Consider the following 136236-nt stretch of genomic DNA (forward strand, 5'->3'; position numbering starts at 1 on the left):
TCCATATAGATCTCTAACAAAAGAGAGACCAAAACCCAATATACTTTCTGTATCGCTCAACTGGAAAAGTATCAGAAAGCAAGATCTTCTTCCATTTGATGGATGTATTTGTAGGGACAATTTCTTTAAGCAAAAGAGGTGAAATAAAATTAGTAGCTTGATTCTGTGATAAATGTGTCAACCCACTTTCTGGATAAAGGAATTTATCTTATCTTCAAAAACAAGTATTGTACAATTCAGAATAATTTTTTAAAGAAAAATTGATTAACGATGCTACAACAGATGGCACAATATTACATTGCTTAAGATTTCTTTTTAAATCTAGAAGGCAAAACATGCAAGATTTCTCTCCCTTTTTCCAATACCATTGCTTTGTTCAAGGTAGTAAAATTCTTAGAAACATAGAGCTTGTTCAATTCGTAATTAGATTTCTGTCCTTCCAGAAGTAGATGGGAATAATAAAGCAATAATAATTAGTTTATTTTCTCCTTTAAAAAGGTAAATTTAACCAGTGGTTGTTTCTTTTTATAAGAAGTGATTAAATAGTGTGACCCTGAATAAATGTTTTAGCAGGATCCAAGGTCATCTGCAGGGGGTGTCCAAAAAGTCAAGATGACAGGTTTAACGGTGCAGTTGAAGTCCTGGTCTGTTTTTAAGTGCATTACTTGATGCATGTAAAAAGGGGGCTGTGCTGTGGTTTGATTGTATAGTTGCAACCACCAACTTGAGTTTTTTGACTCCCCTGTGGGTTCCCATGGCAGTGTCTTATGCCAAAGACAACGATGGAAGAAAATCTCTTTTTAGGAAAACATCTACCATTTTCTGTTCCACTTGCTTGACAGATCTTTGTAGCAAAGACACCACTTAAAGAGTATTTGCAGTTTTTCACCAGATAGTACAATACGCTTCAGAGGAGCATAATTTGAAATTACAGTGCTATATGCTTTAACTTTAGACATCAAAGAATCAGAAATAAAGAAATAATCTAGCCAAAAGCAATTCTTATGCATGAAAGAAAGAAAAGCATATTCCCCTTAGGAAGGATTAATAGAACGCCAGCTGAGATAAAAGAATAAAAGGCGACTTACTGAGGCATGCTATTAAGTTTAATTGTTGAATTCATCTAAGCATGCTTTACTCAGTGCGTCGTACTATTATTGGCAGCTCAAATGTTTGTACTGTTCTGAAGTTCCTGTGCTTTCTGAATTCACATTTGTCTTTGAGCCTTTCCCCACTTACACCTAACCACAGCACAACCATGCCCTTACAACCTTTTTTATTACCATGTTCCCATAACGTTGCCTTCATCTTGTCCCCAGGCCATGAGTGAAAGAACCTGAAGTTGTCTTTAGCTAGTATTAAAGTAGTGATTTCTGTCTTATACCAACATTGTCCAACGGCAGCCTCAAAGAATATAAAAATGTATTCCTTACTGTGGAAGGAACCCAGATCACTGCAGTTACGGGAACAGAAGCATTAGAGACAGGATAAGGATCAGCAGGGGGAACAGCCAATGTCATACTGGTATACTTTTCTACTAACTCAAGGATGGGTGAATAACACTTCATCTCAGCAGTGGGAGAAGGCCCTTTGTGTTGTCTGATTAAAGGTCAGATTAGCAATATAGCAGCTGATTATCAGAGAGATGGAGTATGCCAGGATACACTGGTTGATAGACATTTTTGTTGTTACAATCCAATTTTTCTCCACTTGGTTACACCAGATGTGCTGCATTACAATTTTCATCATTCCAAGATGACTAATAATACTGTCTTCCATTATATTCCACCCTTTAAAACATTCCGATAAATAGATTTTTTTTTTTTTGTAGAGTCCTTGAGGTTCTCTGAGCTTGGTTGTTTTCTTGCAAACGTTTCATTACCCGGCTAGTTTTTTTGCCCAAGAGATCATTTGGTCCAGGGTAGCATTCTAAAAAGTTGATGGGCCCCAAGAAGAGCAGAATTTGATTAAATTTTAATAGTGATGTAGTGGTTATGGTGTTGGAATAGGACTGGGGAGACCCAAAGTTACATCTACTCCCAGCCATGGAAACGCACACTAGGTGACCTTGGGCCAGTCTTTCTCTCTCTTTCAACTTACCTTACATGGTTGCTATTGGCATAAAATGCAGGGAGATCCCTATATAACCCCACCCACCCAAGCTTGAAGATAAAAGGTGGGATATAAATCTAAAAAAATAAACTAAAGAATAATAAAGTTCATTGTTTTAACTAAGTGAATGAACATAGGCTTACAGTACAGTTTTCATTCTTAGTTAATTCGAATGATTAATATGATTACAGCTGATGCATGTAATATTTTTGCCTTTCCATTATGTTAAAAATGTTAATTTAAAGGCAACTTAGAGTTGAAAGGCTGTACCTTATCCTTTGCACAGCCCTGTTTTAAAGACTGTAGAAATAACTTCATTAAGATAAATGATGTGAGGTGTAAAGAGCTCATTTTGAATTCACAATGCAAGTGTGTGCTTTGAGGTCTATTGAAAACACAGGATGGCAGATTTCCCACAGCTTTAGATTACTTTATTCTCTCCAAACCTTCTCCTAATGACTGACATTTCTTCCTAGAATAGAATTCTTTCAGGTTTCTCCTCAAAATAATGTTTTTATGGACATCCTCAGGATATAGTTCTTGTCATTTCCAATCTTCAGATGGGATGCGGTTATTTATATAGCCAAAATAGCATCACCCACAGCGGAGAATCAAGCATTAGTATGCTTAGAGCAACTCCCAAGATTTGCAGAATTATTAAAAAAGAAAAAAAGAGGGGGTCATTTCTAAAAATAGCTCACCCAAGGCTGAGTGCGTGCAGTGGCCACAAAATAATATCTGTTGGAAGGATAAAAAATGGAGGAGAAGAGGAGAGAGTTCAGTAGGAATTCTGAACAATGGCAATCATGCTGCCATGTTCTACTTTACCAGGCCATAAACAGATACTGACACCCTGCAGCTACAGGATCTGTCTACCAGCATAGGGAATCTGGTCTTTGAAGATGGTTCATGTAGCTTACAAGCTGCTTGGGAAAGTCCTGTGGCTTCTCCCCAAGTCATGCCCCATCTCCCCTTTGTTTACAGGACTTCAAAGCACTTTACTGATCAAATTGTTAAACTATTAAGGGGGGGGGGAGAAAAATAATGCCATTCAAAATGAGTATAGCTGCATATGGTTGGAAGACATGGGTTGCCTTGTGACGCATACTTTTCTGTTTTCATTCCTCTACAGCAGCAAAGAAGAAAGAAGTGAAGAAAGAAGAGCCAAAAGCGGAGAAGAAAGATGGCCCAAAAAGTAAGACCAAGAGCCATATTTTGACCTGCTCACGCATACACTAGCCAGCAGAAAGTCAATCCCTCATTTTTTTTTAGATTGGAAGAATGAAGAGCTGCAGAGAACATACTGTTTGCCTTTCTGTTTCCTAGTGATTATGAATAGCCTCACCAAGGGAATGGAAATGAAATGGTATGCAAAGCCTTTTCAAGACTCTTGAAAGGCCAAGGACAGAATATTCATCTGAGAATGTTTTCCCATCACCCTTTGAAGTCAGTATCTCAGTAAACCTCTACATGTGGAGAATCCCCAAAGTGAAAGACTTTGAGGTTATATGCTATCTGAATAAAAAGAATTTAATCCATCTGGTCATTACAAATATTGTACCATCTTTTGGATGGGGCCCCTTTACAAGTGATGCTTAGGGCAGTTGTTCTTCCCAAGAATACCTTGCTGGTATAATTATGCCCTGGTTGAGAAGAAATAGTTTAAAAAGAATCTAGTGCTTATTCCAAGGCAGAGTCAGTATAGAGTCCAAAGGTGCTCCTATCACTACCAACCAAAACACATTATACAGTCATTCTGTCTTTTTCTACTGAATAAACATTCTCTGATAAAAAGCAGTGGCAAAGTATGATTGTGGGTGGGTGGAGGGGATAAGAATTTGGTGGACAATTGGACCATAAAAGCATGATCTGGAAACATCTCAAGATGTTTAGGACTCATCAAGCTGCTTTTAATAGACTTCTCTTTTCATCTTCTCACATATCAGTAATAACAGAAAAATGCAGGCAGAATGTATCTATTTTGACTGAGAGCCATACATTTGATTTCCTAGAAATCTTGTACGTGCTACTGTATGTCCATTCAGTGAAAAGGCCCAGGAAAGCAGCATGAATTAATCAAAACATCATTTGACTACTTGAATATATTATGCTTGAATCTTATTTGGCCCTGCATTCTCAGAGTTGAAGGAGGAGGCGGAAGACTTTGCATACCTTGTAATGCAACATTTAAGCAGAGATCTAGTGCTTGCTAACTTCTGCATTAGTCTTCCATACGCTGGCATGTTGACCTAGAAAAACTGGCTCCCAGCTCATAGTCTGCTGATCCCTGACAGACCATTTTAATTAAAAGATGACAAGTAAGTAAGATGATATCTTTATTGGAAACACTGGTCCAGGAAAAAATGACTCCTTTGTTGCTTTTGATATCTTTCCTTTGTGGGATCCAGCATGGCATTGATACCTAATTGAAAAGGACATTACTGCCTAATAAAATATAAAAGCCCAAAGTCACACTATACAGTATGCATGTTTAAAACATCCAGTTGTACAAAGCAGGTTTGAACCCTAGTTCTTCAAGGCGAGCTAAGCTGCCACAGCAAGTTTCAATTCATTGTCATCTCCTTAGCAAAATATTCAAGTTGGCTTTATAGATTCTAGATTCTGGCAGAAAAATTGCTCCATGTTCCACTTGGGCTGTGATTTTCAGCTCTTGCTCTCTGCTTTGAAAGCTTTTGCTTCAGCTTTAGACTAATCATAGCATAGCAGAATGTTGGAGTATTATACTGAACCATGCATTATGCCCAAGGTATTATTTCTTCTGCAGAAGAAACTATAAGTAGCTGTAGCCATGGTTTGAGAAACTGGTTTGTTTTACTGATCCATTTTTTGCAGACACACTAGAGGAACAAAGAATGAGGATGTGTGTGTGAGCTCACAAGTCCAAAGATTGTTCACTTACCAAGAAATCACTTAATTGCTAGATTTAAACTCAGTCAAGAAAAGTTGCATTCAAAGTCCTAGTCCTTGCCAAACTTTTCTATGTTACATGCATTGTCTTTCATTCAAACAAAAGGCCCTGCTGTTGGTTTATTATGGCAAGAGGTTTAATTCATTTTTTATAAGGCTATCCTGCATGGGATAAAAATGTGGGTACAATTTAAATATCCAGACCTGAGATATTTACAAGCCTGAGAAAAGCTGTGTTGCAATAAGAATAGGTACTTGGAACTGTGAGGAAAGTACCATGTTACTCCTTGGTTGTAGCTAAACACTAATCTTTCCCCCCCTCTCTTCTATTTTCCCTAGCTGAGGCTCCAGCAGAGCAGGTGCCAGGAGGTAAGAATATTTCATCCTAGAAAAATAGCGGAAGAAATCAGCTAGCAGGGCTCACTTGACATCCTGGCCCAAATGCCTGAGGGAGCAACCTGCTCTCTAATGCTTTGCAAACAGCCAACAGGGTCGGGACTATCTAGATCTCTGGGGGATGCTGTTCCACAGGGCAGGTGCTGGGACGGAGAAAGTATGATGACATTGCTTAATAGAGGGACCTGGAGCATGCCCAACCCTGTCACTTCTGATGGATAGGCAGAAACCATTGGAGACAGGCAGTCCTGCAAGTAACCTAGTTCTGAGTCAGGCAGGGCTTTATAAGTAACAACCAGCACCTTGAATTGTGCCCAGAAGCTCATTGGAAGTCAGTACAGCTCATGTAGAAGTAGTGTTATATGGGCATATTGTGAAGTGTCCAAAAATGCCTGTTGCATTCTGGACAAGTTGCAGTTTCCAAATGCTGTTCAAGGGCAGCCCCACATAGTCCATTACAGTAATCCAAATGGAGATTACTAAGGAATGAATTACTTCAAATGCTACTCCATTCAGAGCTAAAGATGGAAAATATTTGGATCCAGAGGGACCTAGAACCCACAGCCATTTGCCAGGATTGACCTGAAGCTTGTTCTTCTCCAGCAGACCTCCACAAGTCTCTAGACACTGAGGAACCTCAACAGCATCACTTGCTGATCCAGGGCAGAGATGTATACTTCATGTTGAGGGATGACTTTACCCAGCAGGTTCATGTAGATGTTAAATATGAGTGGGGAGAGAGTGAAGCCCTGAGGAACCCTGCAAAGTAGGGCCCCAGGATTCAACCTCTCCTTCACTACCACCAGGGCCTGGAGAAAGGAGGAGAACCACAACAACATCATGTCTCCAACTCCCTATTCCCTTAGCTGGTCCAGAAGGATATCATGATTAACACTATATAGAAGTCCAAAGAATCACCAACACTTAGTAGCTCTGGAGCTAGCTCTATTTTTAACCAGAACCTACAGATAATAAACCTGGCTCCCTCATCCACCCCCAAATTTGGAGTAAAATATTTTGGAGAGAAATCATGTTAACTATAATTAATTTTAATTATGTTTAATCAAACTTAATTTTTGTTCTGTCCCACCCATAAATTCTTGGTACTCCAAGTGGTCCTTGGCTGGAAATATTGTATTTTTAATTGATTTTAACTGCTTTGTAAACCACCCAGAGTTGTGTTTTAATGAGGTGGGCTGTGACCAATTTGATATGTAAATAAACAAACAAACAAACTGATTCACTTAAGCAGCCCGAGGATGTCCTTGTGCCAGTAGAGGACATGGAATACTTTTTACAGGTTGCTGCCTTAAGTTCCTAGCTAAGTCACACTCCTGATGTTTTGGCCATGAGCTCTATAATCTGTCCTTCCTCCTTAGAACTTGAGTGCAGTGATAATAGTTTCTCCTGCTTTGCTCTATCCCAGCACCCCAAATCACCCCAGCATCTTTCTTCCTTCTAGTTCATTAATCAATCTATCTTTTTTCCCCCTCCTGTGGAAAACAAAGGGGATCCCTCCACACAGTCAGATGGAATCTTCATCAAGAAGCCAGAAAATATACTGATACATTGCGGTAAGCAGTAAAGTAGAAAGGCAGGCAGATCCCCACATAACCTAAATTCCAGGGAAATTCACATGAACTTTTTTTTTAAGTATTTCTTCTTATCTTTTTCTTGTGCATTGTGCTTTTCTTAGAGAACCTTCCTTCCTTCCTTCCTTCCTTCCTTCCTTCCTTCCTTCCTTCCTTCCTTCCTTCCTTCCTTCCTTCCTTCCTTCCTTCCTTCCTTCCTTCCCCTTGCCCTTCCAGTGAAAAGGATCTGAACATGTCATACAGATCAATAAAAAAGACATTTGCAATATAAGAGACATGGCATAAATAGTAACGATGAGGAGGAGGGAGAACCAAAGCATTAAACTCAGGCACCAGTCTGAAAATTTACAGTTCCAGCATTCAACTGAGATCAAAACAGTTTCAAAAGCTTCCTACCCCAGAAATCACTAGGGATATTTCAAAGTATAGGAGAAAAAAGCAACTATCTCTTACCAGACCTGATAGAGTACTCTTTCTTTAATCTCTCATTCATACTTTCTCCCTCTCATCTCTAAATGCTACTGATAGGATGTAACAGAACTAAAAGTTGCTTGTTTTTAAGCAGGAAGAGAACCAAGCAGCTTTTTTCTAATTCCTGCTAGATTAGTGTACAACCAAGCTGTAAGGTTTGGTGTGTCCCGCCTTAAGCCACTGAACAATGTTATATTAAGTCAGTTTTCATATCAGCAACAGTCAGGACACTTCTAGGAACCTTCTCGTAGAGGAGAAGTAAGTTCCTTCTTCCATTCCTATTTGGGAAAGCCAAGGACTGAACCCAGAATTTTCTGCTTGCAAAGTATGCACTCTAGCATTGACCTCTGGCTCTATACAATCTGTATATAACAACTGTTGGTTCATCTAGGTCAGTATCAACTAGAGCAGTCTTCCTGAAGCTAACAACCTTCAGCAAGGTTGGCCTGAAACCTCACCATCCCCAGCCACCACAACCAATGGCCATCTGGTCTGATAATGTTGGGATTTGTAGTCCAACACATTTAGAGAGTACCAGTAACTTCACTGCCTGCAATGGCTCTCTGAGTGATGCTCAGTATTATCTACAATAAACCATGGCTCTCCAGGGTTTCAGAGGGAGTCTGTCTTTTCCTGCCATACCAAAGTTGTCCTTGACTTAAAAACACCTTATAGAAGTTTAATTCTCTTGAGTTAGATGAATAGGATAACAAAGTGCCTGTTTGGATGGGGAGACAGATGTTCTGACTTACATGTCTCCTTTCTATAGGCGGTGATGTGTCTATCAACTTGCAGCTGGATGGGGCTCGGCTCCCTTGCAGTCCCTCGATCAAATGGTTCAAGGGGAAGTGGCTGGAGTTGGGCATTAAGAGCGGGCTACGGTTCCAGTTCACAGAGAACTTTGACAAGGATAAAAATGTGAGTCCCTGTAGAAAAAGAGGTGAAAGAGATGCTGATGCCTGCTCTCTCAAAATCTTAATTCTTTAAAATCTTTAATTCTTAAAACTCCTTTACTCTAACTACCATGGCTTATTTCCAAAGGATACTGAGAAGTATGCTTTGCAATAGCAGCTGAGAATTCTGCCAAAACTAACCAACTTACAAGCCAACTGATTTGGCTTGTAAACATACTCTTAGGTGCTCTCCTAAACCCATCACTCTCTAAATCAGTGTTTCTCAACCTTGGCAGCTTTCAGAGGTGTGGACTTCAACTCTGCTGGCTGGGGCATTCTGGGAGTTGAAGTTCACATCTCTGAAAGCTGCCAAGGTTGAGAAACACTGTTCTAAACCTTCAGTTTGAAGCTCTGTATGTATTAGTATGTTTGGAGAACTTGCACGACTTTTCCAGTGATCAGTTTTCGCTGGGAATATCCCCATGTTTCTTTTGTTCGAGTAAAACTGCACTTGCTTGTTTTCCAATGCCTACATTTCACAGCTTAAAAAAAAGAGTCCTCTGCTGCTCTTCAGAACAAGGATGCCAAGCCATGGGGAGGATAGGGGGAGCATCAGGTGGGAGAAACCTGCCGTATAGGATGCTGCTGGGTGACTGTTGGAGGAATTGACTGGATGACATGTGTGACATTATGACAGTGTTCATACAACAGGTTTTTGTGTGTGTACATTGAATCACAAAGTAATCAAAGAGCTCTGCACAAGGGTTAGACCTGCTGAATACTTAGGAGGGAGAACCCAGGGAATTCCAGGGCTGTAAACCAGACTGGGAAGTAAAAAAACATAGCAGAAAAGGACAGTGGCCTACCACTTCTGTACTACTGCCAAAAACCCCTGCATGGTTGTGTCCATATAGTCACCAAGAGTTGAACCATTATCTGTTGCCCTCAACCCCACTAGGAAGGTCTCCTTCATTTGGGGAGCACTGAGCTACCTTTTAAAATAGGATTTAAATTTCTGCAGCTGTACATTTCATAATATTGGTGCTACCATTCATCTCTCCCCTTGAATGTTTTAAAATTCTAGCACCAAGTTATTCCTCGTGCCCTTTTGTAAACCAACACTTCCAGAGTATAACACTGAGCACAAAATCCAGTTTTCTTCACCACTTGGAAATGTCCTCAGCTTCAGATCTTTGAAATGGGTGAAGTAGAAATCTAAATATAACTGAGAATGTCACTGATTTCAGTCTAAACAAGGCATTTTAAGCTGATTTAAAACTTGGAGATTTAACTGTTTAAACAGACTGAGAGCAAAATTGGACCAATTTTGGCAAATAGCCAGTCTCAATCTCATATTTGCCAAAATAACAGGAACTAGCACAGTGGAAGGGAAAAAAATCTGGGTGAGATATCAGTAATGTAGGAGTGCTTAAACCTTCTGTGTCTGTTGCAAGTTCACCCTCTCCACCAACAAGACTATTTTTCAACCTGACAAACCCACTTTTTTTACCAGTCAAAGCCTGGATTGGAAAATACATACATACATACATACATACATACATACATACATACATACATAAATAAATGAAACTACCTGTGGGACTTTGGTTAAAGAAGAATTGACCACAAGGTGCAGAATTGGGCATCCTACTAGTCAGTTTTCTACCAATGGGATCTAGAGATGCCTGACCTTCTCTAGTTCAGAACCCTTATATGCTAAAGATATAATGGCAGAAAAAATAGCTACTAATGAACTTTCTTTGTGCTTATGTTTTGTTTATTCCCAAAGATTTACACCTATGGGCTGAAAATTGGGAAAGTAGTAATTGGAGACCGGGGTGACTATCGCTGTGAGGTGACAGCAAAGGACATTTTTGACAGCTGTGTCTTCAATATTGATGTGGAAGGTACCATCAGGTTCACACTGAATGCTAATCTCTAAACCTAAATTAACAAAACTCAATTGTTTATATAACATGCTATGCTCAAACAGATAAATGACATGGTTCATATAATCTGCTAAGAGAATAGTTGGGTGTCCCACAACTCACTGAACCACAGACTACCCAACTCCACTTTAGCCCAGACCCACGTTGTACAAATTCAACCTAAATGTCTTGACACCTCCTGTCATCCTTTGGAGATTACATCCCATCAAATAGTTTTTATACTGGTCAAGATTAATCTTGTACATTGCCTTCAAAGGTGAATATATTGGCAATTTTCTGTGGTTGACTTCCCTCTCTAGAACTTTAGCCTTCGGGATGTTTTATCATTCCTTTATTTATACCTGAGGATGACATGTATGTTTGGCTATTACTCCTGCTTAGCTAGCATTACTGCTCCCACACAGTTATTTTGAGCAAAAAGCAGTTTTTGCTTTAGAGGACACATTTTTTGTTCCTAATTTCCATGTTGTTTCCCCATTCCTAACTCTGTAAACTTCTGCCTTGTAAATCTTCGTTATCTTCTCCTCCAGCACCAAGAACCGAAGAAACCGGCAATATTTTACAAGCATTCAAACGGACGTAAGTACTCATGGCTTCAGCACAAATGAATCCATTACTTGGGCCAGTTCACCTTCATTTAACCATTCTGGCTTTGTTGGACTACAGACTCCATAGTTCTGCTGCTCAGCCTGACCAATATGGGGGGTGGCAGGCAGGGAAATGCTGGCTTTTTGGATCATGAAAACAATTCCAAAATCAAACCACAATGAGACAAAAGAATGTGCAAGTTTTAGTAATCTCCAGAACTCTTCTTCAGACAAAATATTGCAAAAATCAGAAGATGGAGAGGAAGAAAAACTTAAAAAAATTACTGTACAATGCATGGTGCTTTGGAATGAAAAGTGCCCTTTTCTTTTCCTTGCAGTGGAGAAGCCAAAAGTGATATTGCCGGAGAGCTGGATTTCACCAGCTTGCTTAAGAAGAGGTACAGTAAGTGAAGATCTTAGGGGTGGAGGGAGGAGTAACAGTAGTTCTTTCTTGGCCTGTATAGATATCCAGCAATCAGTCTAGTGAAAACAGGTAAAATTCATTCATTTGTAATAAAAGATCTTCAGGGTGGAAAATGCAACCTTTTGCTTTAAACTACAAATACAAACCATATAGCTGAGAATTGTTGTTTGAACTCCTAGGCTGAAAGAGAAGTTTCCTCAAAGAAAAGGAAGAAAGGATCCAACCTCTGCTTGATTATTTTCCCTACTCCTAGGCTTCCTGTATGTGCCATGCACCAATGACAGTGAAATTTCAAAGCCTTGTTATCGCCTCCTTCAGATGCCAGAACAAGCATTGGTCAGTTACTCTGATGCTCTGGAGGATGGTGTATTTACTCCTGCTCTGGAAAAAAAAAGTTGAATTTTTTTCAACTACGGGCAGAGGTAGTAAATAATAAAAGCAGAAGCAAGAGAAGGAGATGAATAAGGGATCTCAAACTAAGTGGGTCTCAACACGGCATACAGGAGAAGTCCTATTTTCTAATAATCAATTGGTTTCTTCAGAGTCAGCAGTTGGAAGCTGATACATTTCTTGTAATAATTTGCTGTCGTTAAGAAAAGCCAGTGAGGAAGCCAGGCTGGAAACCAGTTAGGGCAGCAGTGAATATGAGAAATATTGTCCAATTTTCATGGTTCCTAGTATTGTCCAACATCTCTGTCTGAGAAAGACTGCCTGTGGAAAAGATGGTAACTCCACCAGAGTAATAATTTCTAAGAGTGAAAATATGAATGTTTGGTCTGTGGACAAAACTGAGCTTCTTCCATTTTTTTAAAATCTGGAAATTCCTTATAATTTCTACGAGCTACCTTTAACCTCATGCCATCTCTGTTTTGACCAGCCTATAGGAGCTTTGTTGGTTATAACAGTTTGAGACTGAGAAGGTGGGCTTTATTCAGTTAATTTCCTGTGAGAGATGCAAAAGGTTGAAAAATGCCCCTTTAGGAATATAGTACATTGTACTTACTTGTATTTTTTTCTCAAATAATTTGCCTTTAAAATGGGAGGGCTTAGATTTCCTGAGAATATGATAATACAGGCAGATGAGAGGAGAGAGGTTCTGTGTAATTTCATTTTGGCTTCATGGTGGTCAAATTCAGGACAAGCTTTGTTTTGAAGAAATATGGTAGTTTCCTATCTGTATCAACTATTGTGAAGGAACAGACAAGTATCAGTCGCTCTAGAGGATAGCTTTGAGAGTTCCCTCTTCCTCCATCCCTCTCCATAGAGAAGTGCAAGAAGAAGAGAAGAAAAAGAAGAAAAAGGATGACGATGATGATATGGGGATCCCACCAGAGATCTGGGAGCTGCTTAAGGGTGTGACCAAGAAAAGCGAGTATGAGCGCATTGCCTTACAATATGGTATCACTGATCTACGTGGCATGTTGAAAAGGCTCAAGAAAGCCAAGGTGGAGATCAAGAAAAGTGCAGGTCAGCTAGGATGCTTTTTTTCTGGGTACCAGAAAAATCCCTCCTGAGACTGTTTCTGTTTGTTATGGGTGGGTGGGCCAGAGCTCAGATTTTGCCATATGGCAGGCAGCTCCTTCCTAGATGGATTGGACCTACTCCCAGAAATCCAGGGCGGCATGGTGAATGGCTGATTAGAAATTCTGAGAGATGAAGTCCAAAATATCTGGAAGGGACTATGTTGGTGGAGACTGAAATACAGCTTCTGTTTAAATGGGATCTTAATGGAAGTAGTTATGTGGTATGTTCTACCATTTCAGCACAACATATAAACTATATCGTCTCATTAGCTTTCTCTCAGCTTTCCACCTCCTCTAGTCCAAGAGCATAAAAGGGGAGTCTATTCTCAATCTCTTTTATAGCCTTCATTAAGAAACTGGATCCTGCCTATCAAGTTGACAAAGGCCACAAGATTAAGATGTGGGTGGAGGTGAGCGACCCTGACATACCTATCAAATGGCTGAAAAATGGGCAAGTGATCAAGCCCAGTGGCAAGTAAGTCTGAGCAATGAGGTGGCAAAGCAAGGATGCTGTTTATTGTTCTAGTGGGTAGGAAATGGGAAAGTATATTGGGAGCCAAGGGAAAGAGGATTCTGGTTCTCTCTATGCAGGTGCCTGTGTTTTTTCTTTCTTGTGGGTAGGTACATCTTTGAGAATGTGGGCAAGAAACGTATCATGACGATCACCAAGTCCACCCTGGCTGATGATGCAGCCTACGAATGTGTGGCTAGGGATGAGAAGTGCTTCACGGAGCTCTTTGTAAGAGGTGAGGCTGGGAGGATGCATGCAGATAGAACATGACTGGAGAAAGTGACAAAAGGGGTGACCTGCAGAATAAAGTTGAGAGGCATAGCCTTGCCTGAGCGATATCACCACTATACATTCTGTTCTTCTGTATCTAGAGCCACCTGTCCTGATCATGAGTGGCCTGGATGACCAGCAAGTATATGTGGGAGACAGGGTAATAATGGAAGTAGAGGTATCTGAGGAAGGAGCCCAGGTAATGTGGTAAGTTCCCAGTTCAACTTTTCCTATCTTTCTCTTTTTTATCCTCTAGCCCAGTGTTTCTCAATCTTGGCAATTTTAAGATATGTGGACTTCATCTCCCAGAATTCCCCAGTCAGCATGCTGGCTGGGGAATTCTAGGAGGTGAAGTCCACATATCTTCAAGTTGCCAAGGTTGAGAAACACTGCTCTAGCCAATCAGATGACTTCTAAATAATCTCTGTATTGGCTACAGAGCTGTCTCTTAAACTTTCCAACGTATGTTTCTTGTGGGTTTGTTTCCATCTTTCTTTTTTTAATTCAACTTAAAAAAATAATAACAGAATAATAATGAGGTAAAAAATAAAGATGTCAATTTCAATTCTTTTCACATGTTATCAAACTGTATGATTTAAATCTAGGAGGCAAAAATTCTAGCCTAACAGAATAATAATGATAAATCTATAGGTTATACATAGTTAAAAAGAAGGGGAAAAAAAGATGGAAATGTTGCCTGAAGATATAGAATCATAAACAGAACACTTTTAGGAAATTTAATCAGATTACTTGAAAATATAGGTAATATTCTGGAAAAGCCATAATTTCTGCCCCTTATGATGCTGGGAAGATTCTTGTCTTCTCCTTTGTTTTATTTGCATCATAGGCATTGCACATGTCTCCCCAATCATGTCCTCTCTCCGTCTTCTTCCCTTTTTCCTCTCTTCATCTCTAGGTCGAAGGATGGTGTGGAGTTGAGTCGTGAAGAGACCCTCAAGAACTTTCGCTTCAAAAAGGATGGCAAAAAGCATATGCTCATAATCAGTGAGGCTACCAAGGAGGATGCTGGGCGCTACCAGGTTGTAACCAACGGGGGCCAATCAGAGGCAGATCTTGCAGTTGAAGGTCTGTGGAGGCCAATGGATCAGTTGATGGAAAGGCTATAAAGGGATTTGGAGGTTTTTCCCAGTGGAATTTATGTGTTCGAATCTTTTCCTTTCTTACCATCCAGACAAACCGCTCGAAGTAATTCAAGATATTGCTGATCTGACCGTCAAGGCCACTGAGCAAGCTGTCTTCAAGTGTGAAGTGTCTGATGAGAAGGTGACTGGCAAATGGTACAAGAATGGAGTTGAGATCCGACCCAGTAAACGCATCACAATTTCTCACAAGGGCAGGTGAGCATTTGGAGAAAACAGTAGAATGTAGGCAAAGGGTTTATTTGTGGCATTGGTGGGTGTTACAGCTCCATTTGTGCCTGCCATTTTATTAGTTCAGCTGAATCTGTTCTGGTATTGTGGGTTAAACACTTGCCTTGAGCATATAAAATTCAGCTTTAGGTTTTTGCTCAGGTATAAATCTCACTGGACAGGCTTGGGCAGAGCACCCTCTCTCTGTTCGATGTACTTTGATGTTTTGTTTTTGGACTATAATTTCTGGAGGAATTAAAAAAAAGGTAATAAAGACAAACCCCGTATTTATTTTAAGGGTGGGGTTCCTGATTTTTGTTTAATGCAGACATACACATACACACTGATGCACACTGATTCGCCATTTTCTTATAAAATGGTAAGTGTAGTGTATTTAGCACTGTTAAGTGCTAAATACACTACGCTCAATGAATTGAGGTTTCATAAAGCATCATTCTAGTTGCTTTACCTTTGCTTAGCTTTGCTTTGGGGCCTAGTGCTTAAATACTGCATGAGAAACCACAGTGTGATATGATGTGTCCTATTACATCTCTGAACAGCCAGTTCATTCATTTGGATGAGAAATAGACAACAAATGAGTTGCTTAATGGTGAGGAAAAATCATTATGCTGAACCATCTGCGAGGGCTGATCTTAGGTTAGAATCCCAACCCTGTGAATCAGCTGATGGTGGTCCATCCATTCTGATCCTTTGTCTGTAACATCCATTTTATTCTGCAGGGTCCACAAGCTGGTCATTGATGATGTGAGACCTGAAGACGAGGGAGATTACACCTTTGTCCCTGATGGATATGCTCTTTCACTTTCTGCTAAGCTCAACTTCTTGGGTCAGTGCAGGGAGGGACTTGGGTAGGGGGCTTGAGATTCTCCAGTAAGTGCAAAATCCTTGAGCTTGTAATGACCATCACCATTACAGTCCATGTGCAGAACAGTGGCTGAGTGGCCGAATATCATGTTTTTCAAGGTATACATCCAGAAACATATTAAAACACAAGCTTGGGTTTTCTAAGTTTCTTCCACAGCCACATATCTAGCCGACTTGGAGCATGACTGCACTACATGGGACTCTTGGATAAGTTCCTGCATGCAAATATATTATTTCCTTTGTTTCTCATGTTCATACTGCAAAGATTGCTGCTTAGTTTGCCAAATGGAATTGCCTATGAACAAATAAAGAGCTGTGCCACAAATTTATGAAGTGCTAAAAAATTAGGAACCCTCCTCCCTCACACACAATCGTGTTAAACAGGGATTTTTCCAAAGCAACTAATGGCAAACTGTGTGAATGAAAGGGGAAATGAACTGAAGTAGCTAAAATCCTGAACAAAATTTTATTCCAAATCTGGATGATACGCACTAAAAGTCATCAGTCTAGACTAGGAATAGACAACATTTTTGCAGACAAGGGTCACAATTATTGTTGTTGCCATTGTCATAGCAGGGAGCAATGATAGTGAGATTGTGAGATCACCAAAATGTACGGAGTTAATTTTTCTAGAATTTTTTTTCTTTTTTTCTTTTAGATTATTTGCTTCGTTTTTCAATTTAGAAAATGGGAAATTATGCCCTTGATGGTTCTGGTAGTTTGCTGTGAAATTTCAGGGTGGAGGGACTTTAGGAGCTTTAAAAAGAGGGTTCAGGGTCCTGTGGGTCGACCCACTCTCCGTCTAAACACTTGGGTGTTTATGTATGCGTGTGTTTAAATGAATCCTTCAGTTGCAAAACTTTTACGCTAATTGCAGAAGCTACGTTTCCTATTCTATGGCTTGCTCATGGATGGAATCTTTTGGATATGATTGGCTTCTGTTTGTAAGGAAGTTTATGGTGCCCTTATTTCACAGGAAACACTACTTTGGGGAATGACACCACATCCTAATTGTATAGTGGCACAGAAAGAAAGAATATAGGTTTTATAACTTCAAAACACTGACCAGAGGTTTCACTGCTGTTTTTTCTTCATTCTCTTCCCCTTTCTAGAAATCAAGATTGAGTATGTCCCTAAGCAAGGTGGGTGAATTCTTGCAATCTTGAGAGAATGTTGGCTAGGACAGGAGCCTCAGAATTCTTTCCAATACAGCAAAATTCAGGCTTGCTGAAAACTTTATTTGAATGAGTGAAGCAAAGGGGTCTGTCCCTTTCATCTCCCTGCATTAAAGAATGTTAATGGGACCAGAGTTGTCAGATGTAGACCAATGTTGGTCACTGGCTGCATGCTGAAGAAACCTAGCCTAATGTTTTTGCTCAGCCCAAGAATCTCACTTGACCAGCTGGGAGCAAGTCACATTGTTCAGGGGGTTAAGGCATCTCCCATATTTGGATAGGTTACAACATTTGAGGCATTTTAATTTAGAAAATAGAAGCAACTAAGGGAGGGCATGATCTCATGAAGCTGAAGGGTAGGAGTTTCATGGCAGTCAAAATAAAGCATTTCATCACACAGCAAACAGTTATAGTTTGACTTTCAATGCTGCAACATGAACCCCCCAGCTTGGATGGGTTGGATGAGAAGAAGACTATCTGTAACTACTAGTCGTAACAATTGGACCTCTCCTGTCCAGGAGGAGGGAGCTATTGACTTCAGGTCTTCCTTGTGGCCCTTCCAGAGGCATCTGATTGGCCCAAGGATGCTGGATTACATATGCTTCTGTGTTGGTCTGCTAAGCTCTTCTATCCTTACAGATAATTATGTACAGTTCCTGTCCATAAAATGGAAATAATTATCTCCACTGAAGAACAGTACTTTTTTGCTTTGAGTTGTTGACACAAACTAAGCCGTGCACCTCTCCAGCTGAGGCAGACCCAGTGTTACAAACATCTCCCCATAAGAAGCCATCTCTATGAGAGAGCTTAGGCAACTGAGACTAATTGTCAGGAGAATGGGTATAACGCTACAGTCCCCAACAAAAGGCTCCAATAAAAAAATAAAAATAAAGAAGGGAACTCAAATCAGCTAATCTCTGTGGATCAAAGCAAGCCCTTGTTCACTCTCTTGGGAGCTGTTAGTAGCTTTGGGGAAATATGTCATTCCTGGAAATACCAGCTAATGCATGACTAGTGTGGAGGGAAAATCGTTTCACTGTCATTTCTGGTTTTTCCAGAACCCCCCAAGATCCACTTAGATTGTGGATCAGGGAAAACAAATGAAAACACAATTGTGGTTGTTGCTGGGAACAAACTACGCCTGGACGTGAACATCACTGGAGAACCAGCACCAACGGCAACTTGGATGAAGGGTAATGAAGTAGGTATTCATTGGGTCAGAATGGAACACATCAGGGTTTCAGTTTCAAAAGCAGAGAAGCTCATGAATGCGAACTAATTTGCATCACTGGCTCTTTCTCACAATTAACCTCTTCCAGACTTTGGGGGTGGTGTTGGAAGTAGGATGTCCAGTACTAGCATCATGTTTAGCAACTTGAAATGCTAAAGGTGGGCCACACTTGGCCCATCCCAGCTCTTCAGCCATAATTTCATAATAGAAAATGACGTTGCACCAAATTAAACCTATATTAATAGGGCTTTGCAAAGCGTTTAAATGGGGGGATTCACAATTGTGGAGCACAAACCCTACCCCTCCCTTGCAATCACGAAACAAGCTTCTGAGGTTGCTCTGGGAGTTGCTCCTGGCTGTCTGTGCGTACAGTTTGAAGACAGCTGGAAGTGGCTTGGGCACCAGTCATGCAACCCTTGGCAAATGATGCTATTGCTGTAATGATTCAGAGAGAGAGTTTCTCTTCATGTTCCCATGTGTTACAAAGTACCTCATTACAGTGCTTTTCGCAGTCCTAATTAAATCGAAAAGGACTACAGAGACATTACTTACTATTATTTAAGTGATTTTATTACTTTTATTACTTAAAACCTCCCTAGTAAGTCAAGCTTGCTCAACACTAAAAGAGCTACATTTTCCTAAAATACTGTAAGTGCAATTAAAATGTCTGTAAAATAATACTTCAGATGTCAGCATCCTTTCTGTAAGAATCACCATTTCCTAGCTCAGACTGAATTAATTATAATAATTAGTATTCAGCTGATTCTTCCATAAAGTTTTTTTTTAAGCTGTTAGTTGTTATAAAAGTTTCCTTTTTCTTACAGTCCCTGGTATATGTATTCTAAAAACGTAACCATATCAGTGATGTTCTGTTTCAAGTTTATTTTACGGGCCGTTTTTCAACATCACAGCTTGTTAGGATTCATCAAGAAAGGGGTTATATTTTTAAAACTTATACAGCTCAGTCATATATATGCCAAATAGCTGGGTCCAAGGCAAAAAAAAAAAAAAAGTACAATATTTTTACTTAAAATAATTAAATGCAGGTATTATTTTTATTATTTATTTCTCTATTAATAAATAAACCAAAATACATATAAATCTATCTATCTATCTATCTATCTATCTATCTATCTATCTATCTATCTATCTATCTATCTATCTTGGTGAGGGAGAGGGAGACCCTTCACTTCATTATGCTTGCCATCTTTTATCTTTACTTTTTTATGTTTTATTGATTTGATTGTAATTTCTTGTTTGATTGTTGTGAGCCACCCAGAGTTGTGGAGAGTTAAGCAGCATACAAATTTAATAAAGTATTATTATTATTATACCAATCCTGAAAAATACAGCCTGCAAAAGGTCAACGAACTCAGCTCAACCACCAGGACATGTGAACAGTTCACACAATGAACTTGCTAATCACCCCCAGCAGCCCCTCGTTAACAATTCAATAGAAGAAAAAACCCTGCCTAATCCCCAGGAAGATACACACGGATGCTGACACCAAAACAAGCAGCCACTCAGTAACCCAACCCCCCCACACACACCCCGAATCCCCCCCTTCCCCCCCTCAGATCTCTACAAATACCCACAAAAGGGCCACATCACCCTGGGCACAGAGAGAACTGCTCCTGTCTGTGCTCCTGCCCTCTGAAGATGCCGGTCACAGGTGCTGGCGAAACGTTAGGAAACAAAACTTCAAGAACACAGCCACACAGCCCGGAAGACCCACACCAGCCATATTATTATTATTATTACAACCAATAAATCTAAAACTTTTTCCTCTCTATCACAATTTCAATTTGGCGGCAAATTTTAGTTCTGGTTGGGACCACATATGGCCTTGGAGCCATGGATTATGTATGCCTGGTTTATGGGATTCAGGGGTGTCTGGATGGGATGTGAAAGAAGTTAAGATGTAACACATGTAAAACACATGTAAAAAGGGGGGCAGGGCTTCAACAGCACTGCCACACTTGCTGTCTTGTGCTTTTTGACACCACCCATGCCTCTGTGAACATCCCTGATACGGCTGCAGTCAGTCAGTCAAAAGCAGAAGGATAACCCTGCAGGACTCCATGTGCTTAAGCACCAAGGGCAACATCAACTGAACTTTCTTCTCAGTGAAATTAGTGGAGCAAGTCACCAGTAACTTTTCATATTGATTGCAAGATGGCTTACAGTATATGCAACTCATTTGTTGGGTTTATGCAATGCACCAAATCTGAGTTAAGCAAACAAAATCACTGGGTTTGCATAACATTCTATGCTGAAACAAATAAATACTTTAAAGCTTGACTTGATGACCTGATTCACACAACACGCTGAATAGGGACCCAACCCTATTTCAGCCTAAGCAAGCGTATTGTGTTAAGCCAGTGAGTTTGTAAGGCTCCAGGTCCAAGTCTTTTGTCAAGTGTACACACTGTAGAAGCTACTTGCCTTATTGTGAGAAGCGGTGAGATTTGTTTCGGTTTTTAGGGCAGCAGCCCATCCTTCAAAATGCTGAGCATTCCACTGCTCCTGGAAATCATGGCTTCTTTGCATGTACTTTTCCCCTCCAGTTTGCAAAGGTCTAGATCCCCTTGACCGTTTCTGCCTTTCCTCCGTCATCCCTCAGATTTTTTCAGAGAAAGATGGCCGGGTCCGTATAGAAGAGCGGAAAGAGCTGAGCAGTTTTGTGATAGAAAGTGCTGAGCGCTCTGATGAAGGAAATTACACTATCAAGGTGACTAATCCGTTGGGCGAGGACGTTGCCTTTCTCAACATCAAAGTTGTGGGTGAGTTAGTAGGTCAGTGGGACAGCGGGGGTCCTTCCTTCTACCCAGCATGCCTATAACGTTCTTGCTCCCTGTCTTTGGCAGATGTTCCTGATCCTCCTGAAGCTGTGCACGTCACTTCTGTGGGAGAGGACTGGGCCATTTTGGTGTGGGAACCACCCACGTATGATGGTGGTATGCCCATTACTGGTGAGTGCTTCACGTTAATGTTGGTGGCTGTTCAGACAAATGGAAACCTAAAGTTAGGGAACAGCTTGTTCCTCAGCCATGGAGCAAGGACAAGTGCATGAGATAACCCCATCCTATAGCCTGACTCTCCCTCAGTCTTAAAGGGAGATTACAGCATTGCCTAACATGGAGCTTCTCAAACTTTGTGGTGTTCTGATCCCCTAAAAAGATAAATGAATTGATGAGATGCCTCCCCTGAACAAAACGAATGATTTCATTGGGTTAATGTTGGGCAAGAAATAAATATGCCAATCAGTTTTGATATACATTCTTCTAGTAATTTATTAAATATACATTAATTTATTTAAATTTACAATTATTTACATTTAATTTTTACATGTTATTATTGGGCTTCTCAAATTTTGTGGTACCAGAAATGCCTGTTGTGGACTCACTCAACCCGGAGTGAGTTTTAGCAGGTATCCTGTTCTTTTCTGCACAAGCTTGATTAGGCTTAAGAAAAGAATTGCTTGCAACTCCCGGGAGATCTCAACTCACAGTTCGAGATCCCCTGGCTTAATGCCTCTGAATGGGACGTAACATGGAAAAATACATTGCAAATCTATCTCTTCCCATGATAAAAAGGTACCACAGTTGCAAGAATTTCTTTGTTCTTCTCTGAAAGCCATTTTTCTTTTAAAGCTCTTAAATATTCTAGTTGTTCCGTTTCCTTGGGACTCAAATTAAATAGCATTGCCATCTACTGTAATCCTAGTCAATTTAACAGCTCCACTGCTCGATAAGAAGCTGGCCAGGATGGACGTGGTAGACTAACACATCCAAAAATACCATGTTGGAAAGTCCTTTTTGCACATACGTCTGCCCTGTGAGCGGGAGAAAACTCAGAGAATTTCTTGTTTTTGTGGATACTACTTGGGATTTTGTTTTTTATTTTTCAGAAATATTTCTGAGTTTACAATTTTCTAGGACCACATAATTAGTTGTAAATAACTGAATGCATTGTATATCCTTTTAACATTCTAAAAATCACTATTAAACGCTAAACTAAGAATTAATATTGAGAACTACTATAGGGTCAACACAGTATAAATCACTGGTTAGAATTTTAGGCTATAATAAATTCAACCCGTAGTAGTACAACTCTGCTCTGGTTTTGATATGGCTACCCCTTGTTGATTAGTGCTATATATACTTGATATCTATTGATTGGATAATGCTGATTATAGAAATATCTTCATTTTTTTCTTTCATTTTTTCCCCTCCTTTGCATGCCAGGGTACCTGATGGAGCGCAAGAAGAAAGGTAGCCTGCGCTGGATGAAACTGAATTTTGAAGTATTTACTGAGCTGACTTATGAGTCCACCAAGATGATTGAAGGGGTGCTCTATGAGATGCGGGTCTTTGCCGTCAACGCCATTGGAATCTCTCAGCCCAGCCAGAATACCAAACCTTTCATGCCTATCGGTGAGCACGAGGGCTGGCTTGTGATGAAGTGCTGGCGAGAGGCAGGGCGTGAGCTGATGAGGCACTGGTGTGGGTAGAAAAGGTGGAGTTGTCCTTTCCCTCACGCACCACTATTTAGCAGCCAAAGAAGCAAAAGAGCTGTAGGAGGATCACTGAGACCGGTTGAGGATTTCAGGTCAATGACATTAGATTTCTACTGGAGTTGATGATTCTGGATATGGGAGGGATGAATCCAGATCACATTTTCATGCAAACCTAAACCGTGATCATTTCCCAACAACATATACCCACATTGCATTGCTGTTATTATTTGTATTTCTCTGAATTCAGCAGTGTTGTTCAGTGATTAGGAAAGATGCAGAATTGCAAGCCCGTTAAAGGAAAACATTTACACTCATGGAAATGAAGCATCAAAGCACAGGATTTAAAAAATGCTCACAGAACGAATATGTTATGGGCATTTCTATATAAAATTGCTCGCGTTACAGCATCGATTGCAAAATATGCAGTCATTAGGGAAAATTGGTTAAAATGCGTAGGTTAAGAGACGTGCATGAATAATCATAGGTATTTCCTTTTTTGCTTTTTAAAACCATTTGCAGACTAATATACACAAAGAAAAGGATGACGCTAGGAAAAAAAGGACAAAATCAGAGAAAGAATGGACTTTAGAATGGTTTCCTAACTGTAGGAATGATAATGTGTTTGCGTGTATGTGTGTGTGTATCTATTTATATCTATACTGTTATTATTCTACTAAGTTCCCTGCCCATTCAATTCTGCTTCAGCCCCCACCAGCGAGCCCCTTCATCTCACCTTGGAGGACGTCACAGACACAACAGCCACCCTGAAATGGCGTGCGCCAAACCGAATTGGTGCAGGGGGCATTGACGGCTACCTCATTGAGTACTGCAAGGAAGGAAGTGAGTTTTTCTACCAGCAAATGAAGATCTAAGATTGCAGGGTCTGCACGGCCCTTCTACCGCTCTCTTATTTAAGCAATTATTGAAGGAGTTCCTCAGAGTGATGGAGGCCAGATTGACCGCTCCATTTGCTTCCTTTGTTGTTCTTCCTTTGGGAGGCATTGCCTTTCATATCTGGCAAGGCCGTCTGTAATGGTATGTGGGAATGACCTTGGGAGACAGGAAGAAGAGACGCAACCAAGGGAATGGTCAGATAAAAGGCAACTTAGCCCGCAGCAGGAATGTGGGCGGGGCAAGCAGCTCAGAAGGGACCCTCCCTAGTTTCTTGGGCTGTAAAGGGGACAGGGGAGAATTGCACTCTCAGACTTGCAAGATTCTGTTAATGTAACTACAATAAAGTAGAATTAGCTCACCTGGCCATGCTTCCTGCCTGGTCTACCTTGCAAGGCTGACTTAGTCTGACCTGGTCGAACCTTCACCAGCCCTGTATCAGCATTCACGAGTACCGTTTGGAAATCAAGGGCCAGACCAAATTTGAGCAGAACGTACAGTGTTTCTCATCTTTTATTTGCCGCCACCTGAATATCCATGACGTCTTGCTTAGAAATTCCCCAGGGGATCCTCCTCCCATTCACACCTTTGGCTGAGACATTCAGGTACTTCAGAAAAAATGGCCTCTGACTTCCTGCTTGCTCTTTATCCCCTAATCTTGTACTCCACCCTCTTTCCCAGCTGATGAATGGATACCTGCTAACACAGAGCTGGTGGAACGCTGTGGCTTCACTGCCAAAGGACTTCCGACAGGCGAGAAGCTTTTATTTCGGGTCATTGCAATCAATATTGCAGGCCGGAGTCAACCAGCCACTTTAGCACAGCCTGTCACCATTCGTGAGATTGTTGGTGAGTCGGTTTGGGTGTTTGGAGACGTTAATTGTGAACACACAGTAGCTTGATCTTGTCCCCTGGATCAATTGAATTATAAGAAGAGATTTTAAGCTGCAATAGGAGAATGAAGGGTGGAGTGGGGTGGCCCAGTACACATCAGGTTCCTGAAAACGTTTGCCCCACTGTGATCCTAAATCAGACTGGGAGCCTTGCCCATGATTTCATTTTTCCCTAAAAATTGCAGTTAAAAGGTCCATTCCTATCTTGATTGAAAGCCAGTCTTCCTATTTTTTTAAAAGGCTTCATGCAATTATTAATTGCATGCATGTTTTTTCTAATTAGTTTAGCCTCAGATTGATTTTTTAAAATTATTAATAGTTTTTGAGTGGCACAAGTCATCTTAACTGCTTCCATTTTGGAATGGCCAATTGGGGCACAGATTTTCTCATTCTGTTCTTCCGATTACAGCAAAAAAAGCAGTCCCAACAATTCCTTAGCTCCTTTCCTGCCCCATCCCCACACACTTGATATCAAGCCATTATCTACAAGAATATTTCCTGGCTAGTGCTCTCTTAGAAACATTAGGTACATCTCGTATCTCCCTTAGGCAGCCCAGCCAAATTGGGAAGAATGTTGGATATGATGCTTATCGAGAATATTTACTTACTTAACCAAATGAGTGGAATTCTGGGTTGCCAGACTATTTCTGGCTGTGAGCTAGTAATCTATATAGTTTGGGTATGAAACCACATATCCCCAAGGTCCCATTTTCCCCATCTTCCCATCCAGTGCCTTCCAGCATGTTTTTTGAACTTCCTCCACCCACATCTTTTCTTTGCCTTCATACAGAACAACCCAAGATCCGTCTCCCTCGCCAACTCCGACAGACATTCATCAAGAAAGTTGGGGAGCAAATCAACCTGGTGATCCCATTCCAGGTAAGCAAGTGACTAAAAAGGAGAAAAACTCAGAGTATTCAAATTCACAGTGTCGCAGGCTTTTTGTGAGGTCTCTGATGTGAAACATGGAGCAAAGCATTCTTGAGAATATTTTTTTTTCTCTTCTGTTAAGACAAATAGCATCTACTTCTGGATTCAGTAACACTGCTCAGCAAGTGTTATCAAGGTTACTACTTAGAAAGCCAAGCCTGGCCTCTCCTGCTGATAGCCAGCAGGGAAGGAATGGAGTCATGACTTGAGATTTAAAATGCATTGTTAAAATGAGTTTTTTTCCTCAACTGCAGCTTCATTATGCAGCTTCTATGACTAAAGGCATATTATGCAGTCTATAATGTTGGTGTAGTAAATACCCACACTGCTTTATTGCTAAAGGCTCTAACTACTTCTATTTAGAGTTAAGAAAAGGCTAAATGTCTTGGCCTTCATGCTTCCTCTCTCAGATTGGCCACAATATATACAGTATTGGCTGGTAGAACATGGTCTCCTCCCTGTCCCTTGCCTTCCTTCAGCATACTTCAGGTTCAGCAGCGTCCAGGGTGTGTGTGTGTGTGTGTGTGTGTGTGTCAATCTGCAAGATGGTGGGCATGACATCACAGTGCAATTCCTGCTCCTTTTATATGTTCCTGCCATAGCCCCTGCCCAGGGCAACATCATTGCCCCCAAGGTGAGATTGGCCCCAACCCTTCTGGCCTTCTGGAAGACCCTTAAAACATGGTTTTGTCAATTAGTTTGGGGATCCTGTGGTAGAGTGGAGCCTGTTTGATGGTTGCATGACTGTTCATGGCATGCATTCTCTGTATGCTTTCCCACCATTTAGCTTTTTTCTTTGTTTTGATCTTGTTATTTTAATTTAGATTGGTTGTTTTAATGGTGTTTTATATACTCTTGATTATTACTACATATGCGGCCCAGAGTCACTATGTGAGATGGGCGGCTCTATAAATGTGATTAAATAAATAAAATAAATAAATAAATACGTATGTTGGTATTGTATTAAAGGATCTGGTCTTGTATGGGAGCCTTGTGCCCACAATCGTGCAGGTCTTGACCATTCCTGCAGATGCCGCTGTTCAAGGCTCCTCTTGGGCCAACCAGCCTGACATACATCATGACTGTTAAATCCATCTCAGGATAACACACCAACTTTGCTCTTTTCTAAAAATCAGCAAGCTTCAACAGCCCACCCTGTCTAGCTCCATCTTCAGTTGCTAGCCATTATATCTCCCCCATTAATGTTCTTTCCCTAGTTCCTTTTTTTAGACTCCATCTCTGCCAACTCAGCACTGCCCCTCCCTTTTCCTATGGGGAAATATTCCTAAACTACCTCCTACTCTCAGCTTCTACTGATCAGCAAAGCCAAGCCAACTGTTTGGATGCCTGAGCCTCTGTGAGAGATTTGCAGAGAGGCCTTCTGTCGTCATCACTTTCTTGGAGGAAGTTGAGTATGAAATGCTGAATAACAGCAACAGTCAAAAGCCTGGGTAGAACTTCTAGAAGTATTTTCTAATTGTTAGTTCTCTTCTCCCTTCCCTTTCCCTCCCTCAAAAAGATGTCAAGTTTTCATCAGCCCCTCCCTTTAATAATATCTGTGGGTGTGGCAGGGGAATTTGCTAACTTTTGAGACACCTTTAAAGAGCTCTCAACCATTAGCTCCCCTTTAGAAAATATCAGGCAGCCTCTCTGGTCCATTAATACACAATCTCCACAATGATTAAATATTATCTAGTTACTGCAGTGTGGAACATACAGCCTTCATCCTAATTAATGTGGCTCTAACAGTCCTCTAATCTTCAGGTTGCACCTTTGGAATTTGGGAGTGTACCTGTGAAAAAATAGGGAATAAATAATGTAGCAAAGGAGAAAGAACTATGCCAAGTTGCAATGCAAACCTCATCCAGTTTGGGCACTGGCTCCACCCTAGCAAGCTCTCATTTACCTTTTCTGCGGGGCAGTGACATTACTTTGGAAAGTGAAAGGGGCACCACTAAGCAGAAGGTCCCAGTGCTAATGCTAAGCATTTTTTCAACTCCAGGGTAAGCCTCGTCCTAAGGTCACCTGGTCAAAGGATGGGCAACCTCTTGATGCCAAGGAGATCAACATCCGCATTTCTGATTTTGACACCATCCTCTTCATCCGCAAAGCTGAGCGATATCATTCAGGCCTCTATAAACTCTCAGTTCAGATTGAAGGCATGGAGGACAGTGCTGACATCAAGATCCGGGTTGTAGGTAAGGACCACCCTGCTTTTCATAGACATGACAGCAAACTAACAGGAAGGAAGGAAGGAAGGAAGGAAGGAAGGAAGGAAGGAAGGAAGGAAGGAAGGAAGGAAGGAAGGAAGGAAGGAAGGAAGGAAGGAAGGAAGGAAGGAAGGAAGGAAGGAAGGAAGTTTAATGTTTGGTTTAGAATTAGTGAGATGTTCCCTTCTGCAGAAATAGAGATTCATCTCAAATACATGTAAGGGTTAATGTCAGTCATAGTTTCAGTAGAAGTATACAACAAGCTGCTGTTTCCCCAAAAGCTTTTGTGCAAAGTTTTGTCTTTAATTTCTCTAATGCTAATCATTTCTCACATCCAGCCCCCTCCAAAATCCAGTATTATTCTTCACATACTTAATACCTCTCTATGTAGCCTTCCTATCACTGTCTAAACCACTCCTGTCTCTGTTCTCTCACTATATAATTAATACCTGCATTGCATTGAGTGCTATGAGAACAACAGATGTATGCAACTTCCCCCGGCTTGAGGTCCACACCCAGCTGTGCATAGCATACTGGGAGCAGCTTTCTGAAAGGGAGTTGCCAGGGCTCATTTGGGGAGGGGTCCCAGGAATATTAAGGGGTGAAGCAGGTGCCTTAAGCATCTGCCTTAGATCTCTATTGCTCTTGAATTCCCTTCAAGGGCCTACAGCAATGGGGAAAAAATGGCCAATATTTTTGACTTAACAAATTCTGGGGACCCAAAAAAAAAAAAAAGGATGCTGGTGAGCTGGATGAATTGTGGGGAAGATGATAAATAGACTGCCTTAATAAAATCCACAAGCAGCACTAGCCAGTGTAAGCTCCTCTAATAGCTTTTTAAAGACATTAGCTAGAAAGAAGCTAAACTTAGAGTTCCAACTTTCTTCTGGCTATCTTGTAATCTGAACTTTGATCCAGTCTCACAGAAACCACCTGCCCCCTTGCAGGTAAAATTATCTCTCTACTTTCTAACATATATATTTCTCTCTGAAGCATGGGGAGGATTTGTGCAGACGTGGGACATATGAACCTGCCTTCTATTTTGGCCTAGGGTTGTCCATTCTGACCGACAGGAGCTCTCCAAGATCTCAGGCAGATAGATGTCTTTCCCATTACCTGCTACTTAATCTTTTAACAGGAAATGCCAAGGATGGAAGCTGAGACCATCTGTGTGCAAAGTGGAGACTCTGCAAGGGGTTACATGGTCCTTCCTATTGCTGTGGTTGCTCTTGGACACACAGTTCATAGAGGGTTGGATAACTGTAGTGCAAAGAGAACCGCTGTTGGGAACATTCATTTAGAGCCTGTTGCAGGGTTCTACCAGCCAAAGGACTGGAGAGTCAGGAAGGATTTGGCAACCAAGGAAGGAAGAAGCCTCTCTTCCCCTTCCCTCCCTTTTCCTTTCTTCTCACTGCAGCTGCTAAACTGCTAATAAGACTTAATCCATGCCCACTCCATTAGTTTCCTCGCCTCTGTGGGAAACCCAGATGCTTGCTGCTCCCAGGCCTGCAAGAGACAGAAAACATTACACAACCTTACTCAGTAAGCATGTGGGAACAAGTAAGAGGTGCAGAGTGGTCCACCTCCCTTTGACCTTCCGGGTTTTCTTCGTCTCATTTGGAGGCATATCACATCTCTTCAGGGCACCTACTTACTACCCTCTGGATGTTCTCTCCTTTGCTGAATACTTCCCTCCGTCTGTCACCTTCCCTTACCAGCTCCTTCCCTTCCCCCATGCAAGAGGGTGAGATCATATTCCGTCACTCTATATTTAAGCATTCTTGATGGGTTAAGCCAGATGTCACCCCTCCCAGTACAGTCCAAAAAACTCCCTCCTTCACCCACCCCTCACACCCACCATCTAAATCCCTCTTTGCCTTGCAGAAGGTTTGAAGTGAAATTTAGCGCCTCCCAACAGATTTCTTGGTGTGCGTCTTTGGACAAGGAGCAGATGTGAGATGGTGCTGTCCTGGTGGTGGCTCTCCATCCCTGCCAGCTGGAACAGGCTGCCTCTTTCCCATGCCTTTGTACACCAGGAAGAAATAGCATTTTTCTGCATCTAGTTTGAATATTATTTTAACTTCTTAAACTGTTAGCTGGCACAGCCTAGCAGACAGTGCAGGCATTACAGAGCAGGAGTGGCCTCTCTCAGCCTAATTTTGAAGCCCTGCAAGCAATCACTTCAGACCTTCCTGGCAGCCACTTGGTGAAGAAGAAGGGGGGAGGGGGCAGAAAAAGAAGGAAAACAGACAGACAGATAGGAGGGGATGGCTTCATCTACAACTGATATACAGAGATCCTCCTGTATAAGCAATACGTATGGATGAATAGCCAACAAACCTCAAATAACCAACAAATCTAAAATATAATATGGCTAATATAGTCTAACACACAATTAAAAATGTAAAATACTACAAGACTTTTAAAAATTATCTGTACCATATATTCTTTTAAACATGTTTTTGAAAAATAAGAGATTCCCTTTGCTGCCTCCATCCGTTCAATTCTTTCATTCCTATTCTCTTCACTTAGCGAATTTAAGTGTACTACACAACCTTATGTTTGGGCTTTTGCTATTTCTATAATAATGTGTCTCTTTGCCTACCATTTCCTCTGCAGAGAAGCCAGGTCCAGCACACAATGTTCTGGTGAAGGAGGTATGGGGCTTCAATGCCTTAGTAGAATGGGAGCCTCCCAAGGATGATGGGAACTCAGAGATCACTGGCTACTCCATCCAAAAAGCTGACAAGAAGACCATGGTAAAGTTGACTCCTTTTCCTTTACAGATTCCTGGCTAACTTATCAACATGCTGGACTTTTTCTGGCCTTTACTGAGAAGGTGTAACTATGTGGTCGCTAGGAGTTGAAAACGACTTGATGGCACATGATCAATCAGTCAGTTGGTTGCAAGAAGTAATTGGAATGGATTTGGGTGTTCCAATCATAATGTGTCTATGCTAGGTCAACTGCATTGACTACCAGTCTGTTTCCATGCCCAGATCAAAGTGCAACTTTTGATTTTTAAAGACTTTTTGTTGCTTAAAACCAGGGTCCATATGTTTCTACTCATACGTTAAGACCTTCAGTGGAAGGTCTCCTGTAAGCATGCCTACCATCTAAAATTAGGTGAATGGATAGAAGACAGGACCTATCCAGTAGTGGTGACCAGATCACTCACTCACTCACACACACACACACATAGTATTGATGATGATATTATTTTGTTAAGTACCCTGAACATATTATAAAAGAGTGGCATCTATGTTTGTAAAACAGAGATAGACTCTTAGCACATCCTCAGTTAAAATTCATTTAAACTTACTTGGACAGCAGCAGGTTTACTGCTGAGATTATCAGAGAAAGTAAGTATCTACTACCACTGCAGGAGTTCACACTTTGCCAGGATAATTCGCTGTCAAAATCCAATTCAGTTACAGCTAGAAGATTAGGCAGTGATTCCAAGCCTGCTGTGAGAGCAGCATCAAAAGGTCTAAAATACATGCTTCTGGGATTTAGAGTAATTGCTGCTTTCTGCCCAGAATGATATCTTGAGAAAGAGTGTCCTTTTCAGACATGGTGTCAACTCATTCCATTTATTTATTTTAGGCACCATCTTATGGGTCCTAGGAAGGTGTCTGAGTAGTGGCATATGATACCATAACTTTCTCTGCTGGGATAATCTATGGATGGAAAAAGAGATTCACTCTTGCAATCTTCCTTTTATGAACAAGGAAGCAGCAACCACACTTGTCATTCTGCCAACTTTGCTTTGAGGGCAAAAATTGGGCCTGTTGGGTCAGATCAAGACAAGCTTCGGATTCTGTGGATTACAAGCTTTCTGAGACCTGCCTCTTTCCCTCTCCATGATCCTTACACATACTTGTTGTTGTTGCATATTGCAGCCTTTGTTGGTCTAATCCAGCATGCCATTAGTTTGTGGTCCTGTGCATACTTGAGTACTTGGAAAGCAATTATGCCCTCCATTTAAATGCTAAAGTTTATTGTCTCATTCAAAATGTGGTTCATCAATGCTGCTGGATTTGAGGGCCATCCTGTCCTTTCTGCTGTTGAAGACTCTGGATATCAGTATTGTCATCCTTTCTGGGCATCATACCTAGATCTGCCAGTTGGGTTTAGGTCACCAGCAGCAAGTGTATGAAATCTGTGTAAAATTGGCATTTTACTTCATATCATAATACTTTAATGTATCTAAATGCAGTGAACAATAAGACATTTCCTAAGTTTAGCCACAACCTTATCTTATTCCCTACCTTTTTCTGTCTGTCCCTGATCTTACCCTCAGGAATGGTTCACTGTATATGAACACAACCGCCTTACCCGTTGCACAGTGTCTGATCTCATCATGGGCAATGAATACTACTTCCGGGTCTACAGTGAGAATATCTGTGGGCTCAGTGAGACTCCTGGGGTCTCCAAAAACACTGCAAACATTCAGAAAACTGGTAAGCTTGCATGTAGCCAAATGGATTGAGAAGGTAGTGTTGTTGTTCAGTCGTTAAGTTGTGTCCGACTCTTTGTGACCCCATGAACCATATCACGCCAGGCCTTCCTGTCCTTCGCTGCCTCCCTGAGTTTGCTCAGTTTCATGCTCATTGCTTCAGTGTGAGAAGGTAGTAGGGCCAAAGAAATTAAGCAGAGGGGGTTGGGGTTTATCCCAAACTCAGGAAGAGCAGCTGTATGCTCTCTTTCATAAACTGAGTCACTGAGTTAACTTCCACACAACCATTATTTTTGCACCCCAGACTCTCAGAAACCAATTCTCATTTATGGATTTATTTGTCAAATTTATATAGCTGCCCATCTCACAAACAAGTTACTCTGGGCGGCGTACAGTCTCTGACCAGGGGTTCCTCCAGTTGACAAACAGGGGCATGGAAAAACGGCATTTAGCCAGCAGCCCACCTCCTGCCCTTAGCTCGTCCTGTGTTTGTTTTGTGGTGATTTAAAAAGAGAGCACAGATTAGCCACTGTGAAAGGGAGCTGCAAAGTTGCCCTTCGCTTAGTTTAAGCAGCTTATTGAAAAGAAGTGACACCCACAATGCTTTATCCTCAAGGGGGTGGGAGAGAGCCAAGGATCTGGGACAAGCTGAAAGTTCCTGTCAGCAGAGAACCACCTGCCTGCAAATTCCAGCATCACTGCTAGAATCTTCCTACACCATGGTTGGATCAGTTATTAATGGGCTCAGCTGTCAAATAGTGATAAGAGCATGAGGACACAGGAGTAGGGTACCAAGTTTGAGAAAATGGAAGGCTTGTGTAAGAAAGGGAGAACCTAAATAATATCTCAAAGGAGAGTTTATTTGGAAATTCAGGGCTCTCTGGGATCTTTTTGAGGATGCTTGAGAACTTGGACCTACAGAGCAGATAATAATTTTTCTTTCTACTAGCTTGGACGGTTGCAGAACGTGTTAATATTCTTGGCTCAGGAGAAACATAAGAAAATTAAAACGCACACTTGGCAAAGAAATTCATCCTGAGGAGGAAATTCATTTACTAACATGTATTTAAAGATGTTGCTTACATGAATGTTCACATCGATTTTTCTTAAAACCACAGGTCATTGCTAAAATAGGCTGCATCAGATTTATGTGAAAGAACAAAATGAGCCAAAGTGATCCAGGAATGTCCAGCAGCTCATCCCTATGTGCATCTAGTCAAGTCAATGCCACTGAATTGAGTGGCAGATAAAGGAAATTTGAGTATAAGATTGCAGCTTGTTTTGCCCATCCCTAGTTCCACTGATGATCATCTTGGCTCTTTATCCTTCTAGGAATGATCACTAAAAAGTACAGCTATAAGGAACATGACTTCAGCATGGCCCCCATGTTCTTGACTCCACTGGTAGACCGGACAGTAGTGGCTGGATATACCACTGCCCTGAATTGTGCGGTGAGGGGACATCCTAAAGTAAGTACCAAATAAGTAGGAGGTATCTGGTTGTCGGGAGAAACTGTATGAGTCAACTGAGTGATGCAAGAGAATAGGAAAGAGCAGATGGGTGGAAAGATAATGGGAGAATTGGGGGTGGTGTTTTTAAATGCATGGTTTCTACTTTATTGGACAATTTTAAAGATGATATTGAATTATAAATAATGAGAAAGTAACCTTACATCTGATTCAAGACTTTATCATCAGTATTGAAAGCAAGAGCTGTTCTAATATATAAGCAATGGACACTGAAACCAATATTAAGCAAGATATTGGGATACTCTTTTTTAATGCAATGTATGTTTAATTAAACAAAATAACCCATATATACATTCATTTTTATTTGTTTTCCTGTGTTTTGTAAATATCCCTTAAATGGCTGCCAACATATGCGACACAGCTGCTACATTTGGCAAATAAATAGATTTATAAGGGAAATAGTCTCTACAGCCAATCTGCTAACACATCAGCTTTTGCTGGTCATTGCTCTATGACCATTGGTTGATTTTAATAATTAGTATTATGCTATGTATTGTTACTGAGTCTGATTGGGTTATATTATGTACAGCAGCTTTGGGGGGGGTGTATACACACACACACACACATACAGTGACTCAGCCCAACTGTTTTGGCACTGTGAGAGTGATGCTCCTGAGGCTTCAAAATCCATCACTTGACCACTGCACAACTGATATGACTGGCCATTTTAGAGGGATCATTCATTAATATGGGAAAGAAAAGTGAGAAGCATATCTGGGGAGAGTTGGTGGATGGGGATTCTTGAATCCTTTCCATGCTTGCTAATTCTCCCCAGCAAATCTCTTCCTTGGGTATTGGCAACCAATTTTTTTCTCAGCTAGACTCCAACTAAATGAGGGGGAAAAAAATTCAGGCCATTTTGCAAGGGAGAACCCACAGAATGTAAAATATTAAGTTTCCGTCCCTCCTGCTTGCCATGAATGTATATTTGCTGAGCTAATGTGTAATTCCCATCTTATGTTTACACTTGGCAAGTTGGCTGTAGATGCCTGAGAAAAAGGGTAAAGAATTAATGGAGAAAAGGAAAGAAAGAAGGATAAAGAGAGGTAGGGAGGAACAGCTGGATGTAGAAAGAGTTTTTGTGATAATTTAGTCATAAATATATAACAGGAGCCCTGCTGGATTAGATCAAAGGCCTATACTCTTAAGTATTCTTCTCACACTGACCAGCCAAGTGCTCCCAGGAAGGCTACACACGATGGCTTCAGGAAATTCATTCTTTGTAAATGCAATATACTACCTCTGAACATAGTGGTTATATTTAATGGGTATCTGTAGACTTGTCTTTGTGAGTTTGTCCAATCTGATTTTAAAGCCGTCTAATTGTGGCAATAAATTCCTTAAAATTCTATATACATTCTTTCTTCTTTCAATGGGATGCAATGTCTCCTAGTTAAATTGTAATATGAATGGTTCTGCATTTGGAGTACTGGAGGGACAGCTAGAATGCAGCTTTGAGAATTTTGCTGGAATGCACAAATAACTTATCAAAACCTTTTACCTGGTTTTTGCACAACCTTTTAATTGAAATAGCTTGTTCTCGAATTCTAAAGTTTGGTAATACAATGTATGGTCCTGGATTAGAATAGAGTGTGGTGGTCAAGATATTTGATCTGGATGCTTTTCTATTTTATCCCACTTATGTGCATTCCCAGCCCAAGGTAATCTGGATGAAGAACAAAATGGACCTCAGTGGGGATCCCAAATTTCTGCAGAAAAACAACCAAGGAGTGTTGACTCTCAATATCCGTAAACCAAGTTCTTTTGACAGTGCTGTCTACTCCTGCAAGGCCATCAATGAATTGGGCGAGGCCATAGTGGAGTGCAGGCTGGAAGTCAAAGGTGATTTGGGGGTGAAAAAGACATGGGTTGAAATGTATTGATGACACTTATCAAAAATGCAAAACAGCAGCTGCTACTAAGCCTCTAACTTTTTCCCATCTTGGTTCACACTGAGGGCTCCCATTATTAACCATTCTCTAGAATTGCCTTCCTTTGCACTTGTTATTGAGAATGTCACTCTTATTATCACATTCCTGGATTTTATTTATTTATTTTTATTTATTTAGACGTCAAATTTATATCACTGCCTGACTCCCCCACAAGGAGGGACTCTGGGCAGTTCACAACAAAACAATTTAAAATCAATAAAAACACAAATAATACAAATATAAAATACAAGTATTAAATACAATTTTGTAAATTGTTGCCCGGTGTTTCTTCATACCTGTCTTTTTAATGAATATTTTTTACAAAAAAAAAAAACATTTGCGGCACCAACACCAGCCTTGTCCAGCATGAACAAGCGAAGCATTATTACATCTTTTACAGACTGGATCATTAATTAAAACCTTCTTGATTACTGCTTCTGCCTCTTTTGCTTCCCATTCAAGGCTTATGAGCATTAGTCATGGATAGTCTTTTGAATCAGCTTCTCTGCTTGTGTGTGTGTTAATTACAGGTTTACTTCCACTTTTTCTTTTAAAGAGTGAAATAGCTCTTTAACCAAAAAAGAAAGGAAATAAATAATGCAGGGAAATACATTATAGCCAGCTGTTGCTCCTAAGCACAGAACAGAAGCTGATTAATAATTCACTAGTAAAACTTCAGACATGTTCACAGGAGAAGGAATTACCCCAGTTCAGGCTTGAGTCTTAAAATGAGGACGAATCTTTCCCCTCTCATTCTCCCTTGGGCTCTTTCTCATGTTGTTTAGAAGAATCCTCTGGGAAGACAGTGCACCACAGATAGGGACAAGAAGTCAACAACTTGGGCAGGATCTACATTACAGCCCCTTCCTTTTGTGAGGCACGGTGGACATTCTTTAAAAGCACATTTTGCTCAGGAGATACATGAGTATAGTAGAATGCAATACTTCCTGGTATGGGCACCTGGTTATTGGGGATACTTCATAACTGTGGGAGAACAAGGAGATATTTTTTGCAATCAGTAGTACACCAATTGTAGATTCTATTTACTGCCATGCTTCTTGGTTTTAGTCCTGTTTTCAGCATGCAAACTTGCAAAGGTTGGACCAATGGTTCTTTTATTCCTGCATATTTGATGCAGTTAGAATAAAAAAGGAGAAAGATAAATCCTTTTTGGCTTACCAATCCACTGAGGAAAGCAGAAATCAGGGGTACCCCTACCTCCCTAGTGCTTTGTCCCTTCTTTAGTCAATTTCACCGTGGAATCTCATCAAATTGAACTGAGTCAATTTCACAATGCCTTCCCCTCTCACAGTGCTGATTAAAAGTCTTGCATTTCCACGCTTATATAAGCAGCAGGCATTTTTCTATCCCAAAAATAAAACGTTGAAACCAGTTGCATTTGGCAGCCCACCAAAGTGGCAAAGGCTGCAGGATCTGTTGTAAAAAGAATTGGGCAAAATGGATTTTTGACGGAAAACAGCACCATCTACATCATACCTTGTGCCCATGTAAATCCACTTTCAATTATTTTACATCTACGTCACAGTTTTAAATCACAGCCACAAAGGTGGGTGTATTCTGCAGCTCAGTGTTGGCTTGAGCCTGCAGAAACACAAGGGCATTCGTATTTAAGCTGTCTGCCACATCACTAGCCTTCTCCATTGCCAGTTATCTCCAGTGCTTGCACTTTCCCCTCCATGCTCTCCTCTCCATTGGCAGACAGCAAGCACATTTAGCATGTTATCTGCATACTCGCAAATCTAAAACTTGCAGAGAGCACCTTCAACTAATCATTGCTTCCCCAAAACTAACTAGTAGCTGAGCACAGAAAGGCCAGCAAACTAGCACTTACTTCCTCAGTTTCAAACTGGTCAGTCACTGAGTATACCTTCCTCCTACAGCTTTCAATGCTGATGAATTAAACAATCCTCCCCGCTCCTTCCATAAAAAACAGAAGCAGCTAACTTTTCAGCCTGCTCTCCTTGCTTGTCTATGCATTTGTTCCCATGTATTTGTGTACATTTGTCTGGCAGTTTACAAAACATTCCTTCTAAAAGGCTGCTAATGGGTGGCTGCAAAAAAGGATTGATTTTTGAAACTATTAGCAAATGCACCGAGAAGCCTAAAAAGCCTTCGGTCCTCCATGTGCCAGATCAGAGTGTGTTTTTTTTAACCCCAACAGATCCTGAGTGTTGTATAGTAATGAATCAAGTAATAGTTCCATGCGGGTTAAACTGTATAGTATTTGAGGGTATCTAAGAGATGTGGCATACAGACAGTCCCTGCGATTCAATCCATAAATTGAATTGAAAATAAATTGAAATGCCTCCAAACACAAGATGAGCTTACTGGAGCACAAGTTTCATCTGCTGCTGAAGTGAGAAAGGAAGAAAAAAACAGCAGATGGCAGCAGCTGACTTATTCTGCCTGTGCTCAGAAGCTTGGCAGGGTCAGATCTTAGTAGTACTTGGATAGGAGACCTTCCAGGGCTCTAGGCTACACGGGGAAGTTGAAAAAAAACCCAGAGGTTGTCACTAGCAAACCACTTCTACGCTGTTGCCAAGAAAGCTACAACTTTAAATTACAGGAAGCCTGTAATGTTCTGATTGAACACTAGAAGCTTAAGAGGGGAGCAGTTGGACAGTGAAGCTGATCTCCTGGAGAACTAGTGGGTACCCCTTCACTGGATGCATTCAAGTGGAGGCTAAATAGCTATCAGCCCAGGATGCTTTAATTTGGATTTCTGAAGGTTGGATTTGATGGTCTAATTGGGGTCTTCCAACTCTGTGATTCTATGGACATGTCTTGGATGTCACTCATGAGCCAAGTTCAATTTGAGGGAGACTTTACTTTCCAAGGACAATGAGGAACTTGAGATTCTAGGCATTTGCAACTCATCAGCATTAATTTGTAGTTGCAATCAGTGAGAGATGGGTACACAGCCAGCAGCAGAGGCAGGGAAAAATGGTCTTCACAAGATGGGAATTGGTTGTTCAGGTGAGTGGAAAAGAGAAAGCAGCTTTGCTCACCTTTTCATGAAACTAACATAAGGCACACTCACAATCTCACTCATTTCTGTTTTTCCTTTTTACCCCCCTCCTTCCCCAATAGCACCCCAGTAACCTTGTTGCCACAACTGTCAAATCAGGGAAATGGTGAGTAACATGTTACATATTTTCCAATGTATCTGGACAGGCAATAAGTTGTTACTGGGATCTAGAAGAAAATACTGCATTTCTTTTCGTCCAGAAAGAACGGCAACTTGGGTGTGTTGGAAAATAACCTGGTGATTAGGACTACATCTTTTTTAAAAAGGTGGTGCTTGCATAAGTCATTACACCACAAACTTGTGCAAATTCAGCCTGTCCCACTCAAGTGTGCTATGTGAATCCTAAAAACTAGATTAAGACCTGGTGAACCAAGGAAACTGGATGACAGGCCTGCCTCTAATGCCAGTCCATTCCCCACCCCCAGGTTTGTGGCATCTTCTAGTATCATCCTGCCACTGTTGAGATGAAATAAAGCCTGCATCCATTACTGTTATTTTAGCACAACGGTTGGTGACTCCAGATGATCTGCAGGTTTCTAGTTGGATTCCTGCAGAAGAGTTCTGTCATTTTTTCTTGGGAGGGAAGAACCTTATGAATGTGGGGCATGGAAGGGAGCCTTGAGGGTAGAGAGTATGATTGGGTCAAATGATCTGCTTGTCTACTTACCCCCAATTTCTCCAAATACTGATTCTTGCTCTGCTTTTTCTGCAGCATGCAGTCGCCTCATTTTTGCTCCAGTGTCCCTTCCTGCCTTGGGCAGATGCTGGGCATCAAGAACAGCATCTCTTCTCCCACCACCCCCCAATTAAAGAAGCCACACATATCATATTTGGATCAGAAGTACCACAATCCAGCTAATCTTCTCCCAATCTGTCTGTGTGTTTGTTCAGTCAGTTCTTGTGTCAATAAAGTGAACTTGATTGGCTAATCTGGACCCCTCTCCCTCTTGTAAAGGGGAGCAGCATCTAATGTGGATGGAAGACAGTGGAGAAAGAGATCTTCCAGGCATGAATTTAGCGGATGGCTGATCTAAGCAGATGACTTACAATTATCAGCTGTGTGGAAAGCAGTTTTGTTCATTCATTTATTGATGGGGAAGTGGTGGGGGAGAGTGTCTCCTCTTTGGGTAGGGAAGTTTGCAGTAGCTTCACACGGGGAGGAACGGTATCCAACACTGGCGAGCCTGCGCTGGGAAGAAAACCTTACTTTGTATTGTTTTGGGGGGATAGATAAAGATATCCTTGGTTCCCCTGAGCGTCGTCTTCCTCACCAGGAGAATGTGCTCTCTTCCTCCTGCTGCAAGAAAGAGAGACAGAGAGGCACCAGCAGGCACAGAGGAGGCTGACCCAAGAAAGAAGCCATCTGAAATGTCAAAATGACCCCAGATGTCCTTAGCACCTTTCTAGCTTAACCCAGTTGCCTACTAGTTTCAGAACCTGCTTCACCAACTAGTGTTCCCAGAATACCTGGGCCTTCTCACTGCTTCTCCACTAAGGCTTTTGCTGTTCCTCCAGTTCTGAGAAGTAGTATCTGCACCCTATCAAATCCCAAGAAAAAGGCCCCTTCACAGAGATTTGGGCAACAATGAGGAATGAGCAGGGATCCTATACTGGGACTGGGGGCGGAGAAGGGGGCTGAAGCTCACCTAAGAAAAAGTTTTTTTCTGGCGATATGCTGCAGTCTCCTGTTCATAAGTAATGGGGGCATCAGCGTGGTAAAAGCGCAGGCGGTACAGCAGCCGTACCCACTGCCCAAAGACATGATCCTGCTTGAGGGGATGCGTCAGAAGCTGCAGATAAAAGGTACGGCCATTGGCCAGGCGGACTTTGAGCTGGAATCGCGACTCATCGTGGACGTAGAGACGGGCGAACTTCAAGGGCAGAAGCCTGGGGAAGGAGGAGATGGAAGATGTACGTGAATGGGGAGAAACTGGAGAGAGAATCTTAAAGCCAGGGCTATCCATTGGGAGGGTTAAAAAGATCAAGATGGTGACTGCAGTGGCACAGTCAGAGCTGCCATCTTGGCCTTTTTGAAACCCCCACCCCCTGCCAACACTCCTGCTTAAAGCCAGAGGTGCACAATCTTTTTTGGATTGAAGTTTCTATTCAGCCTCTAAGTGATGTGCTTGGGGCTGTACTCCAAAATGGTGCACGGAGACAGCACAAGGAAGTGGAGCATGACCAGGACAAAACTTAAACATCATTCAATATACAGTAACTATTGTTTAAAAACTCAGCTGGGTCAATATAAGGGCTCCCCGTGTGTTTAATAGTTCTCCCCCTTCTATCACACTAAAATTTACCATCTGATTGCATTTTTCAAGGTGGACCACACACAAGGCTTTGGGGGTACATCCCTGGAGTGTGGTGACAGACACTCACCCAAACAGCTGCAGCTCCTCATCTGGGAAAGGCAGTGCTTCAGGACACTGGCACTCACACTGTCCTGTTAGGGAAGGTGCTGGCCGTGCCAGCAGCATGAGATCAGGCATCTCAAGGCTTGGGCTGCTGGCAGCGATGCCCACCGTGACTTTGTTGGCAATATCCCCTGTCTTGGTAACCTGGAAGGGAAACGTTCACTTTGAGGGCTTCTTTGCACTTTCATAGTAACTGACTATTACAGGAGAAAACTTTGAAGTGGCCTTCACATCATGACTATTAAGCTAAAACAGCCAGTCAAAATATAGTTGAGTAGTCTGTGGTTCTGTAGAAACCCAACTGGGGTACATAAACAACAATAAGTTCAGTTAACCAGAGGCCAGAATTCTGTACAAAATAGAGGTAAGAAAAAAGGGTTCTCTTTATCCAAGTCACTGCATATTTCCCAAGTTTTTAAAGGTTACTAAATAAAGATTAAGTCAGGGTAGAGATGTAGTCTTCCAGATGCTGTAGAACTATAATTCTCAGTGTTCCTTTTCATTGGCTGTGATTACAGATGTTGCAAGTTATAGTTGAGCAATATCTGGAGGGCTGGAGGTTTTTCAACCTGAAATGAAGCAATGGCCATTTTGGGAATGGACTCAGTTCATCTACTGAGGATTTATGACATAGTCATCCAAGGCAATGGCAAACTACTTCTGTATTGTTGCCAAGACGTGTCCTTTATAGTATAGCGATTCTCGGACATAATTTTTCTTCACTGACCACTTGCAAATTGGTGGTAGGTTCTGAAAGATCACTTTGGTTCTAAAAATCAATGGCAGCCTTGCTTTTCCAATGCAAAGGATATGCTTGTTTGATCAGCAAAGTTTGCTGAAACTGGTATAAACTTTGTCAGATTTAACCTTGGATCAGGTTCAGCATTCATTCTACAGGACCAAGTACATAAATCAGTTATATTAATATCCCACCTTTTCACAAGGAGACCTAGATGGTGTAGAGAGGAACATATCCATACAATAGCAACTCTGTAACAGCATACATAAAAATGGCTTTGCTTGTAAAACATAACTCTACATGTTATATCAGATCCAAGTTTTATTTAGGGCATTTGATTTGTTTCTTTAGCTGGAAAAAGGATTATTCAGTAGAAGCTGGGTGTAAGGATTCCTGTTTTTTCTGGAAGCTGAGTAAGAAAAGGATAGCTTTCTCTGACATGTTTCCCCCCAGATGTGTTAGGCTCAAATTTAATTAACTGCAGGAAAAATTAGATTAGGATAATCTCTGTAGTCAAGACTTCTAACTTGCAAATGCAACCAGACAAAATGGAGAACTGCCAGCATAGCGTAGCGGTGAAGATATTTACATACATGAAGCAGAACAACTGAATGAGGTGCCTCTGCTTTTTAAAAAAATGTAATAAAGGAAAATAGGTACCATCCTAGAAAAAGCACCTTCCCACTGATTCTTCCACAGTTGGAACATATTTTCAAAGATATCACAGGCTAATTATGTACAGCAAATGGGATACCTTCCCCACCCCCCCAAATAGATTAGATACATTTTCCCCATCAAAAACACTGTTTTACCTACGTGGAGATATAAGCCTAACAACTTGATTCTTTTGCTGAACCTCATCTGACTCAAAGAAGATGACTGAATGGCAACCCTATCTGTTAGAACTTGCTGCTTTTCTGTGGATCTTCAGCTAATGCAGGACTGCTAGGAGGCTAGGGTGACTGGGTTGTAATTATTTATTCCATTTTTAAGTTTCTCAAACAGTAGTTTTCTGGACAGTATAGAAAGCAAAATAAAATACTTATAAAAATTAAATAACATTGCACAGACACACATTTGTAACATGCCTGGGAAAAAGAAAAGTTGGTCACATGGTGCTGAAAAGGGTAAGTGATGGGCACCAAGTAAACAATCTCTAGGATACCACCACAAAAAAGATTGTGCTTGCCTTGATTCATTTTGCAAGAGCATCAGAGGAGAGCCTTAGGGTTCAGGTTTGGGCAAGTAAATACAGGAGATTTTTCTAATTTATTTTCCACTCTGCTTCACCTGCATAAAATTGCTTTCAAATAGAGGACAATCTTTCAGCATGCCATATTCCCCACTGGCTAGGCACTTCCGCAGGTCTCCCATTCCAAAACATGGACATCCGGTGGACAAAGAAGGGGTCCAGGCTACTGTGGCCTAGAACCTGTAGGCAGAACATGAAGCAGAGCATCAAGGGAGAAATCTAAAAGGGTTGCAAATTTCTATTCCAGACAAATGAAAGGAGAGCAGCTAAGATAGCTGGGACTGGCCTAAACTATTTTGCTGCTTGAAGCGAAAAACAAGATGGTTATTCTTGCCATGCACAGAAACAGATAGGGCTAGCAAATGAAATTTACTTCAGTATTGGCAACTGGGCTGTGTCTTTCATTCCACCTGAGGCTAATAAAGCAGGCCCCCTAAAATGTACTGGTTGGTTTGCTAGCACCTCAGTACTGGTCCCTGCTTCCCCCAATATTTACCACCTGAGATAGCCATCTCACTTCCCCTAAAAGAAGGGCTGATCCTGAGAGAAGGATGAGAGAGCACATGCTTGCATCTAGAAATTCCTCAGTGCAATCCTCATCATCTCCAGTGTAAAAGTTAATCTGACAGCAGGTGACTGTTGAGTTTCTGGAGAGGACAATTGCCAGCCAATCTCAAAAAGACTGGACTCAGTTGCAACAGGCAACCGGTTTCTATTAATGCCACATTTCCTCATGGATAATCTGTTGGAGGGCAGATGGTGAGGGGGCTGAAGCAAGCAGTGAGTGGGGTTACCAATTACCTCCCAAATACTTCCCATTTCTTCACTTTTTCCTCTCACTAAGTAATAGTCTGTGGAAGACAGATATCGCTTAGCAGAGATCTGAACTGATCTCTTACACAATGATTTTTAAATTAGGCTGAGGGCAACAGGTTGCTCATCTAAAGCCTAGATGGACAAACAGATTAGGCTCATACATTGTAACTTAAACTATGATTTATTTGGTTTTAACTTAGCATATTGTTTGAATTCAGCCACAGCCCAACCTGATCTAGACCATAACAGGGTAACTTTGGCTAGCCTCTTAAATTCAGCACCACCTTTGTTCAGGTTGCAATGCAGTTTTGTCAATATAAAAAACAGCAAACAGTAACTTGAAAGCAGAGCCTAGGGGAAAAATGGAATACTTGGGACCCTCTCAATTAAGCTTAATTAATTTCATATTCTAGGGAAAGAAAATTTGGATTAGACTTAAGGAACAAAATTAAGCAACTCTTTCAGCCATATTTGAGCAGAAATGACAGTAAAACAAAAAACTGAAATGCTGCAAGACCTACTAGTCTTGATTTTTCATGAATTCTCTTCTTGCAAAAAGAGAAAGGAAAAAGCATATATCATTGGCAGTGTGAATGGCAAAAGTCTTGGAAAAGCAGAATCATAAGTCGTCACAGCCTGACATTTCTTATATTAGGTCAAGACTTTATTCTTGCTGAACTAAAGCTGAGACCCTCAGCCAGTCTCCATATCACAGCATAACCAAACTCAGAGTTGTGATGATACAGTAAATCGAAGAACTGCTGCTTCCAGCTCGTTGGAAGAAAAGTGGGACAGATACTCTTCCCTGCAAACACACAGGACTGCAAACAGCACAGTACTTATTTTGATGGTTACTGCTTCTTAAGAAGGGGACCACAGCAGCAGATCCTTAGCATGGCTAGAGAATCTCAGAGAAAACAAAGTGAAGACAGAAAAGCCGAGGTAGTTCACCTCGTCCCCATCTCTGACACAACCGATCCTCTACTTGGGTGCGTGCATTATATCTACTTCCTCTTGCAACAGCTGTAGCATCCATTATGTTCAAGATGATAGATCATACTAGTCCGAGATACCTTCCCTTCCTCTGAGCTGGGTCTAGAAAAACTGTGGGTTGCTATTTCACCCTTTTATCGCGGCAAAAACAGAGGAGGCAAAGCTCGACCGTTCTGCAAGAGATTAGAGGACGAGGCGCAGACAAGTTCACTCGGAATCACGTCTCACTGAGCTCGACGGGACCGACTTTCCGACAAGGGTGCCGTGCGTGGGATCGTGCCCACACCATGCAATTTCTTGGCCGGCAGGACTCTCCTTGCCCGCCGCCCGCCTCGGTTCGACTCCCCAGGTCACCAGCGCTCATAGCTCCTCAGCGCTTTGCAGCCGCGAGAGCCACCACCCGCCACGTGCTGCGCGAGCTGAGGCTGAGAAGTTTAGGGAAGCGCTAAGCCGCAAGACGGCGGTGATTGGCTTTCCCTTGGCTCTCGAACGTGCTACGCCGGTCCCATAGTGCCTTGCGGCTGCTCTGCCTGTTTTTTAATCACGTGATCAGCGGAGGGTGCTATGGCGGCTGCCGAGCGACCGCTCTGCCTCCGTCTCCTGCCTCTCCTCGCCCTCCTTCTGCCGCCCCCGCCGCAACTTCTCGTTCGGGCCGCTGCAGCCTGCCGGGGAGAGGCAGCTGTCAGGGTAAGTCCCACGATTAATATGGGTGAGCGCCGAGCTGACTTTGGTTATCGGAAGACCCGTTCCTTAATATCCAGGACATAAGCTGGGCTGGACTGGACCAAACGCCAAACTGGTGGAGAGCTTTGTTTTCATAGATGCCTAAGGAATAGCAAGAAATATTCATAGCCGTGCTGCTTCTGAGCCTGGATGCCCCATTTAGCCATAATTTTACTGGTGGCGGATAGCTTTTTCCTCCATAGATTTGGCTGCACCATTTCAGCTGGTGACTCGCGCTGCCTCTTGTGGCAGCGAGTCCCTCAGATTAACTATGGACTGAGTGATGTCAGTCTTGAATCTCCTGCCGTGCAACTTGGTTGAATGGATTGGGGCCTGGTGTTATGAGGGGAGGAGAAAAATGTATATATGTTCTTCACACAATGTTCTTTGTGGCTGGGAGCTTCCTATTAATGAGAAGTGAGAAGCTGGCTTCATGATACCTCTGCCATTAATATTTATAAGCTGAGTAATAACTTCAAGACAAAGTAAATCGGGTTGCTTCAAGAATACTGGATTCTGATTTGGGGAGGGAAGCAGCCTTAGCAACTGTGTGGGAGGTAATGGAAAAGGCTGGGGCCTAAATGCCCTCTTGGCATAAAGTGTTGGAAGCATTTATTTATTGGATGTATAGTGACTTTTTGTCCAGGAGCTCAAGATGGATTATGTGGGGATCTCCCTTCATTTTATCCCTACAACAACCACCCTGTGAGGACAGATTGAGCCGAGAGAGAGTGACTAGCCCAAAGTCACCAGTGAGTTTTCATAACTATGGATGGACTGAAATCCGAGTCCCTGCAATCCTTCTCCAACATTTTAATCATTATGCTTCACTGACATTCAGAAGTTGATGGATAGCTGCCTTATACTAAATCATCACTGGTATATCTAGCTCAGCGCTGGAAGACCTGAAAGACCAGGTTAGGGATAGATCATCAGGGAGAAAATCTACCTATGTGGTTGCCAGGAGTCAAAAAGAACTTGATGGCACATAATATCTAGCTGAGATTTACATTTACTGATCTGAAACAGCTCTTCAGAGTTTCAAACTGGACAATTTGTCAGCTAACTCAGCAGTTGAACTGGAAATTTTTTTATGTGCTTGAAAAAGTTATGGTTCCTTCTACAAACGTATTGTTTCCTTGGTCTTCTAGCAGCAGTCTCACAGGTCTGAACAACAGAAAGGAACTCCCCAAAACTTTGGAGGATATTGTATGTGAAAATTCAGTCAGACGAATACAGGGTGAATTTGAGTCATTTGTTATTTTGCCTGTGCCTGGTCTAAATTGCCTCAGTTAATTATATGGGTTCTAGTTATGAAAGCTTGTGCCATAATAAATATAGTCTGGAATGCATCATATCTTGGGGGGGGGGCGGTTTGCAGATGGTGCCCATGCATTGACCAAAAACACTCAAAATATTGTTTAAAATTTTAGGCAGGAAAACTTTGCTATTATGTGGGCATGTAACATTGGCATACATAGGTCAAAATTTGTGGCACTATGAAGCTTGAAACAGAAACTATAAGAACATTAGAACATCCATGATCTACTTCTGTTGCTTTCAGCCTGGTGAAGCCCGAGACTCTGAAGCTTGTGGATTGAGTCTTCAGCTGGAGCATTCATTTGAGTTGGGTAAGTGTATATAGTGAGGATGGGCAAGCTTGAATTGGACAATTTGCCCAGATAGAGCAGCAGTAGCTAGGCCCATTTCACAATCTACGCATGTTAGTTTCCACTTCCCATGGGGCTTTAGTGCATGCAGAGGGAGAGAGAGAGAGAGAGAAATTTAAACACTGTTCAGTTGGGAACCTTGGAACAATAGAATTCTCCACTGAAAATATTCTCCACTTGAAAACAAGTGGATAGTTCTTGAGTAGTATGTAGCTCCTCTCTTATGCCTGTTTTGCTACCTTCAAATTATTCCTGGAGTGAGGATTGCCATTTTCAGCCTGCATTGGGAAGAATTAGGATGCAAAATGGGTATCCTAAAATCCTGTGAAACTTGGAAAATAGGCCTGGGGCTTTTCTGCTTAAGAATGGCTTTAAAGAGCAAAATTGGTGTGTTAAATCCCTTAAATCAAATGTCTGTACACTCATTCATGTGCAACTTCATGTTGAAGCTTAACTTGGTGTGTGATTTCTGATAGGTGGCAAAAAAGCTTTGGAGCTGGGTAGGGCCCATGGGGTGCTCACCTCTGTTCTTATTGTACTCATGCTTTTTGCAGCAACTTAAAGAATGGGTAAGGCCTTTAGAGACACACTCAGGCTCCTGTATGTTGTAAGTGGTTAAAGGTGGTCATTTATCTAACAGGAGTAAGAGTAGACTCTAGGACTCACATGTATTTCTTTCTCCTGAAGATGACAGCATCCATTTCAAAAAGCGGGGTACTCTCCTGTGGAACGTGGGCCCTGAACCCAGTCTCTCACTGAGCCAGAAGCAATTAACTGAGGAGGAGCGCAACAAACTTAGGGTGAGTAGGGAAGCAAAGGGGGAGCATCCTTGCTTTGCTTTTGTAGAGAGAAACAAACTGGAGAACAGGGCACTTTGGAAGGGGAGTAGCTTCCTTCTGAAAGGAAGAAACAAGTTTATTTGATATACTTGGGGCAGGATGTAGGAATCCTGTGTTTAATTGCTTCCCTGCATGGGGCTTTAGGGGCCCTTGGGCAGTTAGGGAAAAAACTGTTTGCTAAGTAAACCTGATGTAAGCATAGGAGTCAACATACTTTGTAGATGCTAGGTGTAAAAAATAATTTTCAAAAAATTAAATCCCAGAAATCTTTTGAGATTTCAGGGATCTTAGGTGAGTGATTTTGCAAGGCATCACCCTTTTTTTAAAAAATTAGACTTAATTTTGGAGTGCCATGTATCTCATTCAGGATGCCATGAATGCTTGGATGTTGTTTTCTATGGTAATTAGTCTTTGAACCACAGAATTTTAGCAACCTGTGGAGTTTTTAAAATCCAAATTATTTGATTCTCTAAAGAATGGAAGCAAAAATAAACAATGCAAAAAAAAGCCAATGTATTTTGAGATCATTAGAGTGTAATTTTCAGCTCTTTCGGGTAGGGTGAGGGAGTGAGTTTCTCCTTTCTACTGATGTATCCTTTCTCTCTTTTTCCACAAACCCAGGAGGTAGCTACTGAGGGTGGGCTGTATCGCCTAAGAATCCCACGACAGCCTCTGGGGAGCATTGAAGAGAGTGCTGTTGAATATGTCACCACTTTTGTCAGAGCGGTAAGTGTCCTTGCTACTCTGGGATTCCTCTACTCCACAGGACACTGGCCTAGAGCAGAGGTGTATAAAATGCTCCATCATAGAATGTACCAACCCCTAAGCATGCTGTTCTAAGTGTTCTGAACTCATATTATCTTCAAGGCACCTTTGCAACATGTCAGAACAACCTGTTTGGGGGTTGGAACTCTTATTGTGAGATACTTTGTGCATCACTAGCCTGAGGGCAGCTAAAGAATTTGACTCCTGCACACTCTTGTGGGCCCATCTTGTCTCTTTAGTAAAATGCCCAAATATCCAGTTGTAAAATCTCTAAAGCTGCTGAAGGTAGGAATGGGGAAAGTGTTTTCTTTCTCCACTTTTTCTCCCGTGGTTTGTTAAGGGAGAAAGTGAAGAAATGTGGTCTTGGGTTCATGGAGTTGAGATTTTTCAATGTTTTTTTTTCTGTCTCCAGTGTCATGTCCTGTATTATTCAAGCAATCTTCCTAATCCTCTGGAGGCTGTCCTGAGATTATTGAGGGAAGAGATAATAGGGTAAAGACTCCCTTGACTTTAGCTTAATTTCTAGGGATACATGGACAAAACCGTGCAGTTTTCTTACAAACCATCCAGTATTCCATTGCCTTCTGGGATTTCTTTTCTTCCCAGTCCCTGGAGATTTCCCTTCTAAGTGCTAACCAAACATGACCTTGATTAGTTGCCAACTAAGATCAACTAGATGCTGACTGATGGGGAACCAGTATTATGCAGATTAGTGGATTGGGGCTGGGGAGATCCAGATTCCCAGGGTGATTCTGAGCCAGTCACTATCTCTCAGTCTCACATGGTTATTAGTGCACATGGGAGTCTCCCTCATGTTATTCTGTCTTGTGCACCTAGATCAAAGTCAATCTTTTTGCAGTCTGGGGCTGCACTTTTTCAGAAAGAAATGCCAGCTTTTTGAGGGCCACTGGAGAGATAGCTGGTAGTGCAGTGACATCACAAGAATGGCCAGAGTTAAATGTTTGACCATTTAATGTGAGAATTGTGGGGTTTATGTTGCCCAAATTGGTATTTTAGAAAGCCTTAGAAGTACCTTTTGGCCACAAATGTGAAAAAAAATAAATGACAGCAACATTTTGGCAGTGCAGTCTAGGCAGGTTTGCAAAAATGAGGTCTGAGAGATTACCAGCTTTGCTTAAAGGAATATGAAGATATACATATAAAAATAACAGAGCTCACATTCTTCTTCTGAAATGTCTCTCCATCTGGTCCAATATTGGTGCCTCATGATAGGGAGCAGCACTCCAGGATCTGAGAGAGGACTCTGAGATTAAACTCTTTTCCTGAGGAGCTGCTGTCTGAGATTCTTTTCTCTGGAGATGTCATTTCAAGTGTGCTGTTTCTAAACCACAGGCTTTCCATGACCTGCAGATTTTCTTTCATTGGAATCAATAGACAGTTCTGAGTTCTACCTGTATTGTGCCCTGTATTTTTATTATTCTAATATTCAGCTTTAGCATCATTTGGATACAGAAAGATTTTCTGAACAAAACTTCATCAGCTGCAGCAACTTCCCTTAACCTAGCATGCTTCAGATGTGAATAATGAGTACAGTATTTGGATATACTATATGTAGTCAGCACCAAGTTGGGAAAAGATTTTGCAATCTTTACAAACTGAGGTAGACGGTAGGAAGGCCAAGTTCAAGATAGGTTCACTCCTGCACAGCTTGTGGTCCCATTCATTTCACTACCCCAACAACTTCCTTGCTACCTCACAGGACCAAGCTTATGCACTAGCATGTGCACCAACATATGTGCACCAAGTTGAAAATGCTAAGATAGACAGAGAGATAGCGTTGATGTGTCTTCCTCTCCTTGCAGTGCTCGGTGGTGGAATCTCATCTGTCAGATAGACTGACAGTGCACACAGACATTGCTGGCAACATAATTGGCCTCTCTGTTGTCACTGTGCCTAGCTCTTGCCATGGAGCTGAAGTGGAAGATGTGGATCTGGAACTGTTCAACACAACCGTTCTCCTCCAGCAGCCCATACCAGCTGCTGTGTGAGTATTTTTGACTGATCAGATGGGAATGCTGATCTGTGGAACTCACTGCTGCAAGATGTATTGGTGGCAGCTAGTTTAAAGAGAGATTGGGCAAATGTATAAAACATAAGTGTATTGTGGCTTTTAATCATGAATGGAATCACCAGGGATTTTTGAGGGGAGATATGCCACTAAATAGCATTTGCTTGGGACAAAATATGATCTGATGGGTTTCCCAAAGGGGCATGATTGCTCATTGGGGACATAGGAAGCTTGACTTAGTTTCCTGCATTTGACGTCAGAGCTGAAATATGCTTGAGAATTTGAAATATGGAGGAAATGGCTTCTAATTAGAAGGTCAGATAATCTGGGTTCCTTGTGTAAGGAATTCAGAGTTAGATTATGGAAGATTTTCTGGAAACAGAGGAGGTTTGTGAGTTAAGAACAGGATTCCTCAGGACACAGAGAAAGTAACCAGTCTTCTAAGTTTTGGTAAAGGAGCTTGGCTAAAAGACAGGGGTTTCAGATTTGGGCAGATTGGGAGAAAGGGTTCTGGGTGACTTATTATTTATTATTATTTATGATTATTGGCAGAGAAGGAGCGAATCCAGAGACTTGGCTGTGATTTTAAAACATGCTTAAATTGGAAGTACTAGGTTTCTTTGAAGTCAGTTAAGCCTGTTTATTTGTATACAAGTTTAGGATTGTATTGAACATCAGCCTTAAACAGAGGAGATATTTGACAGTCTGCCTTTTTTGAGGAGTGGGTGGAAATTTTGAGAGCAGGGAAAAGAGAGGGCAGAATCAAATCTCCAGTTTGGGGATGAGGAGGAGACAAAGCTTCAAACATATTCTAAAACAGGAAATTTTATTAAGATGGGTCCAGTGCATTTCAATATATCTTACATCAGAAACAAAATATCATTGCATTGACTTGTTCGTATGAAAGAAACAGCAGAACTTCACTTGGAGTGTGACATTACGCTTTTTCATGCGGGGAACACTATTGAAATGCACTGGGCCCCTAACATTCCATTTATTTTTAATACCAGTCTTGGCTTTTGCAGCCCTCTGAGCTTTGTGAATACTGAGAGATGCTTTCCAATTTTGTTACTAATGGCTTTCTTTTTTCCTGCTGCCAGCCCTGAGACAGCAGCATTTATTGAACGTTTGGAACAAGAGCAGGCTCAGAAAGCCAAAAATCCACAGGAGCAGAAGTCCTTCTTTGCCAAATATGTAAGTGGTGTGTTTGGGGGTGGGGCAGGAATGGGGGAGGGATAGTAGAGAGAGCAGGCTCCATTCTTTTTCCCACCCTGGTAACAAAATGATCTAAGTTCCTCAGCCTGCCTGCTGTCTCGTTTCTGGATCTAGCCAGGCAACTGTTGCTAGGAAGTGACTGCTCCCTGCTCTGATACCTCTTCTCCCCAATCCCTGCAGTGGCATTTAATTCTGGGCGGGGCAGTGCTTCTCCTAGTGACCAGCTCTGCAACAACCCCTCAGGAGCCCGGACGACAGCCCTGAGCAAAAGTAATCCTGCACCTGGCTCGTCTCACTTCCATCTTCTTTTGCTTGGCTCCGTTTAGCTTGAGCTCTTTCAGCACCTCCCTGTGCCCCCTTGGAGGACAAGAAGGCTAGAGCCCATCTTGATACTGGGGAGGGGAGTGTGTGTTTAAGGTGGCTGCATCCTCACTCAGGTGCTACCTCTGTGCTGTTTGGTCCAGAGGGGTAGCATATCATTTTTTACTCTTCCATGCAATGCATTCTGGGAACAGCCCCCCCACTCCCCCCCACCCCCCCAAAACCCCATGCTCTTCAATAGCTGGCTTTTTTGAAGTTACTTTAGTGATTACTTGTTCTGTGATAGCTAGGAGTCGACCTCTCCTCTGCTGCTAATTGGCTGAGAGCACTCAAAGAAAGCAGGGTGCCTTTGGGGGCATGCGTCTTAGTTTTCAGTTTGCTACTCTCTGGATCTTTATTTCCTGCTATGGTAGAATTGAGACTCCCCTTTTTGGTGGCAGGTCCTTTCTCCTTCATAGTGGACACAGCCCTTTCTTCTCCATTGGCTGCCACTGACAAGCTCAGCTGTAATCACTGGTGAAGGGTTTCTTGTGATTGGGATTTGAAGGAGGGGCAGCAACAGGGTGCAGGGAGGGAAGAAAGATGATAGCACAAAATAGAAACTGGTATCAAAGTAGTCCCTAGAAAAGTGCAGTTGATGGGGGAAGATTGGGGTTTGTGAGAAGCCATGATCACTTCCCAAAAGAAAAAGAATGAAATGGATTTTTGCACACAAGGAAGCCATACTTTCTTTTTATAACCTGTATATATTTCTTTCTCTCCTACAGTGGATGTACATTATTCCTATCGTGCTTTTCCTTATGATGTCTGGAGCCCCTGACGCAGGGGGGCAAGGAGGGGGCAATGGAGGCAGTGCTGGGGGAGGGGGACGATGAGGGAAGCGGTGTAAATAAATATTATTGGAAAAAATAATGGGGCTCTCCTAGTTTGATTTGTGGGAGTGAGGCTAGTTTTGGGGTTGCAGAATGAAAGAGATGCTAATAATAATCTCATTCTGAATCCAGGATGGGTTCACTCCTAATGATCACAGCACAGTACAAATTTCTCTGTTGATCCCAAAGGGTATACTGTATTCCTGCACTAAGGTAGTTTCAAGTTCTGTTTTCAGGATTGGAAATTATAAATGGTCACATAATCAAATCCTCAGTGAACTTAAAAACAGATGATGCAAATGGAGTGGCATGGAGAAATGAGCAAGGATCAATATGTTAGGCTGATAGAATCAAATAAGATAGACTCAGTTAAGGTATAGCTACCTAGCCCCATGAACACTGCAGACAGAGGCAAGAGCAGCTTCAGAACAACTCGGGAGGCACGTCCTCTTTCTATCTAGTGCTGTTGCTCTGCCACAGAAGTTAATGGCAGTGTGTGCTGAAGCAGATTTTTTTTCCTTCTTTTTCCTTCAGTCCCCAGAACCCCATTTGCACATTGTTCTACCAAGATGCCATCTAGCTTTTACTGCCTATGGAAGATGGTATAAGAATAGATGGGAACACTTCTCATAGGCTGAGACAATGATGATTCTTGGGCGGTGTGGGTGGGCATTGAGCAGAGGGCCTGTAGTCAAGGAAGGATGGCCATTGTTGACTTCCTAGTTTGAGTGTACAGAGGAGAAAGGTGCAAAATGTGCTGCCTCTGGGTTAGGTGTGCTCTACCTGCAGCCCCCCAAGTGGCAGAGGCCCAGATTTTTTGTTTTGGGGGAGAATTGGAGTGTCTGAACAAAATAGGTGCCTTAAGCCTTACATGCCCCCAGTACTCTCCTATATAGGTCCACTTTGGATCCTGCTCCTGAACCCTTTTGGAACTGACCCCCTCAAAGCCTGGTGCATCACTAAATCCAATGCTTTGTGCACCCATTTTGCAATCTCTGGGGCTTGGCTGCCTATCCATGTCTGCCTTGACTGTCTCATTTTGGTCATAGGGTTTGCACTGTCTCAATCTGTTCCAGTCAGCCTGTTTTTGACCTGTGGCTACTGGAGATTATTGTGCTGACCTTCATGAATATCTGCCCCTTGCTGCCTGACTGTTCTGATCTCTACAAGAAGTTCCTCCTGGATGTCAAAGCAGATAAAAAATGTGATACTATGTACATCCACAGTCGAGATATACAGCCTCTCCTACCTGGGTTGCTGGGATGGGGGTGAGGTTGAGGGTGGGCAGGCCTGTAATTACCAAAAGCATGAGCCGTTCCTGGTTCTCAACAGTTCTTGCACTTAAGATCAGTTTTAGGTAAGTAGGCTTTACTTACCTGTTGCAACTGAGAACCCGGCTGTATGGATCCCCCACGATGGTAGTCCTGGCCGGTGTTCTTCCATGCTGCGTCCCACAGAGCACGGGGGACGCTCTTCTTACTTATGACCCAGCTTGGCTTGGTGCAGCTACCTAGAGTCTCTGTATCCACAGCAACCACAAAGGAGCAGAACATGGAGGAGGTTAATTCTAGAATGTGTGGCACAGAATAGTAAGCCTAGCTCTTCGGCTTCTGGAGGAAGAACAGGCTAGTTGTGATGCTGCCTTCAAGTAAGCTTGACAATTTGGGGAAATGAGAGTAGAATGCAATTGGAACCAGGAGAAGATAGGCATTGTGTGGATTCAGAACTGTGGGCTGGGACTTCTCAGGAAATTGTTTGGGGACTTTATGTGAAAGCTTTAAATTTGAGGGTGTCTCCATGACACACAACCATAAGCCTTGAATGTTGTGCAAACTCAATTTGCATAGTTAACATCCTGTATGTGGCTGATGTTCACTGGGAAGGATACTCCATGTCAAATGCTTCTCTAATTGCATAACTGGAATAAACTCAGGCCCTGCCCTGTTGCTTGGGCTCTACTTCATGGTGGGAAATGAGAAACTAGATGAGTAAGAGAAGTAAGGGGACATCCAAAATGCTGTGCAAGGTATTGAAGCTTTGCTCGGCCTGAGGTTTTAGCCAACGTTCCTGGTGTATTTCCAAGCTTTTCATTGCATCTTCCAGTTCAAGAAATTAAATGTATTTTTCCCCCTTTTTCAAAGGAAAGACATTGCACTAAGCCTTCTGATTCTGGACTTTTACCTCCAACATTCATCATTGGGATACTTAGTTGATTTCGATTTTTGTTGAACAAGATCTAAATGTCTAGCTGAGTGATGAGATATCCTACAGGTAAATGTTGTCTTTGCTTTGTTGAAGCAAACCCGTATCAGCATGTTAAGCTGGAGAATCATGGCAGAAGAATTTAGACTAGCGGTAGGTACACTTACCCAGTTATTTACCTGGCTAGGGTGTGGTGATATTGGGCACAAGTCCTATGAGAGGTAACACATTTGAGTATCACTGCAACAGACCAGATGAACAGGTTGTTTACCTGTAAATGTGGTTTTCTGAGTAGTCAACTGAATTCACACATAGGTTATATGACTATTTGAAATCTTCCAGAACTTAAAGATTTTCCTGGTGGGAGTCCCTCTCCTATGATTGGTCATAACTTGCCAAATCCTTTCCATTGCCAAGGCTGACATATTGGTATTGAAAGTGCAGTGAGATCACCTGAGATCAAATGGGATTGGAAGATAGATAGTGTGAATTCACAGGTGACCACTTAAGCAGCTGTAGTCAGAGAATTAACCAGTTGACACACATGGGTGAAGAGCAAACGTCTTAGCTATAAGTAGTCTGGCCCTCATAAGGTGACCAAAAAGAAGACTCAAGGTTGCACTTTTCTGGGAGTGAAGGCTCAATCTATAGTGCTGGATGAGTCCATATGGCTGCCCAGCACAACTCTGGTAGGGGCACACCAAGGGAATACATTAGATGAAGACTGCTGATGCCATTGTTCCTCTTGTGCAGTGAGAATAGATTGGAAGACAGGATGGCTGTTCGACCAATTCATATCAAAATTTAATGGTTGTCAATATCCATTTGCAGAAAAGCTGGAAGTAAAGACTGCCCTTTAGATGTGCTTTGGAAGGACTAGAATAAATGTTGGTTTCAATGAAATGGTGCCACAGGGTTCAGGTAAGAAGTCACAGAGCATGATGGATATCCAAGGAATAAAGTGATGTTTCTGATGATGTTGAGGGGCTGAGAAAAATAGGCAATATAATGTCTTGATTCAAATTGAAGGTTGAGATCTACTGTGGAAAAAAGGAACCATTTGGGTAAAGAGATCTTCATAAGGACCCTGTTCTCTACTTCAACAAGGTGAAACAGCATGGCTTGGCATCTCTCTTCCATAAAGATGTACTTTGCAACTTTTTTTTTTCTTCAGTAGAAGGAGCTTCTCTTTTTTCCCCTAATCCAATAATGACACATTTAATGAAAGGCTTAACACATCTCCAGCATCCTCTGGAGTTCTTAGAAGAGACAGAATAGTTTATTGTGGGATTTATTATGTGGTATCTGTGAAATGATCAATAGGACCCAAAAGTCATTAGTTATGGAAGTCCATGTACTTTGAAATAGCCGGTATGGGGAGCATCAAGTCAAAGCAGCTTGGTGGAGTCTTGAGGCTGTGGCTCTGGTTGCTGAGCATGTAGGCATTGTCAACATTTGGTGAGAATTTCTGCACATAGAACAGTGTGCTCTTTTGATATGAAAGACTGGTGTCATTTGGTTGAGATGTGAATGGGACAAAGAATGGTGGCTGAGGAGACAGAGCAAGGAGGGTTGCTGCAGCCCCTATTTGCTTACTGTTGAAAGCTTTTCAAAGCTTTTGAACCATGTCCAGGGTATCATCAATATTACAGCTAAGCAATCCATCCTCGCTGAAGAGAAGGTCCTCAATTTTATCCTTAGCTTCCATTGTCAATCCAGTGGAACAGAGCCAAGCATGGCAATGCACAATGATAGAAGATTCTGTAACTCTGGCTGTGGGTCAGTTGCATGATGAGGCATATATGATTCCTGTTTGGTAAAGTGTCACGTTTCTATATGAAAAACTTGACTATTTGCCTCTTGTTCTCTGGCAGAGGAATTAGAAATGGGATATTTTCTTCCACAAATAAACAGCATGCTTAATTAATGGCAATACAGAGGGAGGGAACTGCTCCCCCCCCAGTTGAATTTGCATCCAAGGTATCAAATTTGGGTGCAGAATGATGTTGACAGCGGCAGTGTGATTATGTTGCCTCCGCTATAACAAAAGTAGGTGGTGATTGTTGGAATAAGAATAAGAAAGAATAAGGATAGAAAGAGTATTGACCTTGTTAACTTTGGTGTTAGAGAAGACTCCTGAGAATACTGTGGACAGCCAAGAAAGCAAACAAATGAATAATCAAATAAATCAACTCAAGAGCTCTCGCTTGAAGCACAAATTACCAGGCTCAAATTATCCTACTTCAGATACATTATGCGAAGACCTAGCTCTCTGGAGAAGCTCTAATGCTGGGAAAGGTAGAAAGAAGGCGAAGAGGATGACCAGCAGCAAGGTGGATGGACTCAGTTACAGTGGCAATGGGTACACCATTAGAACATCTGAAGGACCAAGACAAGACCTGAAGGAACAGATTGTCATGGAGAAAAATCTATGTGGTCTTTAAGAGTTGATACTGACTTGATGACTCATAATCAATAAATCAATCAATCATGAAGACAGCAAATAATAGCATTAATAGCATAGAGGTCAGCATGAGCTCTGCTAGGGGATGAATAGATTGCATTCTGAGGATGCAAAATCTGGGTCTGAATAACCTCAGCAGGCACAGGCCTGATTAATTAAGGGGAAGACAGTGGTCTCTGCCAGGCTCAGATGTGAGATCTATCTTAGGCAAGAATCCTAAGGACAAGGAGAAGACACTTGTAAAAGCTATCATGAGATAAATCCAAGGCATGGCTAGGTGATGGAATTCAAGAAAAATATGGCCATTGTGTAATTATTTGCCCTACTATATCTTGGGCTGTTCCAGAGAGTATGACTCCACTGATTAGGACCATAGGAGGCCTGGTGCTGAGAAGACCAACAATCTTCCCTGAAAGAGATGGCCAAAGGGGAGAGTCTTGGTTTCAACTAGCCCAATGGATAAAGAGGGTGATCCTCTAATTCCTCTGCCAGAGAACAAGAGGCAAATAGTCAGGTTTTTCATATAGAAACGTGACACTTTATCAAACAGGAATCATATATGCCTCATCGTGCAACTGACCCACAGCCAGAGTTACAGAATCTTCTATCATTGTGCATTGCCATGCTTGGCTCTGTTCCACTGGATTGACAATGGAAGCTAAGGATAAAATTGAGGACCTTCTCTTCAGCGAGGATGGATTGCTTAGCTGTAATATTGATGATACCCTGGACATGGTTCAAAAGTAGATCTCAAGAGGGATATGCCCTAAATCTCCCCTTCTAAAGTAAAGTTTCATGCCTGATGAGGACTGGGCAATACAAAAAGAATTGGAAAGTCCATAAGCAGCAGGAGTGGAAGTAGTGGAGTTGAAGAAAGTTGTTGCGGAGAGGAACTTGAAGCTGCGGGAGGCAACAGTACTTTATTCCTTTTCCCCTGGAACTGGGCAGAGCTGGCCTCTGAGAAAGCTTTGAATCTGTCATGGAAATGTTTTTCAGTGCTGGTAATGGCACAGCAAACATCTGAGGATCCTCGGTAGGCAACAGAGGTTGATCTGTCAAGGAGAGGGAGCTACCAGGGTGGTGAACATAGTAGGAAACTTGGTTGAAGACAAGGAGGTAAATAGCATTGGAATCTGCTTACCATTAAGCTTGCTACTAGTGAGTGGCTCAGAATGAGAAAAGAAGTTGCAAAATGTGGTCCTTGGGGCCACACGGTCAAAATCCATATACCTGCTTTAGGATGCTGAGGTGCCTGATGAAGAAGTTTTGAAGAATGGGAAAAAGAATGAAAATGAGGGAAAGAAGTCTAATAAAGCAGAAGTAGAATCAGCTGAGGATGAATGTGCTAACGCTATGGCAGTACAAAACAAACTGAAGAGTTGCAGAGGAGCATGCCTAGTCCTGTGGTTTGTGTAGGTGATGGGACTCCCTCCTAGCAGTTCTGAGATCCAAGACTCCAAATGGGGCTTTGCACAGGTAGCCCATGTATGAGGATCACAGGCCATTCTTTTGTTCACTTGAGGCATGGGCACTCTTTTTATCAAGTGAGGTCACAATTTCCAAATTGGTCTCAACATTATGTTCTGGACACTCTCACCTTCAAGCCACCTTAAGAAGCACTGGCTTTTGGGTTATTGAACCTAGTCCCTGTTACCCATCTCAGTTCTGCCTGAAGTTGTTTTGTTTAGATCCTGTACTGAGGAGGCAGAGTATCTATTGATTGACTCATCATTATTCTACTGGAGTGACAATTCTACTCTCTTGCTGCTTAGAGGCATACATCTCCAGGGAACATCTTTAACAGAATTTTTATAACATTCTCCAAAAGTAGAAACCTAGCATGGCAAGGAGGAGAGTAAGTCCTCCTCATCTACATGAGGCCACTGGGTGAGCTCATCCATCGCCATGGGGTGAGGTATCATCAGTATGCTAATTATACCCAGTTATATATCTCTGCCCCTGGTGAATTAAGTGATGCTGTGAATGTCTTATTCCAGTGCCTGGAGGCTGTGAGGGTCTGGATGGGGAACAACAGGCTTCAACTGAACCCTGGCAAGACTGAGTGGCTCTGGGTTTTGGACCCTTCTGGTGCTAGAGCTATGCCACCTTTGGTACTGAATGGGGTTGTACCACCCCGGAAAGACCCTGTGTGCAATCTCGGGGTTCTCCTGGATTCATGACTCCTGCCTGAAGAGCAGGTGGCAGTCGTGGCTAGGAGGGCCTTTGCACAGCTTTGTGTTGTGTGCCAGTTGCACCCATTCCTAGATCAGAGGGACCTAATCACTGTCACTCATGCCCTGGTCACCTCCCGTTTGGATTTCGGTAATGCGCTGTACATGGGGCTGCCCTTGAAGAGTATCTGGAAGCTTCAGCTGGTGCAAAATGCAGCGGCGCGGGCAGTTATGTGTGCCCCTAGGGCAGTACATGTTATACCTCTGCTCTGCAAGCTGCACTCGTTGCCAGTTTGCTTCCAGGTCCAATTCAAGGTGCTGGTTTTGACATTTGAAGTCCTACATGGCATAGGGCCGCGTTACCCGAGGGACCGCCTCTCCCTGATTGCATCTGCCCGTCCCATCTAGCAGAGAAGGCATGCTGCGGATCCTGTCTTCCAGAGAATTACATTTGGCGGGTCCCAGGAGGCGGGCCTTCTCTGCCGTGGTGCCCACTTTGTGGAATCTTCTCCCTCCAGAAGTGAGATTAGCTCCATCCCTCTTAACATTCTGCAAGTCCCTCAAGACCTGACTACGTGATCAGGCCTGGGGCTCCCAGGGGACAGGAGAGATTTTACAATGGCTCCCTTATTAATTTTATCCCCTCCTATTTTGTGTGTTTTTACAGTTTTTTATTTGTAATTACAGTATGTATTTATTCTTTTTAATTGTACACCGCCCAGAGTCACCTTGTGTGAGATGGGTGGCTATATAAATATGATAAATAATAAGTTAGGACCCTTCTCCCTGATTAGATCAAGGGAAATCTTTGACACAGGATTCAGGCACAAGAGGTTCTGGAGTATTCAGAAACCAATCAACCGTCCCCAGTCAACCTGAGCTGCGGGCTTTGAATTACTGCTTTTCATAACCCTTCCTCTTCCCCTAAACTTCTTTGAAGCTCTACAGATATTATTTTTGTTCCTGCAGCTCCTGATCTACCACTCATTTAAAGTTTTGTCCCCTTGAGCTTATATTAAGGTTTAAGATATAAATGCACTGAGACTATAGATACCAGAGTACTTCAAAGCAAATTACCATGCAGAGCTTTGGTGTTCCCAGAAGATTTGGCAAGGTGGGGAATGGGGACGCTATTCTAACCCATCTGGAGAACACCAGGTAGAGCAACAGTGACCCAGAGAATCTCCACTGTAAAGCTCAGGTAACCTGTCTGTTCCATCTTGCCAATTGATGGCACAGTAATTATGGAATAGGATTGGGATGGAGATCCAGGTCCCAATTGTTACTCAACCTCAGGAGCTCACTGGGTGTCTTGAGGCCAGCCACTTCCCTCAACCCAACTTACTTCACAGGGCTGTAAGAACGTGACAAAAGACTGACCTCCTTCAGCTCCGAAATATGTGCCATTTTAAGATGCAAGAGGAAAGGTGGGATATAACACTAGTAATAAAACAGCCAGTATCTTGGCTGCCAGGGGCAGCAGAATTTATCAGTTTGCTTCCCTTTTCTGAGGTGATGTGGTTGGGTCACGGAAAGTTGCCCTCCTCTGTAACAGATGCTCTGTGCAGGTCTCTCCAGCTAAAGAGCTTAGCTGTCTCTTCTGATGAAACAGGGCACAACCATCTCTGTTTTACCAGAAAACATTGGTAGAATGTTGAATACGGGCTCAATTCCTTCCTTTCTCTCCACTACTGTACTGTACCGTTGCTTCAAAAGAGTCTTGAGTTCCAGAGATACTTGTTTCTTTTTTCTTTTTCCAGTTTTATTGATGTCACGGTTTTAGCAGCAGCTTCAAGTTCCAAACTATTGTGAAGAGAGATCACCTTCCGGCCCCCTCCCCTCTCCCATTAATGCCAGGAAACTGTAGCCAAGCAGTTGGGAGAGGTATATGGCTTTTCCAGACAAAGGAGGACAGAAGTTTAGGAAGCAGGGCTAATTCTCCTGTTTTATCCCTCCCCCCCTTATTTCACACATTTAGAACAAAAAAACCAACCATAAACAGGACAGAGTTTCAGAGACCAAGACAAAATGACAAATGGACGTGCCTTAGGGGGAGAGCAAGAAAAAGAAAGACATTCCAAATTTTAAAAACATGGGGTGAGGTACATAAGGAAATAACACAGTGAGGACTTGAGTGGGTAGAACTAGGACATCTTGATTCTCTGACCAGGCACTGTCCTAGCTTAAATCTGGGAAGCACTCACGCACTCGAACTGAGTGGAGGGCAACCATGCAAAACCCAGAAGCAGCAAACTTAATGAGACTTAGGAAAGGAGACACACTGTTACCCCACCCCCTATACATTTACACATACATATGAAAGAGTCCAGAATTGGCTGTTGACATTTGGAGTTAAAGGTAGGCCCAAATCTAATTCCAAGTTGGGAAGTGAGCCTTAATTTAGTCTGTTATGGAGCCACTTTGATGTCACAAGCCTGCTTTTAATCTGTAGGAAGATAATTCCATGGTAGTTCTTGACACAGGAGGCATAGCAGGGCATACTGGCAGTGATGTCCACAGGGCAAGGAACCTTTTTGTGTCACTTCCAGAGTCGTCCCTCAAGGCTGGGTGATGAGGAAAGAAAGAGCCAACTTTCTTCTCCCTCTCTCCTACTCATGGACTGGAAGTTCATGAGGATTGAGGCAATGGGTCCTGCACGCTTTCTAGTGCTAAGGAGAAACCCTGCCCCCCCGCATCAGACCAAGCACCCACAAGGACATTCCTTCATCCCTCAAGAGATCTGTTGTGAGAAGAAGAAATGAAGGAGAGGAAGGGTTAACAGTCACCCGGTTCTAAAGTCACTGCTGGGAGAAAAGTTGAAGCCCATACGCAGGGTAGGATGGGGAAAGAAGAATGCGTGCCTGCCATGCCTGTTCCCTGTTATGCCTTCCGAATGAGACTTTGTAAGTTTAACAGTCTGAACTCTAACAAGCAGCTCCACAGGGATGGGGAACCTGTTGAATTTCTGCCCACTGGGCAGTTTTTGAAAAACAAAGGTGACATCTCTAGTTTTCCATCTTGACTCTTTCCATAACAAAGACTCCAATAGCATGCATGTCAAAAAAGATCCCCCCCCCCACATTTAGATAATCTAGAAGAGGGAGGGGGTCTTTTTTTACTCCAGACATATCCCTCCCACAAGAAAAATGCTCCTTGGTAGCTGCCTTTATGGCTTTTGGAAAAAAAAATGCATCAGGCAGCAAACTTTCTGGGGAAGATGGGGACTGAGGGAAGGCAGGAACTTGCAGTCCTTCCCTCAGATGATCTCCTATTGGCATTTCCTCTCGGATGGATCTCAGGAAACGTAACACTCCAGAAAGTCCTGAGAACACATTGCTGGAACCCTGAAAGGAAACAGAAAGAAGGCCATCCATTCCTGATTTTGCCAGAAACTGAGTTGGGGGGTTGTTCCTGGAACAATCCCAAGAATTTAGCACGTCTCTAGCCCAGATTTTAGGCTCTGGGAATTGCTTTGTTGCTCATAGCTCTTCTATAATCGATCAACTGGAGACAAGGTTCAAAATAACTCAGCCAGATATCATGTAGCCAAATAACTGTAGAGCATGTATGGTGCTGTGCAATTTGTTTTGGGGTCCAGAACTGGAGCATGTGCAGAAATGCATATTCACAGCAACCTAGTTTAGGCAAAAAAAGTGCTGTATTTCATTGGTTAGTAATGACAACCTCACCTGGGTGGTAGCCACCAGCTATATTGCTCCACTGCAATTGTGTAGTTATCTTTTTAAAAATGTTTGAATATTTTAATTTGTCCAGAATAACTCCATTGAGCTACTAAATGGGACTCGCTGAACTCACTGATTTGGTTGGGTGACATCACTGCATTATTAGCAGTACCACTAACTGACAGTTCATTTCCAGGTCCAATTCAAATTACAGGTGCTCATCTATAAATAGGTTGGACCCAAAGTATCTTCAGGAAAACCTCCCATGTGTAGGACTCAGGCACACTGATTATTTTTGGAAGCCCTCCTTTGTGTTTTAAGTTGATAACTGTAAGTGTGGAGAGTAAAGAGGATGTCCCTGATGGGGAGAGGGAAGATCCATTACCAAAGCGATGAAGAGAGAAACGTTGCTTGAGTCTAGACAATGGGAGAGGATTATGAAAATATCTCAGACAGACACTCCCCTAAATCACATGAATATCAAAAAGGGAAGAGGGGAAGCACAATCACACTTGCAAGATTATGTTACTATAGCCATTCTAATAAAAGTAGTTTTTGGAATATGCAATATTTGTTTCTTTATCTGTCCACCTTGTAGGGCTGACAATAAGGGTCCTAATACTCAGTTGCCAGGTGCCTCCTAAATAAAATCCCCCATGTGGCATCTACTCTGTGGACTTTCTGGCTTCAGGATCCTATAAAAGAGCAATATATATACTGTACATTAGTAGCTGGGGCACACATGGAGAAGCATAGGTAACCTCTGAACTGCTGTAGCTTCTACCAAAATGAAGAAGGTCTCATCTCATTTCTATGTCCCGAAGACACTTACAGTCCCTGGTGGCAAAGGGCTGCTGGTAGTTGCTTTAGTCTGAATGAATGCTTTCTACTATGATGCTAGGTTTGTCTCGAGCTGGAGGATTCTTGTTGATATAGCTGTTCAAAGTCTTCTCCTGCAAAATGAGAGGCAGCAAAGAGAAAAAGATCAGAAGGGCAAACGAGATGCTCTCAGACATTCCAACCACTGCCAGAGTACCCTGACTTACAACCCCAATGGCTGAATTTTGAAGCCAGGAGTCCCTACTCCAAGTGGTCCAACTTTGGTCCAACCTCTGTCCCCCATCCCTCCCCCAACTGTGTCTTCCCAAAAAAGATCCAGAAGCCTCAGCTCCAAATACTGCCCCGACTTATGATATTATACAACCCTGACAGCTTTCCCAGGTTTTTAGCCCCTTGTTCCTCTGTGCCACTTCAATGATCCTGGACTGTTGTCCCACTGTGTCACTGAGTCCTTCAGTGTTCTTCAGACAGTGCTTTATACTCAGGGTCCACTACTAAGTTCTTGGAACCATCCTGTACCTTTGCAGCATGAGGAGGTGTAAGAGGCACAACGCTTTCAGCCAGCAGTCTGGGGCTACATCATTACCATAAAAGCTGAGTCCCATATAAGGAATACCCTGAATGATTGACTGTATTCTTATTTGTAGGAGTGGGCAGGCTTTTATTGTGTCAAGGGCCACATTTGTTTGGAAGTAATCCAGGAAGGATCTAAATGATAATGGTGGGTGGGCATTAAGCAATATGTGGATGGAGTAAGGTCATCATTAGAGGGAGAAGCATTTTTTTTTCATTCTCTCCTCCCCCTTCCTAGGCTTCCCCATTTTTCCTCTGTCTTCCTCTTTGTCTCTCTATCCTGTGTCCAGGCAGCAGGTTAGAACAGCTTTATGCTTAATAGAGATCTTGACATGGTTTGCAAAATGCCCAGTTTCTTGCCTCTGTTTCTTACTGAGCTGGCATCTTCCCCTCTTTGGTTAGTTTCTAGCGAAGCAGTGGGATGGACACAGATCAGACCTGCTGTTGTCACAGCATTACACTCACCTCTACTAGCTGGTGCCAGTGTTCAATGGGCTTACGTGGATTTGCCAGCATCTCAGCCCAATGATCTCTCCCAGGCGCATCAGCATCACTGCCCACTCGACACATGCCAATGACTTCATTGTGCCCAATGCTGTGGAAGTGGAGATTATTTCAGAGCCAGCCTCTCCCAGAGGTGGAGGAAAATGTCAAGATCAGCAATGTGATTTGCATAAAAAGCTAGACTCCTTTAAGCTGAGTTCAACTCCTGTGACGCTATAACCAAATGGTTTGCCATTGCCTTATTCTGGATTTTTTAAAAGCTTCCAGTCTAGCCTCTAATCCCAGGTTTTATGCAAAGCTCCCATCCAAATATTAACCAGGTCCCATTAGTTTTCTGGGATCACCCAAGGTCAGATAGGTGCTAGCACAACCATGAGTAACTGTTTTTACTTAAAGCTTCTATGTTTGGGACCCAGAGGGACAAGCCAGATCACTGAAACATTAACTACTCCCCCCCCCCGACATACACACAATTTTTGAAGATTATTATGCCCCTTTCCATTTTAGCATCTAAAACCAATTTAAGAAGCTGAGGAGAATTTGAGATGGATATTTAAACAAAGCTGATTTTGTTCTAATAAAGCAAAGTATGCATCAGGATTTTTTTCCATTTCAGCAGCCATGGGCCTACCCCAGGTCATTCATGGCCCGACTCAAAACAGTGGCCACACACCAGTTATGGTTTTCTTGTCAGAGCAATGGCAATGTGATCTGAGGGAGAAGTTATCTTTATCCCCTCTGCCATGGTCAGATCAAGCCCTGGTGACCTTGAGATTCTCTTATGCTGCCCCCCTCTGCAGAGAGGCAGGACCTACTTGATTGGTCTGGCCTGGCGACTGATAGACCCAGTGGGGTTCCAGAGGAAACTGGGGGTTATTCCTGAGGTCCTGCTGCATGGTCCTGCTGGGGCGTTGGCCACTGCCTGGAATAGGAAAGCGGCTGAGGCTTTAGATAGGATTGTGCCTGTGCAACCTCTCTCCCATCATTCGTGGTTTACGGAGGAGTTGAGGGAATTGAAATGGATCAAGAGATGTCTAGAGTGCCGCTAGAGGAAGACAAGGGATGAATCCAACCAGACAGAGCCGCTATTAAGGCCTACTTTGTGGTGATAAGAATGGTGAAATGCCAATATTTCTCCACTCTTATTACATCTGCAGAGTGCTGCCTGGCAGCCCTGTTTAAGGTTACCTGGACCCTCCTGGATAAGGAGGGCTTGGAGGTTTACCTTCAGGGCCACACAAAAGAATTAGCTGAACATCTGGCAGATAAAATCACTCGGATATGTTCCCAGTTGGAGACCAAATGTGGTGCAGGTCCTTTGGAGATGCCTGGGGAGTGGACTTTCCTTGTTATCTGGGAACAGTTTGATCCTGTTGGGTCTGAAGAAGTGAACAGGGTCCTCAGGTCTGTAAGCGCAACCACCTCTGCATTAGATCCATGCCCCTCCTGGTTGGTCAAGGTCACCTGGGAGATGATGTATGGGTGGGTACAAGTGATGGTTAATTCATCCTTGGGAGCGGAGGTGTCCCCAGCTCCTTTTAAAGAGGTGCTGGTTCGCCCTCTCCTCAAGAAGCTGTTGCTCAACCCCACTTTTCTGGACAATTTTCATCCAGTCTCTCACCTCACCTTTTTGGAGGAGGTGGTAGAGAAGGTGGTGGCACTGCAGCTCCAGAGGATCCTGGATGAAATGGATTATCTGGACCCCTTCCAGTCAGGTTTCAGGCCCGGATATAGGACAGAAACAGTATTGGTCGCACTTTTAGATGACCTCTGGTGGGACTGGGATGGAGGCAGTGCATCCATACTGGCTCTTCTTGACCTCTTGGTGGCTCTCAATATGATTGACTATGGTATCCTTTTGGGTCGGCTGAGGAAGCTGGGGGGTGGGGACAGTTTTGTGCTGGTTTACCTCTTTCCTCCAAAGCCGGTCCTAATCAGTGTTGATAGGGAGCGAGAGGTCCAACCCATGGCCCCTGCTTTGTGGGGTGCCACAGGGCTCAGTGCTCTCTCCGCTCCTTTTTTATATCTGCATGAAGCTGCTGGAATGAGGTATCATCAGTATGCTGATGATACTCAAGAATACATCTCCATCCCAGGTGAGATAAGTGATTCTGTGGATGTTTTTTCTTGGTGTTTGGAGGCTGTGGGGGTCTGGATGGGGAACAACAGGCTTCAACTGAACCCTGGCAAGACGGAATGGCTGTGAGTTCAGGGCTCTCCTGTATCTGGGGTCTTACCATCTTTGGTTCTGGATGTGGTGGCGCTGCCCAGACAGACCTGGTGCACAATATGGGGGTCCTCCTAGACTCACGACTCCTGTTCAAGGAGCAGGTGGTAGCCGTGGTTAGGACAGCCTTTGCTCAACTCTGTGTTGTGCCCCAGTTGTGCCCTGTCTTGGATCGGGAGGCCCTTCTCTTAGTCACTCATGCCCTGGTCACCTCCCATATGGACTATTGCAACGTGTTCCACATGGAAAAGTATTTGGAAGCTGCAGCTGGTGCAGAATGCGGCGACATGGGTAGTTATGGACACCTCTAGGACTGTGCGTGTAACACCTCTGCTGCGCGAGCTGCATTGGGTACCGGTCTGTTTCCAGGTCCAATTCAAGGTATTGGTTATGACCTTTAAAACCCTTCATGGCATGGGCCCAGGTTACCTGAGGAACCATCTCATCCCCATTACATCAACCCATCCCACCCGGTCTGGCAGGAAGGGTATGTTATGGACTCGGTTGCCTTGAGAGTTTCAACTGGCAGGGTCCAGGAGGAGAGCCTTTTCTGCCGTGGCTCCCACCCTCTGGAATATCTTTCCCCCTGAGGTGAAATTGGCCCCCACTCTGTTGGACTTCCAAAGGGCATTAAGACCTGGCTCTGCCAACTTGCACGGGGACCCAACAGGGGCTCGCAGCACTGGGAGTGGCTGGTAGCCTGAGGATGCTCTCTCCGCCTTTTTAGTTTGCATTTAGTTTTAACTTTTTAGCTTAATTTTAACCTTTTGTAGTTTTTAACTTATATACAGTATTTTTTCTAGGATTTTCTAGTTTTTTATCTGTAACACTGCCTAGAGTCACTTGTATAGTGAGATGGGCGGCATTTATAAATTTGAAAAATAAATAAATAAATTTTTAAAAGGACACGTGGAATATTTAGATGCTACCCCTGTCCCATTAACCTGCTTCTCTTCATATGTATTGGACCACAAGCTTCCACCATCCCCTGCCAGAATAGGGAAGGCTGACTGTGTGACATTTATTCATAAAAACAGCCAGACGATCGCTCACTTCCTTGGCACCTTCCATAAGTGAGAATATGAATTTGCAAAATTTCCCAGCCAGCATGTCCACTGATACAAGGTCATGTCAAGGTTCAAGGCCATATAATTGAAGGGTGCTCAGATTGGGGGAGTGTGGTAATCCATGATTCTACTCAGTACACAACTCTCTATTTGTCAGAGAATGGAGGAATCTTGGTTCTAAGTTCCACCCACTATTTACCTCTCTCCTTATAACTCAGCTCTTGACTCTCAACTCATCATCCTCGTTAGAAAAAGCAAAATGGGCTCCTGCTTGGCTCCTATCTTTCTTTAGTAGGTTGCAATATAATTCCAGAAGAGTTTTTGCACTACTATTCACTAACCCATGAACTAGCAACACAGCACCTGTCAGATGTATCTCCACTCATCCCAAATCAAAACAAATTAAATAATCCCAACGTCATGACATTTCAATGTTATTTTGTGAGATGCCACAAGGTTTTAATGATTTCAGGTGGGGGTGGGAAATTCGAACCATTCTATGAAATTGCAAACAGCATCCTACTCTGGGCCTCCATTCTGCAGTTTCTTAAAGCCGGGATTCTTTCACTGAAAGTAGAATCAAGGGAAAGTGCTGAGCCATCACTGGCTGAAAAGATTTCTCTGCCAAATGGAGGAGGAAGTCTAAAGGCCCAGCCAGCATTCAAGACACTGGGAAAGCCCTTTTTAACCATGCCTCTTCTGCTTAACTCACCAGAATCTGGGTGAGTATGCCTGTGTGTAAAGGTATCTTACCAGTCATAATCCATGACTGCCAAGGTAATGCTGACGTGCTCCATGCTGTCCTGGGGAATGTCAAAGACAAGAGCCTCATTGTAACTGGGGTTCAAAGTGTTTTTCTTGATGGAAGTCTTGCGTTTCTTCAAGCGCCTCCCTTCACACATGAGGGATGCTTTGACATAGGGATCTGAAAAAACGCAGGCAAGAGGTAGAGAAAGATGGTACAGAATTAAAGGGGAAAGCAGCCAAGCCAAATTTATTCTGAGCTCTATCACTCTGTCTTTAACATTTTGCCCCATCCCCATCTCCGACCACTGTAATTTCAACTTCTTTGAGTACAAGAGATACTCAGACTTTCTGGTTGTTGAGCAGTGGCAGGAATCTTTCCCAATCCCCTCTGAATGATGTTTTCATGGTTGACTGCAATTGCTGTTTTCATGGCACTGACGGCAATTGCTTAGTGAGGACAGGTGGCTCTCTCTTTCACCCTCTCTACAAAAACCAGTCTCTTAAGGCCCACTATACATATGCAGGAGAATGGCATGGCAGAACGTGCAAGGAGAGGAATCACATTTCAGAATACTTTTCTTTATGATGTAATTTCCATAAGCAGAAAAGAGCCAGTTTGGTCTAGTGGTGAAGGCACCAGCCTAGAAACCAGGAGACGGTGAGTTCCAGTCCCACCTTAAGCATGAAAAACTGGCTGGGTGACTTTGGGCCAGTCACTCTCTTTCAGCCCAACTGTGATGGAATGGAATTATGAAGGCCAGGCTCAGGGAGATAAACATTTTCTTAGCTCCGCAGAAGAGCGTGGGAGGAACAAAAGGTTGAGACTGGCACCTCCTTGAGGAATTCACAGTTGTGGCTGGCTGACTTTGGGAGCTGGGGTTTCAGTCTGGGAAGATTGATGTCAGGCCTAGCCCAAGGAACTCCAAGAGACAATGCAAATTCAGTCCAGTTATGTTTATTAGCTACAACCTTTAGCAAGAATCTTCTCAGACTGAAACTCCAGCTTCCAAAGTCAGCCAGCCACAACAGTGTGAATTCCTCAGGGAGGTGCCAGTCTCATCCTCTTGTAGTTACCACGCTCCTGCAGCGAGCTAAGAAAATGCTTATCTCCCTGAGCCTGGCCTTCATAATTCCATTCCATCACACCAACTCATCTCACAGGGTTGCTGTTGTGGGGAAAATAGGAGGAGGAAGGAGCACTGGTATGTTTGCTAGCTTGAGTTATTTATAAAAATAATACAGGTGGGATAAAAAAATCTTTAAAAAATTATAAGGAATGGGCTGGGCTACATACAATCTTTTTTCCCTAATAACTTACTATCTCACAAACCTTCCCTGAAATCAGCAAAATACCAGGTAGCAAAGTGTTTGGGATTGGCCCTGTCTCCACAGTGGACCTGCCACATAGACTATCTGTTTTCTTTGGCAGAAGACATATAGTAGGTGCAAGTGGGGCTGTGCCCACCCACCCCATCCTGCAATTCCAGATTATATAGGAGGTTTACTACTATAGAGCAGAATCTGCTTTTCAGTTTTCCACTACCAAAATCCATAAAAGTGGGGCTTGATCTAACAAATTCCCACTTCTCCTAATCAGTTGTAACTGAAAGTCCTTCCTGTTTGCCCTCCTTAGAGGATTTAGCTCTGATTCTCATCATAAACACCAAGGAACAATCTTATCAAAAGTGACTTGGCATTTTCTAACTCTTAAGATACATCTTCCATATCGCAAGCAGACAAAGATGACTGCCACTGAAATGTATATCCCTAAGTAGAGGCAGTAGAAAAATTTATTCTGTCTGAATGTTTATGGAGACTAATTGAGTTCACCTCTCCCAAATGTACAAGCAAACCAAAAATAAACCCCAACCCACTCACACAGAATGCAGATTACTATTTAAAAAAAAAAAGCACAAAAGGCACAGGTTAAGGAACAATGTACATACATAAAAGCATACGTTACAGAAAGCACATTAGAAAAAAAGACTATAGGATATGTTAAAAAAAATATTCTAGGAAAAGCATATATAAGAATGTATTTATTAGGAGAAACGAACATCAGCATTTACAAACTGCTGGGGAAACAGGCCAAACATAATTAATATGGGAAAGTCGCTGAGCAAAACTAAAATTGACAGATTTGCTCATCTGAGGCTGAACGGTGTCCTTGGAATAGCAACGAAGCATAATATGGCCCATCATACCAGCCATCTTGTTTCCTTCTCAGCAACTCCTCTGCTACCTTCTCGGTCCTATCTAATCACTCATTCTAAATCCTGCCTCCTTTCTGGATAGCAAGATAAGGTCTTGGATTTTAGTTCCCAACCCCCCTAAACAGCATGGCAAGGATCAGGGATTATGAGATACACCCCAAACATCTGGAGCACTGTTTCTCAACCATAGCAACCTAAGATATGTGGACTTCAACTCCCAGAATGCACTGCCCTGGGAATTCTGGGAGCTGAAGTCCGCATATGTTAAAGTTGCTAAGGTTGAGAAACACTGACCTGGAGAGTACTAGACTGCCAGGGGACCATTCTTAGTTCTCACTGACCCCAAATCCTTACCTACATTTGAATCCCCTCCTTGCTAAACCCTATATCAGGCTTCTGTGAAGTCAACACACATCTAGACACTCCTCCTTTCATTCTCTGCTGCCACCCTTCCCTCTCCAAGTGCATGAAGGACATGATTCCAGTTTACAAGAACATTAAAATGCACTAACCAGGGCTAAGTGCAAAATACTGGGTGCAGGTGGGCACACGTACCCTTAGAAGCACACTCCACTCATGAATTTGTTTTAGCAAGAGAACAGAGGCCCAATGACGTGATATAAAATGTGATTTTGCTTTTAACATGGTTCAAAGCAGGAAAAGCCTGACAGAACTTAGTAGGGGCAAGAAAAGGTTAAACTCTCTCCCCCTGGCTATGAGATCCACCTCTTAATGGTCCTCCACATAAATGCTGTCTGCATTTTTCAAAGCCAAGAACATTAAACATAAAAATATATTTCATTTTGCAAATCTTTTCACACAAAATCCCACATTTGACTCTTCCTTCTCCCCCAAACTTCCTTTTTTAGCAGTCTAACTTAGGATAGAAAAAAAGGGAAAGAATGGGGAGAAGTCCATTTCTGAAGTTTTTTACTACTTTTAAAATAATATGGAGTCAGAATTCTTTGTCAGCCTACAGCAAACCATAGACCAGTGTTTCTCAACTGTGGCAGCTTGAAGATGTGTGGACTTCAACTCCCAGAATTCCCCAGCCAGCTTGCTGGGAGTTGAAGTCCACAGATCTTCAAGCAGCCAAGGTTGAGAAACACTGCCATAGACATTTATTTGTAGATTCTAAATTTTCTTCCATCTTCTCCTGCCCAACCTGCCTAAGGGACAGTCTGCCAACACTTGTGATCTTCAGCTTTCTTTCCTCATTTTACTTTCCTCTTTCTTCTGGCTCACCTCCCCCATGTGAAAGTTACTGCTCTACTGCCAATGGCCCAGCTGTTTTGCTTCTGGAACTACTGATCATGACCCAAACTTCACCCCCTGCACAGCCACATCTGCTCACCAGAAAATCCAGTCAGGTCCATGGCTTTGAGGTTAGTAGCCTTGATGATGGTGACTGTGAGACGACCAGCTGTGGGCAGGTAACAGAGGGAAAAATTCAACTCCCCAAGGTCTGCTTTTTCCTATGAGAAGATGGGAAAAGAAACAGAATGGTTTCAGCTCCTTCATTTAAAAAAGAAAACCTCCACTGAAAGTATTGAATCGGAGGCCGGAGAGCTCTCTGCCAGCCATGCCTGGACTGCATCTTGCATTGTAGGCAGGGGGCAGAAACAAATGACCACTTCTTCCCATTCAAAAATACAATGGCTTTTTAGGAGAGAGAGAAAAAAGTCTCAGAAAAGATACTGCTGACTTGCTGGACTCTGGCAAGCATTCATCTTAGTATATTATTTACAATTCTGACAGCAGCTAAACCAGGTATGAGATTAGGGTAGGTGTAATGGGGTGTGAGAATAATCTTGAGGAAGAGGAGGAAGAGCTGCAGCCAAGGCAATGGTCAGATAAGAGAAATCCCAGCCCAAATCAGGAATGGAATTTGAGAAAGCACTCAGACTGGACCCTCCCTAGTTCTCTTTACAATAAAGGCAGGGAGGGGGGAGGCGTATTCAGAGTTGCAAGATTGATGCCAGTCCTTCGAGGTAGGTCAAACTTGAGCACAAAGTCATGAACACTAAAACTACTTTTATTATAGGGTTACAGTAACAGCATCTTGCAGACACACATGCCATAGAAAATAAACATGACCAGAAATAAAGCAAATTCCCTCATCAAACCGTAAGAATCAATACACATCCAGCAAATAAAAGGCCAAATATCAATCCCTAGTCAGAACATAATTTAATTTTCATTCCACCTATTCATATTAAATTCAGAAATATTTGTAGTTACTACACTGATATAGTTATTACTCATTCAGTTCTTCCACAAGCTATTTTCTCATGTTTGGATTACACAAACACTTAAATACATACACAAACATTCTCCATTAATTCTGCTTGTTGGAAACTGGTTGTGAAGCTCACAAATGGCGATCACGTGACTGCAGGACTCTGCGATGGCTGTAAATGCGAGAATGGGCCGCAAAGCTATTTTTTTAAGCATTGTAATTTCGAATGGTCGCTAAACAAGGCAGTCGGTAAGTGAAGACTATCTGTCCCATACTTGGTGAGTCAAAACATCCCAAAATAATTTTGATATTCTTTCAAAGTATTGACAGCCATAGTATTTGCATTTGTAGAAAGAAAATGTTTGCTTAAAACATCTGAACTGCACTGAATGCACTGCATTCTGCACTGGGGAAATTTACAGTACATATAAATGTTGATAAAATGAAAGTTAGATTACCAGAGCACAGGTTTGTCTATATATTTGGGATGCTGTAGCAGTTAGTAAGGTTCAGGTATGATCACGGATAGTGGAATGGTGTTTTATAATCTACAAGTCTTAAGGTACCCAAACTTCAAAAAAGGATCTGAACCTTTTTGTCCTGTTCTTTTCAATGATGTCTCAATGGCACCAAGCACATTGCCTGAGGCCTCCAGGCAGGACAGAAAGAAGACATGTAGCCTAATTCTGCTATACCCTGACATGGTCCATGGATAAGCAATCCTTCTGGTCTATGGACATGCCTGGACCTTAGGGAGCACACTGGGCACTAAAACCAAATGACTGTTTGGTGGGTGTAGCAAGACACAAAACAGAGCCTCCCTTTCCCTGCTATAATCTTAATAAAATAAATTTAAAATGATCATGATCTGTCTGTCTTCGTTAGCTCTAGCTATGTGAAGACTATCCTTTTAGGGTTTCAGAGAAGAATATGTGTTAGGGTCTGAGGAAGAACTAACACCACACCATGCTATGCAAAACACACTGACCTAACTATATCCATGTTCCTCATTCTGAAATATTAACAGGTACACAACTTTCCTCCCCAGCATCTGAATTCTAATATGAAGAGAGTATGTACAGTAAGCGTATTAGGGAAAGCCCTCAGTGATTGTTTGTAGTAGAGCCAGGCTTCCTCTTCCTTTATGGGAAGAATATAGGAAGCTGCCTTATGCTGAATCAGGCCACTGATTCACTGAACTCAGAACTGTTGACACCAGGAATGGCCCATCTACAGCCCTTTGCCTAATTTGAAACATCCTTGACAGGGGAATCATCCAGCCTCTGGTAACAGGTATCTATCCTGCTGGCCCCCAAAGCACGCTACTTGGGAGAAAGGACAGGATCAAAGAGAGAGAGAGAAAGGATTTTGGATTCAGCCCCTTCCAGTACGTGCTCCATTCAATAATTGGCAACAGATACATCTGAAAGAACATGGCCTTTGGGAGAATAGAAAGTTTTTCAGTTCTGGTCTGCCCTTTCTGGCAACCCCTCTGCAGAGTGAAGGGGTGAAGCTGGAGACAATGAACTATAGACTTTGACTTCCCGATCCAAGGCTTTGATCTTCCTCCCAAACTGGATATAGCCTGTTCCTAACTAGATGCTCTTCAGATGTTTTGATTTCAACTTCCATTTAGGGTAAGAATTATGGGTACTGAAGAATTCAAAGCACCTGGCAGACTCTTGATTGGAGAAGATCCGCATTGTTTCTTTTGCTCTAACCCTCCTATTAAGCATGGCAACCTGGGCCCACTTATATAGTCGGTCTACAGTTTAATGATTCTCTCTGTATTATTTATTTAGTTATCATTTTAAAATATTGATACATTGCCTTTCAGGCCAAAACCTTCCCAAGGTGGCTTGCTTCGGAACAATAAACACATAGAACATCAGGAAGAAAAAAAAAATCAATAAAACCGCAATCCAAAACTAAAAATGTTTAAACTTTGAAAAAAAGTATACATACAGTCTAAGCATCTTCCTGGCACCTGGAGGAAGAAGGTATGGAGGGAAAAAGATGTCTGTATGTATGGAGAGAGGGAAAAAACACTGAGCCTCTACCTGAAATCAGAGGTGGTACAGCCTACCTCGATGAAGAAAACCACAGTGGTATAAGTTTACCACTTAAAGGGTATCTTAATCAAAACTATTATTTGCATAGAAGGAAAATATTATACTACATTGTACTATCTTGATGGTGCATGCTATTTGCCACCAGCAGCCAGAAATTAAACAGGTCTACGTTGCACATGGACATTAAGCTGAACCTGTGGCATTCCTTCTTCTGATATTGCTTTTTAAAGGCACAGTAGCTTTGACGTAACCCAACCAACCAATTCCAAAACAAAAATGTGGGACAGGAGCCTATAGGTTGGGATTTCCAGCTTCATACTATGGACAAATCCCTGGAATTTCAGCCCAGAACATTTCCCTTTCCCAAAGGATACCCTCATTTTTTTGTGAGATGGGAGGCTATATAAATATGATAATCAATCAATAAAAACTCCCATAATGGAATCTCAGGATGAAAGGGAAGGCAAAGGAAGCTGAGGAATTTCAGCCCTCCTCCCCCCCAGTGATCTGGCAGGGCATTGCTTTGTTCCTCAATATTTTATGCCCTTTTACCAGCTCAGTCCCATTTGCAGCCTCATCAATATGAATTAATCTCTCCCCTTCTCCTCTTTCTTCCCCTTCCTCCTCCTCCCCAGCACTCCCAAACCATCAGGGTCCAAAGGGTTTCTTCAGCTGGCCATCATCCAGGCCAAGTCCCAGAGGGATGTGAGGCTAAGAGTGGGAGGGCACAGCATGATGGACCACTGATGGCTCAAAGGCAGGAAGGAATGTCTAGGAGGAGGAAAAGGAGAAGAAACAAGACAAGGAGGCAGCTGCCCTTCATATGGACACCGGTAAAGAGATGCCGATTCAAACCAGACATAATATGCATTGAGGCTCAAATCAGAATGGGTTTTTGGCTTGCTAGTTGGACAAGTAAGGCATGGGGCTCCCTGGAAAAGACTGTCCACTCCCCCTGCATCATTCTGAGCAATGCAGTGGTTCAAGTCACACAATAGATTAAACCTAATCCCAGGTTAACAAAGCATAAAACTGCTATGTTTGCCTATTGTGCTGTGCCTAAACAACCGGCCTATATTAAACTTTAATGTGATGGCTTGATTCAGACAATATGCTACAGCAATGGCTGCAGAAGCTGTAGATAGCTTTACAATGTGATTCTCTGTTAACTAGGTAGCTGGCTGGGCTTGGATATCAATCAGGTGTTTAAGCCACTGGACTTACACATCAATTTTGTGCAACCTCTGCCCCCTGAGCTGAAAATGTCATTCCCTTCCACTCTTGTGACATTAGTACACATTGTCTATATCTACAGTGGCCCTCTGAGGCTGAAAAATTTAGATTTATGGAAGTGAGCTGACACTGATTAATATGAAAAGCTTTTGATGATTCATCCACGATCTTTTGCATTTATGCAAGTCATGACTTAGGGAGTTTCCAGAAAAGACTTTGTGCAATTGCCTTGCTTCATTTATGGAATTATATGGAGGAATCCATATAATTATATGAGTGAATCCAGAGAGCTAGTTTGGTGTAGCGGTTAAGGCATCAGGCTAGAAACTGGGAGAAACTAGAGAGTTCCAGTCCTGCCTAGGCACAAAGCCAGCTGGGTGTCCTTGAGCCAGTTACTTTCTCTCAGCCCTAGGAAGGAGGCAATGGCAAACCACTTCTAAAAAACCTTGCCAAGAAAACTGCAGCGGCAGTCTCCAAGAATCAGACACGACTGAATGGATTAAAAAAAAAATGGAGGAGTACAAGTAACCAGCTTCTGCTTTTAACCCTCCTGTTTCCCCATTGGTGGTTCCATCTTTCTTTTTGCTGGAGAAAATGAATTAAGGAGAGAGACCATATAATTTGCAAGCTGCCTTTTGATGTGTGGGCCCGTGAATTCAGTAACTGAAAGCATCCCAAGTGGTGAACCAGTATGACATAGTGGTTAAGTCCCTGTCGCTACCTCTCAGCCTAGGCTACGGAACAGTTATGAAGATAAGATGGGGATTCAGGAACCGCATTCTGTGCCTCCTTGAGACCAAAGATAACAAACCTGAGCAAACCTAGAGAGAGACTTATAACTTCCATAAAAACATACTTATTTTTCATGGAAGTGAAATATATTTTTCCATGAATATATTTTCATGGAAGTGCTTATCTGATCCAACAGATGACTGCAAAGAGGGGGTGGGGATATAAGACTATCAAACAGAGGAACTACACATGAAGGGCATCAGGTGGGTGGAGTGATAGCAAATGGATAAATGTAGTTGTTTCTTTCAATATTTCATCCTTGCCAGCAGTTTGGGTGCTCCGAAGCAGCACAGATGCACTGGATCAGATCAGCCATAATTTCTTCTAGGAATTATGAAAATGAAAGCCCAGAGGAGCATAGAGGATCCACCAAAAGCTGTCCAAAATAACTCAGGTTTTGCTCATTAATTTGACAAAATTGGCAAGCCTGCAATACACTTTTTTAAAAGCAGGAATATAGAAAAGTGCTTGAAACAAGTCAATGTTCCAACATACAGGGGTGGCAGCTCTATAAAATATTACAGGGCTTCTGACTATATTAGTCTCCTGATTGGAGTGAATAGTATCAAGAGGGGGGGGCACAGATTTTACACCTCTCCTTTACACTGACAAACAACAGCTCTCCTGAGATTTCAGGCAGGGCTCCATCTTTCCCAGCCTAACTAGGAATTGACAAGGATCAATTAATATTTTGTGTGTAAAGCAGGTGCTCTATCATTGAGCTATGGTTCTTCCATCAACACCCACTTATAGGAGATGTAGATACCATAACACTGTTATGCTAGTCACTCACTTCTTAAAAATCCTTGGTAGTGGGGGAGATGATTCTTAATTGGTGTAAGCGACAAGATTGTTGACAAGCTGAATAAATTGTGACATCTGCAACCTGGACTGCATTGGATACTCATTGGTGACAACTCCTTGGGAAGAGGGAAAAATCCCTAAAGCATACCTAAGTATACATTCACTGTTTCTTCCTACTATTCCCCCCTGCCTAAACTTGGGTGCTTTGTCTTCACAATAGTCAAGAGCAGATTTAGTGATATACTGAATAAACCCACTGAAATACTTTCTCAGTTAAGTCTCAATGATTTCAAAATTTGGATGTAGCTCCAATACGATCCAGTTATTTAGAAGTCTCTGAGCACCATGTGCACCTTCAGCCTCAAGCTGTGCACCTCTAGCACTGGAGATGCAAAAAATGGGGGTGGGAGAGCATCTGTTATGTCTCAGTTCATATTCAGCTTCTCCAAGGATCCAGCCCAATTCCTGTTAAGCTCAAATATTCATGCAATGCCACACTGTCTAACCTCAATATTTGGAGACAAGTACCAAGAATCGGACACGATTTGGATAACCCCCCCCCAACTGTTGCATATGTAGCTAAAACACCACCATCCACACAGAAGAAGGAACTTCTGGTAGGCACAGGGAGAAAACACTACAAAGGGCTGAGTAGGTGGGAGAAAAACCCTGAGAAATAGATTATTCCACACATCCCAGTAAAGACTGAGGGTACTCCCTGATCATGGAATGCTGTCTGATTTGCAGGAAGGAAAACAAGCAACATTGGGAATCAGGTGAAAGAAGAAATGGAATGGCATATCCTGAACAGAGACACCCTCACTGCAACAGAATCCCATTTCCCAAAGGAGAATCCTACGAACCTTCAGCAGAACTGAGTTTTAAGACAGCCTTCCTCAGTCTGGAACCCATCCAGATGTGTTGGGCCACAATTTGCATTCTCAGCTTGTTGAACAAGGATAACAACCATCTGGTCCCTAGCCAGAAGTTCCCCAGCCAGGCTGGGGAAGACTGCCCTTCTTCTTCAGTTGTCTAAGATTCAGGGTAAGTCTCTATTCCGTAACCCCACTGGGAACATTTGTTTGGTCTTGCTCCCTTCCTCTATCCCACTACTTTCTCCCCCCCCCCAAACAGCTGATTTGCTAAAGCTCAGGAAGAATCACACAATCAGTAAGAACCAGGAGGATATTTCAGGCTTTTGGAGAAAGGGAGAAAGAAAAAAGGCAGCTAAAAGTCTTGGACTGACTATCAAGACAACTGTTGAACATGATGGGAAAGAAGGAGAAATCCAAAGTTATGAGGAATGGGGTGTTTGCTGATGGGGTGCGGAGGTATGGCTGCATCACACCTGACTGCCCTAATTAGCCACCAGCTTGATGAATAAAAGCCTAGCTAAAAATATGCACAGAGACGGAGAAGAAGAAAAGCAAGGGAAGTTGTGCCAAGAGCATCTCTTTGAGAAAGCTCAAGGGGAAGTAATGGGGAGGGGGAAGAATGGGAACAGGGAGAACCCAACAGGTAGGTGGATGTCTGCAAGAAACCTCCTTGGTTACTGCAACCCACCCACTCCCATATCCTCTTCTGGCTTCACTGATTCTCTCAAGGGAACCCCTCCCCTGCTCACGACATTGCCCATTTTCCACCTCTGCCCACACAAATCCTTTTGTATTATCCATTCTTCTGACACTGTGCACATTTTTAAGTGTCCAAAACATTTTACAACCTCCCTGCACTTATCTTTTGGAAGCAGGACATCTTTGAGGCCGAAGCAGAGAAAAGATATATGAGCGAATTTCCCCCATTTATTTATTTTTTTGAAAGCCTGTTGAAAAAAGCCTGTTGCAAAGGGAATCAGGGTGGAGAAGCTTTCTGAATCTTGATGGCACTACTGTAGTGTTTACAGAGCTGGCAGTGAACGGTGGCCAGGAGTGAAGCTCATGAGCCATGGAAGCTCACATTAATTAGGAAGGTATTAAAGAAGAAACTATTCCTGCATACCCTATGAGCAATCATTATTGCTACTACTATGTGCCTAGCAACAATGATAAGGCTACGGTTACACCAAATATCTGCAGAGTTTGTGTTTCACAATTATATGTCTTTTGGCCAGCAGGCTATGCTGCTTTCCTGACCTTGTCCATAACACAATATTTGTGAATGCACTTGCAACTAAGTGCTTGTATACGGAACAATCATTCAGAATCCTTTTTACTACACATCTTAACCTGAAAATATCCCTGTGCTTTCTCAGGAGTAAAACAGTAATGGGCACTGACCACAGACAACTTCAGGAGCACAGACCAAACTTTGCATTTAAGCAATGAGAAATCTCTTCTGTAGTCACGTGGTTGTTCTGCCCTTATTTCTCTAGTTTGCACACCACTTACAAACTGCCAATCAGAGCTGCGCTTTCATTGAATAAACATTCTGGCTGGTCAGAATAGTGCCCAAACATTTGCCTCATGCTTTTGAGTTCTCTAAGAATTAGAAACTAAAAAAAAAAACAAAAACAGAAGTTGAAAGCCGGACATCAGGACAAATTAGCCTTTTTAAGATCTGGAGCTTGGCGGAGCAGTCACTTTATCACAATAATGAATCTGAAACCGATGAAAGGTACAATTTCAACCTAGCAGGAGTTGTTCCAAAAGACCAATGTCCCCTTGTGGTCAGCTCGGATTGCCATTTGCTGCAAACTTAATCAGCAATTGCTTTCTTAAATAAGTAGAGAATGCTTCACCCTGCCTGCTTATCATCCTGAAAGCTAGCAGGGATTAAAATCTTCTTCATGCTCCAGCCAGCTGCTGCTTCAATGCCACTTTATTTCTTTTATTATAATTATTTTTTAATATCTTCTTCCTAGGAGTTGTAACCTTGCATTGTAGCCAAAAGTGTCTTCACTGGGAACACATGAAGCACATTCAGAATGAGGGCAATGCTTCCTTCCTCATTTTGTCTTCACTCCAAATGGGACCACCGCTATCTGAACGATGCTCAGGAGGGATATCAACCGATGGAGCACAGCTGTGCTACTGTTACTTTGTGTGCCTATTTGAGCTCTCCCCAGTCAAAGAAGGAAATTGACTTCAATAGTGTGGAAATGTTTACAGAAAAACTTCCCCCCTCCTTTTGATGAAACTATTGTTATTGATTCGTGAATACTGTATACAGTAGCTGGGCTATGCAGCTGCATTGATTGACTGAATTGATGAACTGCACCAAGCTAAAATGCCGCATTCAAGTGTTGAATAGCTTGATTAACCAAATGAGACTGCTGAATTTGGTGACTAATTCAATTAGGTTGCATTTAATCACTTGAGTGATTTGCATCATTGGCCAGAGCTTACTTTTTAACTCAAAAGCCTGGAATGCATCGTTCAAGGGGACATCACTTCTCACCCAATCAAGTCATAGCCCCACTCACCGAACTGGCTTCCATGATGTCCCTCCAGAGGGGAGCATCATTGTCCCGCTCAGCAATCTCCAGCAGGTTGTCCAGGACGACTTGGCCAATGAGATCATGACGGGAGAAGCGGTCAAAATCATAGACACTGAAATGAAGTTTACGTGAGGGCAATTCAGCAAAGGGGACGTTGAAGTTAAAAGTCTCATTGAAAATTGGATTGAGTGTCTTACGGTGCACCTTCGTTTGGAATTTCTTTTTACGGTCGGGCAGAAGGTACATTTTCACATATGGGTCTGAGAATCCATTCGCATCTTTGGCAGGTAGGTCCAAAGCCCGGAGTATCCTCACCACCAGCTGCTCCGTGCCGTAGGCATAGCGGAGGGCAAAGCTCAATTGTCCACAGCTTGGAGCCTCCCCTTTCTTGGAGTCTGACTCGCCCGAGCGCTGTTTATACAGTTCAGGCTTTATCTGCCCAATGCTTGTCACTTGTTCCACCTTCTCTTCTCCTCCGTGGACTCCGGTGTCTGGGCTGCTCAACTGCTGGGTCACAGGACGTGGCAGTGTGTTGTACCTGCAGGAACAATTAAAAAAAAAAAATACAGCCAGAGGTACACATAACCACATATCCATTACATTCACCCCACGAATCAATAATCCTCTGTCCAGGGCAGAATTAGGGGTTGTCAACATCCTGGCTTTAATTTTTCAGAAGGGTAAAAAATACCCTGTTGGTTGGCTGATTAGCTTAAATTGATTTAAAACTCCTGGTAGGATTCAGAGTTAGGTGATTCATTAAAATTACGGAGATTTAAGTTAACCACAACTAATGCTAAGTACCATTGCTTTCAGTGGGTACATTCTAAATATAGCTAAATCTGGATCAATTGCATTCTGAGTGTATTAAAAGATGCACCAGATTTATACGTACCTACGTGAAGACAAGCATTTGTTAAAAAACGCAGGTGCAATTTTGGAAAAGACATATCCCTTCCTCACGGAGAAGCGTGATGGCACCTGCTGTAACATGCATATGTGCCTTCCAAAAAGAGAGCAGGTGCACTTTTATTCTTTAAAACCCGATTGAATGTACGCCTGATTTAATAATTTGATTCAATATGCATATAACTGATTCTGTATGATATCCTTAATTAGTACTAATTTTTCGCTGCTTGTAGTATGGACAAGAAACAGGAGACACATGGACAAAGCTCAGTGAACTGTGAGATGCAGGAGGAAAAACTGATCTTCCAGTGGTCTGCCTGGCAAATAATCAGTTCTTCTTCCTTCGTTTAAGTTTATGAATCAGCAACATGGTTATATTCCAGCTGTGTTCCTCCTATGCTGCTGTACTTCCTCTTTGTCCAAATTCCCATTAAAAAACCGTAACCCTAAGCATTTGGGAAGCTGAACAAATTGTACAAGTGAATAGCCTACCTATCCATATATCTATAATGTATATCAGTGTTTCTCAACCTTGGCCACTTTAAGCTGTGTGGACTTTGACTCCCAGAATTCCCTAGCCAGCATGCTGGCTGGGGAATTCTGGGAGTCGAAGTCCACACAGCTGAAAGTGGCCAAGGTTGAGAAACACTGATGTATATTCTGAAGCCAAAACTTACTTTTTTAAAAGGCTGCATCTGTTACAGTTAAACCAAAACTTTTCAAGCAGTGCTGTGTTTCAGAATACTGCATAATGAGTCAATTATATATGTATTTATGTGTGGGTCTCATGATGTCAATACTGCAATCATGAGGACCAGACTATCGTTGGGCAACATGCATTATTTTCATTGTCCTCACTGCATCCTTGGGAACTATTCCTTGTATTTCCATTTTACAGAGGGCAAATCTGGGCTAAGAAAGGCTCTTACCTTACCAATCCATAAGGCAGTCCTTGCCCTTAGGCTTACAATTTAAAAATGTGCGACATCAAAGGAAAAAAAATGGGGTAGGAAAAGAAAAAACAAGAACATCCAGGTGCCAATTATTAATGTTAGACAGGTAGCAAATAGCATTTAATGTATAGCCTCCATATAAATATCAATCTGTATAGACTCAGCTTTAATGCTTGTGTTTTCCCTGCTGCATCCTCCCCTCCTTGCAACTCACCTGGGAGTGGGCGCCAAGCTTGCTACTTGCTGGTGGGAGTGGGCATTGGGAATGCTGCCTTCCTTGGTACTGGTCTGACCTTCCACGGGGAGGTCAGGGGAGGTTTGGCTAACCTTGAGGTTGGCCTCAGGGTAGGAATCCATATCAAGGTATGATCTCTCAGGCATTTCAGGACCCAGTTCCACCCGCTCAGCCAGGAGGTCCCCAAAAGGCGAGTGGTGGAGATGAGCATGGAGGGGATGCTCCTTGCGCTGAGTTTGTGACGAGGATCCTTTATCCCGCCAGGGGATCCAACACAGTTTCCAAGAGACAAAGAGGGAGACGCCCAGCAGCACAATTCCACAGAAGGTCACAATCACTGACAGAAGACTAACGAGGATCTCTAGAGGAGAAAAATGGAGAGGCAGATACCATGATGAAAGGTCAGTGCTAGGTCGTCTTCTGTGGTCATCTGTCATCTTGGCTAGTTGAGCTCTCCTCATTCTATTTGCTCCCTCAGCCTGCTGGAGAGAACCTAGAACCCTGGACTATTCGCACCAACTGCCAGGGACAGAACACACAAGAGCTCAGCTGTTTCTTGAGTAGCATCTTACCATCAAGCCAGTCCCTGAATCCCTCTTCTGCCCGGCCCCGCTACTGGAAGAAATAGCCCCAACCTGACTATGTCACGCTCTGCCAAGCACTAGAAGAGGTCTCCATATGAAAAACGCTGCATCCTTCATTTCTTGGTTCCCTTGGCAGACACATTTAATTGGATACTAATTACAAAGCCAGTCTTGATTAGGTATGGAGGTGGAACTGTAAAAAAAAAACTAAACTAAACTGGGAGGAAACGGGTAAGGAGTCTCTCTCACCCCAATTCTACAGTCCCTTGGGGTCAGTACCAAATATAAGCACAGCCATCTTATAGTTTCATACCAAAATACATTCACCATCTATATTCAACAAATGCACAACATTCATTCATTCTTTCTGGTTAGTATGCACATTGACTATCTATATTCAGGTTTCCTAGTATTGCTGATACATAGGAAAAATCTCTTACGCTCTTTAATACATTTTCACAGACACAACCCAGAAAAATAGAAAAACCATTTCTCATTAAATCTTAAGTATAAAGGCTGTTTAAAGCCCAATGGCTCAGACACATACAGAAGACTTCTGAGGCCTCAATAAATACCATAACAATTGCCATAAATATAGCTGTAATCAAAATTAGATAATGTTTCTTCCACTTGAATGTATTTTCCACTGCACAACACAAGTGGATATATTTAAAGTGCTTGATTCAAAGCATTTCCCCAAAAAACCCCAGTGAACATTCAGGGTTTTCATTCTGGCCAAGGTGATAGGGACTAGAAGCATGGTTTTTCTATAATGCAACAGGAGTTCAAGTAGTCAAGAGGATCCTGCAAGACTCATCAGAATGTCTTTCTGTCACATGGAACTATAAGAAAACATGCAGGCATGTTTTGTCTATTTGTTTATTTGCTCATTTAAAATATTAATTTATTACTGGGACTTCTATGCCACTTCAATCCAACAACACACCAACACAGACCCATGAAATGGACTCGGGCCATAATTTTTCATCATCTTATTCAGATTTCCTCTCTAGATATGGCTCATACCCCAAGCTTCTCACCTGAGTTGATGGGACCCACATGACCTGTCAGTTCCTGGCACTTCTCACGTTCCTGGGCAGCACATGTGTTGGAACACAGCACGTGAAGGAGCTCCATTGCCTTGCGATGCCTATCCTCATCATAATCTCCTGACATGATGCCTAAACAGCAAGTAGACAAGATATTTTATTGCATGTTAAAAACAACATCAGATGCAACCTTGGACCATGGTGATATCTGCAATGCAGGCTGTCACCTTGCTTCAGGTTATTGCTGATTCTCACTGCTGGCTGAACTTTGGAGTGTCCTTACATTACATGTAAAAGAATTGAGATTCAATCCCTGCTATCTTCAGATAAAAGGATCAGGGGAGCCATTGCCAGTCAGAGAAGGCTATGCTGGGCTAGATGGTCAAACAGGCTGACCTCATTTAAAAAAAAAATTATCTTCGCAGAAGTGCATCCTTCCTCTGAGAGACCTCCAAAATGACTGGGTGCCACTTAGATTCTGCTATCTTCTGCATTTATTTCAGCCACCAATGCTGAAGAGAAACAAACTGACCCACCTCTCCAGGAAAAAAAACAAAACAAAAACAGCCTCCATATCTTCTATCCCTGCCTGCTGTGGGAAAAACTGGAGTTTTGATGGCTGAAGTAGGCATAGAAGCAATATCAGGGGGATTGGTAGAGGAACAAGGCAGGAAGCAAAATATATCCTGTATCAGAATTCTGGAGGAACAACGTTTGGTCACTGTCTATAGATGAGGACCTGGCAGCCCTAGAAGAGAAGCTGTTTTCATGTTCACTTTACCTCTGTTGAAACCTCTCAGGATTCATACTGGCAGAGCCCAAAGCGGATACCATGTGCAAAATGCGTGGAAATCACAAAGCAGGCATGGGAAGCCTTCATGCAGTTCTGGGTGAGCAGGGATTGAACCCCAACCAACGTCTTTTCTATCAATTCAGGCAAAGGCCAGATCTCAGTCCACCACCAGCAAGTGCAGGGGAGAAATATAATGGCACTAGCTCAAAGCCCAAAACTATTTCTTTATCCCGTCCCTGGAAATCATTGCCTGATAGTTGTCTTAGGTGGCCTGAGCAAAGGCAGACCAAAGTTTAAGTGTGGATCTGGGTTCAATTGGCTGAAGAGGAGCTCAGTGTGCTTAGGCCTGTGATGGTCTTTCACCCTAACATCCCATATGTTGTTTTTGTGAGGTGGAACAGGCAGACCAGAAAGGTGGAGAGGAAGCACATATGCAATGGAGCTGTTGGGACAGAATGGGAAACAGAAGCTAAAGGATCCTCTCAGAAGCAAGAGAAAGAGGACCGCCAAATGCTGCAGTGCTGGCTTACTACAACTGGAAGTAAAATGTAGTAAATCATTGGTGAAATGACTTCCAACTAATGCCATTAGAGACAATGAATATGTGCTGATGCATAGGAAGGAAGGAAGGAAGGAAGGAAGGAAGGAAGGAAGGAAGGAAGGAAGGAAGGAAGGAAGGAAGGAAGGAAGGAAGGAAGGAAGGAAGGAAGGAAGGAAGGAAGGAGGATAGACTTAAAAGCACAGGACATCAGCCTTGGCTAAACACCAGTCACAAGGACCACATCGCAAAATAAGCCTGGAAAATGTCAGTATCAGGACATTTCTCCAGATTTATTAGTAAAGCAATAGACATTTATAAAATGCAAATAATTTCAATAGGAAGGAAGGTTATCAGTGGCAGATACCAATTTGTTGTGGACACTCTCTTCTTTGAACTTTAACCATATAGAAGGATGTGACATCTGTTGTGAAGCTCAGCTTCAGATATGCTCTAAGGGAGCCAGAAGCATAGCTAGCAAAGCATCAGCTCATATTCATTGTCTCACACAAAGAAACAAGACATTTCACCAATAAACGGCAGCCATGAAAACCAATGCTCTGGGACATCTAAGGGCAACTCAAACACGTGGTCTCTCAAAAACAGCACTAAATCAGAAACTTAAATTATCTAAATATACCACTGATTCTCAGGCTGAGTTCACTGCAGGACCCCCATCCCATATACCAGTTATCTCAGCCATGTATTTGCCATGATAGTTGAATTGTTTAAATAAATGACCTCCCAAATGGGGCAGGGCAAGAGATTTGAATATGCAGGCCCCACACCAATCCTCAATATCAGTATACCCATTGCCTGGCTGCCCATGTTTGGTGCGTGACTGATAGGTGCAGGAAGCCTAAACAGCCTGGGATTCATGGCCAGTTTGTGTGCCAGGTAGTGAACGTGAGGCCAACAAGGGTGCAGGGGAGATGATTAATGGGTCTCCTCCCACTCTTCCAACTTGTACAGCCCACTGTAAAAGAGGGCTGGATTCACATACGTCATAATGTGGTTTGTTTGATTTTGGCTGTTATACACACCCATCCATTGTGGTCTCTCAATCATGGTTTATATCATATATTGTGAGAAGCCATCTAATTAGCATTCTCTACGCATGGCTTAGTGTGATACAGGAACCATGTTTTTGGAAGGGGGGATTTATTAACCCATGGCAGCCAATACAAACACGCTGCAGTAACATTTGAAAAGACTACCAGCATTACTGTGATGAAGAGGGCTCCAGAGTCCATGAAAATTTATGCCATAAACATTCATTAGTCAGACTCTCTATGGCAGTCTATGTTTATCAGAGGCCTTCCACCTGTTCTAGATTTCAGTAGTTACGGTGTTGGATTAGGATAGGGAGATCCAAGTAAAAGTCCCCCCTCAGCCAACAGAAATTAATGGGTGACTTCAGGCCAGTCCACTCTCCCTCAGCCTAGCTTACCCCATAGCCATGCATGCTACTTTGGGGTGCTGGAGGAAAAATGGAAACAAACAAATAAACAAACAACCCTAGTTCCCAGCTAGAATGTCTAATTATGGGAGCTGAATTCTAGTATACCTGGAGGTCACCAGCTTTAAGAACATTGCTCTAAATTCTACAAGATTTGTACGTGTCTGGGGGGGGGGGAGAGGTTGAGTATTTTCTGAAGGAGCTTGCGGCTACTGGTAATTTAGGCTTCCACATATTCCTCAGCCAAACAAGGAGCTGCAACTCTAAAATGCAGGACCCCAAGCCTTTTGAAAGAGAAGATGTGGTGATTGGTAGGGAAAACACAGACATGCTGACCTCTCTTTCTCCCCCCGTTACTCACACTGTCTTTCCCTGATTGGGCCCAGAGGAGAACAGTGCTAACAGCTGCCCTACATTCCCTAAACTCAATCGAAGAGAAGGGATTGTTCAGAATCTCTATAAAAGATAAGCGTTATAGGTTTTTGGAGCTTCTCCCATACATTCCAATTCTTATTGTTCAATCCCGACAGTTCTAATTTTAGGAACAAAGCCACTTTTTTCCAGCAAATTATTCCACAATGCATCTATTTTTATTCTTTTCTTTTGTTTCTTTTTTTTTTAAAAAAAGATAAGAACAATGGTGCAAACTGGAAACAATAAAACAGCAACCACAGGTGACCCATGGGTAGAAAAAGAGAAAGTGTAATAGCCCACAACAAAGAGATGTTGGTACAACAACAATGCAAATAATAATGCTGATAATATTATTAAGGATATTCAACCCCCCACCCCACCCCTGAAAACTATATAAATGTGTTTGAGAGAAAGGAAATAATTTGAGGGAGTGGAGGGCAAGCTTAGACAAACAGGGAGAAATTTTCATAACAAATCTTAGTTCTAGCTTTAGCATTACTAATTACAGATATTGATAAGCCACATCTCCCCCACCCCAAATCCTGCCTTGATTTCCAGAACTACAATAAAGAACCTTGACTGGACTTCTTTACAATCATAATGAGGATCAGAGTCAGCTGTTTTGTGAAAATGTTGACATTCTCTGCCCCCCCCCATTCAAACTCTCACCTGGTCAGCAAACTGGCTCAATTGATGGCTGCCAAGTTGCTTCTGTATTGCTGGATCCAGGATGCCAACTGACTTAGTCAATGCCAGGCAGCAGAAGAGCAGGAAAGCAATCCAAAGTTCCTGGTGAACTGAGTCCATATGTGAGAGGCTGCAAGCTGGAAGTAGGACACTAGATCTGCCATCCAGGGCACTGCTGAGTCCACAAGTTGCAATTTGGCGTGGTGGTGGGGGAGGACAGCCACGCCCTCCGCAAGATGCTGGATGGAACGAGTTGCTGAGATGAAATGTGATTGCGAGAAGAAGGCTTCAGTGTGTCGGGCTGGCTTTACAGTGTCTAAACGAGATGTCAGATCTCCGACTGAGCTCTGGAGGGTTCTTCATTGTTTTCTAAATCCTCCATGAAATTGCTTGCCTGCGAATTAGATCCCTGCTATTGCCAGTCTCTTCAGTTAGGTGGGCAGCTGCATGGATTTTAAAAAAAAAGATGTGAGATACGGATTCCTGCTCTGCTTCTGTTATTTCTCATCCTCCTGTTTCAGCTAGACTATAGCCCCAATAGAAGGGACAAGGCATATAAATCTAACCTCTTCTCTAGATCGTGTTGCACTTCAAAAAAATTATTATGGCCTCGGAGGGCCACAAAATGCTATAAAAGGGAAGAACATTTTCTCTCTACCTACTTTGGAGTTGCTCTACAAACCACAGAGGGATTGCTGGGGACTCTGGATTATCCACCCTTGCCAAGAGTAGGCAAGCGTGGTCTTTATGGTGGTCAACAACCTCACTTAAAGTTTCTGTAGCAGGTAGGCAAGGTTATTATTTATTTAACAATATTTATACTCCATCCCAATCCATATAGACTCTAGGCAGTGGATACTAGTCAAAATGCAACCCCCCACACCAATTAACATGCAACTAATTTCGGTGGTCATCCAAATAAAACTAAGAGCCAAAAGCTTGCTAAACTGGTACCAATTTAACTTGCTTCTTAAAAGTATGGAGAGTTGGAGTCACCATACTTCCAGAGGTGAAAGGTTCTATAAGATCGTTCAGATTCAGGATTTTCTGGGGGGTGGGGTTGGCAAGGGTGGCTAATTATTCTTTAAAAATACACCAGGCCTATTTTAGGTTTATGTTACAGGTTTTGTGCATTTCCTGCAATTTTATTTGGTGGTATCAGAAGAGACTCTTGAGGCAGTCACCCAAAAGACATTCAGGAGCCACGTATCATCTTGAGATCACAGCTTATAGTTTCTTCTGCTTGCCTCACAAACGGGCAAGATGAACAGACAAACAGTAGAATCCAAAAAACCTCGGTAGAGATATGAAGGTCTAGAAAACAGCCTGAGGCTGTTTGGGGTTGTAATTCAGATTCTTCTGGAAGCCCACAGGTTTCCTACAGGAACTTATGGCTAGGATTCCTGGATTCTCTACAACAATGTATATTTTAGTAGATTAGACTATAGAAAGAGAAGCATTGATTATTCTGGGTAGGAGCAGGATAGTTTGGGGAGTGATGAAACTCTGCACCTACATTTTTTTCAGGATCTGGGGCAATTACATGAACATCTTCCCAAGTAGGAAAATCCATAGAAAAATTGCTTGTGCAGTTATCTCAGACTGGGGAAGAAAAGCACTTGTACATGTGCATGATGCAAAATTAGGGACTGAATGAATGGAGAATATGACAGATCTCATGCTGTTTCTTCCCGTTTCTCCTTTCCCAAGTTTCTTCTAGAAAGGCAGGAGCCAGCCCAGGACTAGCTAATAATGGGATTCTCCTGTTCTCCAACAGAATAGCAAGTCATCCAAAGGGGAAGAGAGAAGAGGACCTCTAGTTCTTCAGTTCTCCCCTCCTTGAACTCTGCTGCAGCTTCTTCCATCTGTTATTGCTGCATCTTTGCTGGAATCACCAGAGTTCCCTCCTGCTCAGAATAACAAGTATTAAGGGCTGGGTGGTGGTGTAACTGGGCTCACACACGCTCTCTCTCACACACACACTCATATCTTTCACGCTTGGCCATCGTCCTTCTATACTGCCCACCTAAAGTGAAATTGTTCCCCCAACTCTGCTCATTTTTGTGCCACTGCCCCATTAAGAGATAAACATTCAAGTATTACATTATCACACTCTGACGTGAAGCATAATCCACAGTAGCTAAGTGTCATTCCTTTTGTTATCCATGGATTAAAAGAAATTATGATGCCCTTGAACTAGCAAAGCACTATTTCATCCTTATTTTAAAAACAGCCTTGTAGGCTGTCCACAATATTGTTTCCCCATGTTACCATGCTACTCTCTTCTCAGATAGAGAGCTTCTCTGAGTTATAGCCAACAATGATTAGCCATCACAGCTAAATAAAAGCAGCCCCCAACTCCAAGGGTAGTATTTAATAATAGATGTGAGAAATATCTGGGAAACAAAATGCTGGCCTACAAGGGCCTTTCTCTGACCAGCAAGATCATGTCACAGTTATCACAGGATCTGACCACACAGCTAATTAATTTGCATAGCAGCTAGCCTTTACACAATTATTATTACAACAGCCACCTTTTCCCCCATTCTGGGCTAATAACACAACATCGTCACTATCTAAACACCATGCCTCACTAGCTCTTTACAACATTTATTTATTGTTCTTTATCCGCAGACTCAGGACACTGGAAAGAAATGCAAGTTTACAACTTTTGTTCACTTTCTGAGCTAAATCTCCATTCACACACACATTGACACTGAAGCCATCAGCATATCCTGGCTTTCACTCAAGAGTTCAAGGCAGCATAAATAGCACTCCTTCCTCCTTTTTTTTTCCACAATAATAACCCTGTGATGTAGACTGAGCTGAGGGAGAGTGACTGGCCCAAGTCATCCAGAGAGCTTTTGTGGCTGAAGGTGTCCCCGGTACCAGTCCAGTTCCTTAACTATTATGCAGTACTGTGCGAGCTCAGCTAGCTTGAAAAGGCATTAATAATATTGGATGGCTGTCAGTCCAAGGGATAAATCATACAAAAGAATGAAGACTTAATCTGGCAGGGGAACAACACTGGTAAATCCTCTTCCCTTGAGACTTGGGTTAAAGCAATGTTTCTCAACCTTAGCAACTTTAGGACATATAGACTTCAACTCCCAGAATTCCCCAGCCAGCATGCTGGCTGGGGAATTCCGGGAGTTGAAGTCCACAGTTCTTAAAGTTGCCAACGTTGAGAAACACTGGGTTGAAGTGTCAGTAAGAGGCCCAGAGGGTCATTGCCCCATTATGTTTGGGAACCTGAGACAAACAGGACGGAAGAAAGCCCAGCCTTCTGCTCACCTGCTCAGGAACAATGCTGGACAGAAGGGGAAAAAATGCAGAAATATGTATGTAAACCAGACAGCTGTCTCTGCAAACTGGTATCTGACAAAACTCTTATGCAGTTCCAGGATGTCAGACTGTACTTGGGCAGAGATAAATTCAAATAAAGTCTCATCAAATATGTATGCTTGCCTGCTTTTTGAGAATACCTATGCGGCCTAATTTACACACTCCTGGTGCTTTAGCAAATGTAGGTGCGTACTGGCAATCTGAGAATCTGCTGTTTTCCCAAGCGTTAAAGTATAAAAAGCTCACAGAGGACCTGTCATCATTCACTGGAAGACGATTTCTCTTTCCCTTGCTATATCAACCTTCCTTGAGTATCCGGGGCTCAATCTTGGACAATCTGCTGCCTTAATTCCCTCACTCAGCAAGACCAAGGCAGGAGGATGAGATGCAATTTGTCAAACGCTTCTGGAAAGTACCAGTTGGCAATACTGTTATAGGAAGTGATTGGAAAGTCCTCCGCGTGAGCCTGTCAAGAGCTGCCGTCAACCAGAGGAAAACACTACTGAGATAAATACTAGGCTCGTATATGATAACCCCATTATGGCTTTGCAAATATGTGAACCCAGCCAAGTATCGTAACCTTAAAAGCAGCAGCCTATGATCCTGGTCAACCAAGCTGGATTGTCACAAATATATCACACTGGGAAACACCAAAGCATATTGACACCCCTATGTGTTCAAGCCTTCTCTTTGAGACCTTGGAAATCCTGCCTGCCCGGTTAACAGGTCATGCAGAAGAGCACCATATCTACTTCATAAAGCATCTGGCTGAAGAAAATTAATTCTGGCAGGCTTGTGTGAACTGAAGTGCACAATTCTATAAAAAGAGAGTCTGTTGGAACTGAGGTCAGCTGAGCATGTCTCCTGCCTCATAAGCCACACCCAGGGCTTGGATGTGGGGCAGCTGTCTAGGGAAAGGCCGTGGGATGTTCTACGCTGTAGACAAACTAGAGAGATCTGGGTGCAAATCCTTACTTGGCTGTTTCTGGGAAGTCCTAAAACAGCCATTGCCTCATATGGTTGTTGTGAAGAGGCGGCCAGAAAAGCACATACAAAACCCTCTTTGGAAAAACGTAGCCAGAAATGTCATTATTAAACTTTATAAGCTAATGCTTAGGAGATGATGGCTAAAAGCCATTTAGGAAAAGGAGTTTCAGAAGTTGGAAAAAAAGACATGACTGTGGATAGCAGGTAATTACCTTTGACGTGTTGCTATTCAATTTTTTATTGAGCTGCTATATATTTTAAGCAATATTTAAAATTGCAGACAAATTGAAGTGGTAACTCGTCACTTTGCATTAGAAGTATTAAAAAATCACAAATATTGTTGAAGGTGAATTCTAGCATACTGTTCCCATCTTACTTTACGCTGGGCTGAATGCTAGAATCAAACAAAATCGGCTAGCTTTTATCCCTACCCCAATCAAAAATTCACAAAAATGTGTCTAAAAAAAATTGCATACAGACACTAACAGTTATATTTAAAAAGAGAGTTTACATGGGGGAAATTTTATAAGTTTTTTTAATGAGAATTTTTTATGAGAGATTCACAAGACAAAGAATGAAACCAGTATGTAAGGTAAGTCTGATTAAAATTTACTTGTCAGGGGAAAGTATATAGAAAGCTTCAAAGTGTAACAAGGCATATACATTTAAAAAAAAAAATTAAACACTTTACATTTTCAAAAGTTTTTAAGGAAAAACCACGGAATGTTAAAACAGTCTAACATGTGGACAGTAAGCCAAAAGGATATTTAATGTGATGCACATCTGTACTCTGAATATGGGCAGAGGCAGGTGCCTTTTCCTGCAAATATAATGAAATCTGATCCAAGTAATCAATCATAAATAGTTTGAAGCCAGTTTATCAGAAGCCCTGCATGCTGTAACACAATCTGCCACAGTGAGATCCACTGAAGGGTTCCCATCCTCCTGAAATTAGGTGAGTGATCATGATCAAAACAGACCTTTTCCCAAGTAGTACCCCAGAGATGCCTGCCCCAAATACTTCCTTCTGGTGGGAAGTACACATTCCAGCGTATTAAAAACCAAGTCTGTGTTAAATGGATTTTGCTCATTTTTAATTAATTTATTTTAATTTATTCATTTCATCTTTATAGTCACCCACTTGGCACATAGCTCGGAGGAGAGTACATCATCAGTAAACAACAATTAAGTCCATATGGAAATGACACAACGAAGAAATAATATTTAAAAAAAAACCACAAAAACAAATTCAGCCAACAAGATCATACCACTCCCCGACCCAGCTACCAGGGAAAGAGCCAGGTCTTTAATGCCTTTCAAAAGGCAGGCAAGGTCAGGGGCAAGCGAATCCCCAAAGGGCAGGGGCGGCTCTCTCTGTACGGGCGACGCTATTCTGCAGCACTGCCCAATTTCAATGGATGCTCTTTTCATCTTGCAGGGCCAGCAAGTGAGAGTGCATGGCCTTATGCTTTTAAACCACAGGTGCACAACTGGCAGGTCTCCAAGGCTTTGGCTCTCAGCCCCCTCCTCAGCTGCTGCTGATTTTCCATAAATTAAAAAATTAAATATAGTCCTTTTCCCTTGGTTAAAATAGGAAGGAATGGAATTTACAAAAGGAAAAAAAGGGGGAGGTTAAAAAAAATGTGGTTTTAATGCAGCTCTCATCCCTTTTCCTCTTGTCCCACACATGTGCAGCCTGTGACACATTCCACACAGCCCATATGTGGTGTCAATTTGTGCATTCCCACTTTAGGCTGTCCCAGGAGCTGATGCTGAAGGGCAGCTCATTGATTCTTGAAATAAAGAAAGAGATGATGCAGCTTTCAGCTGGAGCTCCTCCATGGCTCTTTAGAAAGAAAGATCCACCCCAGATTTGGATGACGCTCTGGTCATTTGAAGAAGAAAGTAAATGGGCCGGGAAAATTCACATAAGAGCAAATGAATTCTCTGGTGGGGTCAGATTAATAGGCTATTTGATAAAAGCCCTGCTGATTAAACTAAAGGCCTATGGAGGCCATGGTCCCCAAAGAGCTTAATCAGGCCTCTGAAGAGAACTAAGAAACAGGCCATGAGACATCATACAGCAACTATGCTCAGAAAATCTCTCTGCTCCTGGAGAGAATATATCCCTTGCAGCAAATATTCTCCAGGTGTGTCCAACTTGGCTTCCATCCTCCTGACTGGCCATGCTGACTGGAGAATCATGGGAACTGATCTCCCACCTGCAGCTGGAAGGCTTCAGGTTCAAGGAAGACTAGTGTAACTCAACATTTTTTCCCCAAAGCCTGCCTTTTAGATAAGAAAATATTCTGCCTCTCAAGGTTCACCTAACGGAAGAATTCATTTACAGCATGCTGAAAAACTCAGGGTGGACCAGAAATAAAGGAACATTAATGAAATTATAATGTACAAAAATACAAAATGGGGACAGTAAAACCTAGGCAGCTCTAATTCTACTAAGGGAATAGTGAAATACCAGCAGGTTACACTGTATAGTAAAAACAACAGACAAACTAGACCCTACAAAAGCTACTTGAAATATATATCTAATTGAATCAAGTAAAATTAAGCAATATACAACATAAAAGCTGGTACAGAAGGTACAAGTTCCCACTCAGAGGACAACCCCTTTTCCTCAAACTTAACAAAAAAAATTCAAATTCAGATTGAAAGATTAAAAAATTGTCATCAGAAGACTAAGGGGGAACCAAGTTCAAGCTGGTAGAACCAGATCTTGAAAGTCTTTTGATCATCACTTCATTTAAAAAAAAGGGGGGGGTATTTTCAAAGCCCCCACTTCTCATCTCCCAGTCTAAACTCCTAGGTGGCTCTATGGCAGTCCTAATAGCCTGGTTCACACAATAACGTGCTCAGGTTGTGTGAACCCTACTCATTGTGACTTATTTAATCATCTGTGATTGAAGAAATTATGGCTCAATGCAATGTTCAAACTGAGTTAAAATCTCAATCTCAGCTCCTATTTCCTCTCTTCTCTCAAGCTGGGAGAGAAGTCTGTTTTACCGATGTTCTAAGTCTTGGCTATATACTGTACACTAAATGCTTTCAATGTGTTACATTTGCTATGTACATCTTGAATCTTATGCATCAATTTCATGCGAGAGTCGCTGGGTGATTCTTGTAGCCATCTTGTCTGTGATATTTCAGAATAAAATTGTCACACTGCGCTGGGTAGAAGACAGTGGTTCATCTACATTTACTGATAGATACAACATAGTCTCTGTCAGAGACACATACTTGCATAGCAAGGCCAGTTTGTGTCCAATATGATGGTGTATGACCTCATATTTGCTACAGCAAAACAGAAATGGAACTTAAACATGATCACCTTGTATTTGTAGGCATCTAGAATCACAAGTAGCATCACACACACACACACATACACACACTCGCCTCACAAAAAACAGCCCAATTAAGACCTGATTGTTCAGTAGCACATTACTTATTTGCTGGAAAATGAAAACAAAGAATGAGAAGTCATAACAATAATAATAATAATTTATTAAACTTGTATGCTGCCCAACTCTCAGTGACTCTGGGCGGCTCACAACAAACGAAGAAATTACCGCAAAATCAATAAAACAAAGAGATATGTGGAAGGAGAGCACATCCAGCTTTCTCAAAACCTGAACAGTAGCAGGCCTCTTAGAAAGGGCATACACAACATTTTGTTGCAGGGCTTACTTATGGACTCTAAAATCAACAAGAGCCACACGTCCCTGCCTCAAATCAGCCACACAAAACAGAGAAAATTAGCTAATTACATTTAGTTGGGCATTCCCCCCCCCAAATTGTTCCTTTTCTTCAATCTTGCACTGATTCTAATTTCCTCTTCCTCAGCAATGTTTGCTGAATGCAACAGAAGATGGGTTCAGCCTGTGTGCTCTTCGAATAGCCTATTAGTCGGCCAACAGTATTACACGCATGAGCGAAAGCGGATGCCTCCAACTCGCAGCTGAAGTCCGCATATGGCCTACCAAAGTTTTGAGATTACTAGAGACTTTCCAAAAGTTGTCACCGATCTGTAATATTTAGCATTACAGAATGGAAAAATAAAGAAACATAAGTGTACTTGTATTAAAACAATATTAAATTAAAAATTACAAGTAATTTTGTCTAGTTCTGTGAATTTTTGAGAATATAGTTGCTGGTGTACCATTCTTAGGCCCTTGGCCTGAGAACATTATATTCACCTGCACCAAAGTTGCACACATGGGGCTGAGCTTCACCCTGTTGCAAACTTTTCTTTCAATGTGCCAGTTATACATACATAACATACATCATAACAATTTGGATCATGATAGCCACCTTTGCTTAGCACACAGAAGCTACTAGTTAGATATGGCAGTGATAACACTTCTGGAGATACATCATAAGTTCTTGTCCATTAAAGTGAGCAAGAGAATCAGAAACAGTCTGATCTTCCTTTTTCTATTTTGCTTTCTGACCAAAAGATAAATGTCCACTTGAAAGGAAACTTGTAATAACATCTTAAAACAAGTACATTTAATGCATAATTCTAGACTCTGAAGTACCACTATGTACAGACTTACACATGAGGGTGAAATGCAGCCTTCAGTATGGTGCCTTCCAGAAATGTCAGATTCAACTCTCATAATATCTAGCTGGCATGACTAAACTCTGAATATTATAAAAGTAACAGTTCAACACCACATCAGGGAAGCAGCACATTAGGAAGGCTTGTGTGAAAGACTGTAGCTTCATTGTGGCACACTTTCACGGGCAAAAGAATAGCTTCATCAAATAGGTCTGTCCTTGTTAACACACAAAGTGATTACAATGCAATCCTATTCCATTCCAGCGTTTCCTTTATTCAATAGACTGATATCCTGCTTTTTAGAGATATACCTTCACCAAATAACACAAACAATAAAAGGTTATGACATAAACATCAATATTTTAAACACTTAAATATTTTAAACACTAAGAAGAAGCAATAGGTTTCTGCTGAGAACAGAATGTATTTACTTAACTGTCTTCTTCTTTCTACCAAACCAGACATGTACTTATTTTCCTGGAATTTGCCACTTTCAAGTGATGCAGAATATTACCAAAGGTAGACAGAACAATAAGAGCTATTCTTGCTGGCAAACATCCATACTCTTTCCATTTTTATTGTACAATTTTGGCACTTGGATCCTATTGTTCTCTTTTATTATAATCATCCTTTTGAAACTGCTTTTAACAGCTGATGTATTGGTTTTCTCCCTATAAGATTTGCCTTGTTTGTTCCCAGTAATGCTCATCAAAAATCATCAGTATTGCCATTTCAAGGGTACAGGAAGTGAGGCCGAGAACCCTCCTGGGTCAGACTGTCCTTAGAGCTGAGTGAGAATTTGAAACCAGGTCTCTCCCATAACACATCAGTGGCAGTGTCCTGTGGAGCCCTCTGCCACAACACTACGTGTCTGTGAAAATGTGAGCTACTCTCATTGTCACTTATTATATCTTGGTAATGACATCTAATATATGTCCTTGGCTGTCATACATAATTCAAACAATTGCATTCATATGAGGAAGCATGCCACTATCCTGAGCGTGCAACGCTTGACTAAACATGGGCACAGAGCAGCATATAGGTATGCGGATATGTCACAGTATTCAGTCAACCTATCACAGAAGTATTTTCCAGATCAAGGTATCTAGTGGACCAGTGTGTTTTCAGGGGTAGCTAGTACGAATTCACACACAGCTGATGTGGTCCACGCTTACCCTCTCTTATTCATCCCCTGCCTCTGCTATGCCTGAGCTTATAGCTCAGTTTGCCAACCTGTTGCAGATCTTACCTCTGCTTCCCGACATGCCCATTGTGCTGAACAGTATCTCAAGTGCACCGTGAAATACAAACAGGCAGGGTACAGCTGTGTGCTGCTCCTCTTGGCTGTACCTTTGGACTACCCCGGTAAAAAGCTCTCTTGACAAGCCTGCACACTAAGAAGCTGCCACAAACACTTAATGCTCAGATCCTAAACAACATTTTAATTTTGTGGTCTGACTGATCTTGGCTCAGAAAACTCTCATGACAACAGTTAGGATTGGAGCATCACACTTCCCCACTCAATGTGAAACACACATTGTCTTTTAGGGAAACCTCTCATTCCCTCCTGCCGATGTCAAGATGTGCAGCTAACACGGGATATGTTGCAAATGTGTAAGCCATCATTGGCTTTGGACACACCTGTAGCATGTTCTCTATGCTTTTGAATGAGGCTGCCCAGACCCCCAGTTGAATGTTATACATAAAAATAAAGCCAGGCTTCTAAGTCATGTGTGCATGTGCAGGGTGCATTCATCTGTGTCAGGGAAGGAAGGGGAGACACTGATTTCAGTTCTCTGGCTCATGCATCATGCCAATACCGCCTCTTCAATCACTTGCCATTTGTCACCCCCGCGTGGAATGAGTCACTGTGCTGTGTAAGGGAGATGAGGAGGAGGAACAAGAGAAAAGGGATTTTGAAGGGAACCTCCAGGAAGGTAGCTCTGAGCTATTAGTGCTATCCCTGTGCAGCTGAGAAGCACATAAGGGAAAAAAAGACCCCACCCCCACTGGGACTCCATGTCTGGAGGAAGAAGGAAAAGCTGGGGGAGATGTGGAAACCCAGAAACAGTATGAAGAAGATTTTCAATTTCTATATGAAAAGAGCACATATTCTCCAACACAGCAAGTAGGGTAGAATGAAGAAAGACTTCCAACTTACACTATGACTTAACATTTACAAAAAACAGCCTAGTGGTGGGGCAATCCAGAGGCCTTGTAGTTTACACAGGGCAACAACTGAAAATGAAGCTGGGTCTCCATATCCTGCCCGCTGCATTGGCCGTGATGGGCATATAGCCGTGCATGCTGGAAAGAAAAGAGCATGACTAACTGGGTCTGTTGCAATTTTAGGCAGGGCTCCCTTCTGTCTGCATCAGCAGGCAAGGAAAGGCAGAAGGGCATATCTCACTCCAAAAGAGAGACGCAATGGTACTAAAGGAAAAGGAGCCAGCACATCATTGGAAGGAATCCACCATCTGCTCATGTGTGAAGAGGAGAAGTCTGGCAGACAAGGCAGAGTCAAAAGTAGAAGAATGAAAGACCCCCTCCAGATCTTTGCTCCTATCCCAGTCATGTCTTATCCCAGTCACGTCTCTCTCCCCAACTAGAAGTCCTTATTCTTATTCACCACTCTTCTTTCAACCATGGACTCCAACTCCAACAATCCCTTTTCAACTGGGGCTGGTGGGACTTGGAAAACCAACACTTCTGGTGGGCACTGGGTCGCCTGCTCCAATCCCCACTCACTGTGGCCAGCATTGCCAATGGTGAACAATGGCAAGAGGTACCGTTTAACATTAAGGGCCAGATTGCTTACTATGGACCTATGCCGCACCCCTGTCAGTGCACTATCTATCCAATTTCACAGGTTGCCACCTCTCTTGTGACTTTAAAAATCCTCTTACTTTAACCACAACATTTTTATCAATAGTTCATGCAACCTGGCTAGGCCTTCATCTCTACCACAAAGAAGTACGAATTCTGCTTCTTCACAGGATAATATCACCTTGCTTTTTTCTCATCTCTTGTTTTTTGCGTTAGGCCATATTGTTGTACACAGAAATCCAGAACATTTATTGGAATACCATCCCATAAGAGAAGTCCTGCTGGAGTAGGCCAAAATTAGCCCAACTTCTCAAGCATCCCTGCAGGTAAGCAACCAGATGTCTCCAGAGAGCTCCTAGCAATTGGTGCACTAAGATATATTTCCTCTGAAAATGACAGTTTCATCCAGTTGCAGCCTTATAGCTAGAAATGGATCTGTCTTCTTGCTCCTCCATGGATTTCTCTTCTTCCTTTTTATAGCCATCAGACATTGTGCCAACAGCACATCTTCTGGTGAAAGATCCTCACTCAATTTGCAGCAACTACTAACCCTTGTTAAAATTCCCAGAGCTAATTGTAACCCTCAAATAAGTCTAATTGTGCAATTAGCAAATATGAATTAATTGGTGGTTCTCATTGTTTTTTATCTTAAGTCCCACCAATAGTTCTATCAAAGAACCTGAGTCCCACCAAGATAGAAACAAAAAGCTCACTTTTTCATTGAAGGACATATAGACTTTTCCAAGCATTATACTTACCAGTTAAGGTAAGTTTTCAAGACATAAAAATTGCAATAATGTCATTGACAATAATTTTTTACTGCTGGAACTGTAAAGTAATGAGCAAGGGCTAGGTGGTGCAGAAGCAGCATTGGCTATTTGGAGCAGTCTTCTCCTAAGCCCAAATCAAGAAATACTTGTAAGTAATGAATGAGTGCTAACTACTGCAAAATATTATTATATTATATTTTGGCTCCTAAGCCCAAACCTTTCAGAGGCTCTTCCAATTACAGTATGGACTTCAAGAAACATTACCCCGTTTATTTTTTTATTTTTGCCTTAGGACATTCACTGGAGACTGGCTATTCTGCCCTCCTTTGCTCTATCTCATGGACTATTTCCCAATTTATCCAACAGAGTTGAGTCCCACTTGGACCATTTCTTTGTCTCTCAATGGCTCACAGATGCTGCATTATACTGCATCCAGGATACTTAACACCAATACATTCCCTAGAATTGTATATCTGATATTATGTTTTAAGTGCATATTGGGCAAATCATCATCCAGATCACTTCTTTTTGATTCTGGGCTTCATTGAATCCCATGGAAACATATAAGCCAGTCCTTGATGTGTTTGAGGGTCCTCCTGCTCCTTCTAATGAGTGAAGCCCTAGACTTTTCACCACTTCTCTTGTAATGCAGCTCCTAACCAAGCAGTAAACCATATGGCCATCAGTTAGATATAAAGGTCAAAAGGAAAGAAACAAAAAAGAGCCCTAGTAGAGGGTATTTTTAACATTCTAGAATGCAAAGCCAGACACCAAACCACAGTTCTGGGAACATAAATGGAATCAGGCAATACAAATTCATATAAAAATTACATTGCATTGGTCTTGCTCTCTACCTGTCTGTAATGAGAACCCCACTAATCCATTACTACATTTGATAAAGCAGGCTCTCCCTCTAAAAGTGCACGCCGAAAACTTAAGACTAAATTGTTAGCTGAAGGCAGCCACATACCCAGGGAACCCTTCAGATATGTTGTCCTCTACATCCCGTTCTTCAGCTAGCATGATCTGGGGCTACAACAAAGGGACTTATACAGCAACACATCCAGGAAAGCTCTTGGTTGGGGAAGGCTGATCTAAAAGATGCTTATGTCCTCCTCCTGCTGACCCACCATGTAAGACAGGCATTGTAGGAAGGTGGGGTGTGGGGAGGAGAGCTTTGATCTTCATCATTCCCTACTGTCACTGATTGGGGGAATCAGATGGCTGCCTCTTGCAACTATGTGCTCCACCCAGATACTATGGGTGAATCCTATGCCTAGATATTGACGAACCATATTTTCTAGCCTTTAATGGGCTGCACTCCCCTACCCCACTGTGGACGCAGACTCCCACCCTCCACTAGGTAAAGACTAGGAAAACTTTTGATGGCTAGGACTTGCTCATTAGGGGTAAGTGGTGGCAGGAGTGGGTGGGAAGGTAATGCAAAGTGTGTGCAAGCAGGATTTTTGGAGGGGTCTTGTTTTGGGGGGGGTTATTTAAGCAATTACTTAAGTCTATTTTGGAAGTTACACTACAGTTTGCTTGTTTTTTATCTCAAAATGGCAGCAAATAACACCATCAATTTTTAGCAACTTTGGCCAGAGGAATTTCTGTGGGCCACCAGAAATTGGTTTGGGGATGCATCCTGTGGCCTTGGGTTGCTCATACCTGCCCTAGACGTAAAATCACATGCTGAGACCTCAGGGGCCCATCAGGCATCCTCTGTAATTAGAGACGCAATTCAAGCAGAAATGCAAGGCCTCATTCAGCAGGATGAGCTGAGTCGCCCCCAGATGCCACATTTTGGAGCATGTAATATGCACTGTCCACTTTCTGCAGAATGTTGCCCTTCTGGCCTGTTGGCTGTTCCAGCAGCACCAGCCTTTCCATCACCCAGGAGCCCTCACTGTAACTCTGTTTTTTCACCCAGGCACTGGGGCCAGGATGTTGATAGAGCTGGCATGGTGTGGTTGATTTATAGATTGGAGTTGCGTTGGGGTCTCAGGGCTATTTTTCATTTAATTTTTTTTGTAATAATTGTATTGTGTTCATTACTCAGAGTTCCTTTTGATAGACGGGCAGCCATATACATCTGTTTAATAAATCAGTAAATAACTCACAGGGCCCCAATCCTGCCCAGGTGACCATGAATTCCCACCTTCTTCCCACCCAACACTGCAGTTGCCTGCCTGTCTTTCTCCTGCGCTGGCACCTCCAAGTAACATGACCCAGCCCTGTTGCATCCACAGCCATGTCGGGTCGATAAGATGTCTTGCTGCTGCCAACATGAGGAATTCTACCTCCATCCCACAAGCTTTCCTGTAACCCCTACTGGAAGGCTTTGTGATTAACTGGCCTCTTGAAAGTTATGGCAGAGTTTGAGAAAGGAGATGGAAGAACTGTAACCTCCAACCCTGTGTTTTTATTGTGACCCTCCTTCTAACTTCCACAGAGTGTCCCTCCAAAGCCTTAACAAAAGTTGTGGGTGATCAAAGAGAAAGGGGCAGGTTGCTAAGACACTAAATACTTTCAGGAGTGGCGTGGATTTGGAGCTAGGATTCCCAGGATCTTTGGAGAGAAGGAAAAGGAGAAGGAAGGCCTAGTGGATTAAGCAAAGGCTCAGAGTTTAAAGGTGGGAGAAGCCAAAAGCTTTCTCATCTGGATGACAAATGCTATTGCCTCGTAACCAGCAGGGCACATGGGATGAGGATAATAGGAGTTGTAGTTCAACAGCTGTAAGGGCCAGATTGCAGAAGGCTGCCTTAAAGTAGCTGAGATTAAAAATTAAATTATGGGGGAAGAGCACCCACGTGTTTACCTGACTGAGAAGCATTTCCTGAATGCTTTAGAAGGCCTTGTTTCTTAAGAGGGAAGCAGACACAAACACCCACATCAAGCCAGGACTGACCCTTTTTCACACATTTGTGTAGATGAGATATCAGGAAACGTTAGTGGAACTCATGCTTTATTTTCCTCAGGTTGGCACACCATGCAACTTATCCACATACATGTGTAAAGACACTCATATATTTGAACACAAACCAAAAAGAACAGTGGTCCACAAATAGTGGTAATACCATATTAACATGTGATAAATTTCCAACAAGATATTGTTCTGTATAGGAACATTGATTTCCTCAGCAGGAGGAATGTATGATCCGTTAGGTGCTACAGAGGCACCATGGCCATATATGCAGCCCATTTCTTTCACCAAAATTGAATAAGGAAGTTGTTATGGGATAAACTTTATTTTACACTCTCTGTAGCCAGATACTCATACCTGGAACAGGCTCACAATCTACCTGTCTTTTCCTCTCTGAAGTACATGGACAGTCATGTAACACACTCACTTGCCTACATATACTTAATTTTTGCACATCTCTTAAGTGTGAGCTGAGGCACCGTAGTATGCACATACACGCATAAAGGGTGTTACTAGAATTCTATTTATTTCACACGGGCAAACAGCTGTTCTGTCACACTTGCACTTTTAATATGCACACAAACTGAGTGTGAAACACAGTGGTGTTACAAACAAATCTTCCACTGGAAAGGCTGTTGATGGGCAAGTTTCACGCCCAATGTCAGGAGCAAACAGTAATCTCCTGGTGTATATACTATACTAATATGTATTGTACTGTTATGCGCCTGTTACAAAATCAATCCATCTGCCTATGCCATGCTGGGGCGTGCCAGTGTGCCTGCACACACATGTGTACGCTCACTCCCCTAGGAAGATACCTAATTCTTTCCCAAGGTCCTCAGGGCTCTCATTTACCAAAGGAGACACGGCCTCCTCCGGCATTCCTCCCCTCTCATCTCTTTCCAAGCTGTTGTCTCCCCTCCTCTTGCACACTCATTGGCATATAGGAGGCCGGTGCTGGCTGCGATATGTGCCCCTAATCACATTAGCAGCGTGTTGGCACAACAGCCGCCCCGGGGAGGCTGGCCCGTTGTCTGCGTCCTGACGTGCGGAGCCCTGCCAGCCGCCTCCTAATTACACCCTGCGCCAGGCAAGGGTGTGTGGGTGAGGGAACCCCCATAGAGTCAAAATACGCTGCCCCCCTACCGGGTCTCTTCATCCCTGGCGGCAGCAGCAGGGCCCCAGCCTCTGAAAGGATGCAGCTGCTGTGCATCCCCCTCCCCCTCAAAAAATGCAAAGTGAAACACCTGCTGCCCCCAAACCTGCTCCCTCCGTTCCACTGCACCCCATGCGTATCCTCGATCCCTCTGCCCCTCCTTTATTTCTTCTGCCTCCCCGTCCCCAGGACCCTCCCCTCCCCTCCCGTTTTTTTCACCTCGCTCTGGACTCGCGCCAGGGCCCCACCGGTGCCTGCCTCCCCGGCCTGGATCCCGACCTCCACCCCGAGCTTCCAGCTGCACCCCATCGCATGCCTCTGCTCCTCCTCCCCAGTTCCACCTGCGTGCCATGACAGCCCCCTTCGCCAACTACATCCCATTTTCTTCTCCTCCCAGATCTCCCCTCCCCACCAAAGCCGTATCGCTTCTCCCCTCCTGCACCTTTTCCCTTTCTCTCCATGGCGGAGAAGACCCCCCCCCCGCCACCCCGCCTTCACCCACATGCAACCAAGCCCCCCTTTTCCTTCCTTTTCCCCTCCAACCCCGATCGCATCAAGCAGCAGCCTCCCTGCTCCGTCGGAAGGGGCAGCGGCAGCCGCTCTTTCGTCTGTCCAGATTGTCTCTTCCTTACCTGCAGAAGCGAGGCGCCGGGGAAGCCGGCTCTGGGCGAAGGACAGGCGGCTGGTTGCGCTCCGCGACTGTTGCCTCCCTCGCCGGCTGGCCGCGGAAGCTGGGCTGGGAGCCGAAGCGAGGCCGCTAGAGGGCGCCCGCTGGGAGAAGGGATGGGGGCGGGGCGAAGGGGGCGGTGGAGACGCGGGCGAGCGAGCTGCGGCAGCCCCTTCGCCCGGGCCAGACGCGGTGGGTCGGGGGGCGGCACCGCAGGGCTGGCGGTGGGAGGGAGAGGAGAGCCAGGGCTGGCGAGGGTGGGCAGCGAGGCGGCAGAGTGTGTGGTCCCTGCCCAGTCTGTGTGCAGAGGGCTAAAGGATGCGTGCCCCGGCACACCCAGCGGCACCCGTGCAATTTCGTGGCTTTCAGGTTGGGGGGCGGGGAGAAGGGCACCTCGCGGTCGCCCAAGGCTGTTCCGAGAGGCTCGCGAGCGGAGGGGCGGGAGCCAGAGGGGTGCAGTATGGGCACTCTGGATTAAGGCTAGAAAGGCAACGCGGCGGCGAACTTTCGAACTTGTCCCGAGTGCGGCACCTTTTCCTGGGGAGGACTTAGCGGGCGGCCTTTTGCTGGACGTTGCTGTTTAAAGCACTCACCCTCGGCCAGCAAATGAGCAAGAACGCGGAGCTTCCTCCGGCCCGGCCTCCCACTCCCCCGGCTCAGAATCGCCTACGGGGAGAAGGGACCGTCCCTCCTTACCCCTGGGCACCCCTTACCAGAGACCCCAAGGGGCAGCATTTTAGTGGCCGAGCAGCTGGCTTTCTCCTGCTGTCAGGTGATGAGAAGAGGACTCCATAGGCTTCAGTTTTGCTTGTCCGGCTACTCTTAAAGGCACAGGTCAGCCTTCCTCAACTTGGCGTCTTCTGGAGGGGCAATTCCCATAATCCCTGCCAGTGCTCCACCTGGCTGGGCAGCGGGAGCGATGGTTTGCTAATGGAGATGCCAAGATGGGAATTGCTGGCATGGCTATTGTCTGAAAGGAACTGGCTGTGCAAATGTCCCTCTTGGGCTAGCCCCCCATTGTGGGATCTCTATGATTCCTTAAAGAAACTGCTGTCTGCACCCAAATTAAAACACAGTCATCACTTGGGAATTTAAATCAGGCATCAAAATCCTAAACTTGCTTCCTTAAAATTTACTGCCATGAAAATCAGTAGGACTAGCTTTTGAGAGAGTATGTCTAGTGTGATAGCATTATTACAAGTGAAATACTGTAGAGTATACTCTCCTTTTCAACAGAAAATATAGTGTTCTTTCTCTTTATATGAGGCACAGCTAACCCTTCAGAAATTCACTTTGCCTGTTTTCTTTCTCCCCGCTAAAAACAGAGGAAAAACCAGGATGTTCACATATTGCATTAAGCTGTTTCCCATGATTTACAAACCACAGCGGATGATTAAGCCAAACCAAAGAAACTACATTATGGTTTATCAAGGATTAGGAACGCAAGCTAAGAAATAAAAAACGCCTTTTAGCATTCTGACCAATTGTCATGGGACGCCTAACATGAATTTGCTGCTTTTTTAAAAAACTGTTATTATTAAATGGCATTAATATTTACTAGAATTAAATCATATGAAATGTATTTGGTTATTGGATCAGGGTTCCGGTTGTGCAATGATTCTCATGTCTTTCCATGAAGCTGCTTTTTCCACAAAAATTCTTGTTTCCTAGGGTACTAGATCTGGGCTGCAAAAATCCAAGGGGCAGCAAAAGATACACAGCTCTGTCTTTTTGCTGCCATCTCCTGGTTGCCCGTATTATTTACACACCTTGGGTCAGAGGTAGGAATACCAATGCCATATCTGAACTGCAAAAGTCTGGATCACCACAAGATAGGCAGTAGAGTTTTCTGTATCTTATTGCTGCCATCTAGTGGTGGCCAAATGGTTGCAACTCAGGTCAGAGGGCAGTATGGTAAGATGTTGAATTTCTGACTTTTCCAATGGAAAGGGCCCCCACCAGATGTTTGCATGGCTGCCCCATTAGAGTCAAGAAAAAGTGCGCTCCATGCTCACATATCTATGACTGGGCTTATACACACTGCTAGACTATAATATTGTTTCCTTGGTTTTGGCTTTGAACCTGGCTACTATAATTTGTAAACTGTAGTTTATCGCTTGCCACTCATGTGAATGTAATACTTATTCTAAAACCAAAGCTAAGCATGCTAGGGGAACCAGATGAGTATCAAGAGAAGCTTGTTTCTGCAATGCGTATGCATTAAATCCCTTGAGCAAATTAAAATCCTCTATCTTATTTTTTAAACTCTGCATTTTAAAAATCCTCTACATTGCATAAAGCATTTAAGTTGTGGATCACTGCGGAGTGTGGTGGTTTTGACTAATGTAGAACATCTTATTCATTCAAGTGTTTGAAACTTGCACTTTCAAGAAATCTTACCTATGCACTTGCCTGTCAATAAATGCTAGACAATTCCTGAAAGAACATTCAGGCCCTCAGAAATCCCCCACCCCCATCAGCTTGTTGTGCTCACAGGAACTGAAAGATACACACTCCCTGCTAATAGATGGGCCAGAATTACTATAACAGCTCTTACTGGGTGTGTGGGTGCATGTGTGTGTGTGTGGCTGCTAGACTAAGGACAACCATCTGTACTGGCACCACATGCTGCAGTTTGATGGTGTATTGGAAAGCCACCTGGGTATCTTTGCTTTGTGGAACAAACGATTGCTAAGATCACAGTATGGAAGGTGTTCTCATTTATCTGCTGAAAACACTGTAGAGCAGTATTCCTCAACCTTGGCAGCTTGAAGATGTGTGGACTTCAACTATGCTGGCTGGGGAATTTTGGGAATTGAAGTCCACACATCTTCAAGCTGCCAAGGTTGAGGAACACTGCTGTAGAGGAGAAAGCAACACAGACTCCAAGAGCTCATAGCACCAAGCATGGGGGAAGTTTCTTGCGCCCTTGCACGCAGGCTGCATAGATCAAGTGAGGCGCTTTCCCTTTGGCCTGCACATCCTATGGTATATAGTGCAGTTGGGTTAATATACCAGACCAATATATTAACCTTGACCAGTTTCTCAGCCTTGGCAACTTTAAGATGTGTGAACTTCAACTCCCCAGAATTCTGGCTGGGGAATTCTGGGAGTTGAAGTCCACACACCTTAAAATTGCCACGGTTGAGGAACACTGTATTAGATTAAGCCAAATATGGTTGGTTTGGTTTCAGCTTACTGCATAAGTTTGGCCTCTGTTCTCTCAACCAGCCTCCATAGCAAAGGGGAAGGAGTGTTGGGTCCATCCTCTGTTGAAGGACACTTTGTCCTAAATCCAACTTTCCAGTTGGATTTGGAGGAATGGAACTGAGAGAAAATTATATCTCCTAAGATGGACCGAAGCATATCACACTCTCGTTTGCGGAAGGCTACTTCTAAGAAACGTTCATTTCATAATAGATGTCCTAAGCAACAAAATTATTCTGGGAACTCTCAGAAAGAGAGGGAAGGTGTAAAGCAGGCTTGGAGGTCAGAATTATTTGAGCACATTTGATTACTGAAGCCCTGTTTAGGAACCAGGAAAAGAACCTGGGAACCTGTAATTGTTTTCTAGGAGGCCACATTTCTGGGTAATCTTCCTCCCCCCGTAAAAACGTCTAGGTGAATAGATCTCTCCTCCTGTGAGAAGCATTGTTGGCTCAGCTATTCCATGTGACATCTGTGGAGCCCTTTGTGCGTTCTTCAGTGATGAAAAGTTGGTGTGCTTTTTCCCAGTCAAGAGCTGGAAGATTGCAAGTACACAAGACTTCTAGGTCCCCAAATCAGCCCTGCTGAGTAGGATATCACAATTTGGAAGGGGCAGCCAGTTTCAGTTGATCAGCTGGATCCAGAATCAGACAAAAGAGCAATATACCAATACCCATCCTCTGGACCAGTGTTTTTCAACCTTGGCCAATGGCTGGCTGGGGAATTCTGGGAGTTGAAGTCCACACGTCTTAAAGGTGCCAAGGTTGAGAAACCCTACTCTGGAATGATCTGACTCACCGCTCTAGGAGAACTATGGCTGAGCAAATCCAGCCAAAGAGTACTGGCAAAGCAGCGATTGGTAGGATCCCTTATCTTCTTTCTCCTCCAAATGCTCTAAGACCAGAAGTGTGTGCACAAGTTGCAAAGGAAAAGTGAATCTTTCTCACTCTCTCCCCTTTCAATCCAGAAGCACTTTCTCTATTTTAATCACCATTCCCAAGTGAAGCCGTGCCTATGCAAAGAGTGTTCTCTTTTTTGCACCTGTGTGAGTCTGTGTGAATGATACATCTTGTGCATTTCTCTCCCTCTCTGCTAGGGCAGGCAGCCTTCCAAATTGTTGCTTTCTCTGTTGAGATAGGTGCCTCTATTTTTCTCTTGTTACCTTCTTCTGTAGCTGAATCCTGTGTAAAGTGAATCCCTTCTGGAAACCTCTTTCATTCCCGAACTCTTGCTTCATCTTTCTCTCACTGAACTGAATGCATTAGTCTATAAATTCCTTGACTTTCTCTCCTTAAATTAGATTATTCAATTTTCCATTGATTACGTCCTGCTTATTTGATTGCCTTGCACGCTAACCTCAACTTTTCTTTGTGCTGCATTCCCATAAATTTTAACTGTTTATTATTCGATTATCCTACATACCATTTGTCTCCAGTGTTATATAATAAATTGTATTGACTGGTGATTAATTAGAGTTTCATTTCCAGACTTCCAAACAATTATACACTTGTTTAATACCCATAATGTTAAGGTCCCAGAAATATTGGTGCGGTGAAAGATCCCAGTTGATAGGAGCATGTTTTTAATTCATTTCCCTGTACCTGATGCAGAATGCCCCACCATTATACACACATGTGCATGGGATTGTGCATACATCTATAAATAAATCCATGTGCATGCATGTATGTAAACACCACAAAGGATGAGTTTACCTATCATAGTAAGCCATAGGCTTTGGTTTACAATCACAGTGGCTGGAATTGCACAAGTTAGGCAAAAACCAGGCAAATCCCATTATGACTTTGCACACAGTGTTTGGAACCAGGCTGTAATCAGCCTTTTCTATGAGACTTCATGCATGCAGTTGTCACAGAGAATGTGATTATTAAATACATACCTGATCACACCCAAAGCCACTTTTGAAAGGAGCATCCTTCCTTTGATGTACTCAAAAAGCCAGAGCCTGTGCTGGTTTTACGCAATGTTTCTTATTTTGTATCCATTGGCATCATGCCTTGCTGCCCTTATTCATCCTATACCTTCTCTTTCCCTGCTGTCTTATTCTCTAAAATGGGGAATAGATAGGCCCTCAGATTATTGAATTGCAGTTCCAGCATCTCTTGTCCCTGGATAGACTGTAGTTAGGTAACATCTGGTCTCTGCCCTAAGTTCATTGGGGCAAGAACTAGCCTTTTAAAGAAATGAGCAAAAAAGCAAATCCTGCAGTCCCCCCCCCCACTTTTGTTGTTGTTGTTGTTGTTGTTGTTGTTGTTGTTGTTGTTGTTGTTCCTTTGTAGAATCCCACATGGGTTGATGGTACATTAGGAAAAAGACTTGATTTGAGTTGTTGGCTGGTCTCTTGAACAGTTTTTCCTGCAATGTACTCCTAATGCTGGAAGTTATAGGAGTTGAAGACTTGCACATCTGGAGGGTCCCAAACTGGGGAAAGCTACTTGTAAATACAGAGGACACTAGAACAGTAGCTGGGATGCATATTCAGTACAGTGTTCAGTATTTCAAATTCACTTTTTCCTGAGCACCTGTATTATTTTCCAGGGGATCATTGCAATGCAATCTCCAGCTTAAAGACTCTTTCTATATTGCCGAGTGCAGATGTCATGCATTTAAATCTGCATTTGGAATGCTTAGATAAGGTTGAAAAATTATGTCACAAAGTGAATATAGGTGCAGTGATTAAAGTATCAGATTAAGAGTGGGGAAACCCATGTTCTAGCACCCCGTCAGCCACAGAACCTCACTGGGTGACTTTGGGTCAGCTGCTCTCTTTCTCAGCCCAGTCTACTTCACAGGGTTGTTCTGGGGACAGCAGGAAGGAGTGCTGTGTTCTCTGGCTTGAAATCCTGGATGAAAGATATACATCAAATAAATAAATATTAACTCTGAAATTGGTTCCGTCAACTGCACCTTCTGAAGCCAAACACTTTGCAGCTCTTGTAACCATGGGTCTTTCCCTGCTTGCCTAGCAATATTTTTTCCCTGCTCTGTCCCTACGATGTCACCTCCATCTCCCCAGTCCATGGGTAAGACAGACTTAAGTACCAGCTGGACTTAGCTGTACCAGTATTAAAGTAATACTTTCCCTCTTATTCTAATACCGTCCCAGGACAACCTCAAGGTGTAGAAAAGTTGTTAGAACACAAGAATTTGCAGGGGCCTGAAACAGAGGCCATAGAGGCAGGAGAGGGACAGTACAGTAAATTTCGTGCTGGTACAAATTCTTGCCAACCCAAGAATGAGTGAATAGTATTTCAAGTCAACAGTGAGGAAAGGCCACTGATGGATTCCAACTTCGAAGTTGGAAGGTGCAGGCTGCAACTTGCAACCTTACTTTCCAAAATGGGGTTTCGCCATTTTCGTGGCCCTCGGTATACATGGGACAATATGCTTTGTGAGAGAATCCCACCTTGAAGTCATGCATGCATGCATTCCATCACTTGTCAGCGTGTTGGGCCTCATCAGAGATATTTCTCCTGATGCTCATTTTCCCTCTCTCTTTCTCTCTCTCTCTCCAATTTGCTGAGTACAGCAACTGCCCTTGAGCTTTCTGCTGATTTACAGCATAAGGTCTTACTTTTATCTGACCGTTTTCCGAAGCCTTGTGCTTTATGGCATCCAGAGGACAGGGATTAATAGGAAGCAGGGTGACTGGGAAAGGTGACGCTGTGATCAGTTACATCCCCATAGGCCAACTACTTTGTGCATATGTGTGTGTGTCATTTCCAAAATGCAAGGGACAATGGCAGAAGCCCGCTTAGAAGCCATTATTCCTCGTCTGAAACATCACATCCCTAAATTCATGTTGAGAGGCTTGTTATAGCTCTTTGATCAAAGAAGTGGATATTGAAAACACTTACTGGCTGATTTTGCACATTGATTATGCTTTAATATGGCTTGATATGTTTTACCTTATATTTGTCCAATATAACCTGTTATTTCCTTAATTATCTTAATTATCTCCCTTCCAGTTCCTGCATTTCTGACACGAGATGAGACGAGACCAGCTATTGATGATGTGTTGAACATAATGTGTAAATCTAGCTAGTCTAGTAAATCTGGAATATTCGTTAAACATGGTTAAAGCGAACCATGGATAAATGTGTTGGACAAACCCAATAAGTGGCTGCTCCAAAGTCACTTTGTAAGTTTCTTAGCTGAGCAAGGATGTGAATTCAACTTTTCAAACCTAGATGAACTTCTCATACTGCGACTGGGACTGTGCTGGGACTACAACTCTCAGAACGTCTAGCTAGCATAATCATAATACCCACAAGGGCACAAGATTGGAAGCTGGTGGCTTAAAGGGATACATGAAACTATTTATATACTGTACCTAATCAGTTTACAGTAGCAGCAAAGAGCCTGCACTACAAACCAAGAATTCTTTGACTCCTGCTAGGCACGCACTGGCCAATGAAAGGCAAGCCATTCTCTCTTGGCCTCATTATACCATCTGTAGTATGGAAGAACTGATAATTATCTGAGCTACCTTATAGGAAGGGCTTTTGTTGGTGAAGGTGAATTGCCGTATCCTCTCAGGAGAGCCACTGGTGAAGAGGGCTGATAGGCCAATAGCTGCTTCTCCTGGAAATTCACCTTTTCCTCCTGGAACAGAGAATTGGTAGGATCGGGTTTCTTACTTGCTTTTTTTCATTTATGCCCCATCAATCTGTTGGGGGGCAATCTAGGCAGCTACAGAGCAAGACCTAAAGGATCTTCCACAACTTAAGGAGCAGCAGGTTTCTGGTGTGGGCCTTGATCAGATGCTGAAATTGCTACTGACAAATAGCAGCAGCAAACACATTGCACAGAGAGGGGAGATGGGGCTGAGGAGAGAAGGAAGGCGGACACTTCCTCCTAGGCCACAGAGTTTTGGCATTATTGCCAGACCTCCCCCCACCCCCAGACCATGGCATTGCTTTTAGTGGCAAATTGTTTAGATACAGTTACTGGTTAAGGAAAATGAGCTGGCCTCACCTGTAGTCCTAGACATCATGTTTAAAAAGGATTTAGAGAAACTGGAACAAGGCTGTCTATGCAGAGCTGTCTGAACTCATTGCCACTTTGCTGCCTGCTTTACCTGGATAGGCGGACAACTGGTTCAACCAAGCAAAACGGTGGGTAAAGCCCCATTAAGAGATGGCTAAACCTACCCATGACAAAGTGAGAAGCAAAGTGAGTGAGTTTTGATAGTGCAAATTGGGAAGCAAAGCCCCGAGTGAGTTTTGACTGTACTCCTGCTTTACACACATGCATGTACACAAAACAGGAATGCTGTCAAAACTTGCCAGAGCTTTGTCTGGCCAAGCTTGCACTGAGCTTCATCAGGCAAAGAAGAAGGCAGAGCCCTTGTGAGTATTGAAGGATGGCTAAACCCCTGGGTATAGCTGCTTGTCAAAATCATGTGCCAGCCACAGCCGTTCCATTATTTATGACTTAGTTCATTTTATATATGGGGGGGGGGAGGTGTCACGAAATGTATGCATCATTTGAGGAGATCACGGTATCAGAAAGTTTGAGAATTTCTGCAGAGCTCAGTAAAGTGCTTTGAGCCTTCCAAAATGCAATAAAATGCTAAGGGTTATGACTCTTGAAGGGCGCGGGGGGTCACTTTCCTGTATACATAGCAAAAGCAAGCTATTTGAATATGCAAACTGGGTGTACACGCTTCAGTCCATAAGGAACAAGAGTATATGCATGCTTCCTTCCAAATGTTTAGTTGCACTTTTGTCAATAGAAGCACAAGAGGCAAGTTTTCGTCTAGGGGCACTTCTCTGTCATTCCTGTCGCTGACATGCTGCTGTCTGACATGGCATCGGCAAATCACAGGCTAATCCAGGCTGACAACCAGGCCTGATGGGTGAAGCAGCCATCAGAAAGGGCAGTTATTCAGGGCATGTGGGGGAAATCCAGGAGAAGCACAGGAAGGACAGTTGAACCAAACTGGTCCTCTTCAGAGAGCTGTTCAAAGTATTGGTCTCTCCCCACCCCTCCTTAACTCTTTAGGGAAGGTTGGAATGGAGCAGAAAAAGAAATTCATGTCCACATTCAGTGGGAAATAATGCTATTGATGGTTGGCAATTTTTGATCCTGGGGAATGCTGAGCTACATAAATGGAATTTGGGGGCCAGATATGGCCTATAGACCCCAGGTTATGCATCTTGCTGTAGGAATTCTGACCTCTGATCCCCTTTCATAGTTTCCACCATTCTCTGTCTTCCCCATCCTCCAATCCACTTTTCTAGTTTGTGTCCCAAGTTTGCCTTCCTTTCCCAGGAGATAACTTAGGAATTGTGGCTTGTTTTACTCCTCTTATGACCCAGGGCACCCATTGTGAACAGGAGGTGCTTTCTTTCTCAACCATTCCTCTCAACACGCAATCTCTCTTTTGCCCCCCTCCCACCCTTGGGAGACCAAGTCCATGCTTGGAAGAATTCAGAATTAAGACAGAAGGGCAGGAGTACGGGCCCTTATTTCCACAGCAACCATAGCCATGGCAACCAGCCAGCCAATCAGTCACTCCCCTTTCACTTTGGGCAGCTCTTGTGGATGGAAAGAGAAAAAGACTCGAAGGGAAGCTTGGCTGCTGATATGTAGGTCTCTCATCTGCAATGGGGAAGGGAGCTTTTCCTTAGATGGTCAGGCCAGAAGAGAGGCCACAACTGGGATCAGAGGACTTGCTTTGTAGCCAGAGGAAGGTTGGGTAAGGATGAAGTAGACTATGGAGAGGGATTGGCTTGCCCATCATGGATCACATGTAGAAGAGTCTGTTGAACTATAAGGCAGTTTCATGTTCAGTCCCTTTTCTCAGTTCTCCGAGCATGAAAACATCCCAAGCCTGCAGCACTTAGGTTTGATTTCCCTTACAAGGAGGCTTCATGCCTTTCAGAACAGGTGCATTGATTTACATATACATTTTATAAACAATGATATAGGTTAAGAGGGGTGGAGGCTTGGCAGAGCTGCTCATCAGAAAACCACAGTCCATAGCTCCCAACTCAAATCTCTACAGGGACAGAGAACACCCCAAAATGCTATGGGCTCCTCAGAGTCCAAAGACCCAGCTTCTAGCACTGCCTGCTTCAGCACTCGGATTGCAGTCTATTATTACGATGATTATGATGATTACACAGGCAGCTGAGATTGCAGCAACCTCATCCAGGAGACTAGGGGATGGAGATTCCCCCTTATTGTGATTTGCAAACCATCCTTAAAGCTGGCTGTTAAGAGCAACCAACCAGTCTACTTAGTTCCCATGGTAACATATAGATTCTACTTTACCTGATATCAAGGAGATGCTTGCCTGGCCTAGCCAAGGCTAATAAGGTAATCTTTGCCCAGACCTCATCTTACAGTTCTATGGCCTTTGGAAGTCATGCAATCCACCACCATAGCTACCTGATCCTTCTCAGAACATGCAGAAGCATGTTCATCTCTCTGGTGGGGAAAGGGAGGCATGAAAGGATGTGTGCGTGTGCGCACGCACGCATGCATATTTATGTGTGACAACCCCCTAGTTTTTGGTGTGGCACAACAGTGTGCAGAGGCATCCATAACTCGGCATCATGGGGGGGGGGGTGGCAAATCATGAAAGCAGTATTGTGACAGAAGCTCCTTCTCTTTTGTCCATGTGTCATGACATTGCCTACACATATGAGAAGCATGGACCTCATGGCAGTGTTGCTTCCATCTTTTGATGAAAGTGTCAGATCCTGCAGATGCATTTGGCACTCCCTCAAGCATCCAATAAACTGACTGTGTATCAGGAGTTCCAAATAAATCGAATTCAGCTTTGGTTTCTGAAATGAGCCTCTTCTCTGCAATCCCATTTATAGAAAATCTCAACTGATGAAAACTAGACTCTGCCAAGAGCTATTCCACCAAGAGCTGTTAGGAATGTAGATTTTGCCATTAGATAATTTCTGATTTGCTGGAAAAATCCAGGACATCAGAAACAGAGCATGCCTTGATTGGACAAAGCAACAGGCTTCCCATCATGGTATGGTTAAAAAAAAGTCAAGATGGTGCTGCAACAGTGCAATCAAAGCTCCACCCATTTTTATGGGTGGCTATCACAGATACCATTGCTCTGGGCAGCAGCCATCTTGGTTCCTACATGTGGAAGTGGGACTCAGAAGAAAAGGAGAACATGCCATGTGTTCCAGCTATTGGCAATCTATTGGCAGCGATTTCCATCTATGGCATCCACAGATGTTGGTTGTGGAAGAGAAAGGACCGAGTGGATTTTGGTGGATGGTTTTGGACTAGTAATGACTACAGTAGAAGCAAGAGGGCAGTGGCAACCTTTAAATTGCTCCAGTCTTAGGACTGGAGGGTTGTTTTATGCCATAAAAGCTGCCCCAGTGACAGTGGGAGTGAACTGAGGCTGTAGAGCAGTGTTTCTCAAACTTGGCAACTTTGAGATGTATGGACTTCAACTCTCAGAAGTCCACACATCTTAAAGTTGCCAAGTTTAATTCCCCACATGCTGGTCAGGGAATTCTGGGAGTTGAAGTCCACACATCTTAAAGTTGCCAAATTTGAGAAACACTGCTGGAGAGTAATACATGTTTGTGTAGTGGGAGGATAAGGTGGCTAACTCAGCCTGGGATTACTGAATACTGAGGCGGAAGCAACCTGCAAAGCAGATTGGCTAGGAAGACTCTGTTGGGGAGATTTTAAATTGCCACTTCCTTGTCTTGCATGTGGTATGAACCAGGCCTTCTTGTTAAGTTGTAATGTGATTTATTTATTCAGGGGTAGGTTGTTGTGTGAACGCAGCAACTGGGTAATCGTGAACTAGTCTACTCTGAAATGGAATGGAATTGGTGAAAGTTTATCTATTCGCTTTCTTAGGGTCGTAAGACTCATAGAAGATTTTGCTGCAAAAGATTGAGACAGCTATCCCTATGATGTGGTCCTCTGGAACCAGTTCAAGTTTGCTTATTTATTCAGGCCTGCCGCTGATCTAACCTGATGATAATAAACGGCAAGATATGATAGAATGGTTTATTCACCCGTCATTGTAACTCTGAGAATGCTGCCTACTTCTCTTGCATTGCAGCAAAGCTACCCCATTGCACCAGGCAGGCTGAGCTATAGCCAGACCAGAAGAAGACACATTGCACCATTGATTTCAACTTCATGTGTAGCTACTGTACAGCTCTAGAAACCCACAGTAGCTCAGGCTGATTTGGACATGTAAGTTGGCTCAGAAACAGAGGGGTGAGAGACAGAGGTTGGTAGCAAGAAAAGCATCCAGTTGAAGGAAATAATACATCTCCAATAGACAAGCTGTTGCTTGCTGGAGGATGAAAGAAACAGCTTCATGGGGGGAGGGGTGGTAGTGGTGTGCCTCATCCATCCAGGAAGATATTCAGTCTTTTAACTCAGCTCTCCCTGACTGAAACGGGCTCTGTTTGCTACCGCATTTTCCATCTTTCTTCTTAGGTTCCAGTGTGTAGTCTGGTCTGCTCAATGTTGAATTCCTAAATACTTCCACTTCAACTTGAAGGATTGCTACGAGCAAGAATTCTAGTTACTTCCCACCCAGAGATCAGAGAGGGAAGATCTTCTCCCTTTCCTGTCTCATAATACTTGCCAAAGAAGCCAACTAGCATAAAGATCCAAGACTGACTTAGTTACAGGTTTCACAGGGGGGATACACTAACATGAGATGTGATGGAAGCCATTTGCTTTGATGGATTTTCAAAAGGATTTGTGGAGGGATGGGATCAATCAGGTCCATTAGATAAGCTCGCTAATGGATCCTCCCACTTTTGCAGTACTGAGAGCAAATTAAACTCTTCAGTCTCAATCATTATATATCCATCCTGAAGTTTGCAGGAAAAGAACCAGTGTTGGGCTGCATGTGAAGAATCTGAAGTAGGAAAAGCCTGAAAACAGCCCAGAGGGGACTAAGTGTGTTCAGTGGTCACTAAATGCTGTTTGTTGTACAGAAAATTGGATAGAGAGAAGGAATGGAATGGAGTGTCCTAAAAGAGGGTATGGCTGGCTGATTGGCTGGATGGGAGAACAGGGTTGCCCTGTGCAGCAATTTTTATTGTAGCTCCCACTTGTAAATATCAGGTGTTAAGGATGAATAGCAACAGGGAGAAGGCCATGATTTTGAAGCCCTTCATGTGAGTTAATGAAAACACCTAATAGGATATAACTGGTTGCTTTATACCATGAGGAGATAGCTATTTTGGGCCAGCAGCTGCATTCTTTTTTTTATTATTATTAAACTAAATTTTACTTTTTTTCAACAATTATAACATTTTAAATTAATTTTTTTTCCCAAGCGCAGCAGATGTCATGATTAGTGATGTCATGATATTGTTGAAATGGGCAGGGGCAAACTTTTCACTCATTTATTGGGCTTTTCTGGCTAGGGGAAACTTTGGGATTTTCAGGGTTGAAAATCCCTGGAAATCCCCTCTGCAAAGCTTAAAGCATTTGCTTTGTCCCTTAAAAATCCCCCACTCCTCCAACAAACTGGGCTGAGGATGTTGGTCCTATTCAGTTTGGGGGTGCAAAAAGGGTGTGGAGGCTGTTATGGGCCAGGGGCTTCCTCTCCCTGCCTGATTCCAGTCCAATCCTTTGGTACATCTGGAGTAGGCCTCCCACATCTGGGCTTCAAAAATCCAGTGGCAAAGAGATCCAGAATCCTCTCACTAGTGGCATCCACACCTTTGCCACTCAGCTGTGGTAGCCCTCCTGCTGGTGCCAGATGTTCAACTCAGGCCTTTCTGCAGATGAAGTACGTGCTCAATTACTGAATTTCCACTCTTCTGATAGTTCAAAACAGAATGCTCGATTAGTTATAGGGGAAACCAAAACTGAGGTTAGATAAGATTCCTCTGTTTACTTGAAGACCTAATAACCAAAATGAAAATGAGCCTGCAGTCCAAGATATCCTTGAGAGAAAGTTGATTCCAAAATCGATAGAGTTTCTTTCAGAGCATATATGTTTAGGATGGGATCACTTCTTATGGCAGCCTGGGATTGAGCGATAGACTGCTGAAGTTTCACCCAAGTAATCGTTCTGTCTTCCCAGCCACCTAATGCAGTTCAGAGGCCATTTGGATGGACTCTGTTTGTTTCAATGGAGGCAAATATTCTGTTTGGTTGGTTGGTTGGCATTTTGGTCCCTATAAAACATCTGGTATAAATTATCAATCACTCTTGTTTTAATTCAGGGATGGGCAGTCTGTGGTCCATAGGCTCCCTCTGGCTCCTATTTGTGGCTTTCAAAGTCTGCCTTCCCCAAGATTCAAGACTGCATTGCAACTTGAATTTCAACTGAAAAATGGCAGGTTTTAGTCGGCAAGGAAAGAAAACCAGTCTGTTAAGCCTGAATAGATGTCTTTCATTCAGCTCGAATAGTTTTATCCGTTTATCGCTAGTTGCAAGGAAGAACAGACTGACAATCTTCCCTCGTCCCTGTCCCACCCCCCACCATGACATCTTCACACCGTGATCCTCAGCACCTTTCACAGCAACAACAACAACAATAACAGAGTAACATTACTCCCGGCTGCCATAAAGTTGCTCATCCCAATTTAATTAATGAATTATTCCAAGTGCCATTTGGAAATCTGTAATGTTCCAATGCCTTTCTGATGTGGTCATTTTAAGCAGATCTTGGCACTTCTACTTCAAGGTTTTCTAGGCTGTTACTGTATTTTTTTGGCCCGGAAAAGTGAGGGTGACTGGCAACCCAGCCACAAATGTTAAAGAGTTTTTCAAATGGGCCTCTGCATATTTTATATCTCAGCACTGAAAGGAGATGTTGCCGAGTCAGACCCTTGGGAAAAAAAGAGCTAACTTAATTAAAACCTCTGCAGTCTTAGTTCATGGTAGGGCAGGGGAGTAGTTATTGCCTTGGCTGTGGTGCTGACTGGAAATTATAGCTGTATCTCCATGAATGTTTTCAAAAGGTGAAATGGGTCTTGATAGGATGGCGACTTATGCAACCACAAACAGGACAGCAAATCAATTCATATTTTTATGGGCTAGCTTTATATCCTCTTTTCCTCCAGAAGCCCAAGAGGTGCCTACAGCATTACATCTTCCAAATTATTCCATGTGTGTTTTTATGGCGGAAGATGGACTTGAACCTGGGTCTGTCCAATCCTGGTCAAAATTTTACTCTCTACTCCACTCTGATTTCCATCAATTAATGTCTATGTACAGATGCAGATTTGAAAATAATGATGATTAGGTTATGTTCACACAACATCCTAAGCCCTAAAATATTATTTATTTATAAGCTATGCTAAGCCACTCTCAAACAACACACATTATAGTTTAGCAAGTGTTGTGACCCTAGTCTGATCAAAATAGGCCCATAAGATGTCTCACCCCAATGTTGAAAATTGTGGCGAAATATCTATGGTCTATTCAGTCTGCTTATCTGTGCTTATCTATTGAAGAGTCACAAGGGTTGTCTTCCTTCTTAAAAGGTCTCTTAAGTTCTTGCTGAGTTCATGGACACTTTTGTGTAATTTCTTCGATGGTCAGATGTGGTTGACCACTGTCTTCTTCTAGAATGTTTTTTCAGCTTCCCTAGAACCCTAGGATTTCTTGGAGATCTCTCTTTCAAGTACTAACCAGGTTTGACCTTGTTTAGTTTTGTGGTGCCATGTGTTGAGGCACTCTTCCTTCTTACCACTCTTTGTCAGGTGTGCACAACAGATGTCACAGGTGTCATGACATCATTATGCAAGTGATGTAAATTACATAATGTGTGCCATTGGTACAATGACAGCATGGCATGCGTGACACCATTGTAACTTCCACCTTGGAGAATCCTTTATAAAGTAAAGAATAAAGGATTATAAAGTAGGACTCATGGCCACCAAGATCCAGCAAAATGGAACTTCCCCTCCCAAGAAGAGAGATCAGAATTCTGGAATCCTGGGATTTGAATGTCCGCAGTTGCCTTCCTGGGAGGTTGAATGTCTTGAAACCAGCATGAGGTAAGACCAACTGGCAAAGCAGCATTGGCTTTAGGTAAACCTTGGCTTGGAATCAGAGGAAAGAGATCAGGATCAGAGACCAGTATTTATAGTTACCGTACCCCAGGGATTAATATGCTGTGATGGCCAAGTTCATAGATTTAGGAGATCTTGGGAATTGAATGGGTGGTAATGAGATGTTAATGCATATATTTTCCTGATTACCTTATTTCCAGGGAACCTATACCTCACTCCATAAGAATATTTCCTTTACCAGATCAAAATGTCTGCCCATCAAACCTGAATTGCTTATTCTAACTAGTGGTAATGGGACTGCTGAATAACTCCTTAGTCTGATTTTTTTCCCCCCGTGCCTTTGAGTCAGTGTTGATTCCTGGTGACTGCCTGGAGTCATCGCTGCAATTTTCTTGGTAAGATTTCAAAAGTGGTTTGCCATTGCCCTCTTCCTAAGGCTGAGTGAGAGTGACTGGCCTAAGCTCACCCAGCTGGCTTTGTGCCTAAGATAGGACTAGAACTCACGGTCTTCCGGTTTCTAGGCTGGTGCCTTAACCACTACTAACTGGCTCTCCTTAATCTGGAGGGCCCCAAATTCATTGCTCTACATCTATTTTTTTAGAAATCAGCATGTCATGTCCTCTCACCCTCCCTCAGAATCCCTCTGGAGACATGAAGATACAGAACATGTTTGCAACACGTGCAAGCTCTTAAGAGCTAAAGGAAAAAAGAGAGTTTTTCCTACTTCCACCTGCTAAGACACAGAGGAGAGAAAGGAGAGGAAAAGTGCTGTGGGAGGAAGAGAGAGAGAAAGAAAGTGAAATAGAGTCAATGCCAAGAGCAAAGAACTGGAGCAAGAGAGTGGGTGTCTGCCTGCACCCCAGGCCCAGAGCGCATCTGCCTTTCTCAGCCTGGACTGTAACTGGATCTCTGGCTTCCCAGGCAGAGACTGATTTTCTTCTCCAGAATCCGCTCTCTGAAGTTGCTTTAATTGGGGCTGTCTGGGATTGAACCTGGCACCATCTGTGTGCAAATCATGGGCTCAAACACTGTGCTCTGATTGCACCTCACAACTGAAGACTCAGTTTGGGAATACGTTTTCAAGGAGAAGGCCAGGGGCTGAAAGCGGCTGTGTCGGTTAGCTGCAACTAGGAAGGATTTCTGAGCACTTCCTTCGTCTGTTTTAGGAATGAATAGAAATAGTCTGTCCACCACTGTTCCTGCTGAAAAAGATTTTTTTTCCTTCCATTCAAATGGAAATGTGTCCAGAATAAAGAACATTTTGTGCATCTGTTTTCTTTTTGTGCCCCAAAATGGCCTTTCCTGGACAACCAATTCTGGCAGTTGTAATGTTTGGAATGACTGGTTATGTGAATCAGGGCTGTCCCATTGCAAGTCCATCCTGAAAAGGTGGGAGGGGGTTAAAACCCTGCTTTTGCTTCAGTATTTTCATGGCAAATATAATATATGTGGTGGCATATATTCATTTCATATAACCATCATAGTTGATTCATGGGCCTTGAAAGGAGATGACTTTCAAGGATGACTTCAGGCAACTGCCTTTCTACCTCTCTTTCTCAGTTGTAATGAAGGAAATTAATTCCAATCTCAAGGGGCTGCTGAAGAACATGGAAAGATCCTAGTCCAGTCCTCTGTTTCCAGAGGGTTAAGCAGATTCCCATGGGAAACTCACAAGCAAGACACAAGGCCACTAACAGCCCCCTGCTATTGTTTACTAGCAATTCATATTCCGGGTTCTCTGATTATGGAAACAGAATATAGCTATCAGGTCTGGTAGCCAGCGATCACGTTCTCCTCCATGAATTTATCTAATGAACCTTGAAAGTCATCTTAGTTGCAGACCAGCCCCACATCTGTTGGCAGGGAGGCCCATGAATCAACTGTGACTGTTGTATGAAATGAATATAGTTCATTAGAAGAAATGGGCAGTTTTACTTCTGATACAATCTGAAAAGTGTGATTCCTCTGTGTTTTCCCTCTTTGGGGGAGGTATCTGGAGTTTGGATCTGGGGGGCAGGCGACAATGCATCAGGTTGCAAGAGGAAGGAAGTGGGCAAAAGTCAAGAATCATGTATTACTGTGCTCCTTTTTTCTGCCCCAAGAATGCAGGAGGAAGAAAATGAAGGAACTAGGTTTCATTCCTGTTCCAGCAGCCAAGGAGAGTTTGGTGAGAACCCCCTTCTGACTCTTGAGGGCTGGGGAGGAGCTTCAGCTGGCCAGCCCCTCCTCACTTCCATCCCCATCTTTTATTGTGCTGTGCCAGATAATAACATAATGACCCAGCCCCAAATCTGTTCCCTTTTGAATGCACAGCAGGAGAAATGCAACACAGGAATTAGGAGGAAGAAAGCCCAGGCTTGGGGGCTGGGGGATAAGGCCTAACCAGGAAGGCAGGAGACAGTTCAAGCTGATGCTCAGTGGTGGTGTGGCTGGGTCATTAAGCCTGTGGACTTAACAGCCTTCCAGAGCCTTCCTTGAAAATGCTGCGTTGTCTGCTTCTGTTGTGAAGATGGAAGACAGATTAATGGTTCCCTTCTCTCTCCCTAATTACCTTTCTATAGGTCAGAGGTATCTGCAAGGTATAAAAACTGTCAGGATGATGTCCATGATGGCGCAATTGAAGCACTGCCTAGTTTTTATATGTCCTGTGGACAACCCTGCCATGGGCCTTTATAGTTTTGATAACTGCCTGGAATCAACCAAATGGGGAGGCCGGCAAGGGTTTGCACCAAATAAATGAATAAAGCTGCAAACCAATGGAAAAGGTGTGTGTGCACACGTGTGTGCATGCATGTGCCATTTCTTTATTTAGACTCAGTTTAATCATACCACCATCATGACAATGACATCAACTCATTGGCTATGTTAACATCATGCATTTAAACCAGGACCGATAGTGACCTAATAGACATATTCATGCAAGATGTGAAGTGTAATTAGGGTTGACGTTAGATAGGTTTTTATGGCTTACTGTGTTGGGTGAATCCAGCTGATGTTTTATAAACTAAACCCTCCAAATGGTTTAATTTAGTAACTGATAAGCATATCGCAGCCATTTATTTGGAACTAAATACGCTAAATAAGCTAAAAGTATCTAGCTTCTTCCCCTCCTGGGTCTTGGAGACTGAGGGGCTGATGTCAGGTTGATTTATTTGCCCCATTATCTGCCATTCTCCGGCTGTATTCTCATAACCTGCTTGACCAGGTCCAATTGACCAGCAGCTCCAATTGTACTTTAAACTTGGTTAATTTTTTTAACTAGCTGCCAGGTCATGTGGTTTGCTTATAAGTAGTATGTAACTTTTAAAATAGGCAAATTCAGTAACCAAGCTGGGTGTACAGCATAGATGTAGCCATTGCACATTCAAAATGGTTAAAACTGAATCATTTTGCACATTCCTGCTGTTCAGGCCCAAGCCGAATGGTAACGCTTTATTAGCACTGGAAAGAATGTGCTGATGTTTAGGTGGACAACTTAGTGGTCACAACCATACTCAATATGTTGGGGCAGGGCAAAAGCCACAGTAGGTCAAGTGATGATGCAGCACGGGCAGAACCACATTACACACCTGGGTGAACCTGGATTTTCCCTTCCTTCTTTCTTTAAAGGCCTGAATTTTTGAAAAATGAGGTTGATCTTTTTTTTAAGGCTTGCATTTTCATTTAACTATACTTTCTGCCTTACCATGGCTAATGTTCAGCACTTTGTTAAAAAGGGTTCTGGGACTGTTAAAAAATGGCAGGTTGTTCAGCTTGTATTAAAGGGTTAATGATACGTTTAGAAGGGCTTAGCCTTGTATTAATACAAGGCTTCTTAAGCCTTACATTAAAGGGTTAATGATATGATTAGAAAGGCTTAGCCTTGTATTAATACAAAGCTTCTTAAGCCTTGCATTAAAGGGTTAATTATATGATTAGAAGATTAAAACAGATATGATTAGAAAGGCTACCCTGTAAAAAAATGGAGCTGACCCATCCTCTGTGATGGAAAAGATGAATTCTCTGTTGCTCAAGAGCAGTGTTTCTCATGCTGACTGGGGAATTCTGGGAGTTGCAGTCCACACATCGTAAAGTTGCCAAGGTTGAGAAACACTGCTCAAGAGGGCCGGAGCAAATCCAATGATTAGCAATTACAGGGGAAATTATTTATTATAAAACAGTTCCTTGAAATAAGAATCACAGCAAATGAAATTGTCACAGAAAGTGATAGGCTATTTCTTATTGGAGTTACTTATACAGAGGCTTCCTGTCTGTCACGATTGCTGTAATTGTACAGTATTCTGCACCGAAGATAAGATATAGAATATAGGACTGAGCTTGACACTTCCAAAACCTCTTCCAACTCTGCATTTTTAACATAACCCCATGGAAAATATTTATCCCCATGTGCCAGGGGCACCGCATGACAGATTCCCACCAGGAATCTTTCTATATTTTAGATTGCCAGCCCTGCAGGGTAGCTGGGTGGCTGTCGCTTCCTGCATCTTTATTTTTCAAATGAGCTTTTTGATTTAAAGTCCACCTGATTATGATTGACACAGATGGAGTTAGGTACATCTTGAAAAGAAAAGGGGTGAAATACTAAACAGAAAAGGATGGAGTTCCTAATGCAAGCCTATTTTTGTATGTTTGCTAAGGACTTGATTTCTATGCTGGCAGGCAGATGAGAGGGTTAATCCCAAATGTTTCCCTAACTGGATGGCCTAGCCAGCTCAGGGTTACAATACCTGGTCTGTGTCAAACTAAATCAGGCTCCCTCTAACCGCTACAGACTGGATTTTTCTACCCCATCCTTTAACCAGTTAAACATGGCCAAACAGGGCCTGTGCTGGGTTTGTACATCTTGCCAAACCTGAATATGGTTTGTCTGGATCTGGCTTAGCAAATGTTGTATGAAAGCCACCCTTGTGGTTCAGGATCTGAGGTTTATGGATTTAGTGCAATGCTTGGATCGGGCCAGCAAAGCTGGAGGTCACACAAAAGAAACAAACCTTTGATTCAAATTCAAATCCTTCACAGGAGCATCTATTCAGCCGTTCTAGATGATTTTAGCCAGAAATAGCACAATACATTTATTTATTTGATTTATATCCCACCTTCTGTTCAGAAGCTCAAGGTGGCATATGTAGTGATTGCTCCTTCCATTTATCCCCAAAAACACTGCTCTGAAAGTGGTAGGCCCAAATCACCTGTGAGTGTTTGTGGCTGAAGATGGGCTAGAAACTGGGTCTCCCCAGGACCAGTCCAACACCTTCACCTCCCCAGGACCAGTCCACCACTACACTACTCTGGGCTTGGTCTTTTTTGTGTAAAATGAAAGTGTGAATCGAAAAGAACCAGTGAAAGCTCTTATTTCTGTGCTTCCTAGGGGCCTGTGGCTCACCACTATGAAAAAAGCATGTTGGACATGATGGGCTTTTGATTGGGCCCAGGAGATTCTTCTTATGTTTTGATTGATTGATTGATTGATTGATTGAGTAGGAAGAAATGCAGTTTAAATTGTGAACATTCATGAACTGTTTTGCTTTCAGCTCCACTTATGCCAGAAACTGAGAGTGAAGGGGCAGTATCGTCCCTTTTCCTTGAATTGGAGCAACCTTGCCCCCCTCCTCGTAAAACTTCGTGAGTACAGTATGACTTTGAAATGTCTTAATGAGTTGACAGTGTCGGTCCTACCATTAGGGAGAATGAGGAGACCATTTCAGGGGCAGAGGCTGGGTTGCAACAGCGTCCCTCGTTCTTCTGCTAGTCAGGGTATGTTGTCTGCAGCTCCAAGGTCATGTCTGTATCCTGCTCCAAGCCTTCAGAGCACTTGAAGATTTGTCACTGGTCTGCAATTTAATTAATGTAATTTCCTGAGCAGTGACATTATCAAGAGAGCAACATCTCAGTGAGAGAGGATATTAGTAGAGATCCCTGGGCCTCATATTTCCTCCCAAGTCTTGAGAGGAAGCCTCTCTGGGAGCCTCTCTGAAAGTCGCCATTGAATTCTAATTTTTAATGGGACAGAAGGGGAAATTATGAAATAACAGGGAAGTAATCATACACCCTGTCCCGGTAGTCCTTGCTTAATGACCGCAATTGGGACTGGCAACTCTGTCACTAAGGGAAATGGTCATTAAGTGAAACATATGACTGCAACCAACTTACAACATTAGTTTCACTGTGGTTGTTAACCAAATCACCTGTGCTCATTAAGCACAATGTCACATGACGGTAACTTGTGACTTCCTGCCGGCTTCTCTATTGATTTTGCTTGTCAGAAGCCGGCTGTGAAGCTCGCAAATGGGGATCATGTGACCATGGGGATGCTGTGACAGTCATAACTTCAAGGACCAGTCGTAAAACTACTTTTTCAATGCCGTTGTAAGTTTGAATGGTCACTAAACAGGGCAGTCATGAACCAAGGACTACTGATATTTTGACTTGCTCCATGCACTTCTCTGTCCTCATCTCTCCTAGTTTCCAGTATGCCTCTCAAAGAGAACAGAGGCTATAGGTGGGCATGAAAAAAAAGCATTTCCTTCTTCACTGTAATAATGCCCACTCTCCTAGATTTAAGAATGACAAGAGCTCTGCCTGGGCAGGCACAGACCTATCCAGATCAGCATCTTGTATCGACAGTGGCCAACTGGATGCTTCTGAGAAGACCACAAGCAGACAGTGAGAACAAGAGCTGCACTTCTATGCCAAACTGCCTCTGATTACAAATCCTTCTGCTCTGTCAGGAAGGAGCTTCTTGGCCTCTCCTGAAGAGAGAGAGCCAGGATCAAAACAGATGATTCTGAGGCATAGCGCCCTGTACCAATAATGGGGCATGGCGATGGCATTCAGCTTACTTTCTCTCCCCTTAGGCGTCAATATCTGAAGAGGATCATTGCCGAATATGAAGCCTTGGACATGGAAATGCCTTGTATCCGCAAGTTCCCTCGGCCGCCGGCCGCCCGACCCCTTTGCCTCTGTTTGGAGAACCCGGTTAGTCCTACTTCAGTGGGAGAAACAGACTCCAGGCTAGGTCCAAATTTAAGGAGACCCTTTTAAGTTGTGTGAGAAGTGCTGAGCTTTGAGATATAAAATCAGTCGCTATTTAAATTTCCCACCACGTCCCAGACAGAGACTAGGTGAGGGAAACTAATCTTTTGTGGGCTGGCTGGGGCAGATTTATTTAATTTTCTGAAAAGGGAGATCCCAGACAGATGTCATTTTGTACACTGCTGTGCACAATGCCTGCGAAGGACAGGGAGACATCCCAGAAGTGCCGTAATTTCAGAGAGGGTCTATTTTTCTCCATTCACTTATAGGCTCAGACTTAATTCATGGCAACTAATCACTTCCATAATATGTAACTGTGCTTGTGAAAGTATAGTTAATTGTGATCACAGCAACTGTAACATCACATTTGATACTGTCTCGGGCTACGTTAGGAATGCTGGCTGAGTGACAACCCATCTGGGCAGGGCTATGTTAGGGCTCACCTGTATCAACGAAGAGATTTTACAAGTGGCCACAGGCTTTTTGGATATCTGAGTTGTACACCCAGCAAATGTAACTCCTCAGAGTGAATGGAGAAGTTGTTAGCTGCCTATGATTCACTTGCGGCCAATTTAGGCTCTGCATAGGACATTTTCCAATGCAATGGACTTAACACAGTTTCAGATACTCACTGTGATGATGGCTGTGGGCTTGGCTGGCTTAAAAAGGAAAAAAAGAGATGGAGTGGGACAGGAGGAAGTAGGCTTATTTGTGGGGAGAAGCCGGAACAATCTGAGTGGAGAAATCAATGAAACTTCCATATTCAAACATAGTATGAAATACAGGAGAGCCAGTTTGGTGTAGTGGTTAAGGCATCATTCTAGAAACCGGGAAACATAAGTTCTAGCCCCGCCTTAGGCACAAAAGCCAGCTGGGTGAGCTTGGGCCAGTCATCCTCTCTCACCCCTAGGAAGGAGGCAAGGGCAAACCACTTCTGAAAAACTTTGCCAAGAAAACTGCAGGGACTTGTCCAGGCAGTCTCCAAGAATTGGACGTGATTGAATGGATAGAAAAAATAAATGAAATACAGAGGATGGTAAAGCTGGTCACCTTTGCAGGTGGCCATATTGTCTGGGAATTCTGGGAGAAGTAGTATAGTTCCACATCTCCGAAAAACACTAGCTTGTGCAGAGTGTCCTGGTGAATTAAAGCTTTTTAAGCTCCCTCCCTAACAGCTCTCCATCAATTAGCTTTAATGCAGTTTTTAAAGAGAGCATTTTTTTAATGCAACTTGGGCTGCATTAAAGACCCAATGGAGATGGGAGAAAATGTTGGGGGGTGTTATACTATATCTCTTTACTGACTTACATTGATCGACTGGAGTTTTGCCACTCAAATACAATACACCCGGGAAACCGGGAGGACGTGAAATAAAGTATCTTCGGCCAATGTTAGACTTGCTTCATGAGAGAAGCTGAAGCTATGATTCTAAGTAAGTGATCTTGATCCCCAATCTCTCAGCCTAACCTGCCTTACGGGATTGTCGTGAAGGAAAAATGAGGGAGTGGTGGAAAATTAGGTACACCCCTTGAACTCCGAGAACAAAGATGGGATAGAAATGTGATACACAAGCCATAATAACTTAAAAGGCTCTTAGCAGGTGTGTCTGAAGGAGGGGAGGAGATGGACTCCAATGGCTGAGCATTCCTTCTAACTTTTAGCCTGAAAAGGAGATGAAGCATGCTGAAATCCTAGCAGCCATAGAAGCTATCATTCCCAATGCCTTTGAAACAGGCCTCCTACGCAGCCTCCAATTTGAAAACATCAATGTGATCTGTGGAACTGCTGGGCGGAAGAACAGGTTGGTAGAGATGGACATTCAGATGCCCTATCCCCCAAATCAGCTGGACTAAGGGAAATCTGTTTGGCCACTCAGCTTCACTTGGCTAGCCTGCCTTGTGGCATCATCAGAAAAAATGTTTAGCTGAGACAATCTGTAGCTTCCCCCACTGACCAGCAGTCTAGACCAGTGTTTCTCAACCTCAGCCATTTTAAGATATGTGGATTTCAACTCCCAGAATTCCCCAGCCAGCATGGCTGGCTGGGAAATTCTGGGAACTGAAGTCCACATAGTATCTTAAAATGGCTGAGGTTGAGAAACACTGGTCTAGATGATCAAGGAAATCTATCTGTCTGTCTATCATCTAATTGTGTGGCCGTCCATCTCAATCTAATGACTCTGGACAGCTAACAGTACCTAAAAATTGGTAGCTACCACTTCATCCCCTCCTCCTTTAGTGCTGACTCCTTATGAGACACACCAGCGTTTAAGCTCCCACTTTAACTGTGCACAACATGCCTGATCAGATCAGTTAAAGCTCAGGTGGATGCATTCGCAAAACTTGGGAAGCTTGCTTAGTCTTGGTCAATTTTTTAAAAGATAGTTCATTGTGTGAACCCATGCTGTTTGGTTGGTCTGTAATCCAACATATTGTGCAAAATGGAAAAGTGGGTTAATTCCTAACCCAGCTAAATATGATGTAGTAACCCAGCCCTATGTTCTTGAGTTCAATAAATCTTGATGTGTGCTCGTTTATCCTCCTTACAATTATGCATTTGGCTGAAGGCATGGGAGTTCAGGACACAATCTAGAGCAGTGTTATTCAAATTTGGCAACTTTAAGAGGTGTGGACTTCAACTCCCAGAATTCCCTGGTCAGCGCATGCTGGCTGGGGAATTCTGGGAGTTGAAGTCCACACAACTTCCAGTTGCCAAGGTTGAAAAATACTAATCTGAGTGGATGAATAATGCGTAATCTGGGCCAGACCAGACCAGTTATCATTTTTCTCAGTGCATTTAACAGTTCCCCTTTTCTGATGCATTAAAAATGCCAGTTGAATGGCAACCTTTGGAGAATCAGGTATAAATTATGCACTCCTGCCATGAAGAAAGAGAACTTCTGGTCTAGACACAAGGCATTGGAGGCTTCCAGAACATACAGCCTCTGTCTCCAGCAGGCAGCCCTTGGGAGGGAAGGTAAAATTGTATAAAAAAAGATGGATGTTCAACCTAGAAGGATGGTGAGCTCTTCTGAAAATCAGAGAGTTGAGTGCTTTTGTTCAGGTGGAGAAGTCATCCTTCAGCAATTCAGGAATCTTGTTCGGCTCTGCTACTCAGAACAGCCAGATCCGCTTCAGACCCACTCATCTGCTGTGTTTGTCTTTGTGCCATCCCCGCCTCCTGTTCCTGCCATCTTTGCCTCCTGCACTGGGCCCTGTGGAAGGGATCTTTCTGGATTTTTAAAGGGATTATTCTGAATGTGTTGAGCCACAGGGTCCTGGGGAAGAAGCAGGGGAACCTTCCCCCCATCGTAACGAAGCTTGACTCAACTGAGTGCATCAGCCTCCTTCCCTTTCCCATCTCCCCATGCAGGTGGCTGATCACAGTGTCCGATTTCCGGACTCGGAACCAGCTCTTATGTTCTGGACTGACCTTGGGTGAAAACCATTTTGTGCTGCGACGCTGGGACAACCTGGTGATGGAGGACTATCGCATGCATCTTCGAAGGGCCCTAGCCCGCCAGCGTCTGCTGGACACTCTCAGTGACTCCTGGGAGGCCAACCACTTGGATGGCATCTGACCTCCAGGGAGGATAAGAATCCCAAGCCAAGCAAAACATGATGCTGCTGCCCTGCTTGTGGATCTGTTTAATCTTTCTTTTTTTTTCTTCCTCTCTTAAATTAGAAACCAAGGAGGCTAATGTTTCCCCTGAAAGCTTAGACTCCTGGCTTTTATTCCTGGTCTTTCTGGTCCCACATTTGGAAAGAAGGTGCCCCCTAGAGGAGCTTTGGGGTACATCTGCTTTTCTGCTCTGCCTGGCTGTCTCCAAACTAGGCAACCTGGAGAGGAATCGCTGTATACTGTCGCACCTTTGTGTGTGAAGGGCTGCAGGGAAATTTATTTTCCAAAATGCTGTTGCTACTACCCTCTGAAGCTGAGGAGCAAGCACATGGCTTCTAACTGCGGGAGAAGTAGAAAGCTCTAGAAAGGCCATGCATTTGTGGCAACCGATTTCTTGCTGCTTAAATTTCCAGTTGCTGCCAAGTTTGTTTGAGTCCACTTACTTTTTTTCTTTTTTGGTGAATAGGCATAGATTGAAACCATCATTCCTTCATTTCTGCATGTTTGATGTAGTTTGTTTTTATTCATTTTTAATTTTAAAAAACACACCCAATCCTTTCATGCATACAAATTGCTTGGGGAAATTGAAACAGGCTACATCTTCTCCCTCCCATCCACCCCTTGCTGCCTGACCTATTCTGAGTAAATGTTAACATCTGAATTTACCAGAGGACCTCATCTGGTTAATTTCATAACCTCTTAATTTTAGAATCCTCATAGAAAGTTATCTGGCTGAATTTTCTGGTTTATAATTTGCAAGTAGCTTCCCCAAGCAGTGTTACCCACCTAAATTGTATAATATCACCAGACCTCTCCCCCTGTGCCCCCCCACTATGAAAAAAAAATCTCTCCTCTCCTTATCCAGGTGTATAGTTCAGCTGTGAGTGGGCAAAAAGTCCATGGCTGCAAGACAGGGCAGCTAAATCATTTTAGACACAAATGTAAATATAATGTTAATGATAGAGGCGGGGTAACTTTAGGCAATCATATTTCTTATTTGGGAATAAGCACCATTTGGTTTCAGAAAGTAATAAATTACATTTTAAATTAAAAATTACGACATAAGTGTCTTGACTATGTACAAGCCCAGCCATGTATAATAAATTTAAAAATACTATAATAAACTATGATCAATGATGATATGGATGTTGCATTGTCCCCTGGTGTCCTGATCATCTGCCTCTCTCTGAATGCCCCCCGCACCAGTAATGGGGCCCACAACTTCAACCTTGATGTCCAACTGCATCACAGTTCCCAAAGCCACACTCAGCTTGGTATAATTAATGATTAAGGGAGCTGTAGTCCAACCCATTTATACTTTTTACATAGAGTTGTAACTGGGGAAATTAGAGTGAGCTGAAATGCTTGGCACTAAGTTCTGCTTCTTCTCTTCCAAAATCATCTTATTAAAAATAATGCTTTCCCGCTGGATTCATGATTGCATGTTCCCACTGTATCAGAATACTTATATACTGTATAATGCTGGCTCCAGGATTTTGGTGAAAGGGGATGGGGGTAGGGAGTGACAGCCTCAGACTCTTCTAACTTGTAAGAACTGGACCGTGGAAATGGAGCACTCTCTCCAGTTGCATCTAACACTCCCTTCTTTGGCAATGGGAAATAATAGCACTCCCACAGCAGTTAAATAATTGGTGTACCAGGGCTACAGGACTTTTCCACTGCTTTTGGGATCCTACCAAATGCCCCATCTTGCTAGCCTTATATCAGGCAAAAATTGTGTAAGGGTCACGCCAAAATAATCACAGGGAAGCACTGCTGGGAACTACCAGCTCATCTAGGCAGGCTGTCCATTTTACCAAGTCAGGTGATTCCTGGGGCTTCT

The 136236-nt window shown here is 43.0% G+C and overlaps 5 protein-coding genes across 9 annotated transcripts; 3 read left to right on the forward strand and 2 right to left on the reverse strand.

Moving 5' to 3' along the window:
* The first annotated feature begins 2868 nt into the window (after window positions 1–2868).
* MYBPC2 (myosin binding protein C2) lies at window positions 2869–39575 on the forward strand. Its single transcript, XM_088143288.1, has 30 exons — window positions 2869–2893; window positions 3245–3307; window positions 5380–5407; window positions 6931–7010; window positions 8269–8417; window positions 10182–10299; window positions 10872–10920; window positions 11267–11326; window positions 12617–12819; window positions 13218–13350; window positions 13497–13621; window positions 13758–13863; window positions 14573–14742; window positions 14849–15014; window positions 15767–15873; window positions 17024–17053; window positions 18145–18287; window positions 20941–21100; window positions 21185–21289; window positions 22565–22753; window positions 23542–23676; window positions 24409–24576; window positions 25411–25499; window positions 27553–27748; window positions 30380–30519; window positions 32064–32223; window positions 33552–33688; window positions 35404–35590; window positions 38791–38834; window positions 39441–39575. Exons 1-29 carry the CDS (start codon window positions 2869–2871, stop codon window positions 38799–38801), a joined length of 3432 nt encoding a protein of 1143 aa, XP_087999414.1. The 3' UTR covers window positions 38802–38834; window positions 39441–39575.
* On the reverse strand, window positions 35863–45344 carry GARIN5A (golgi associated RAB2 interactor 5A). 3 transcript variants are annotated; one of them, XM_088143564.1, is made up of 5 exons: window positions 44474–45344; window positions 43175–43316; window positions 41111–41289; window positions 40375–40615; window positions 35863–40025 (listed from the first exon to the last, which is right to left on the reverse strand). In XM_088143564.1, the coding sequence occupies exons 2-4, from the start codon at window positions 43256–43258 to the stop codon at window positions 40375–40377; spliced, it is 504 nt and encodes a 167-aa protein (XP_087999690.1). In that variant the 5' UTR covers window positions 43259–43316; window positions 44474–45344; the 3' UTR covers window positions 35863–40025. The 3 variants fall into 3 exon arrangements, with proteins under 3 accessions (XP_087999690.1, XP_087999689.1, XP_025019082.2); XM_088143563.1 differs by having other exon boundaries at window positions 35863–40615; XM_025163314.2 differs by having other exon boundaries at window positions 35863–40615; window positions 43175–45344.
* Window positions 45345–45473: 129 nt separating this feature from the next.
* EMC10 (ER membrane protein complex subunit 10) lies at window positions 45474–53431 on the forward strand. 2 transcript variants are annotated; one of them, XM_007423091.3, is made up of 7 exons: window positions 45474–45632; window positions 47233–47299; window positions 48026–48138; window positions 48799–48903; window positions 50766–50947; window positions 52072–52165; window positions 53275–53431. In XM_007423091.3, the coding sequence occupies exons 1-7, from the start codon at window positions 45510–45512 to the stop codon at window positions 53380–53382; spliced, it is 792 nt and encodes a 263-aa protein (XP_007423153.2). In that variant the 5' UTR covers window positions 45474–45509; the 3' UTR covers window positions 53383–53431. The 2 variants fall into 2 exon arrangements, with proteins under 2 accessions (XP_007423153.2, XP_087999688.1); XM_088143562.1 differs by lacking the exon at window positions 53275–53431 and adding an exon at window positions 52367–52692.
* Window positions 53432–61386: 7955 nt separating this feature from the next.
* Window positions 61387–108554, reverse strand: SYT3 (synaptotagmin 3). 2 transcript variants are annotated; one of them, XM_088143566.1, is made up of 10 exons: window positions 107483–108554; window positions 90250–90710; window positions 86368–86508; window positions 84723–85104; window positions 82632–83184; window positions 73425–73545; window positions 69864–70035; window positions 65778–65907; window positions 64732–64852; window positions 61387–63560 (listed from the first exon to the last, which is right to left on the reverse strand). In XM_088143566.1, exons 3-9 carry the CDS (start codon window positions 86501–86503, stop codon window positions 64766–64768), a joined length of 1581 nt encoding a protein of 526 aa, XP_087999692.1. In that variant the 5' UTR covers window positions 86504–86508; window positions 90250–90710; window positions 107483–108554; the 3' UTR covers window positions 61387–63560; window positions 64732–64765. The 2 variants fall into 2 exon arrangements, with proteins under 2 accessions (XP_087999692.1, XP_087999691.1); XM_088143565.1 differs by having other exon boundaries at window positions 61387–64852.
* Window positions 108555–125843: 17289 nt separating this feature from the next.
* CUNH19orf81 (chromosome unknown C19orf81 homolog) lies at window positions 125844–134352 on the forward strand. Its single transcript, XM_007423100.2, has 5 exons — window positions 125844–125907; window positions 129272–129362; window positions 130595–130715; window positions 132434–132573; window positions 134145–134352. The coding sequence occupies exons 1-5, from the start codon at window positions 125844–125846 to the stop codon at window positions 134350–134352; spliced, it is 624 nt and encodes a 207-aa protein (XP_007423162.2).
* Window positions 134353–136236: the final 1884 nt, after the last annotated feature.

The sequence above is a fragment of the Python bivittatus genome, unplaced genomic scaffold, assembly GCF_059951505.1.
Source record: "Python bivittatus isolate LINGU-HERP-01145 unplaced genomic scaffold, Pbiv_v1 ctg000410_np1212, whole genome shotgun sequence".
NCBI classification, from domain to species: Eukaryota; Metazoa; Chordata; class Lepidosauria; order Squamata; family Pythonidae; genus Python; species Python bivittatus.

Excerpts from the sequence above, each read along its gene's own strand:
- MYBPC2 (XM_088143288.1), top strand. The coding sequence starts at position 2,869 with ATGGAGGAGAAGAGGAGAGAGTTCA. Across the intron at positions 8,418-10,181 it reads ACTTTGACAAGGATAAAAAT|ATTTACACCTATGGGCTGAA; the intron begins GTGAGTCCCTGT and ends TTATTCCCAAAG. Across the intron at positions 23,677-24,408 it reads TGAGTACTGCAAGGAAGGAA|CTGATGAATGGATACCTGCT; the intron begins GTGAGTTTTTCT and ends CCTCTTTCCCAG.
- GARIN5A (XM_088143564.1), bottom strand. The coding sequence starts at position 43,258 with ATGGGAGACCTGCGGAAGTGCCTAGCCAGTGGGGAATATGGCATGCTG. Across the intron at positions 41,290-43,174 it reads TTGAAAGCAATTTTATGCAG|GTTACCAAGACAGGGGATAT; the intron begins GTGAAGCAGAGT and ends TTTCCCTTCCAG. Across the intron at positions 40,616-41,110 it reads GAGGAGCTGCAGCTGTTTGG|GCTTCTGCCCTTGAAGTTCG; the intron begins GTGAGTGTCTGT and ends CTCCTTCCCCAG.
- EMC10 (XM_007423091.3), top strand. The coding sequence starts at position 45,510 with ATGGCGGCTGCCGAGCGACCGCTCTGCCTCCGTCTCCTGCCTCTCCTC. Across the intron at positions 48,139-48,798 it reads AGGAGCGCAACAAACTTAGG|GAGGTAGCTACTGAGGGTGG; the intron begins GTGAGTAGGGAA and ends CCACAAACCCAG. Across the intron at positions 52,166-53,274 it reads AGTCCTTCTTTGCCAAATAT|TGGATGTACATTATTCCTAT; the intron begins GTAAGTGGTGTG and ends TCTCTCCTACAG.
- SYT3 (XM_088143566.1), bottom strand. The coding sequence starts at position 86,503 with ATGTCAGGAGATTATGATGAGGATAGGCATCGCAAGGCAATGGAGCTC. Across the intron at positions 85,105-86,367 it reads TGTGGGTCCCATCAACTCAG|AGATCCTCGTTAGTCTTCTG; the intron begins GTGAGAAGCTTG and ends TTTCTCCTCTAG. Across the intron at positions 83,185-84,722 it reads AGCTTGGCGCCCACTCCCAG|GTACAACACACTGCCACGTC; the intron begins GTGAGTTGCAAG and ends TTGTTCCTGCAG.
- CUNH19orf81 (XM_007423100.2), top strand. The coding sequence starts at position 125,844 with ATGCAGGAGGAAGAAAATGAAGGAACTAGGTTTCATTCCTGTTCCAGC. Across the intron at positions 125,908-129,271 it reads CAGCAGCCAAGGAGAGTTTG|CTCCACTTATGCCAGAAACT; the intron begins GTGAGAACCCCC and ends TTTTGCTTTCAG. Across the intron at positions 130,716-132,433 it reads GCCTCTGTTTGGAGAACCCG|CCTGAAAAGGAGATGAAGCA; the intron begins GTTAGTCCTACT and ends TCTAACTTTTAG.